Below are 127291 nucleotides of genomic sequence, written 5' to 3' on the forward strand. Positions count from 1 at the left end.
GTTTGTGAAGAATTTTGAGCTCAGGGATCAATCTTTATTTATCCTGCTATGTATATATTTTGCTATTTCATGAAAACATCAGAATATGGTTCCTTAAGATTGGATGGTTCTGAGATTTGATTGAGTCTTTTACTGTATTTTGCTTTGATATTTCATGCATTTAATGTCATACCAAAGCTCACTGCCCTGTATATATTTTGATTAAACATTGTCAGAGCAAAAGAAAGAATATCTGCATGAACTATGCGGTATACTACAATCTGGGCCATTAAAAAAAAGATACAGTGAATCATAGATTTTATTAATTGAGAGTGACTGATTAATTGAGAGGAAGTTAGGGGAGAGTCCAAAGGTCTCTTGAAAACTTGGAGTTGGAGGGTTATTGAATCTACTATTCTGCACTACCTTTGTATCTTCAATCATTCATCTCTGATCTTGTATTCCATTGATACAGACCCAGAGATCATTTCTGTTAATTAGCCTTCCTTTATGTTTCTATGTTTTGATCCTGTTCTATTTCAATGTTCATTCTTGTGAATTTCCGTTGGGTTGAAACTTGAAGGTATCTAACCAATTTTGCTTCCCTTCAGTTTGGAATCAGGGAGCAGAGGCTAACATTTGCTAATATTAGTCCATCAAGTTCTTATTCACATAAGGAGGTGCGCTTAAAATATTTAACCTTGACAATATTTTTAATATTTATATTTACAATCGCAATTTTGCTTTAACTATTTTTTATAGCAGGATATTGTAAGCATTTGCAAGAGGAGGGGTGGGAGGGATGACAGAAATCTATCCCATAATGAGTGGTTGCAAACTGTTCAGTCAGAGCCTGATGTGATCTCAATGTCGTTCATTCCAATTACGTCTGTATTGAATGGAGTGCCAGGGAGTGGATTCTTGAGCCATGCCATAAACCTTTATTTGCGATGTGAGAAAAATTGCTATTTTTATTTGCATACATTCTATCTAAATAACATTTCCCTTTGGTATTTGACTATAAAAATTGTCCATTATGCAGATAAACCACCGATTGTAGAGCTCCACCAATTCTTGGAATTCCAGCTGCCAAGGCAGTGGGCACCTGTATTCAGTGACCTTCCTCTTGGTCCCCAACGAAAGCAACGGAGTTCTGCATCTTTACAGTTTAGCTTCATGGGCCCAAAGCTTTATGTTAACTCCACACAGGTGAAAGTTTGTTCTTGGTCCTGGATATCTAGGTATTCATTGGTTGTGCCTCTATGGGTCATAACTAATCACATTCATGTCTTTGTTTGTCATTTAGTAGGACCAACCAACAAGGAAAAATATGTGGGAGGAAATTTTGTGTGAAGAAGCTTTTAGGATTTATTTTCGTTAGCATGTAGTGGAACCTAGTCTTGCAAAAAAAGAGATGCATTGTTCTTGTTCGTGTGGTAATATGCTGCACAGATACGATACATGTATCCGATAGGATGCATATCCAATATTGTGATACGATTATTCTTAAATATATAGGATATGGCACGTGTAAAATACATATTTTGATATATATATAAAATGATGGAAGCTTGCTTGTGGAGCTTCAATGGAGGCTGGATCTTTGAGCTTCAATGAGGTCCTTCAATGGTGATTTTTCACCATGGAGATGCAGCGGAAGGCAAAGGAGAAGAGGATAGGGGAGGCACCATCCACTAGGGAATAAGCCAAGGAAGAAGGAGCTTCACCACCAAGAATTGCCTTGGATAAGAAGCTTGAAGAGGATGCTTTAATGGAGGAAAAGAAAGAGAGAAGGGGGGAGCACGAAATTGAAGGAATAAAAGAAGGAAAGAAGTGGAACTTTGAAGTGTATCTCATAAGACTTTCATTCATCAAAGTTACCACAAGTGTTACACATGCTTCTATTTATAGACTAGGTAGCTTCCTTGAGAAGCTTTCTTGAGAAAACTTCCTTGAGAAACTTCTTTGAGAAAACTTCCTTGAGAAGCTAGAGCTTAGCTACACACACCCCTCTCATAACTAAGCTCACCTCCTTGAGAAGCTTCTTTAAGAAGATTTCTAAAGAAGCTAGAGCTTAGCTACACATACCTCTCTAATAGCTAAGCTCACCTCCTTGAGATGAGAAGCTAGAGCTTAGCTACACACCCCCTATAATAGCTAAGCTCACCCCCATGACAAAAAAAAACATGAAAATACAAAAAAAAAAGTCCTTACTACAAAGACTACTCAAAATGTCCCGAAATACAAGGCTAAAACCCTATACTATTAGAATGGCCAAAATACAAGGCCCAAACGAAGAAAAAACCTATTTTAATATTTACAAAGATAAGCGGGTCATGCTTAGCCCATGGGCTCGAAATCTACCCTAAGGCTCATGAGAACCTTAGGGCCTTCCCTTGGATCTCTAGCCCAATCTACTTGGAGTCTTCTACCCAATGCCCTTGCGGGATAGGATTGCATCATTCCCTCCACCTTGGAAAGGATTTGACCTCAAATCCCGAGGTTCTTCATACTCTGGGCTCCTTCCCTCAACACCTGTAAAAAGAACAAAAACATATGTATTAGTGGTGTTTGGTATGTTGAAGTAAGGTGAGGTCTGAAAATCCATTTCCTGAGCATCTTCCCATGAAAGAACATGGTTTCTCACCAACTCAATGAGTGGTGCTACAAGTATAGAAAAGTATGGGACAAACCTTTTGTAAAAGTTTGTTAAGTCATGGAAGCCCCAAATTTTTCTTATACTTGGTGGAGTGGGCCAATCAGGAATGACCTTTATTCTCTTAGGGTTCATGGGAACCCCTTGATCACTATTTGAAAAATTAAGAAAAGTAACGCAATAAAACATACCTTTTTCTGTATTTTCATATTGATTATTCCTACCAAAAAGTATGACAAACCTAAGGTGTCCCATATGAGTACCTAAGTTTGTATTGAAACTAAAAATAAGAACAAACCTACCTAATGGGTCCCTATGTACACACACCATGAAGATGTTAGGTGTACGAGTGATTTTACAAAAGAGGGTTGCACCACTCAAAATATTCATCATACCAGCTATTTTAGGAACTTGGTGCGTAACAATACCTATTTTGGGCACCAACAAAGCACAAGGATTTAAGCTCTTGCGAACCAAACCCTCATCCAACAACTTCTTTACTTGAGGAATAAACTCAAGCCTAAGAGGTGTGGCAATGCTAGCAAGTGCCTTTTTACAAAAGAGAAAATGTGAAGGTTGTCTAAAAGGGAAAGTTTCTTTAATGTTTGTCTTTATTGTAAAATGACTTTCCTTCTTAGCTAAACTCTTGGAGGAGACACTTACCTCCTTACACTTACCTCCTTACACTTCTCTTTAACCACTAATGGTTGTCCTTCTTCTTGGGGGTAGATTTCTTCACTAGATTCTTCCCCTTTTGCTTCTTCACTTTCACTAGAGGAAGGTGAAGTAGTAGCCTCATCTTGGCTATTATAAATGTCTTGGCCCCTCATAATCATGGTTTTTGTGGTGGGGCATTGAGAAGTAATGTGTCCTCTTCCAAGACATTTAAAGCACTTTATAGAGCTAGTTTTCTCTTGCATACTAACCTTAGGGGCTTGCTTTTCTATTGTCTTCCCCTTATCATCTTTGGGCTTAGAAGGTGTCACCCCTAAGATGCCTTGACCTTGGTCTTTCTTTCGATAAGAGTGAGAGCCATAAGATTTTGAAGTAGACTTCTTTTTAAGTTGTTGCTCTACCCTTATTTCCCAATCTAAGTTAGCCTCTACATTGTCCTTCCCATTGAAGTATGAGAGTTTAATGTTAGCCTCTTGAGGCTTTCTTTCCTTTTCTCTTCTATGGGAGTGAGGTCTAAGATGTGACCTATGCCTTCCTTCGTAATAGTCACGAAGTTCTTCACTTAGGCTTTTGCAAGAGTTATGACTACTATAGGAGGCATGTTTTTCTCTTTTCATTTCTTTCATTATTTTTCTTCTTTCTTCCTCTCTTATTTTCTTTCTTTCATCTTGACTTATTTCTTCCACTCTTTTTTTTCCTTTTTCTTTTCTCTCTTGTTTTTCTTTCCATAACTTGAGGGAACTCAACTCATCTAAGATTCTAGATAAAGGGTCTTTATGACTAGTACCCTTGCCATTAACACTAGATGAATGATGACTCATGTTGGTTCCTAAGTTGTGGTTCTTTCTTGTTGGAGGTTTGAAAACAAAAGGTAAAAGAAACTATGGTTGAAACTAGCTAATTAAACACTAAAAGAGGTGTGAAAGATAAGGTAAAAAACTAATTGGTAAAAGGAAAGCTATCTAGGATGTTTGACAATGGAAGGTAAAGGAAATAAGCTATGAAAGTAAGCAAGAAATGTAAACTAGGCGAATCCTAAGAGTGTTTGGATGACCACATTCAAGGTTCCCAACAAAACACTCACTATCCTAAGGAAAAATTGCCTAAAATTATTACACACAAATGGAAGTTTGGTAACCTGTTGGAGGCTTCCAACACACTTCCAATGAAAGGCCTTTTTGTTACAAAACTTGAAAGCAATGAAGGTAAGTAAATTGCAAATTACAAAATTACAAAACGGTCCTCAATTTTGGTGGTTGTTCTCTCTTTGGTGATTCACTCAATTTGGAGTGCTTCTTAGTCCAATAGCTCTTAAGGTGGTTGGCCCCTTGCTTCTTGACTCAAATTCTTCAAGGGATGGCACCAATCCTCCTTCCAATTCCCTATATGACAACTCACAAACAAGGAAACAAAGAGACAAGAAATAACCAAAGACCAAAAAAAAAAAATGAAATGAAAGGTAAACCAATGGAGTTTTAACAAGACAATTTTTCAAGGATTATTCAACAATTAAAGCAATGAAAAGGACATAGAAGCAAGCTAGGACTCAAAGAGAAACTTAGAATGGCTCTAGAGTAGAGTAAAAAAAACTGAAAAAAAGACTCAACAAACCTCTAGCTTTGGCACTTGTCTTCTCACTAATTTTCAATTGAAATTTCTAATTATAGAATAAATTTTGAGCCAAAACAACAAGCACACTTCCCTTTCACCTTTTTTTTTTCTGGATACTGATTTTCCTGCCAAATTGTGTGATTTTTCGTATTTTTTTCCTTTTATCCAAATCACTTGTTTCTTTTTTTATAACTTTTTTCCAGATGTCTATAAAATTCAGTAAAATTTTCAGCTCAAAATTCGAAGTAACCAATTCTCAGTAATTTTTACAAGTTTGTATGTCCAAGCTGCCAGCACCAGCGATTTGTTTCTTTAAGCATGGTATATTGATTGCCTTGGGCTTACTTTCAACCTTCCTATGTATGTTGAACTCACTAGGATTGTTTACCATAGTTTTAGGAGTTCAATATTCACTTAGGATCAACATTTCAGCCAGCAATTCAATCACCAAAACTCAAATTCACAATAGACACAATCATAAGGAAACCTAAAAGTTCAAGAAAAGGTTCACAATCAAATACTCTCTAAGAATTTTGCATGAACATGTTAAGGACTAATTAACATGAAAGATTTGACTCAAATCAACTAATAGGCTAAAAGAATTTCATACACTCATGAACAAATGAGTTAGAAAAAGAAACAAGAAAAATAAAATTCAGCACAACATAAGAAATCTTATGTGACAAGTTTCATGACTAGACATGACTTCTATGACAAAACTACAATAGGTGAACAAGTCACTCTAGATTTTTGAGGTTTTCTTCTACTTTAATGTTTTTGTAAGAATTTTATGGTTTAGGTTTCAGCCACAAAAAATAACAAGACAAAACTCAAAGGAACCTAAACTCAATACAATTCATGGTTCAAGAACAAGAACAAGAACAAGAAATTTGAACCATAGAAAATCAAATCTAACTTCTATAGCAAGTTTAATCGGTGGAAACTCTAAAGAATCATGTTAACAACATTTAGAACAAGACATGTGAGGAGATACATGGAGAAAAATGAAGAAACAACAATGGAAGAGAAGGTAAAGAAAAAAAAATTAATGGAGGTTTAAGGTGCACCTACTTGAAGCTCTTGTGCTCTGATACCACTTGATGGAAGCTTGCTTGTGGAGCTTCAATGGAGGCTGGATCTTTGAGCTTCAATGAGGTCCTTCAATGGTGATTTTTCACCATGGAGATGCAGCGGAAGGCAAAGGAGAAGAGGATAGGGGAGGCACCATCCACTAGGGAATAAGCCAAGGAAGAAGGAGCTTCACCACTAAGAATTGCCTTGGATAAGAAGCTTGAAGAGGATGTTTTAATGGAGGAAAAGAAAGAGAGAAGGGGGGAGCACGAAATTGAAGGAATAAAAGAAGGAAAGAAGTGGAACTTTGAAGTGTATCTCATAAGACTTTCATTCATCAAAATTACCACAAGTGTTACACATGCTTCTATTTATAGACTAGGTAGCTTCCTTGAGAAGCTTTCTTGAGAAAACTTCCTTGAGAAGCTTCTTTGAGAAAACTTCCTTGAGAAGCTAGAGCTTAGCTACACACACCCCTCTCATAACTAAGCTCACCTCCTTGAGAAGCTTCTTTAAGAAGATTCTTAAAGAAGCTAGAGCTTAACTACACATACCTCTCTAATAGCTAAGCTCACCTCCTTGAGATGAGAAGCTAGAGCTTAGCTACACACCCCCTATAATAGCTAAGCTCACCCCCATGACAAAAAAAAACATGAAAATACAAAAAAAAAGTCCTTACTACAAAGACTACTCAAAATGCCCCGAAATACAAGGCTAAAACCCTATACTATTAGAATGGCCAAAATACAAGGCCCAAACGAAGAAAAAACCTATTTTAATATTTACAAAGATAAGCGGGTCATGCTTAGCCCATGGGCTCGAAATCTACCCTAAGGCTCATGAGAACCTTAGGGCCTTCCCTTGGATCTCTAGCCCAATCTACTTGGAGTCTTCTATCCAATGCCCTTGTGGGATAGGATTGCATCATAAAAGTTCATAAAACATAATAAATATATAATTGTAATTCTGCAAGTCCAAATTAAGAACATACTTCTAGGACATTACTAAAAAAAAAAAAAACTGAATCATTGTCATCATAATTCACTCTCTATTGTCTACAAATTGAAATAGTATCAATCTCATTCCTTTCTTAAATTCATCAAGGGACAATGCTTATATGTTTCTATATTATAAATGCTTCATTTTGAGAAGCTAATATGAGATAGCTTCTATAGATAAGCTTATGCCTAAGCTAATTATAACTTGTGAAGAAGTTCATTTCATTTCTTCTTATTTTCTTCTTATACTTCACTGTTACGTATCAGTGAAGTATTCAAGAGTATTGGTATTGGATAGGCAGGGATATGGATACATGAAGCAAATGTGCTTCATAGTATGGTATAGACTAAAACGCTATTGTTAACATTCATCAATTCATAATTTTTTAAACTTGGATGTTTTATAATTTGTGGTCCTTGATTCTCTATATCATTTTTTTTTGGGTGGAACTCGGGTGATTTTAATATACTATAGTTTCTTTGTTTTAATAGTCCACAACATGTAAGTTTTTGAAAGCATCCGTAACTCATGATATTGGTAGTGGTGTTTCTAATCTGTGCTCATGGGCACATGTTAAGAACACAAAAATAAAGTTAATTAGAAGCATTAATAGGATACATTTAATTTTTCTTAACATGTGCCATCGAAACACTAGAAAACCCCTATTAGTAATTTATAACCTCTGTGCTGAAGCCAGGAATACTTGTCATGTTATATATCAGGTTGATGTAGGTAAGAGGCCAGTGACTGGTCTCCGTCTTTATCTTGAAGGTAAGAAAAGCAATCGGTTGGCCATCCATTTGCAACACCTTTCATCACTTCCAAAAATCTTCCAGCTTGAAGATGATCCAAATGAAAACTTTTGGCGGAAGTCTTATGATAGGAGATTCTATGAGAAGGTTCAATGGAAGAATTTCTCTCATGTGTGCACTGCTCCGGTGGAATCTGAGGAGGATCTTTCAATAGTGACTGGAGCACAATTGCAAGTTGAGAATTATGGCATAAAAAATATACTCTTCTTAAGACTTCGATTCTCAACTGTGTTGGGAGCTAAAGCAGTGAAGCATCCTGAGTGGGAGGGGTCGCTCAAGTTGGGAGCGAAGTCAGGACTCATATCCACTTTAATCAGCCAACACTTCACGTCAACATTTCAGAAGCCACCTCCGCGACCAGCAGATGTTAATATAAATTCTGCTGTCTATCCGGGCGGCCCTCCTGTTCCTGTGCAAGCTCCTAAGCTTCTCAAATTTGTTGACACAACTGAGATGACCAGAGGACCACAAGAGTCTCCTGGCTATTGGGTTATCTCTGGAGCAAAGCTTGTTGTTGATAAGGGCAAGATTTCTCTCCGGGTTAAGTATTCTTTGTTGACCATGGTATTACCAGATGAAGAAGAGATGTTGGATGATCAGTAGCTGATTCCTTGCCTCCAGCAAACAAGTGCTCATTTTTAAAGTGTGGTAGGTCGGGAAATAAGAAAGAAGGTAGAGGGTACTACTAGTTATCACTTGGCTTTGGTTTTGCTAATCAGGTTGGCCTTCTTGTGAAGAGAGAGAGAGAGAGAGAGAGAGAGGCAAGTGTAAGTTACTCAAGGAGTGCAGTGGCTTTCCCCTTGTAATGTAAACTTTTACAGTCCAATACCATGACTTGTTGAAAATTACTATTAGAAATCAACTCCACTTTGGCCAATTAATTACTTATCGTGTTTGGGTAGGATCACCTTGACAAATTATGGTGTAAACAGTAATATATATCAATTTAATACGTTGAGAAATTATGTTTTCTTTCTTAATCATTCTCATTACTAATTTGAGTTAGCTGGTTCTTAAGCATAACTTTTCTAATGGGGGAGAGGAAGGACGAGCACAGATGGCGTGGTGATAAAGAAATAGTATTAAAGATGAGAGTGGGACTCCAAGTCAATTTCACATTTCATCCGGTGACTAATTCTTTTAGGACCAAGTTCGTATTGTTTGCTGCTTGTTTCTTTACTTTTATGACTGCAAACTAAGTTAGTTACGTCCAAAATAACGTTATAAAATAAATAATATTGTTACACATAACATTAAAAATTTTAATATGCATTTAAATTTTAATAATAAATTTTGTGATAATTAATTTTGATATAAATCATACAAATTATTTAATCCGTATATTTTTTTATAAATAAAAAATATTTATCATTACAAAATTTAATATATATTAAATTTTATAATAGTAAAAAAAATTTAATGAACAAATGAGTAATTTAACATATTAATAATTAAAAAAATAAAACTTTAAGGAATTAAAAAAAAAAACAAAAAACCAATATATATTAGCACCCAAGTTTAACTCCTAAGGAAGCGCTTTATGAAGCCTTCTGAAATTTGATTGATTTATTTATTCTCTTTCTACACACTGAAGAAGATAACTTTAATTTAGAAAATATAATATTGGATGCACCTAACAACACCCTAATTTAGAAAACACAATATTGGGTGCACCTAGCAACACCCAAAATATTTTGGTAGGCATGCCATAGAAACAATATCCTAAAAGCTCTTTTAGTAAGATTTTGGATATAAGTTGTATTTCACAAAATAATTGGTTTAATTGTACTTTTGGTGATATTATTTTATAAAATCAAGATTTCTAAGCTAGCACTACCAACAATAAAAAAATAAAAATATATAATATCAAGAAAACATTTATATAATTCACATCATAAGATGAAAACAAATATCACATATCATTGTTGCTCATCTTGTACATATAAAAATCTCATTTATAATGTAAAATTTTCATTTTATTTAATGAAAGGAGTTTCTTTCATTAAGAGAAACTCATGAAGAACATGTTTTAAAGGATTTGATTTGGTTTATTTGTTTGAATTATCCTTTCATACAATTAAAATTAAGAAATAGGAAAGTATAACTTGATAGAAGTGTTAAGGATAAGATTAAATAGCATCAATCACTTAGGTTCAAGAGTTAAGGATTCTACAAATGATGTAATTATACCCATGACTGACTTGCTTAATGCTTAATGTAAAAAATAAAATTAAAAAAGACAAAAAAATACTTAAAGACTTAATTAAAGTTACACAAACAATTTTGTTTATGAGAAAATTATATTCATAGATAGAGTAGCTAACGTCTCAACGTGATAACTCATTCTTTAGGTTTAATATATTATAATAAATAGATAGATATATAGATGGTCTTGACATTGCTTTAGCAAAGAAGAGATGGGGTATTGTTGTTAGTGTGTAAGTGATTTTTGTTGAAATAAAATGCTAACAATCGTTTGACCTAACACAATTTTTCCTTTTCCTTTTCCTTTTATCGTAACATGTGCAACCATTCCTCTACATGTAACTAAACACAGCCTTTCCTAGTGATGAGTTGGTTGGTAGTTAGAACTTACAAGTTATAGCTGTGGCAGTGTCATCACCTTTACGCTTACCACATTTGACATCACTCTCCTCTCATGAGAGGAACCATGAACGGAAGAGTGTCGCTCATTACACTAATCACTAATCACTAATCAGCCACCTCCATTGTAATTAAGTGAAGCTCACATGTACAACACAAATCTGTGGACGCAACGCAACTTGGACGACACGAGACCCTCAAGGGAGTAATAATGGCCATTAATAAAACTATAATGACTTCAAATTAAAGAGTATGTGTCGATAATGTAAATTATTTAACAGTGTAATCTAATTATAAACCGTTTGTTGATTTTTGTAGTAGTTAGATATTTTTCATTAATTAATAGTGCCGATTTTTTAAAAATATATAGGCAAAAACCCAAACACATTTGCTTTATGGTTCATCCCTAGTGTGGTTTGATAAGTATAATGAGAAGCGAAGTCTTAAATCATACCACCGACTTCCTATTTAACTGAAGAAAACATATAAATAGACACAAGTGGGTAGTATGTGTATGCAGAGAGGAGAGGTTAGAAAATTTGCGGAAATGAATTAATTAAATACAAAGTGATGATCATGAGAAGGCCAATAAACCCCTTCCCTTTGAGAAGGTAGCAGGGGAGCAGGTTGGGCGATGTAGGTAGGATACTGCTGCCCTGGCATTAAGACTGAGAAATTAGATGCTGCTGGAACCTGTCACAATCACAACAAAAAGTAAATAACATCACCCTTCAAATTCAATTTTATTAGTCATGTTAAAACAAACATCAATCGCATAAATAGCTAGGGAAAGTCACCTATTATTCATTCAACCACCATAACTTTCCAAAATACTACTACTATAATGTGCTCACTTTTTGTATTGAACTAATCACCAACTTTTTATAGTCAAACAAACATGTTTTGTTTTCTGGGTGGCCTGCAGGTTATTCTCCTTTATTTTAAATCAAATGCTCAAATTTTGAAGATTTAAATAACATTATTTATCTCAATTCAATCGTAAGCCTTCGTGAAAGTGAATAATTATTTTCTACTTCTTAACCAACACGGGTTAATTATCAAAACATTTTTTTCCCCATGCAGAGAGAGATGTCAGCAGGTTCTTGAAACAGTGAATAAAAGCAAGGTAACAAATTATGAAGAGACTTACTGATTGTGCATTTCCATGTTTTCCGGGGTGGTCCTGAATCTGATAGCGTCGCAGCATAGATTCTGGCGTGGAAAATTGTGAGGTGGGTTTGAACAAATGTTCAAATATGGCCATTATAAGAAACATTGAAATCAAAATGGCCGTGGCAACAAAACCAAAAGAAATAGCACTCATGGATGTCCCTAAGCTTTTCCATGGTGCTTCCTCATCAACTCCTGTTTGTGATGGGCCAGGGTTTGAGGACGGATATATGTTCCATGGCTTTGATCTTTCATCGCTCATGATACCTATATATATATGTCACTAATACTTTTCCTTCTCAACTTTTGTTTTGTCCTTCTAAAGAGAAAAAAAAAATATCACTGGCTGCAAATAACCTTAAGCATCATGGAAGCCAAGTAAGTTGAGGCTGTGTCGCCGTATCTAAAGATAATCTCAAGAGAAATTCTATCCTGAAACAAGGGAAAATAGAAAGCATCAGTAGTCCACTAAATAGAGAAGTTCATTGTAGAAATGGTTTTTCCTTTTTTTAACATGCACAGTAGCATCAAAACATTCTATGCCACGGTTAAAATCATCAAAGGGAAGATACAAACATCACCAAGCACAGTATAACCACAGTGCTTCAGTAAATAAATCATCAAGTGGCTAGGTCTACGGCTAAGACTAAATGCCAAAACAACGTACAACATCAGGAGATCCCAATTATATGTATGAATCTGGCATCCAACCTTTGCAACAGTTAATGCATTATTTAGCATCTACAGATATGAGATGACTCAAAACAAGAGTGGAGAGAAATGAAAACCACATATGTAAAGCTACCAACCGGTCAATTTTAAAGGCATTTATAGCAAGTCATTGACACTGGACTAATAGAAGTAACCATGAGAAGTTTTAAAAGGCATGATAAGATGAATACTTCAAGTAAACAAGTTTAATGAAAAAAAAATGGCTAGCCTGAGGTAATTATATTAAATGCTACAAGCACATGTATGGCCCAGTAATAGTGATATTGAAAAGAAATTTTACCATATGAAAACAAATTGCATAAAGGCCAGGCCAGACAAATTGATTAGTTTCAAAGGACATGATAAATTCAAACAGCAGCTCTTCAAAAACATATAGGAACGATGCAAAGAGTTGAAATTACCCCAAAAATGCAACAGAACAGGTTGTAATATTAAAGCATTTAGAAATGCCATTGAGACAGTAAGAGGAAGATTGGCTCAGTGGGGCTCCAATCCATGTCTATAGACTAAGTGTCATTGTGCAGTAGGTAAACAGAAATAATTCAAATTAACTGAAGGGAACTCACCTTTCAATTTGTCTTTGTCATAAGGGATTACCTTGAAGTGTGTTGTTCCAATTTCTTAACTGCCATCTTTTAAGGCAAGACTAGAGCACACTTGTTTATGCTATTATGCTTCACACAAACATGATGCTCAGCACGGTTAGCTTTATACCAATAGAAAATGTAAAGACAAAGGCGTAAGATAATCCTATTGGTACACTTTTCTATTTATGTTCCCATGTCGATGATCCTGATGCCTAACTTATTGAATACTATACCTTGTCAGAAGAAGCAAACTTAAAGAAATAAAAAAGAATGGGCCTTGCTGTCCGGAGAGCCAGAGCAAGAATTTTCAATTACTACTTTTAAAACTAAAAGTAGTCATATTTAAGGCTGGATTTCATCTAGCTTGTTGTAGTTAATCCAAGACTTTAAGTCACATGAATAGTGACTCTTGGTGGGACAAGTGCAAGCAATAATTTCCAACTACTATTAGAAATGACAACATTCCTTTGATATGTATGAATCTAATAATTATATGCATTTGGAAATCAAACAACAATTTTCATGATAAACAACACATACGGTAATACACCGAATAAAAGGAGATACGTACGCACGAGCTTGGGAAGTGGGGGAAATTAAAGACGAGAAAGAGACCGAAGGCACCTCTTGGAGGATTAAAGCCTAAAGTCTCTCTTTGATGATAGATAGCATTAATGTTTAGAATTTCCCTCTCTTCCAACATAACCATATATTCAAATGTAATCATGAGAAAGATTGCACCATGAATCTTTCATAATCTCATAAAATCTCCACTGATTAAAAGATATAAAAAGAAGAGAAAAAGGCTGCTGCAATATCGTGCAAATACCAACTCACACAATACACAAGAAACCCAAAAAATGAAAAAAATGAATACAATGTAATGATTATTATATAATAAATAATTATCAAAAGGGAGCTGGGTAAAAGAAAGTTTTGAAATCCTACAGCTAAGCAGTAGTAGAACATTCATGATTCAAGTGAAGAAAGAAATTATTTTATAGGGAAAAAGAAATAAAGCGGTGATGTAGACCACTTTTTTTGGCCAAAAATAACCTGGTTAAGGGAAAACCAAGAGCCAAGACTATTACCTTCTGCTAGCTAAGTTTTACGTTAAATTAAATCAAATGCACCCATTTCTGTTAATCATTCATCCCCAAAACTCAAAGTAATTACTGAAAAGAATGAAGTAATAATTAACAAAAAAATGATTAAAAGAAAAAGCATTGAGTAAACATCTTTTGTCAACGAGACAATCACATTGTCTGAGGAATATGAAAGCTTATCTGTAACTATCTTAGCAACCCCCCCTCCCCCAAAGAAAAAGGTAAGAAAGAGATGAATTTGAGGAGAATAGATGCAAACATCACTTTCACTTTACTGTGTTACAATCAATTGGTTTAAGACGACATTGTATGAACTACCATCCATAATTATTGCCCAGTTGACACGGATGAAGGGGTAAATTGTGGGCTCCTTATTCCTCAAGTTCTCTCAGTACTTGCATTTGAAGTAATCCAAAGAATAAGTGTATAAATTCTGAGTTATTTGAAATTACATTCATACACTGTTTCAAAGCATAACAGCTAAAGGAAAAGAAAAGTGTTGGCCATTTGCATGTATATAAGACATGTTTTTGACAAAAGAAGATGGCCCCGTGACAAGAAAGCGCACTCAAGAAAATGTTGAAAAATAGATTGAAGCATAAATGTCTCCATCTTAAGCAACCTTGACTTTTACAACGAAGAAATTCTACATATATAGTCCAAACAAGAGACTATAATTGGTTAAATTGGTGAACGTGGAGGGCAGGCTGTGCTGTACTATATTTATGATCTCTGTCACGTTCATGGGTTGTTTTTCACCTGCTTGTTCAGATCATCATGACACCCCAACTCCACTCTCCCTTCATGCAAGTTTCACATTATTCTAATACTTTTTTCTTTTTTAACTTTCATTAAAAAAATTAACTTTGTAAAATGTTGGATACTTGTTTAGCATAGTATTGGTATAAGTATCATCACAACGAAACAATGATTAATCTTTGTCGAAAATCGTGGATATTTCCTTTTTAACATGTTCTATTCCATACCAAAGATTATATTTAAATTTTTTATAATTTGAATAAGAAACATAAGTTATTATCATTTATGTCAACTATTTTTGTTGGTACATTTGATACCATATAATATGACAGTTGATTAAACCAATCCTAAAAAAAAGAAGGAAAAATGTATAAAACTACATCAAAATAAAATTAAACAAAAATTTCTGATATATAACATGAATTGCGTTAATTATCTGCTTGTTGTGTACTCCTGCGCTACTGAATACTGATAGAAAAAAAAAGAATATCATAAAAAAGGTTAATTAAATTTGCCATTTTCGGTTAGCTTAGACATTCTATTTTATCTTCAACCAAACCAAAATAGGATTAAGATTTAAATAGATTGTTTTACACTTTTGTTTTGTTCATCATGAAACGGAAGTTGCACGGTGTGCGATTGGATTGGGCTCCATGGAGTGGTGTACAAGTTGGATTAACCTATTAATTTGGATCCATTCCTAAAGGGGTGTTGCTAGGTGCACCCAGCATTTAACATGAATGGGCAAAAATGCCCCTGCTTTAAATTTAAAAAGAAATAACGTGCACCCAACATCCCTTACGCGTTCCGTTTCTTCTTCTTCCCTGCCCCGTTTTGTTCTTGCACCCATTTTCTTCCTCGTTGTGCTGCCGTCTCCTCCACGTCTGGCCGTTAGAGCTTCTTCTCCTCCTTTGGGTGTCAGCATTGAGGACTTGCATTAAAGGGGTTGCTCCACCGTCGAGGTAAGTTTCTTCTCCCCGTTAATGGCGTTTTCGTTTCTGGTTTTCATATGCTTACGGATGTAGTTGATCCATATTAGAAATAGGAATTAGTTTATTCATACGGATGTAGTTGATCCGTATTAGAAATAGGAATGAGGTAACATTCATACAAATGAAGTTCACCCGTATGATTCATACGGATAAAGTTCATCCGTAAGTGTAACTTCATCTATATGACTCATACAGATGAACTTCATCCGTATGAAGGTTTTAATTTTTTTTTTTGGAAAAATTTTTATTTGTTTTAAAAAATGTTTTTAAATAGGATTTGTATTTCTTTGTTTTGTATTAAAAATAGGTATCTTTTGTGTTTATAAAAATAATATGATTGCATGGTGGTATGAAATACTTTTAAAGTTTAATAGTAAATGATTGAATGTTTTTGTTTTTTATGTTTAATATATTTGAATTAAAATAGTGATATGTTATTTAATTATGCATTTTGTGTTTTTATTATGTACTCATATATGGTCGTATGTTATTGGTAGTTTTACATTTTGTAGATGTTTAGGGTTTTGGGGTTAGGGGTAATGGCTAGGGTTTATGGCTTTGTGCTCATGGGCTAGGGTTTAGGGATGTGGGGGCTTGGTGTAGGGTTTAGTTGCAAGGGTTTAGGGTTTAGGGTTATGTAGTCATATTCTTATTTATGTTTAATTTATTTGAATGAAAATAGCCATATGTTATTTAATTATATGTGTTGTGTTTTAATTCGGTAGTCATATATGGTCGTATGTTATTGGTAGTTTTACAATTTGTAGATGTTTAGGGTTTAGGGGTAGTGGCTAGGGTTTATGGCTTAGTGCTCATGGGCTAGGGTTTAGGGATGTGGGGGCTTGGTGTAGGGTTTAGCGGCAAGGGTTTAGGGTTTAGGATTATGTAGTTGTATTCTTATTTATGTTTAATTTATTTGAATGAAAATAGTCATATGTTATTTAATTATGTGTTTTGTGTTTTAATTAGGTAGTCATATATGGTCGTATGTTATTGGTAGTTTTACAATTTGTAGATGTTTAGGGTTTAGGGCTTAAGGCATAATTGCTAGGGTTTATGGTGCTTGGATTAGGGTTTAGCTGCTAGGATTGAGGATTTAGGGTTATGTAGGTGTATTGTTATTTGAATATTGAATTTGACAAAAAAATACATGTGTGTCATGATTTGCAGATCATGGTTAGAACCAGGGGGTTAGGTCGTGCCCTAGGTAGGGTTATAGGCAGAGCCCTAGGGAGAGAGGATCATCATGATTCAGATGATGTTCCCCAGCGACGAAGGCCTACAGCATCCGCTCGTAGGCAATGGGAAGCTGCCCCTATTGTTGAGGATGTTCTTGATATGACTGAGGACGTACTTGCACATGGTGCAGAAGCTGTTGATGGTGCTGAGGGATTTGCTGTTGATAATGCTAAGGGATTTCCAGGTGGGTCGCGTGACCCATCAGTGCTAACTGAGTATGGTGACCATGTTGGAGTGAGCATATGGAATGGAGAGGTATTTTAAATTTTTAAGTAAAGTTATTTGTTAAGTATTTCTTATTATTTAAATTTTGTCATAATTTAAATTATTATGTTTATAAATTTTCAAATCATTTATAATTCAATTCAGGAACGTCCTGAATTGAAGTTATCCTCCCATGGAAGGAAGGTTGATAAATTTGGGAGGCCTGCTCCAGAAATTGAAGGGCTAGTCACTGCCACAGGACTAAGTCCTTTGATCGCATGTTCAGTAGACACTGGCGATCAGGGAGTTATATCCGCTTTTATGGAGAGGTGGCACAAGGAAACTAGCAGTTTCCATCTTCCTGTTGGAGAGCTGACCATCACGCTGGATGATGTGGCATCTTTGCTTCATCTTCCAATCATAGGCACCTTCCATAGCTTTGAGCCTCTGCATGTCGACGAAGCGGTGTTGATGTTGGTGGAGTTGCTTGAAGTCTCAGGAGAGGAAGCTAGAGCTGAGAAAAATGTCATGGGACATACGTACACCTATCGTGGCTACGAGATATTTATCAGAGGAGATGTAAGGCCCGACATTGGATTGTTGCAGCTCGTTCCTATCTCCTACACTTGTTAGGTTGCACTCTTTTTGCTAACAAGAGTGCAACACATGTTCATGTTGTATTTTTAGATGCTTTCTGAGGCTTGAGTCAGAGTGGAAGCTATGCGTGGGGAGCTGCCGCCCTAGTGCATATGTATGATCATTTGAATAATGCTTGTAAGAGCGACGGCCGACAGCTTGCTGGTTACATCACTCTATTGCAGGTAATATTTATGTTTTTAATATGTTAAATTGGACTATGTTTTAAATATGTTTTTAATATGTTAATTTGACATTTGTTTTATTTTGATCTAATGTGTGTAGTGTTAGATATATGAGCATTTTTCCTCTATTGCTGACTGCGTCACTGATCTAGACTATGATGAGATGTCACCACATGCCTGCCGGTGGCTTACTACGAAGGCTTATTCGAAGGGATTCCCAGCATTGACGTACTGGACACGTATAGATGGACTGACGATTCCTGATGTATGCTAGATGCCTTATGGTGAGCACCAAGGAGTTCGAGCGTTTGACCTTATTTCATGCTTTTCTAGTGAGCTTCGATGGGGTCCCGTTGTGGTCACACATCGACCAGAGAGGGTGGTGCGACAATTTGGATACGTTCAGACCATTCCTCCGCAGCCTATGGGTGTCAGCTTGTCATTTGAAGATATTGACGACACGTGTTGGACAAGTGGCCTCAATAACTTAGGAAGGGGGGGTTAATTAAGTTTCAAAATTTTCCCACTAACAAACTTAAACCCCCTTTTAAATGATAGGCTTAGAATGCATAAGAAAAAGAAGAAGAAGCAATCAATTTAACAATGTGTTTTTAAATGTGCAAGACAAAGTAAACTGCAGTAAAATAACTGAGATAAGGGAAGAGAGAAATGCAAACTTGATTTATACTGGTTCGGTCACTTCCCGTGCCTACATCCAGTCCTCAAGCAACACACTTGAGATTTTCACTAACTTTGTAAAAAACCTTTTACAACTTCTGAACACCCAAGGAATCTTTTTCCCTTGTGTTCAGGAAACTCACAATTCAAGAGACTACCAGTCTCTTTATTACAACTTACTTTTTGAGATGAACAAAAAGATTTATCTCCTTTAGAGTAGATAATACAATTTGATGTTCCTGGATGAACTCTCAATAGATTTGCAAGTGTTTGTCCAAGAGTTGTTGAGAGAGCATTTGACAATGAAGTTCTCTTAGAATATCTCTCTCTTGCTTTTCGAAATCAGGCACACATATATATATAGGCCCTACGTGCCTTTTCAAAATGGTTTGAAGAGTTGTGTCTTTTCAAAAAGTTTTTTCTGAAATTCTTCACTAGTAATCGATTACAGGTTTCTGGTAATCGATTACACAGTTATATTTTGAAGGGTCATGACTTTTCAAATTGAATTTCAAGAGTTCTGTTGCTGGTAATCAATTACACATCAATGGTAATCAATTACACATTCAACATTCAAATTTCAAACCCTTTTAAGAAGCTGATTTGCAAACTTGTCTTCTGGTAATCGATTACACTGCCTGGTAATTGATTACAGAGTCTTGACATGTTGGAAACAATGTGTTTTGAGGCAAAAACTTATCTTGAATGAATCTTGAAGCAATGTTTGTTTGTTGAAGCAACCTTGTCTTAATCTTGAAGCAATGCTTAACCTTTGAATGTTTGTTGAAGTGATCTTGAAAGCAACCTTGTCTGATTATTCTTTGACATCATCAAAATCATGTATTCATACATTCACAACAGGTGGATGCATTACTCAGACCATCTAGCAGTAGAGGGGAAATTTGTCTTGTGCTTTGACAGTGTGCATCTGATTACATGGACTGATTCTTCAGGATCTCTCATCCGTTCATCACACCCACACAGGCAGCTGATCTGCCCATACATCCACCTGTGCCACAGCATGACTCATATGTGGAGCCAGATATCCCTAAGGTCCTAGTGGCACCAGAAGCAGGAGCTTCACATGCACCTTCTGATGTGGAGCAACCTAGACATGCAGTGGTAAGATTACTTGTTTTAATGTTTTATTAAATGTCATTTATTTCAGTTACTGTAATTGTATATGGGTTGTTTTGAATGTGATAGGATGTTTTCCAAGCAATCGCAGAAAGGTTGGAGCATCTACTCAACCTAAGGATACTCACTGTAGGCACAGAGATACATGAGGTCATGGAAGACTACATAAGGAATGCTAAGTGTGTCACAACAGATGAAAATATTTATGTCAGGTCGCGACGAAGGCGGCGAACGGATCAGCCATAGATGTCATCCTTTTTAGATATTCATATTTGGACGATGCTTATAATTTTGTTGTAGCTGACAACATTGTGGTTTTCCCAAACATTTTGAAAATGTTAAATTATTAGGTTTATAATTTTTATGCCATGTTTATTCGTCTAAATATTAGGGTTAACGTTCACAAAATAAGTTTTATAGTATCTTGTCATGAAAACCATATTGTATCTTAAAATATATGTGAATTGGATGTTTAAGGAAAAAGATCACGAGTTTGATCTCTTCTACTAATAAAAAATTAACAATATTAACCATTAACATTTAACAATAAAAAATACTTAAAATAAGTGTATTTATTTTTACTCTTGTCTTATGCACTAAATAAAACTTATAAATCTTTTAAATACATGTTATACTTAAACTTGAATTCATTTTAAAGAAGAAACCTATTTAACAAAGGCTAGCATAATCTATTTTCCACTATGGCATAGAAGGTCAAAAATTTGAATGTGCTAGAACCAAAACTTGGTGTAAAGTTAATGAGACATCAACTTTGCACTTAAAATGTGAAGTTGTTCCCAATCCTTCCTACAACGTACGTCATATATCTACCACTTCCTAACAACCAACAAAAATAGGAAATTCACATAGAAACAAAATTATAAGAAGCACATCTATATAAAGTCTTATAAATGGGAATGCCTATGAAATTCCTATTATGCCCAAGCTTTACATGCTGACACGTGGCACATTTGTTGGCTTTTTGGGCATTTCCGCGTGAGACTTCTCCCTCTGTTGGTTGCTCCACGTGCCTTCTTCTCCAGCCTTCTCCCGTCATGTCCTCACCAAATTGAAACTTGCTTCCTCCGTTTGCATCATGTCCTCACCAACTTCTACCTGTTTCCTTCGTTTGCTTTATTTCTTCTTCATTTTTGTGCTCCGTCTCTTCCAGCTTCACTTCCAGTTTTTGTTGTTTCCTGTTGATTTTCCAGTTGTTGAGGTTTTCCATTTTGTGTTTGCCACATGAGGTTTTCCTTTTGTTTCTCCATTTTGCTTAAAGTTTTCTTGCTGCTTAAGTTTGCCATTTTGTGTTTCATTACTGTTCTCATGCATTTTACTCAGAGTTTTCCACTTTTTGTTTCTTCTTGTTGATTTCTTCAGACACACACGAGTTTTTGTTTCATGCATGCTTATTGTGTCTCACAAGGAATGTTGTTTCATTTTGGTGACCTGGAATATTGTTTTTTCTTTCATGCATGCTTACTGTGTCTCACAAGGAATGTTGTTTCATTTTGGTGACCTGGAATATTGTTTCACTTTGTGCATGTTTGGTTGCTTATGGATTTTTTTCTTGTTGTTGTTCACAAACATCAACATTTTTTACTTTGTTTGTGGTTTTTCCTCACACGAGTTTTTGTTTCATGCATGCTTACTGTGCCTCACAAGGAATGTTGTTTCATTTTGGTGACCTGGAATATTGCTTCATTTTGTGCATGTTTGGTTGCTTATGGATTTTTTCCTGTTGTTGTTCATTTGTTGTTCACAAACATCAAAGTTTTTTGCTTTGTTTGTGGCAATTTTGTTAGTTTTTTGTTCTGTTTTTGGCCCTGTTGTTGTTCAGTGTTTGACAGAAGAATATACGAGGTAAGCTATAATGACCATGCCTGAAATGTTTTCTGATATTTATGCATGTTTGGTTGTTAACTATTTTTTTACCTCCCTGGCTTGCCTAATGTTATTTGGTGTATGTGTTGGTTGTCATTTAGGTGAGCCAAAAGTCGATGCACGAAGAAGCATCCACGAGGCAAGTTTGTTTCTTTCTATTCTATTTTTTTCATGCTTCTTTTTGGTGACTAATTTTTTCCAGACCCGATTTCTGTGATGTTGTTCAGTGTTTGACAGAAGAATATACGAGGTAAGCTATAATGACCATGCCTCAAATGTTTTATGATATTTATGCATGTTTGGTTGTTAACTATTTTTTTCCCTCCCTATCTTGCCTAATGTTATTTGGTGTATGTGTTGGTTGTCATTTAGATATGGCCAAAGAAATCGCAAAATAGGTAAGGTGTTATTCCTCGACTTAAATTTTGCCTCAAATTTATGCATGTTTGGTTACTGACTGGTTTTTTGCACTCCTGCTTTGTCTGATGTTATTAAGCTGATTTATGTGATGTTGTTCAGTGTTTGACAGAAGAATATACGAGGTAAGCTATAATGATCATGCCTCAAATATTTTCTGATATTTATGCATGTTTGGTTGTTAACTATTTTTTCCCTCCCTGGCTTGCCTGATGTTATTTGGTGTATGTGTTGGTTGTCATTTAGACAGGGCCAAAGAAATCGCAAAATAGGTAAGGTGTTATTCCCAGGCTTAAATTTTGCCTCAGATTTATGCATGTTTGGTTACTGACTGGTTTTTTGCACTCCTGCTTAGTCTAATGTTATTCAGCATACCTGAAATGTTTTGTGCCTCATAAATACCATATATTGTTCTTTCTTTTCAGTGTTGGTGTTGGTTGTCATTTAGCCAGGACCAAAAAAAGGCAGAATCAGCTCAACAAAACTGTTCTTTGTAGCTCAATGATCTCATTTATTGTTTCAATTATCATTGTTGTTTTCCAAAATCAACATTGTGTTTGTTGTTGTTGTCATATTATGTAGTTGTTCTGTGATTTCAATGTTGTGTTGTTGTTCAAGTTTTGTGTAGTCTAATGGCGCGTATTCCTAACAAGATCAAGACCATTGATGGATCAAAAGAAACTCTTAAATTTGCTGTGAGGATCACTGATCTTTGGTTTGTTGAGGTGGCGGACAAGTCAGGACAAGCTGAGATGGTTATGGTTGACTCTAATGTATGCTTTCATTTTATGTTTTTTTCATTTGTCTACCTTTGTACCTGTTAGTTGTATATTTTGCCCGTGCTCAGGGTGATGAAATCCATGCTGTCTGTAAGCAAGACCAGTTAAAGACTTGAAAAATGGACTTGAAGGAGGAAAATTTTACTTATGCCATGCACAATTTTAGGGTCATCAAGAATGATGGCCAATACAAAGTTTGTGATCACGCATATAAATTGGCGTTTACTGGAGCTATCGTTGCTAGGCAGTGTGAATTGGATGGTCTCCCTTTAAAAAAATACAAATTTGCATAATTTAGCAATGTCATTGCTGGCCAGTTCGAACTTGGTCTATTGGTTGGTGAGTCCAGCTAGATTTTCATAATTGATTTTGGAACCAACATTAGGCTTTTTGAAATACCATTTTTTTAATTTTCCTCCTTTTTTTAGACATCATTGGTGTGGTTGATGAGGTTGTCTTTTGCCATGTTTCATCAAGGAGTAGTAGGGTTGTTTTTAAACTTAGGGACTTGAGGTGAATGTCCAATTTGTTCTATACCTTATTCATGTTTGTGCTAGTTTTATTTGCCTGCTTTATGAAGTTATGTGCATGATTGTATTATTGTTAACTGATGCAAATATCATCATTTGTTTCCAACAGTGACCAATTGTTGTCTTGCACTCTATGGGACGATTATTGCCTTCAATTCTTGGAATACTTAGATGAGCATGAGAGTGAAAGCCCCATTATTGTGTTGTTGACCAATGCAAGAATTAAGGAAGGCCAGGGTATACTGTCGTATAAAGTTTGTTGGTTCTTCTGTTTATCACATGCCATCTGATGCTTCTTTTTCTAACTGATGCAGGATCCTATCCACCATCAGTTAGCAATTCTTTGAAGGCTTCGAAGTTAGCTATTAATGAACTGGTAGTCCAGATCCAAGAATTCAATCAGAGGTATTTTCATCATGTTGTACTTAACATATGTTGACTGTTTTTTTCTTGGCTTTGGTATTGATTCAATATGTGTAGGCTTTCAAAATTGGGCATTGAGGTCCAGTCGGTTTTGGCACGTTGTGGCCAAGGAAGCTCTCAACTTTCAGGTTCTACCCAATTATCATCAAAGGAAACATTTATTTCAAAGTCTGAGGCAAAGACCATTTCTGAGATAAACAACATTTGTGAAATTAACTTATTTATGTTTTGGCTATTTATTCAATCCTTGACCACTTACTGCAAAATGTGATGTATATGTTATTTTCCCCAGGAATTTGTTTGTGTTATTGTTGGCACAATCACGAGGATTGTTATGGACAATCATTCATGGTGTTATGCAGCTTGCATTTAGTGCCACAAGAAAAATGATATACACATAGAACCATTCACATGTGCATATGGCAAACATAATGATCGAGCCGTGCTTAGGTCATTGTAACCCTTTTCCAATTTATATTCCTTTGATTTATGCATCATTTTAACATTATTATATATGTTTCTAGGTATAGAGTTGAGGTAATGGTCAATCACAAAGACGAAAGCACAAGATTCCTGCTCTGGGACCGTGAATGCATTGAATTGATTGGACAATCAGCTGATGAAGTCAATTGTCTCAAAATAGCAGTAGGTCCCTGCATTATCAAACATGACTTTTGAATGTTCAAATTATCTTTTATTTGTATGCTATCTGCTATCATGACAATTGTTTGATGCACAAATTTATTATCTTTGTTCAAGGATGGTGATCTGGATTTAAATGCATCACTCGAAGCACTTGATAAGTTGTTGGGTAATGTGCTTGCCTTTAAAATCAAGGTCCAACCAAAGTATAAAAATTCAGTTGTTCTGAAATGCTCAAGTGACTTAATTTTGATCAACATTGTGCTCGACATGTTGCCTTGCTGAGGTGCTGTTTCATAAAGTTTATACCAGTGATTATTGCCATATCTATATGTTATCCATATGCTTATTTGTTTTGCATGGATTGTGTTGGTGTCAATGAATTTCTCATGCAGGCATGTTCAAAGATCAATGTTACAATGCTTAACTCCAATAATTTTGCCCAACATGAATATGTGTTAAAAAATGTTCCTCAGTTTGCAATGTCATCTTTGTTTTATGTATCTCATTGTAAAACTCCACCAACTTCAAGTTTGAAATAAGATTATTGTTGTTGTTTGTTGTATGCAGCAATCCATTTCTATAAAATCATATCATGATCCACTTATTGGACTCCCCTTAACACCAACAAAGCGACAACCATCTCATGAATGTGATGATGAAGCAAGAAGCTCCCAGATTTCACCTGCCTAACTATCGTCTAACTAATTAGGAAAACATGAGCAAGTTGAATATATTTGGTTGCTTAGAAGTAGTTCAGGCTTTTTTTTATTTTGGTTGTTATTTGGAAGTTGTAATTGAAGTCTCATCTTTGGCTTATTTTGTTATGTATCCATGTCAAACATTAGGTTAATATTGCCATATGTTATGGTTGTTTGACATTTTGTTGAAATTTTTTTAACAATGTTGCCATATGTTATGCCTGTATGACATCAATGTAAACTTTTCCAAAGAAATTACAATTAATTTGATATGCAAATATTGTAAAACTGATTTTTTATTATTAAAAAACGGTCTCAGCTCAACTGTTGGAGTATATTTTGAAATTGTTGTTTGTTACATGGTAACTAAAACATATTCATCTAATTTGATGCTTAATTTGCCCGTTCTTTTTGTTACCAAAGTTGACAAAAGCAATTTGTTATTTTGACTCCATTGAACACGATACTGTGTAAATTTTATGTGAGTCAGAAATCAACAGGAAGAAACAGAAACTAGTTGAATGTATTAGCTATCTCATTTCATACGCTTATTCCAAATTCCACTTAATATGACTTAAAAATGAGAGACTAATAGTGTGTTTTGATGGAGCAATTCAGTAAGGGAATTCATTTTTTCAAGGAATTTAAAATGATTCATGATAAAATAGCTTGCTTGGATAAAGTATTTGAAAGGAGATTTAATTTTTGGTATTTTTATGAATCATTTTGATTGACTAAAATAGTGAGATTTCAAATTCTCTCAAAAAATATAGAATTTGAAATTCTTTTTTTGGAGATGCTCACTCTAACTCACGTTCATGCTCACGACACTTTCTTGCTCAACACTCACAACTACGGGTGACCAAAGTTTTTACGGCCGATATCGACATAAGTGGTTTTCCACTAACGTTGGTCGAGATTTTTTCGATCAGAATTTTTTTGTATGATGTCAACCAAAGCTATTTTTTGCCGATATCGGCTAAGATTTTTTTTAGATGATGTTGGTTAAGGTTATTTTCTTAGTAACGTCAGTCATGGGAAATTTTTGCTAACGTTGGCCAAAGATTTTTTTTGCCGTTGTCATCCAGGTTTTTTCAGTTGATGTTGACCAATGATTTTTTTTGCTGACGTTGGCTACATTTTTTCTACTGACATCGATCATGACTAACTTTTGAGTAGACATCTGTTAGGATTTTTCAGTCAACGTCAGCTAGGTTTTTCCAGCCAACATCAGCCAAAGCTATTGTTTAGCCAATATCGGCCATGATTATATTTTAGCCGATGTTAGCTAAGGTGTTTTGGCTGATGTCAACTAGATTTTATAAGCCAACATCAATTAGGATTTTTTTTGCTGACATCGACTAGGGTTTTCTGGCTGACATCAACCAGAGCTATTTCTTAACCACATTAACTAGGTTTTTTGGTTGATGTTGGCTAGGGTTTTTTCTGCTAACACCAGCTAGGTATTTTTGACCGACATCGGACATAACTATTTTTAGTCAACATCGACTAGGTTCTTACAGTCGACATCCACTAGAGTTTTTTCAGTTGACATTGGTCAGAGCTATTTTTTAGCCAACATCAGCCAAGACTATTTTATAGTCGATGTTGGATAGGATTTTTTTTTCCGACATTGGTCAGGGCTATTTTTTAGCTAACTTCGACTAGGGATTTTTTGGCCAACATTGACCAATGATGTTTTCCGGTCGACATTGGGTAGGTTCTATTGGTCGGCATCGACCAAGCTATTTTTTAGCCGATATTGGGTAGATTTTTTTGTCAACGCCTGCTAGGATTTTTTAGGCCGACGTTGGCTAAAAATAGCCTTGGTCAATGTCATTTGAAAAGACCTTAGTCGGTGTCGGCCAAAAAAACCCTAGCCGACGTTGGTAAAAAAATCTAGCCAACATCAGCTGAAAAATAGACTCAACCAACGTTAGCCAAAAAATATCCCCGGCTGACGTCAGCTGACAAATATTCCCGACATACTTTGACAAAAAAAACCCTATTTGATGTCGACCGAAAAATAGCCTTGGTTGATATCGATTTAAAAACATCATTGGTTATGCTCAGACAAAATAACCCTAGTTAAAATTATCAATATTTTGTATTTAAAAATTATTAAAAATTGAAAATATTTTTTTAATTAATATTTCAAAATTAGATTGTGTTTATTTTCTATAAAGTTTAATATTAAAATTTCATCTATTTAAAATATAAAATTGAAATTTTTGCATATGGAAGAAACTAAATTGCCCTATCCAAACAAAGGATTTAAAATAGAAGAAATTTGAATTGATTTATCCAAACAAAGCATTTGAAAAATGAAGGAAATTAAAATCATAGCAATTCAAATTCTAGACATTTCAAATTCCTTGATATTTTGAAATTCCTGATCCAAACACAAGCTAAATGTTTATAAAATTCATGAAGACAATTTATGGCATATGATATATAATTAATTAATTAAAAAAAACAATGTCTATGTTGATTGACAGCCTACTCATGCCATACACAACATATTTCATATCAGTTATCTTATCAATATCACCAACCCATGCATATACATGCATGTGTCATCATTTGAATTTGAATCAAAGTATGGTCCATTCCACCAGCTGTCAATGTTGAAATGTGATTTTAGATCCTTCTGTCTCCGTTTCACTCATGCTAAATGTTTGTTCCTTCCTTTTTTAAATTCAGTTTACCACAACATAGTCCATTTCAAAAAGCTTTTGTTTCCTCCATTTTGCTTAAATTTTTCTTGCTGCTTAAGTTTCCAATTTTGTGTTTCGTTACTGTTCTCATGCATTTTACTCAGAGTTTTCCACTTTTTGTTTCTTCCTATTGATTTCTTCAGGAACACACGAGTTTTTGTTTCATGCATGCTTATTGTGTCTCACAACCTATTGCATCTATATATCAAAGCATGATTGACTCATTCTTTCTATCATCACTGCCCGTTTTCAAAATCTCATTCTTCACCTGCAACTATTTGGATTGCTGATTTTTGGTACATTCTCCACTTTTTAGAGTTTATTTGTTCAATTTTTGTTCCTTGCTTTTTAAATTTGAGTTTACCATATGATTTTCCATTCCAAGAAGAGACCACTGAACAAATTTTAACTGCAGCACCATCAGCAAGAGGCATCAAGAACATGGAAAACCATAGATATATAAGCAAGTCTGATTCAGCAAAAGCCAGAATGATCAGAAAGCGTATTAGACAGCAAAAATTACATGCTCGGGCTCAGCATACTGTCCATGCAACTCTGTATCGGCCTTCACAGCATATTGAAGATCATTGTAAGCGATTAAAGATAGCATTTTAAAATTTAAATCATCAGCTCATATTAGTTCATTAGCTTAATAGGATATCCACATGTTGTTTGTTATCAAAAGGTAAGCAATCTGTAAGTATGATGCACCACTATAGTCATGCATGCCACTTTATTATTGTCTTTGAATTATCATCATGATTTTCAATTTTTCTCAATTTTCCTCAAGTGGATGTTTCTGATTCATCAGAGAATGCAAATTCTGAATCAACACAAGGTATTATTAAGAATCTCCTTTATTGATTTTTTTTACATCGATTGTAATCACTATATCTAACTACAATTTTTTTATAAGCTGAGTCAATTTCTTTAGTTGGATATGAAAATTGTCAATTCTCACCTAATGACTCTACAACTAACACAGAAGGTAAATGTTTGATCCAACTCCTTTAGTTTAAAATTAAAATTGAAATAGTCAATCCAAAATACACCTTTATCTGTCATGGTATAATTTACATGTTCCTATCAAAATATTCATTGGTTACCATCATGTTCTCATATCTAATTTAACCATTTAAGAGTATTTTGATCTTGGTGACCAGCTCATGCAATGTAGTCACTGTAATGTAAATATGTGGTATAATGAAAGAATATCAAAATGTAAAAATAGTTCAAGCCCAAGGTTCAACTTATGTTGTGGAGATGGTAAAGTTGAATTTCCATTGTTACAGAATCCACCTAAACTTCTTCAACAACTTCTGTTTGACCAAAATACAGCTGATGGTAAAAATTACCAACAAAATATAAGGACATATAACATAATGTTTTCCTTTACTTCTGTTGGTATTAAGCTTGACAAATCAATGACTCATTCAAGAGGGCATCCTACAATTAGAATACAAGGCCAACCATGTACAGGATAGGAAGTCTATTACCAATGCCTAGAAAAGAACCTAAATTTGCACAATTATATATCTTTGAAACAGAAAATGAAGTTCAAAATAGAATTAATACTATGAGGTAGTTAACAACACAACATCAATAGAGCATGTCTGATTTACATTGATCTCTATTCTTACTTCTACTTTGATGTCCTCTAAATTAACTATGCATTTGAATATCTATTTTTCCAGCCACCATAATGAAATTGAAGCACACATTGTTTCACGTTTAGGTCAGATGCTGGATGAAAACAATGTCCATGCAAAAAGTTTTAGGATGGCAAGAGATAGATTGGCAGATAGTCAAGTGCATAATGTCAGGCTGAAATTGATCGCTGGTCGGGAAAAAGATGGACGTACATATAATGTACCAATTGTTTCAAAAGTTGTTGCACTTATTGCAGGTGATATTGATGCAAATTCAAAAAGAGATATTATTGTTGAAACTCAGAATGGACAATTACAAAGGATACACGAATTGCATTGTAGATATCTAGGTCTACAGTATCCTCTATTGTTTCCTTATGGAGAAGATGAATATAGGCCTGACATACTGCATCATGATACATTAAGTGGAAAAAAGAGAAAAAGAAATTGTCTTACAATGAAGGAGTGGTTTGCTTACAGACTACAATGCAGGCCAAATGAAGCTCAAAGTTTGTTGCATTCTAGGAAACTATTCCAACAATTTGTTGTTGAGGGATATACTATGGTTGAATCAGAAAGACTTTCTTACATCAGAAACAACCAAAAGAAACTTAGAGTTGACAAGTTTTGTAGCTTGCAAGATTCATTGGATGCTGGAACAACAAAAGGATTAAGTAAAGGTAAAAGAGTCATCTTGCCTTCAACCTTTGTTGGCAACCCACAATATATGGATCAACTTTATTTTCATGGTATAGCTATATGTAGTCACGTAGGCTTCCCAAATCTTTTTATTACTTTAACCTGCAATCCAAATTGTCCTGAAATCTATAGGTTACTGACACCCTTGAATCTAAAAGCAACAGATAGACCAGACTTTATCTCCCAAGTCTTCAAACCTTACAAAGAATCACCTACTGGGAAAAGTACTTGCATGTAAGTTGTTCCTAATTTTTACCTATCCTACTTACAGTTGACTCCATTATTGTAAGCTTTTGTATGATCATCTTAGACAAGGTTTCAATATTTAAATACAATTATTGATAGTGACCAACAACCAAAGCTAATCCCTTTAATGCCTGTCTATTAGTGGTATTGATGCAATCCTACCCCACAAGGGCATTGGATAGAAGACTCCAAGCAGATTGGGCCAGAGATCCAAGGAAAGGCCCTAGGGTTCTCATGATCCTTAGGGTAGATTTCGAGCCCATGGGCTAAGTATGAGCCCGCTTATCTTTGTAAATATTAGAATAGGTTTTTCCTTTGTTTGGGCCTTGTATTTTGGCCATTCTAGTATTATAAGGTTTTTGCCTTGTACTTCGAGGTATTTTGAGTAGTCTTTGTAGTAGGGAATTTTTTGTATTTTCATGTATTTTGTAATGGGGGTGAGCTTAGCTATTATAGGGGGTGTGTAGCTAAGCTCTAGCTTCTCATCTCAAGGAAGTGAGCTTAGCTATTAGAGGTGTGTGTGTAGCTAAGCTCTAGCTTCTTTAGGAATCTTCTTAAGGAAGATTCTCAAGGAGGTGAGCTTAGTTATGAGAGGGGTGTGTGTAGCTAAGCTCTAGCTTCTCAAGGAAGTTTTCTCAAAGAAGCTTCTCAAGGAAGTTTTCTCAAGAAAGCTTCTCAAGGAAGCTACCTAGTCTATAAATAGAAGCATGTGTAACATTTGTTGTAACTTTGATGAATCAGAGTCTTGTGAGACATACTTCAAAGTTTCACTTCTCTCCCTCTTTTATTCCTTCAATTTCGTGCTCCCCCCCTCTCTCTTTCTCTCCCTCTTTCTTTTCCTCCATTGAAGCATCCTTCCAAGCTTCTTATCCAAGGCTCATCTTGGTGGTGAAGCTCCTTCTTCCATGGCTTATTCCCTAGTGGATGGCGCCTCCTCTCACCTCTTCTCCTTTGTCTTCCGCTTCATCTCCATGGTGGAAAATCACCATTAAAGGACCTCATTGAAGCTCAAAGATCCAGCCTCCATAGAAGCTCCACAAGCAAGCTTCCATCAAGTGGTATCAGAGCACAAGAGCTTCAAGTAGGTGCTCCTTAAACCTCCATTAATTTTTTTGCTTTACCTTCTCTTCCATTGTTGTTTCTTCATTTTTTTCTCCATATATCTCCTCACATGTCTTGTGCTAAATGTTGTTAACATGATTCTTTAGAGTTTCAACCAATTAAACTTGTTATAGAAGCAAGATTTGATTTTCTATGGTTCAAATTTCTTGTTCTTGTTCTTGAACCATGAATTGTGTTGAGTTTAGATTCCTTTGAGTTTTGTCTTGTTATTTTTTTGTGGCTGAAACCTAAACCATAAAATTCTTACAAAAATATTAAAGTAGAATAAAACCTCAAAAATCTAGAGTGACTTGTTCACCTATTGTAGTTTTGTCATAGAAGTCATGTCTAGTCATGAAACTTGTCACATAAGATTTCTTATGTTGTGCTGAATTTTATTTTCTTCTTTCTTTGTCTAACTCATTTGTTCATGAGTGTATGAAATTTTTTTAGCCTATTATTTGATTTGAGTCAAATCTTTCATGTTAACTAGTCCTTAACATGTTCATGCAAAATTCTTAGAGAGTCTTTGATTGTGAACCTTTTCTTGAACTTTTAGGTTTCCTTTTGATTGTGTCTATTGTGAATTTGAGTTTTTGTGATTGAATTGCTGGCTGAAATGTTGATCCTAAGTGAATATTGAACTCCTAAAACTGTGGTAAACAATCCTAGTGAGTTCAACATACATAGGAAGGTTGAAAGTAAGCCCAAGGCAATCAATATACCATGCTTAAAAAAAAACAATCGCTGGTGCTGGCAGCTTGGACATACAAACTTTTAAAAATTACTGAGAATTGGTTACTTCGAATTTTGAGCTGACATTTTTACTGAATTTTCTAGACATCTGGAAAAAAGTTAGAAAAAAAGAAACAAGTGATTTGGATAAAAGTAAAAAATAAGAAAAATCAATATCCAGAAAAAAAAAAGTGAAAGGGAAGTGTGCTTGTTGTTTTGGCTCAAAATTTATTCTATAATTGGTGCCTATGTTATGCCAATCTTAGCTCCAAAATTTCAATTGAAAATTACTGTGAAAACAAGTTCCAAAGCTAGAGGTTTGTTGAGTCTTTTTTTTATATAGTTTTTTTACTCTACTCTAGAGCCATTCTAAGTTTCTCTTTGAGTCCTAGCTTGCTTCTATGTCCTTTTTCATTGCTTTAATTGTTGAGTAATCCTTGAAAAATTGTCTTGTTAAAACTCCATTGGTTTAGCTTTCATTTCATTTTTTTTGGTCTTTGGTTATTGCTTGTCTCTTTGTTTCCTTGTTTGTGAGTTGCCATATAGGGAATTGGAAAGGAGGATTGGTGCCATCCCTTGAAGAATTTGAGTCAAGAAGCAAGGGGCCAACCACCTTAAGAGCTATTGGACTAAGAAGCACTCCAAATTGAGTGAATCACCAAAGAGATAACAACCACCAAAATTGAGGACGTTTTGTAATTTTTTAATTTGCAATTTACTTACCTTTATTGCTTTCAAGTTTTGTAACAAAAAGGTCTTTCATTGAAAGTGTGTTGGGAGCCTCCAATAGGTTACCAAACTTCCATTTGTGTGTATTAATTTTAGGCAATATTTCCGTAGGATAGTGAGTGTTTTGTTGGGAACCTTGATGTGGTCATCCAAACACTCTTAGGATTCACTTAGTTTACTTTTCTTGCTAACTTTCATAGCTTATTTCCTTTAACTTCCATTGTCAAACCGCCTAGATAGCTTTCCTTTTACCAATTAGTTTTTTACCTTATCTTTCACACCTCTTTTAGTGTTTATTTTGGCTAGTTTCAACCATAGTTTCTTTTACCTTTTGTTTTCAAACCTCCAACAAGAAAGAACCACGACTTAGGAACCAACATGAGTCATCATTCATCTAGTGTTAATGGCGAGGGTACTAGTCATAAAGACTCTTTATCTAGAATCTTAGATGAGTTGAGTTCCCTCAGGTTATGGAAAGAAAAACAAGAGAGAAAAGAAAAAGGAAAAAAAGAGTGGAAGAAATAAGTCAAGATGAAAGAAAGAAAATAAGAGAGGAAGAACGAAGAAAAATAATGAAAGAAATGAAAAGAGAAAAACATGTCTCCTATAGTAGTCATAACTCTTGCAAGAGCCTAAGTGAAGAAATTCGTGACTATTACGAAGGAAGGCATAGGTCACATCTTAGACCTCACTCCCATAGAAGAGAAAAGGAAAGAAAGCCTCAAGAGGCTAACATTAACCTCCCATACTTCCATGGGAAGGACAATGTAGAGGCTAACTTAGATTGGGAAATAAGGGTAGAGCAACAACTTAAAAAAAAGTCTACTTCAAAATCTTATGGCTCTCACTATTATCCAAAGAAAGACCAAGGTCAAGGCATCTTAGGGGTGACACCTTCTAAGCCCAAAGATGATAAGGGGAAGACAATAGAAAAGCAAGCCCCTAAGGCTAGTATGCAAGAGAAAACTAGGTCTATAAAGTGTTTTAAATGTCTTGGAAGAGGACACATTACTTCTCAATGCCCCACCACAAAAACCATGATTATGAGGGGCCAAGACATTTATAGTAGCCAAGATAAGGCTACTACTTCACCTTCCTCTAGTGAAAGTGAAGAAGCAAAAGGGGAAGAATCTAGTGAAGAAATCTATCCCCTAGAAGAAGGACAACCATTAGTGGTTAAAGAAAAGTGCAAGGAGGTAAGTGTCTCCTCCAAGAGTTTAGCTAAGAAGGAAACTCATTTTACAATAAAGACAAACATTAAAGAAACTTTCCCTCTTAGACAACCTCCACATTTTCTCTTTTGTAAAAAGACACTTGTTAGCACTGCCACACCTCTTGGGCTTGAGGTTATTCCTCAAGTAAAGGAGTTGTTGGATGAAGGTTTGGTTCGTAAGAGCTTAAATCCTTGTGCTTTGTTGGTGCCCAAAATAGGTATTATTAGGCACCAAATCCCTACAATAAGTGATATGATGAATTTGTTTAGTGTTGCAACCCTCTTTTGTAAAATCAGTCATGCACCCAACGTCTTCATGATTCATGTACATAGGGACTCATTAAGTAGGTTTGTTCTTATTTTTGGTTTCAATACAAACTTAGGTGCTCATATGGGACACCTTAGGTTTGTCATATTTTTTTGTAGGAATAATCAACATAAAAATACAGAAAAAGGTACGCTTTATTGCATTACTTTCCTTAATTTTTTAAATAGTGATCAAGGGGTTCCCTAGGATCCTAAGAGAATAAAGATCATTCCTGATTGGCCCACTCCACCAAGTATAAGGGAAATTTGGGGCTGCCATGACTTAACAAACTTTTACAAAAGGTTTGTCCCATATTTTTCTATACTTGTAGCACCACTCATTGAGTTGGTGAGGAACCATGTTCCTTCATGGGAAGATGCCCAGGAAATGGATTTTCAGACCTTACCTTACTTCAACATACCAAACACCACTAATACATATGTTTTTGTTCTTTTTACAGGTGTTGAGGGAAGGAGCCGAGAGTATGAAGAACCTCGGGATTTGAGGTCAAATCCTTTCCAAGGTGGACGGGATGATGCAATCCTACCACGCAAGGGCATTGGATAGAAGACTCCAAGCAGATTGGGCCAGAGATCCAAGGAAAGGCCCTAGGGTTCTCATGATCCTTAGGGTAGATTTCGAGCCCATGGGCTAAGTATGAGCCCGCTTATCTTTGTAAATATTAGAATAGGTTTTTCCTTTGTTTGGGCCTTGTATTTTGGCCATTCTAGTATTATAGGGTTTTTGCCTTGTACTTCGAGGTATTTTGAGTAGTCTTTGTAGTAGGGAATTTTTTGTATTTTCATGTATTTTGTAATGGGGGTGAGCTTAGCTATTATAGGGGGTGTGTAGCTAAGCTCTAGCTTCTCATCTCAAGGAAGTGAGCTTAGCTATTAGAGATGTGTGTGTAGCTAAGCTCTAGCTTCTTTAGGAATCTTCTTAAGGAAGCTTCTCAAGGAGGTGAGCTTAGTTATGAGAGGGGTGTGTGTAGCTAAGCTCTAGCTTCTCAAGGAAGTTTTCTCAAAGAAGCTTCTCAAGGAAGTTTTCTCAAGAAAGCTTCTCAAGGAAGCTACCTAGTCTATAAATAGAAGCATGTGTAACATTTGTTGTAACTTTGATGAATGAGAGTCTTGTGAGACATACTTCAAAGTTCCACTTCTCTCCCTCTTTTATTCCTTCAATTTCGTGCTCCCCCCCTCTCTCTTTCTCTCCCTCTTTCTTTTCCTCCATTGAAGCATCCTTCCAAGCTTCTTATCCAAGGCTCATCTTGGTGGTGAAGCTCCTTCTTCCATGGCTTATTCCCTAGTGGATGGCGCCTCCTCTCACCTCTTCTCCTTTGTCTTCCGCTGCATCTCCATGGTGGAAAATCACCATTAAAGGACCTCATTGAAGCTCAAAGATCCAGCCTCCATAGAAGCTCCACAAGCAAGCTTCCATCAAGTATTTCTTGACAATTGCATATATATATATACAATAGAATTCAAAAAACGAGGACTTCCTTATGTCCATTTATTGCTATTTTTACACCCCGACAACAAATATCCATCTCCAAATGAAATTGATCAGATTATATCAGCAGAGATACCTTCACAGGAAGATGATCCAGAACTGTATACATTAGTACAAAATCATATGGTTCATGGACCATGTGGAATTTTGAGACCTGAATCTCCATGCATGAAAGAAGGCAAGTGCAATTGCTTTTATCCAAAAATGTTTTAGCCCAATACTCTCTTAGATGCAGATGGTTATCTTGTCTATCGTAGAAGAAACACTGGTCACACAATAACCAAGAATGGCATTATAATTGATAACAGATATATTGTACCTTACAATCTAAAATTGCTCAGAAAATACCAAGCCCATATAAATATTGAATGGTGTAACCAAAGCACTTCTATCAAATATTTATTCAAGTACATCAATAAAGGATATGATAGAGTCACTGCTGTCATGGTTCATGATGACAATGAAACAGTTCCTCATGCAAACACTCAAAATGATGAGATCAAAGAACATCTAGATTACAAGTATTATTAATGTTGAAAATCTAATTCATGTTATCGTTTTTTTTAAAACCCATATATTTTGATGACAGGTACATTTCTCCCTGTGAATCTACTTTGAGGATCTTTGGTTTTCCAATACATGGGAGAAAGCCTGTTGTTGAAAGGTTGCATTTCCATCTTCTAGGTCAACATAGTGTTGTCTACCAAGACTAGGATGATATTGACGATGCCCTGTCTAACCCAAGCATTTCTAAATCAAAATTTATTGCATGGATGAACACGAACCAAAGTTTTGTTGAAAGCCAAAGTCTCACTTATAAAATTTTTTTTTCTAAGTTTGTTTATAATAAAAAACAAAGATGTTGGCAGCTTAGTAAAAAGGGCTACACTATTGGCAGGCTTCAATGGGTTCCCCTAACTACGAGAGAATTGTTTTACTTGAGAATGATGTTGACTGTCTGTAGAAGACCAACCTCATTTGAGGATATCAGAACAGTTGCTGGTGTTCAATATCCTACATATAGAGAAGCATGTTTTGCTATGGGTTTTTTACAAGATGATAGAGAATTCATTGACGCAATCAAAGAAGCAAAAGACTAGGGCTCAACACATTATCTAAGGAAGCTTTTTGTATTATTACTTTTGACAGGTACAATGAACAAACCTGAAGAAGTTTGGGCCTAAACTTGGCATTGGTTAACTGATGACATTGTGTATAATCATAAAAAATCAACAAGCACTCCAAGTTAGTTTACATTTATCTTGCCACAAAAAAAACTTGATCATAACCATAATGTAACTTTTTTTTTGAAATGTCTTAGAATTACATCTTGATGATGACAACCTAAAGAATATGGTATTACTTGAAATTGAACAACTATTGCAAGCCAATCACAGATCACTTAGAGACTATCCTTCAATGCCCTATCTTGAGAATGGAAATTTGGCAACTTATCTAGACAATAGCCTCATATTGGCTGAGCTAGATTACAACAATGAAGAGCTCAGATTAGAATTCCTACAATTTTTTTCTCAAATGACAGGTTTATTAACTACATCACAAACATTTAAACCCCCAAAATTTGCTTTGCTTATTTTTCCGTTCTGAATTTAGCTCTGCAATTTCAAACTTCTATTAATGAAAAACAATTTCCATAACTACAGACCAACAAGCAACAATTTATAACCAAATTATTCAAGTTGTGAATCAAAATGAAGGTGACATGTTTTTCCTGTATAGATATAGAGGTACAGGAAAAACATTCATTTGGAAAGCACTTGCAAGTTCATTAAGAGCTGACAATAAATTTATAATTATGGTTGCTTCTAGCGGCATAGCTTCTTTGTTATTGCTTGGAGGAAGAACAACACATTCAAAATTCAAGATTCCTATTCCAATTTTTGAAGACTCAACATGCAATATCCACCAAGGAACACAATTAGCTGAATTATTGAATGAAGCAAGCCTGATCATCTGGGATGAAGCCCCCATGGCTCACAAATTTTGTTTTGAAGCACTTGATCAAAGTCTAAGACATATTATTAAGGCCAATTCCAATTCTGATAAAATCTTTGGAGGTAAGGTGATGGTGTTTGGTGGAGATTTCCGACAGATTCGCCAATTATTCCTAGGGGCAGCCGCTCTGACATTGTTAATGCAACAATAAATTCGTCTTATCTATGGAATTATAGCCATATTTTAACACTATCAAAAAACATGCGTTTAGAATGCAACATACATGCAATAGATATAAGAGAAAATGCAGCTTTTGCACAGTAGAACGTTGATATTAGTGATGGGATTGTTGGGCAGCAAAATGATGGCTATGCTATAGTTGAAATCCCACAAGATCTGTTGATCACAGAATATGATGATCCAATCCATAGTATAGTTAATTCTACATTCCCATATTTATGTCAGCATTACACCAGCTCTGAATACTTCCAATCAAGAGCGATATTAGCTTCAACGAATGAAACCGTGCAACAAGTTAATGAATATATATTATCATTGATTCGAGGTAATCATACCATAGCTCATCTAATCGTTATTATTTATGTCTTATTTTTGTATATCATGCTTAGTCTAAATTGTCCAGCATTAACACCCAGAGAAAGCAAAATTAGCATCTATATGGTAACTTTATAAATTTGAACAATCCTTATTCTTTATTTTATATGCTAATTACAAAAATAATCATGGGTGAACACATGGAATATCTAAGTGTTGATTCATTAGACAAATAAGAAACACTTGAAAGTTGTCATTTCCGATCACTGACTACTGAATTTCTTAATTCATTAACAACATCTGATCTACCCAATCATAGTAACAAAATCAAAATTGGATCACCTATAATGCTCTTAAGGAACTTAGATCAAACTCAAGGACTATGTAACGACACTAGATTAATTGTTACAAGGCTAGCCAAACATGTCATTGCAACTGAGATAATTTCTGGCAAAAATGTCGGTCATAATGTTTATATCCCCAGAATGTCTATGTCTCCTTCACAATCACCATGGTCTTTTAAGATTTTGAGGAGACAGTTCCCATTAATGCTTTCTTATGCAATGACAATTAACAAGTCTCAAGGGCAATCACTATCTTTAGTTAGACTTTACTTACCCAAACCAGTCTTTTCACATGATCAATTATATGTCACATTCTCAAGGGTAAAATAAAAAAAAAAAGATTGAAGTTTTAATACATGATAAAGACAAAAAAAAATCAAATTCTACGACCAATGTGGTTTTCAAAGAGGTCTTCACAAATCTTAAAAGGTAAATTTAGTTTCTAAATATTGTCAATTGTTATTTTGTATACCATAATATTCGACAATTGCTCATCCACCCTCTAATATGCAGTTAGATACAAAATGATAACAGCCAACATCCCACACATAAGCTTCAAACAGCAACTCTTCCATTATCAGGTACATAATCTTATTTGTTGTATTTTAATGTACTATGTTTCTGCATAGACCACCACCATTCAACAACATTCAGCTATTGTAAAAGTTACAAATGCTTAAATGAAATTCAAATCATTTCTTTTATAAAAAAAAAACATGGAACATGTATAATAGGCAGCAAAATCATGTATACGTCCAACCTTGATTAATGACTAAGCTAAAAAATTATTATTTTAATTAACACTAATTCGTTTATTTTAAGCCACACTAATTAGTTTAGTGTTTTGCCACTAAAATGCAATCTTAATTAATGGCTATAATAAAAAAATAGTTTAGGATCAAGGGCAGATAACAATAATTTTTTAACATATTGATATATATATATATATATAGTTAAATGATCGTGTAATTTTGTTTAAAAGTTTTTATTAATTAAATATTTTTTGTTTTCTGGAATTAAATATTTAGAATTCTTTTGTTAGGACCACTAATATTTAAATACTATGAATATGTAATTGTTTTCAATCCAATCACCTATAAGATTATAATATGGAATATTTTTAAATTCCACCATTTTGACAAGTATTTGACTTAATTAGTTTTCCAATTAAATATATTATTAGACTTTTACTTGGAGGAATGTGACAAATGTCAGCACCGCTCCAACAAATGCACTTCCATGCCATCAACTGTTACTATAATTTGTCTCACTCATTTTATTGCATCTGTTGTGCCAAATGTCATATGAATCTAATTATTATCAATTACAACATTTAACATGTTTCTTTTAAATCATCACCATAATTTTTTATGATACATTCTTTTCCCTGCATTTTTTAAAATATAAATATTGGTTGTGACATTCAGCAACAACAAAAAAACACTTCACCTACCTCCACCACCAGAGATACATTCAGAATGATTCAGTTGCCTCCTCACGTCCAATCTTTAGAGCCAGCATTGAATGCTCCACAATTCCCGAACTGCTTAGTATGCTGCCACTTACACGCTTGGAAAAAAAACTCCACTCACTTTTCACTAACTACTACCTCACTTCACCAATTCTTCTGCAAACAATGTTTCTTCTCCAAACATCCACTCCTTCTTTGTTTCAAAAAAACCCATTACTCAGACGGCTGCCACCATGAGTTCAGACTCATCAACTGCTTCAAGCAAGGTAAGTCTAAAACAAATAACTCAGTAACCTTCTGCAATTATTTTAAATATATATTCAAATTCCATTAACTAATTTTTGTGTTGCTTTGTTCAAATTTAAATTGTTAAGATGATTCTGTGATGTAATTTATTATCTAGGTTGCCAAATGTCTGGGTTGCTTTTGTTAATACATGCTTAGATTTTCTTTCTCTCTTGCTTTTCTGTTCTATGCATCGAACCAAACCTTCTCGCTTATTTCATCTTTTCAATACATGCACGAATATATTTTAACTCATTCATATTATCAACTGTTAGTTAAAAATGAAACAAGAAACAAAATATAAAAAAGTGTAGGAAATTTATTTTTGTTAGCCCTACACTGCCAGACAACAAGTAGGAAATGAATTTTTGTTTTTCTTCTACTTATTGATATTCATTTACAATATGGTACTAGATTGATAAATCATTCATCAAACTTGTGAGACATATTTGTATAATTTATAATTAGCATGATTTGTCAAATTTACTGATACGCAAGCCTCCATCTAAACGCAATGCATGAGTAAGGGTTATTGGTTAATGTCACAAAAAGCATTGTGTAAAGGTTTGTATCAATCATTTATAGTCTGCTGTGAGAGGGATTAATTACATATATAACATTACAAAATTGTAATTGTGGTTTCTTTCCTCCCTATAATCATACAAACATGATTCTACCAAATTACAACCAACTAAATAATAAGATAATAGAAAAACAATACAACACATGATGTCCTCATTTACAATATATTTATTTCCCAAATTACTGCTAATCATAATACAATGGGTCATGCAAATGAATTAAAGTTAGAGAAGAACAAAGTTTTTGTACGTAGATAGTAAATGGGCAGAAGCAATTTTTAAACAGCCATTAGGTTACAACCCCAATCCAAGTAAAAATTGGATTAGTTTCTTTTATGTTTGTGATTATTGCTCCCATTCAGATGAAGACAATTAGTATAGTGTTTGTGATTGTAAAGAGGAGAATAATTTGGGAGTAAGTTTTTTAGACATACTCTTTAACTCATTTAGGGCTATATTCATTTGTCATGTTTATAAATAGTTGCACATTGTAATTGTAGAGCAAAGCTTTTTGCCGCCTTCAAAATTTGGAGAGAATATAGAACTTGCAGCACAAGTCATATGTGATGGCAGTATGAGAAAGTCAACTCATACATGTGCGCAACAACTAATGATATATTGATAGGTTTAATTACTCAGGAATACCTATAATATGCAGAATAGGAACACAAGGAATATACCTTGGAATTCACTTAACATTATCAAAAAATGCTCATGTCAAAGTTGTATGTTACAAGTTGTTCTTCAATAAAAGTAATTTTAGGAGAGTAAAAAAGGCCAGTGTGCACAACTGAATACAATAGTTCAGCACTCTATGGATAACAGGGTAGCAGAATTATTTCCTGAACAGAAGTTCCTACTTCATACTACTAGCATAAAAACTATTCTCAAACTGATCACTAAGTAAATCTAGGCAGTATCATACTTAAAGAAAATAATTGATCTACAATTTATTATGGACTTCTAATTAATCTAGATCACTAACTGATCTAGGGAGTATTGGTTCCCTGCAATGGCTTCTGTTAGAAAAGAAAATAATAGGTTCTAATGTATTTTATGATATAAGAAATCTAAGAGATAACCAAACCAGAAAACAAACATAGCACAACAAATTTTTAGATTTCTTACTCTCTCCCGAACCAAAAAAATCCAAAAACTTGCCTATACCTTATTTGTTCTCATTCTTAAGCCTCTATTCTAACATGCAACCATTGCAGCAGGGTGTGTGCATCTAAATGTTTAATCCTAAGATACATTTTATAAAACTTGGTAACTTAAAGATGACTATCATCCTCAACATTTGATGGAAAAGATTCTAAAGGCATTTACCGTAGTAAAAAATAACAACTTCAACAGAAATACTGCTAAATTTTCATCTTTGTTAACTTTACACATATTTCCTTTTAGTCGTGCCATGGTACATTAATTAATATTATACAAGCTTGGATATTTCTCATACACAATTTTCAAGTATTTTGCTATGTCCAGATATTTTTAAATTTTCTCTTTCAGTGCCACACTTGGTTTTAATTTTTCCATGCTATCTCATTGTAGATTAAATATCCAATTATTAGAAAACCATTAATCGTGTAGTTTATAGTAGCATTCCACAACAATAGAGTAATCTTATATACCCACTGATTTTTTTTTGTTCTTTCATTCATGTAGTTTCATTTTCTTTTTCCTACTATGTTTTTTTGCAGGACACCATAGAAGTGCCTTTTTTTTTTTTACCACGAACAATGGGCACCGGAATATCCTGAATTGGTCCAGTTCAGATATGATGGAGCGACGTACCAAATACGAGTAAGACAACATCAGGGAAAAGTCTTCTTTGCTGAAGGACTAAGACAACTCAGAAAAGAATTATGAATCTATCACCATTAATTTTTTTGCATGCGACTGCAAATCCATATTTGACCTTCACTTCACTCCCTCAGTAGAGCAGCAGACCTCCGAAAGACCACGACTGAGCTCATGACAACATATTTGGACTGTTGAAATCACACAGTCAATGCTAGGTGCACCCTAACCACTGGTAACCGTCACAAACTGTTCTTTGTTCATTATACAAATAGCTGCTTAAATATAATTTTGTTTTCTATTTCCTGTAGAAACTTCCAACTTCTGCTATAACCCATCTTAATGCCTGCAGTCAACACATGACGATCCTTAGAAGATTTAGAGCTCCATTGCAGTGGCATGTTGTCGTGATTGGCATTGGAATTGGGGAGACATATGTCGTTCAACCTTGGTATCAATTTCTTGCTGACAGTGATTTCTCCCATGGTGATGAGGTCTCATTCTATTACATACGTACTGACAAAATATGGGAACTTGTCATCAGGCGCCATAAAGACTGGGACGGCAGTGATAGTGACTAAATTGATTTGTTTGTTTTGGTTACTTTGCTGAACAATTTGTCAACTTTGTTTTGGTAGTTTCTTTTGTTTTGGTTATTTTACTTAACAATTTGTCAAAATTGAACATTAAAATTATTATCGATGTTCAATCTATTTTAAATTCCATACTGCCTTTCATTTTATTTCTGGTTTGCAAAACAAATAAGCATGCATGCTAAATAAATTGTGAATGACCTGTGCGTATGCACGAGTTACAAACTAGTTAAATTAATAAAGCATCTAGCTAGATAAATGCTTAAGGAATCAATACATAACATAATTAAGATACATATAATTTCAAGTACTAATCAAAGACAATGCTTCTCCAAAATTCTTGGCTTCTCCAAATGTTGGTCAAAGCAGAAGAAACAAAATAAAGGCCATTACAAAGGCCATTGTTGCATGTTCAGTCTTCATTTATGTCAACATAGTCTGTTTTCAACATCATGAAGCTTATGTACTGCTGCATTCTACTAATATATAGAGTTGGCCACTGCTTTTCCCAAGGATGACAATTCCTAGACCATAACAATGCTAGAGGCGGTAAAGGACAACAACCTTTTAAATAAACCTGTTGTACATGCACAAACAATATTAAGTCAAATGAACACAAATGATTGCATAAATTTAAAGCTAAGACTATCTATCTTCAATGTACATGAACAAAATGATTGTCATAGACGTGATCGATACATATTATGCGATGCATAGAAGAATCTGTTGGTGGTTGACTTCTAAGAGGAAAAAACGTCATGCTTTGTTGTTAGGACAACAATACAAGGATTACATTATACCTTGATGTAATGACATATCTCATCTCTATTATATTCATCCATTTATCCATAGTAACCTGAATCAAACAAATATACACATCAAAGTTATTTAAAATTACTTCTTAAAAACCAAAACATAAATTACATACCTTGGATAACCCATTAACAATTAGGGACCTTCCTCGAACCCATCTGTGTCACCAAAGAGCTTGATATAGTCATCCGACCATTTGGCAAGTTCTTTAAGCAAATGGTTGCAGACCAATGACCAAGAATCTTCACCCATACTTAAAAAAATGGCAATTGACTGATATCCACAGTTACCGTCAACTTTGACATCCACAATGTTGTCAATAAAATCATGTATAAATGGCTGAAATTGATCCAACATCGACATGATCCTTCTTGGATTCGGCTGGTCAGAAGATGATGCACTACGCTTCACTGAAGAGTTGCTATTTTACACAAAATGTAAAGCATCAACATACTCCCAGTAAGACAAATCATACTTTGTTGATCTTTGGTTTCTGTTCATCGGTTTCTTCGGTGCACCTTTAGTGTTGACCTTTGCTGGAGGAGGACACATAGAGTTTTGATCAGGGTATGCAATTTCCCGAAATTTACTCTTTAGAGTTACTTTACCACAAACATCAAGTTCCTCAAATCTTTTAGATATGCTTTCCATCTCTTCCTTTATGGTCACTTGGGGCTCAGATAATCCTTGGTCTGAAAAACTAAGTCTCCTCCAAAACATATAGATTGAATCTAGTAGGATGCTACCAAGAACATATTTAGATAGTTCACATGCACAAGGAAGACTATGCATAGTTCTCATCACACAACCACAAGAAGAAGGATTTTTGTCAGCATAATGTACACGTTCAAACTCAGCAGCAATTTGATTTAAAGCATACCTTGAAACCATTCCAAGAAGCCTTTTGTATAAGGTAACTTTAAAAACATGTCCAACCACATGTGTATTTGTTTCAAAGGATGCTTTAATTTCAGTGTGTTATAGCGTGATCATGTTGTTCATGGCATCCCAAACACTACATAAGTCTCCAAGGCTATTATGTAATACACTTTTAAAAGCCCAATGAGCATATTCAACCCTTCATTTCAAATACACAAAAAACAAAAAACAATAAACATATACAATAATTAAATTTCATCAATTCATTAACCTTAATAGAAAAAGTTGAGCATTTTCATACCTGTTTGTTGTTGGGTTTTCTAAGTGCATCACCTTATTCGTCCAGGCTGTAATAAATTTTTCCTTGTGGGGGATTATCCATGTTTCGTTAATATAGTCAACAAACATTGGCCAAGGTGAACAAGCAATTTCAAACTTCTTAAGGCATTCATGGAACTGTTGTTCGAAAGGACAATCAACCAGACTTCCCCAGGCATCCATGACATACTCCCAAGCATTTTTTTGACCAATTAGGGATTTACATTTGGCCTTGACATTCTTGTCGATGTGAAACCTGCACAACAAGTTTGTACACTCAGGGAACACAGTTTTCACTGCATTTATTAATGTTAGGTCTCTGTCAGTCACAATAACTACAAGGAGGTCATCACGTCTTAAAAATAGACCTCGAAACCGTTCTAAAGCTCATACCACATTATTAACATGTTCACCCTCCAGATATGCAAAAACTAGTAGAGAATGTTATCCCCGTTGGTGTCACCCCAACAAAGTCAAGTAGTGAGAGTTTGTACCTGTTTGTTTTGTAGGTACTGTCTATTAGAAACACCAAATTACATACATTGCATAACTTCACTGCATCAGGGTGACACCAAAATATATCACATACCATGTCTTCATCCTTTAATCTATGCCAATGGATATATTGATCCCGTTCAAGAAGCTTCATTAGATGTTGCATTTCAGTATCACTTCCTCTAATGGAAGAACGGTATGCACTTCTTGCATTGTATATTTGTTTGATTGTTGTACAACTATTGACATTGTGCTTCTTCAACGTTAGCAAAATGTTTTTTGGTTTCACCATTGACTTGGTCATATCAGCAATAATTGTCTTTTCATCCTTAGTTAATCGCCCAGCGTATGCATGTCCAACTAATGACTTGGCCAATTCATGATTATGAGTCTTACACATCAACTTCACCATCCAACCTTGCCCTCCAATCACTGATTTCCCACAAAGCTTGAAGGGACACCCACATTTCCTACTCTCAGTATCTCTTCTAACAAAATCTTTCTTCCTACACCCATACTGACCACTCCTTTCACAACCAATTAACACAAAATGAAGTCCTTCCTCTACTACTAGTCTGTGTCAGACCTCATAATGACTGCAACAAATCCATTTTCATGAGCAACTGATCAAGCCCACTGCAAAACATCATCTCGGGTACCAAAAACCTACAACTCAACCCAAAAAAATTTAGTCTTCTACAACACATTCATTTTATCAAAACACTAACAATAATGAACATTATTACCTGAGAAGTTTTGAACGCATCCGAGCAATCAACATGTTGTTCATTCACACCACATTCTTGTTCATTTTGATCATCCATATCAACTTCTTCATACATTATATTGTCATACATCCATTGATCTTCGTCCATCTTAACAACAAATCAAAAATGTCCACATCATATAAAATTCTACATATTCTTTTAGTGCACACCATTTTATACAAACTACAATTCATAGTCATATATATCAATAAAAAAACCCTATATCGGTCCCTATACTTTATATTTAATTTCATTTTAGTTCTTACCATCAAAATTTGATTAATATTATCAATAAAAATTAACTACATAAATATTACCAAGTAATTTGTAACTAATTTATCATAAGAAAATTTGTAATAAAAAATAATTTATAATTTATAACTAATTTGTAGCTAAATAATTAAATTATATACTAATACTATATATAATTTGTAATAAATAAATAATTCATAATTTGTAATAAAATGTACATTATAGGGACTAAAAAAACACTGTCAAACTATAGGTACCAAATGAGTAATTTAACATATTAATAATTAAAAAAATAAAACTTTAACAAATTAAAAAAAACCAAAAAACTCATACGGATAAACTACATTCGTATGCTTTATACAGATGAATGGATGTAGTTCATTCATATGCTTTATACGGATGAACTTCGTACTTACGGATCAACTTCATCCGTATAAATCATACAAATCAAGTTGATTCATATGTGAAAAATGATCACCACTCAACTAGAAAAGCCAAAAAATTGTGTACCTTTGACGAAATCGAACCAACAACCGCAACAATCACCGACCGGTAACACTTTCACCTCCACTGAACCGCTACCTCTCTCAACAATGGAAAACCAACACGAAAGGGAGAAAGGGAAGCACAAAACCATAAACGCATAAAAAAACAACAGAAAAAGCAACTTAAAAAGGAACAACATGCCAAGGGCATTAATGAAGAATGTTGGGTGCACCTAGCAACACCCTTCCTAAAGGCGTGGGAACTAGGAACATGTTGCTATTTCACTAGAGTATGGTCAGGACAAAATTGCCATAACAATAGCATTCCGAATGGCTTTCTTTACCATCCTAAGCTAAATTTATCAGTCACAAAATAGTTACTTGTTAGGAACTTGAAAATGGTAATAGTTCCTCTCAACATGTTAATTTCAGCTAACTTTATTTGACAAACAATGTCTTGTTCACTCAGTTCTTCAAAACAACTAGAGTCACTGATATATTTCTTTCGTATTAATATTTTATGGGTTAATGTTAATTATTAATTATTAATTTTTTTTATCACCAAAGGATTCAAACCCATAATCTTTTTTTTCTCTCTTCTCTCTTTACCACCAAGTAAATCTTATAACCTCATGTCCTTTTACTTAGTGGAAACCAGTTTTGAGGTCCAATCCCATGTCTCACCTTTCATTGGAATTGGTTACCATGTGATAGTTACATAAAAGTTATCCTAACACTAGTGGAAAAATTATGATTTATTTTGCATTCAAAATATACAACAATAATAAATAAGGAAAAATAGATTTGTGTACCTGAATGTAAGTTCTTGAAGCAACAAGTTTTTTATTCAATAGTGACAGACTCTACGTGTATCCACACCAAGACCTATCAACTCTTTGACGAGTGGAACTCTAAAGAGTATATCCTCTTTCTACTTTTCAAGTCTAAAACTAGACTAACTTTTCTCATTTGTGTCTAGTGTCCTTTATCTTGTGTAAATGCTTCTATTTATCATGTTAAAGAGATATGGATCTTTTTTCAAAGAAGTATAATATTTCCTTCCATCATTTATAGCTTAAGGTTAACTCTAGAATATAGTATTATTGTCAAACTCTAATAAGCTAACACATTTAATCAATGAATAACTTAAGAAACTCTTTTCTTTTTTCATTCGATCGTCTTGGCCAAGGTCTTAATTATATCATAAAACTCAAACTCATTACCTAAGAGTTGATGGATTTCTTCTTGATTAATCATTAATTCTACAAGTATTTAATCATGTCCAATATTCATTCAACTAGTGTCCTAAGAGATTAGGTGTCTAAAATTAAAATATAACAAATAACTTATTAATTACTATGATAATCTCGAGTCAACTCTCTGAAACTATTATATTTTTTCTTGAGCACTCCCTATTAACATGTCAAGATAATATTAACTATTAGAAATTTTTAATTGAGTCAATTTAATAATGACATCCAAATATACATCATCTATATATGTAATTTAATAAATGAAATCTATTAATCTTTATCGATACATATATATTGATCTATCTGGATTATTGATGTCATGTTCACGATAATCCTACAATCAAGAACAATTTAGATTAAAATTATAAAAGACTTATTTCTCATTATCATAATCTTTATCATGATAACAAGTCTTTAATTTTAATCAAAGACTTGTCAAATTAACAATTTAATAAAATAATAAATATGATAATAAAATAAAGAATAATTCTTTACTAAAATTTATAACATGATAGATTAAATCTTGAACATATATATTTATCCCCATCACTATATTCATCTTATCTATCTTGACATGAGCTGCTTGTGACTCTCAACATCTACATTTTGAACCACTTGAACTTGTAGAACAAAAAAACTATTTAAGCCAAACCATCCGAACATCATAGGCACCAAGATAGTTGATTTTTCCTTCAATGAATTCTCGGTTAATTGTCGGAGTTCTTTTGATTTATAGAGATTTAGATTTTTATTTTTTTTCAATATATTTTTTTATAAATAAATAGTATATGTAATATTTTTTACTATATTACTATTTAATCATAAACTGACATATACAATAAGATTGTTGATTTTTATCCTAATTAATCTTAGGATTATATTAATAATAATTTCTGGTTAATATAAAATTAACCTTTCTTTTAGTACATAATTATCTTTTAAACTATTTTTTTTCTTTCAACCAACCATATTTTTTTAATTTTTAGTTTTTTAAATGGAATTTTAATATTTTTTTAAAAATGCCAACATAATTAAAATTACTTATATTATAATTTAAATTATTTATTATAAGTCTAAATATAATTTATATATTAAAATATTCATTTATTGTGATTTTTAATAATATAAATAAAATATTTATCTTGTGTGATACACATTAAAGTATTATTATAAATAAATTTGATATTAAATTAAATATTAATGGATATTTAAATGATTTAATATTTAATAAATATAATAATGAAAATTCATAATTTAAAGATTAAATTGATAAATTTGACCGATTACTAATTATTTGAAGTAGAAATTTAGTAGTAAGGGCACAGAGAAAGGGCAGAGTATATCCTAATGAAACGAAGCGTTTTGAAGTTGAGAAGATAGCAGAAGAAGAAGGGAAGAGATCCATTCCATGGCGTCGTCGTCTTCAAACTGAAGACCGGAGAGAGTCACCGTCGTCACTTTCCGGAGAACAGAACAGAACAAGTGCATAAGAGAATCATCGAATTTTCATTCCTTTGTGTAATTTCAATTTGTTCCCTTCTCTGCAAATATTTAATCTTTAGTTGCTCTTTTAATTGTTTTACTCCATAATTAAAAAAACCACACTTTCTTGTGCTTAGTACTTTGTTTAATTAATTAGTTAATGGCCTTGAAATACAGTGTGGTGATTTATTTATTAAACTTGGGTGGTATTTGGTTAGAAGATAGAAGATGAAGCGCAAGCGTGGGCATAAGAAAGGGAAGGCAAAAGGCAGCACTAACCATGGAAGCAGTGGTGCTGATGCTAACAAGGAAGAAACCTCTGGTTTGGAGGTTGACACACCTTCTTCCACGGGGACCGGGATGGATCAGCAGCAGCATTACAATCTTGCTAACATAAATCCTGATGGTTCTGTTGATAAGGCTATTGGGCGTGTTAAGGTGAAGCTCAAGACACCTAAAATCTTAGACTCCCAACCCACCTCATCTGATGCTCCCAGTCCCACACAAAGCGATACTGAGAGAATGGAAGATAGTGCAAATTCTTTGCCTGATATGAAACTCAGTACTCTGTCTAAGAGAGCTGCTAGCATTAAAATTAAGTCTTCATCAAACCACACATTGTCGGCTTCCACTGAGATCACCCTCCCAAAAGAAAGAAAGAATAAGCAGGAATTGGATGCTTCCTTAGTGGTCTGTTGGACCTTTGGTTTTGTTTGCTATTTTCAAGCATTCCATTATCAATTATAATAATAATAATAATAATAATACATTTGCTTTGTTCTGCACAGGTTTTAAGGAAGGTAATGAAAATGGATGCAGCTGAACCCTTCAATGTTCCTGTCAATCCTGAAGCTCTGGGAATTCCTGTATGTAACTTTTTTCCATCGATTTTTTATAAAACATGGAACCATTTTCTTGAAACGATTACTTGTGTCTAATGTCGTAATGCTGTCTGGAACCAGGACTATTTCGATATCATAAACACACCAATGGATTTTGGAACTATATGTAACAATCTTGAAAAGAATGAAAAGTATATGAATTCCGAGGATGTATTTAAGGATGTTCAATACGTTTGGGACAACTGTTACAAGTATAACAATAAGGGTGACTATATCTTGGATCTTATGAGGCGAGTAAAGAAGAACTTTATGAAGTACTGGACAGCAGCTGGGCTATACAGTGAACAATCAAAAGGGACCAAGGGTGAGACATCTATGTGTGTGTGTGTATAATATATATACACAATCCTTCCCTTTTCCTTTGCAAGTATGAAAGATATAAAGCATTTAGCTATGCCAGAATGAAGAACATTACTTTGCATACATAATCTTCTGAAAACAAATGATTTTCATTTCATGTAAAATACTTTACTGTGGTATTCTGATAGCAATATGGGTGTATGTTTTCATTATGAATCACATACAGAGAGGACTTCAGCAGAAGATATTGCACTTTCTGGTGATGGAAAAGCAGGGAAGGGTGGTCAATTGAAGCAGAAGACAAAAAAGCGTCATGGGTCTGTATTTTCAAACTGCAATTTAACCCCCTATTTATTATATTATAATTCCTTATGTGGTAATTCTTCTTACAATGGAAATGACTTAGTTGCTATCATGTAAACTAAATGAAATCACTTGTTGATAATGTTCATTGTGTATTATGATTAAGTGAACAATATAAGTTTACAAGTAGATTGTAATTGTAGACTAATACTTAATTCTCAGAAATTTGATTCTGTCTGATAGTGTATCTTTCTTAAAGGTGGGTTATAAATCTTAAGTAAGATAGAAAAGAAGAGAAGCTTTTGTTTGCTTTGGGAATTGCATTTCCTTCAGATAAGTTCTGTAAAATGTATCTTTTGGTTCATTTGTAAATGTAAGTGATTCTAAAACAGATATCAATAATGACGCATGACATGGGATTCCTTGCTATTAAGTCTCCCCTCCCCCCCCCCCCCCCCCCCTCCCTCTCTCTTTCAGTTCCCATTGTATTGATGATGAGAATTGTTAATGGATAATGGTTCAATGAAATTTTTTTCATTTTGCAGAAGACACCATAAACATGATTGTTTATGTGCTATTTGTGTTCTAAAGCGACGTAGGAAGGAACGGGAGGAGAATGCTCGAATTGCTAGAAGCAATTTTGGATCTGGTGGTGATAAGCATGCTAACGAGTTTAAGCACGAGGTATTTTAATGGCTTGTTGCCTACACTTTATCTTTTGGATAGATGTCTAATTTTTAGAGGCAGTTTTAGGGTATATACATCATGTCTCACTGGTAAAATTCCTAACTGAAATGATGGGACCACAACGAATTTACTTATTATATATTTTTCTGATTTGATATTTTCATTATGGTTATTATGCTGTAACTCATTAAGAAAATGATTGAAAAGAATATAGCTGGACTGGCTTTATATCTCTGCCTTGGTGCAATTTATTAAGCTAGTTATCATAAATCAATGTTTTTAAAGTAGCATGAAGATGATGTTCTCCTGTTTGATTCCGTTATTGCCTTTGGTAACATCTGAATCCCTGACATAAAATGAGGGTCATAGTACAAGCATTGAAGAAAACTAAGCATCTACTTTATTATTAAGTGGACAATGACTTAAAATAATTTTTTACTACCTTGTTTTAAGGAATCAATACAAGTAGAGAGTCCTGGTGGTGAGGATTCATCATCAAATATAGATGAATCTATGGGCACTGATGGAGATGTTGATGAAGACAAAGGAGAGGTGGCAAAGATGGAGATTAGTGAGAAGCAGTGTAGCCCTTCTGAGAGAAAGCATGTGAGCATTGATGTTGATAATGATGATGACAATGATGACCATGGCCTAGAGGAAGGGGAGGAGGAGGAGAATGGAGAGGAAGAAGATGAGGAAGAGATTGAAATGAACAGCCAGAAGGGAGAGATGAATGAAACTTTAAAACATGGTGGAACCTTGGAAGAGAAATCAAATGTTGGTGATGCAACCGCTCTACATGATGAATATAGAACAAAGCAACAAGAAGGACAATCTGCGGCAGTCCAGCAACAGAAGAAACACAAGGTATTTCCCCAACTGTTTGTTCTAGCAAATGACAGCATTTGCACAACCCATCGGCAAGAAATCACATCCTAGAATGCAGTTACATTAACTTGCCAGTGTGATTATTTGCGGTTAATTAGTGTACTAAATAGTTCAATCTGTTTGTAGGGGTCACAAGATAAACAGCAGAAAGCTAAGCTCCTTGAGAGCTTATATAGTGAAAACCACAAGCTTTCAAGTTTATGTGGAATTCTCTTCCCCCAAAATAGTCAGTCTGTCTGGAGTGGACCACACTCACTAATACAGAAGAGAAATTCTGCTCGTACTAGTTCAATTCACGCTGCTATTAGGACTTTCATGGGGTAGCTTTTATCTTGATCAGTTTATTACACTTCCCAGCAGCCTATGTCATTAATATTTTAGTTGACATCCCTTCGTTACATGATGTGTGTATTATAGTCACAATTTCTTGGTAGCAACAGCAGATTTTGTAATTTTTCTTTCTGTTCTTTTTATTTTCTCGTTATGCTATGGAATGACGTATATGAAAGAATTTGTGCTTCAAACCCGTTTTACTTTATAAATCATGAAAGTAAAAGTAAACTGCCACTTGCAGTCATAGCTCAAGTGGTCAAGTTTCGTTTAGAAACTACTAGATTTTGCATTAAGCTACATTTCAAAATCCTATCATGTTATTTGTCAAACGAGTAATCTAAATTCTACTGCTTAATGTTATCCCGTAATCTTATTGTCAATCTCTTGTTCGAGCGAAATGTTAACCATTGATCATATTTTTTTAAAACAAAAAAGAATGTATTAACTGTTTAACTAGCTTGGAGACTAGATGTATCATTTACTTAAAACACAACAAATTACATTGACTTCCTCGAAAAAATGATAATTGATAATCTCATAATTTGGAAAGATTCTAATAAGATTGATAACTGGCAATCTCCTAATTTGGAAAGTCTAGCCAATGGCTTGATTAGACAAATGCCATCTGGCTAATTTGCTCGAACTCTTGCAGCTCTATAGCCAAATATGAAAGTTGAAATCTTTGTTACTTTTGCATTTTTTTTAAGAACAGGGACAATCATAGTGGGTTTGGTTGCTCATCAGTGAAAATGGATGCTCATCATTTTGGTGCATCTTTATTCAAAAAAGAAAATCACTTTGGCACATCTAATAATAAAATCATTCGTACAAATTGGACGTCGAAATGTGATGGTATGAGCATTTTTTTAACTTTTTTTGCTGAATGTGCATTTGTTAAACTAATCCGGACACACGTCCAAGGCAACAGAAAGACGTACAGTTTTTTTTTTTCTTTTTTCACAAAAAGATATACAGTTCGCAGAAGATAATTTTTATACGTTTATTTTTTATTTTTTAAAGTAAAAGAAAAAGTAAAGATGGGAGTCCGAGTAATGTTAAACGAAAATTAATAGAGATAGAACGGACAAAATTAATCCTCTGCTGGGGGACTTCCAAGGATATAAAAACCCTTAATGGCACATTTACACAAAATATAAAAAAATCTAGTCCATTGGATTGAAATTGAATCCTACAGCAGCTTTTAACTCGAATGCATGAGTGTTTCCGAGAGACCCTGAAATATCTATCTACTTAAGTGGTAGGTAGATCATATTTCACCTCTCCTAGGTAGAGACCACATGCCGGGGCCATTGGACTTGCGGCAGTAACAGTCTTCGCATTCAAAATTCTCTCAACTGAAAAGTGCATCATGTGAGAAAATTTTTAAGCCCAAACAAAATCAAACGTTAGTGAATATATTGTAACACGTAAATAGAGATGAATGGTATGAGTACCATCCGGAATTGTTAAGTTTCCAGTGCCAGCAGCCTTGAGAACACCAACAAGTAGTCTAACCTGAAATAAATTAGCATCTGTATTCAGAACAGATTGGATTGAACATGCAGGACTAAATCACAACGTAAAACAGAAACTTCGTTGTGGCCTCAATTAACAGGAAGATACCCAGCCTGATGGTAAAGAAAAGAATACCCAACCTGGTGGTAAAGAAAAGAACGCGCACGTGCTGTTACCACCAAGCAACGATGTCGCCTTCTTTTGCCAAATCCTGCATCTTGACTTGATGTAATTACTTTATCAATGCTTGGATTAGAAATAGGAGGAATGTCAGTTTCAGTGTTGTTGGAGCAGCTACGAAGATCACCACTGACTTTATTATGTTGTTCTCTATCCATTAGAGATGGAAAATATGGACTTTCAATTACCTCATTGACACTGAGTTCATCCAAAGTTCTAATAGGTGACTTTGCCTGGGATGGGGGAATTCTACATCATCATATGTTATGGATAGTTCAAAGAGACTTTTACATGAGATGTTGTAGAACATCAAAACAGGAATGATGATTTTGAACGGGGGAAAAATGCTAAAAACACTTAGAAAGAATGTACATAGAGCATTAAACTAAAATAAATCCTTTAAATGAAAATTCAATCATAACTACAACTTCATAATTGTGAAGCTTGTCAAATAAATCACTGCATATTGTGCAGTCCCTATCATCCTTCAGAGGAATGTAGAAGAGAGTAGGCTTGCAAACAAGGTTCCAATTTGGATAAAAGTGTAAAACTACTTATTAATTAGAATTTTATGAATCATTGTTTGGAATATTGAAGAAAAAAGACAACCTGACAACCAGCTGCCCTGAAGGAACTAAAATCATGGCATCCAACAAGAACTCTGCATGCTTCCTGCATGGATATCATCAATAACTTGAATAGCTGCAAGATTGAGAATCTAGTAAGTATAAGGAGCTGTTAACTAACTTGCATAGCTGGAAGACTAAGCTCCTCAGGTACATGCCATGCTCGATCTTTCTCGAAGGTTGACAAAGGCTCTGGCCCAGAAAGCAACCGATAGAAGTATCTGAATAGTAGTTCCAAATAACTATCAATTACTGCAAATGGTCATAAACAAAACAAAAGAAGTTCCATGACAATGCATGGAAATGTAGCCAGATTCAGAAAATCTAGGATGAACCTTACTGTGATACTCTCCAGTGTCACTATTATTTATTATAATAGAGTACAATTTCATGGACCAAGCAAGTTCTCAATTAATAATCCAACAAATGCCATCTAAGAATGACAATCTTGCATCGAATAGAACTTTACAGAAGCCAGTGACGTTACATACAACACGACAATTGATAATCAATGTATGTTTAGTCTTTGAGAAGAAAAATCTAGATACTCACGTGCGCTCTTGCGCTTTAAATCTTGCATGAAAATCAGATGGAACACATCGAACATCAATAACCATTAAGTCACTGTCGTGCTTCTAAAATAAATCAAATTGCCAAAAAAAAAACTGTTAGAGCTTTTGAGCGGACAATATAGTCAAGTGACATCAGCTAATAAATGGAATTTGAGAAACAGTTTAGGTTTTCAGAAATGCAACTCCTTGAGTAGAAGAAGATACCTGTAAGAAATGGTTTACAGCTCTTCCAACGACAGCAGGTTCATGAGGTGGTAACTGCACTTATACAATTACAAGACAGGATGAGCATGAGCATGAGCATATATTGATTAATATGAAGTTAAGTAACGGACCACTTCACCAGGCCTCCTTTTGCTGATGCGTTGAATATCAACATGACAAACATTTGACAAAGCATGCACTCCAGCATCCTGCACAGTTATGTTAATTAACATATGACTGTCATATATTGTATTGAAAATTGTAAATTGTAAATTGTTTGTGATACTCACAGTTCGACTTGAACAAGACACAGAGACTGGTTGGCCAACAAATTTGGAAAAAGCTTCCTACAATACAACAAGAGATTAGATTGCAATTATGGATGGAAATGAAATGGTGATCTGATGTTACCTCAAGAGCACCGACGACGGTACGGACATTGAGCTGCTTCTGAGAACCGGAGAAGCGAGTCCCAATATACTCGATTGCAACCAAATAGCGCTGAATCCCATTCCTAGGGTTTTGGCTCATTCCTTCTTCTTCTTCGTCAATGTCACTGTCACTCGGATACTCGATTTTTGATATCTTTGACGGCCTGCTATTATCACTGCATTCCAAATCCACGGTATGCTTCAGATTCTGTGTCATTGAATTCTCACTCAATTTTCTTTCAGCTCCAACCTCAACTCAACTCAACTTCTTCCTCTTCTTGCACTTCTCACCATACCAAAAATAATTAAAAAGTTTCCCTATATCTAAAGCCTTTTTTTTTGTTCCTCCTGCTAAATGCTAATTAGTAATTGAATATTGAATAGATAAATATAAGTCAATCAATTACAAACTAGGATATACAGTTTCTGTCAAAAAAAAAACTAGGATATACTGATATACAGTTGTTACCAAACAAACAAAAAAACTATGATATTCAATCGTTCGTTAATTTTTAATTATGGCTTAAGCAAAGTTATGAAGAATAATCCGGCGGGTCGGTAATTGATTTGGTTTGACTTAGTATATATTAAAAATTTTAAAATTATATATATATATATATATATATAATATAACTAAGATTAATAAAAATTTATTCATACTCTAAAATCTAAAATAATAATTGAAATATTAAAGTTGATAACATAAGTCCACAAATATTAATTCAATAACATAATTACAAAAGTCTCGGATTTTATTTTGGAGCATTTTTTTTTTTTGTATTACGTGAAATGGGTTTTAAAAACCAAGTTGGATAATCGGATTTATCCCAAATCGACTATGTCTGACCGGGTCTGGCTAGGTCATCCCGAGCCAGATGCATGACCAGTCTAATAATCAAATCAGTCCGATTATGCCGTTGGGTTCTAATTGGACTGGTCGGATCAAACCAAGTTTTTAAACTATGAGCATAAGTGTAACAACTTTCATATTTCTATTAAATTCTTAGTATTTCTTTCTTTCTTTCAATTTTTGTTTTTCACGTTAATATAACATTGGTGTGAAATATTTATGAATTCTAAATGATTAATAATATCTTTCAACAAACAAATTACTTTTACGATATCTTTTCTTTTAATTACATCTTTTTCATCGATAAGAATAAGGTTTGAACTTAAATTTCAATTTAGTTTCACTCTGTATATTAGTGTTTAATTCTTACTCAGAAAAATAAATTAATTTTTCTTAACCTTAGAAAAAAAAAGTAAAAGATAAGGATATATAAAAAAATTACAATAATTTTTTTCAAAATTAAGGCAAGTGATAACCCAGTTCCCCAAAAATACTAATTAAGAAACTTAAAGTCGAAAGACTCTTTTTTTTTTCTAGGGAAATAATCTTATATTATATCATAATCAAGAAAGTGTTCAATAAAAGCACGACTAAAATCAAAAACTTGTGGACAAGCGTAGGATCGAGATACTCTAGTCAAGTTATGAGTAACTTGATTGGCTTCTCTACTTACAAACTGAATTCTACAGTTATGAAGATTACAAATTTTTTTAGCACAGATACATAAAATCCGACCAGCTTCAAGTTCATGAAAGCGCTTTGAATGAATAGCATGAGGAATGGCTTTGCAATCTGTTTCAATAATAACATTAGTGAGCTGAAGGTCCGAAATCCATTGGAGAGTAGAAAGGACAGCATAGGATTCAGCTTCTTGAGGCTTTGGAATTCCCTGGAACCAAGATATGGCTGAGATGAACACTCCTTCAGAGTTACGAATGCAAGCAGCGAAGCCAAATTTGTTGTCTTCTTGAAATAGAGCAGCATCTACATTACATTTCATGAAGTTTGAGGAGGTTTTTTCCCACGATGTTGAACCAGGATGTTGGTGTGATTGGCTTGCAAATGTTGAAAATCATGTTGTAGGGAAATGTTGATTGGCTTGCAAATGTTTTCCCACCTTGCTTAAAATGTGTCGTGGTCATCTTATATGGTTTCGTGTGTAACTCGTGAAACCATAACATTAGAGACTAATTTCCAACCTTGCTTCCCTTTTTTCCTAATTTTTTTTATGTTTTTTTATGATTTTTACATTAAATAATTTTTTTCTTTTCCTTTTAATTTCTTAAACCAGGACACTGATTAACATTTGTCTTTAAAATATTATGTTTTTATTTTTAAAAAATTAAAAACAATAAAATCAATAAATTTTATTATTTTTGCAAATTCTTTAGAGAAAAATAAACGTGTAGTATTTACCATTGGTAAACTAAACCTATCTACTAAAAGAATAATGCAATTGCATAATCAAACAAAACACAACTTTGAAACTGGGCGCTCATCCACGTGAAACAATTAATAAACAGTCTTGCCAATAAATTATACAGAAACATTGGAGACATCGAACCATAGTACGCAAACATCAACTCATCAAGTAATATAAAAATAATTGGTCAAACTTAAAATGTGTCGTGGTCATCTTATCACACAAATCATAAAGGAAGCGTGTGCTTCAGAAGCTCTAAACAAACCAAACTGCAAGTCTGCAACTCTTAAATGCCTACGTGTAGAAATAAATATCGGGCTCTCTTGTTCTCCTCTCGCCATCTTGCTATCTAAATCCAGAGGAGTTGAGAGTAAGGTTTTTGGTAAGTTTGACGAGAGTACCTTGCTTGGTACCACTTGATTGCATCTCTATTTTCTTCTCTCTTGCTTCGACAGTGTTCTGCAGAAAATTAAAAGACAAACGATGATCACAAAGGCAAAACTCAATATAAGAACACACAAAAGAAAAATGTTTTTACAGCATGCAAGAGGGAGGGAAGATCTAATGACAAATATAACATCGCAGCACTACAATATTCCAGTTGTGTGTACTTATGGCAAATCTCATATCTTCTACGTTCCAAATAAGTAAGAATCATTGTAGACAATGGAACTTACTTGGTAATTGTCATTGCCATATACTCCCTGTTCTGGCCTTGCATGCTTAGTACTCCTCTGGGAACGAAATAACTTTTCTCGCCTCTAATAGAAGTCAAAATCATCCAATAGAGATTTCTTAGCCGAATAACTTTTAAAAATATTCAGCATCTTCAGTCCAATCTGCAAGCCAGATAATTACAAATTTAATTATAAATCACGTCTAACAAAACATCAAGTCGATAACTATAATAATATTTATAGCAATACAATTCTAATTCTACTTAATCACATATCATATAAATATTATCGTATACAGCCATGCCAATAGAATGTCCTGTTAGTGTAAAGATTTTTTACATTGTCATTCAATCACAAATCACCATATATAGTAAGTTTATTGACTTTCAAATAAATACCTTAAAAGTAACAACAAAAATTATTTTTATTAATAGACAATATAAAAATCTTTACACTAACAGTGTATTACATTGGAACTCATAGGCACAATAAGCACCTTTGAGTAACCTTGCAATAGCCTATCAAGAAAGATAAGAAATAATAGAGGAAACAAAAGAAATAATGAAAAATCAAAGACTTAATTACTGTTTTAGTCCCTCAATTTAAGGATCTAGTTTTTTTAGTCTCTTATTTGATTTTTTTAGTCCCTGAATCTTGAAAATTGCTCTTTTTAGTCCCTCCTCATATGAGGGTGGGCCAAATACAGAATTTGTGACAATTTCAAAATGCAAATTCTAGCAGCTAAAAAACACCACAAATTGTCAATCTATTATTCTCCCTTTAGCACACACTCATGGGATGGACTAAAAAGAGCAATTTTCAAGATTCAAGGACTAAAAAAAGAAAATTTACATTTAAGGGACTAAAACAGTATTGAGCCAAAATCAAAATTCCTTCAAAATCCAAAATAAACAAATAACTTTCTCCGAATAAACGAAAATAATTAGCATCAAGATATGCATGACCTAATCATTGATCAACTGACAATATATTCAATATATTAGAGATTCACTTTTCCCTTTAAAGAAATTTCCCACTTGAAAGACCCAAGAACATTGACTCTAAAATATGAGTTATCATGTCATTCACACAAACTCTGTACATATTACTTAACTTTCTTTGTCAGTAAATAACTTGCACCAACTTATATAATTCAGGGGTAACTCAAATTCATCACAATCTATTCACATGGTTGTGCAACAACTACTTTTTCCATCTCTATAAAAGCAGACACAGGTGCGCTTTAATGCCATCAAGTTAAGAATTACCTCTTGTGTGTCCCTAGTGTAAGTTACAGGCTTGTTCTCATTGCTTGGAAGGATGATATGCACAAACTGATTGTTGGGAACATCTTTTATTATGTGTCACTTAATTGGGAAGAAACCGTTGTACTTATCAAGTTTTCAAAAGTTCATGTCTTTTTTAAAGTCCACCGGCCCAAGTATCTCAGCCACTCCAACAAACTGTCTGCTAGCATTAACCTGATTTGACAACAAAATAAATCTAGGATCTATGAATATTCAGAAATAATGATTTAAGGACAAGAACTCCCAATTCTAAAAATATACTAGCTGATATATCATTGAGAATGACAAATACACTAAAATAAAGATATTCCTATTATAATTAGGAATAGAATAAATGTTTTTGGCATTTCAATCAAACAATTTAAGAAAACATTTTACTTTTGCCAATTATTGGACATCAATATAAAAGGAAACATAAACTGATGATCATGTTTTTATAATGAGCTTTTGAACTTTGAAGATAATTTAACCTCATGAAAGAGAATAAAATAAAATAGAAGAATAGATACCTTTAACAAAATGTCAAAATCTAAAATTTCAATAAAGAAGTTCCAGTTTTCTCGTTACACTTCTGAAGGAAAAGAGAGAGAGAGAGAGATACCACTTGTGAACTAAGATTTGAACTCACTGAGAAAAAGAGAAAAACTGGACACTTGGTTCCTGTCGGTCTCAATTTAGCTTCTGCATCAAGGAATGCTGCGTTCAACTTCTTATTTCCATTTGGAGTACTTGTCCAAACATTATATTTAACACTCTTATGAACTTCGTCTTCATTGAAAGATTTAATCACATTAAATTTTGCAGTTTCATATTCAGTTTGGAAATCTGAAAGGTTATATTCATCTTTACATATTGTGATCACAAGCGCATCCTTAACAAGTGATGGTTTTAGAAGAAAATTGTTGTAACGACCCCGAGGACCCCGAGTCATTTCCATTGACGTTTCAGATTGTCCACTCCTGAATTTGTCATTCAACAAAAATCAATCATTTACACTAGACACTCTCCCAGTTGGTCTGTAGTTAGTAGAGGTATTTGGCCTGTAGTTTGTGGGGGGGGAAACATGGCATCTTGGGTTGGCTAATGATGAAAAACTTCCTGTTTGGTGATATGTATTTGGAGGAGTGGATGCTGTAAAATTAGAACGCAAATGAGGAGCCTGCAAAAAAAAAAAAACATTCACATGATCAAAACATCATAATTCTACAGCAGTTATGGTGAAGATATAAAACACTTGAAACAAAGTTCATAATATGAAAATTTTTATCCATTTCTTAATTGGATAAGTATATTAAATAAAACTAAAACAACAGATCCTAGAGGTGACAAACAAGGCTGGGGAGAAAATTTTCCGTTACAAATTATCTCAAACAAGTTAAGCAGGTATTAATGAAACAAGGACAATAATACCTTTCTAAATATTCATCAATGCAACAATTCTACCATCCCACAAAATGAATAAATAAACAAGTGTTACCTCGTGATATCATAAGCAATCTGAAACATCATAATCTTCCAACTGATTGCCTTGTTTAGAATTTTGATATCTTTTTCAGTATCAGCCACAGTCTCAGATATCGTGCTGGTTAAAATCCCATTTCTAGGTGTAGACTTTAACTTGTTTGGCTTCATTAAACCAGGAGATTTAGGATTATTCTTTGCAATTACAGAACCCTAGACAATTTTGCTTTGCACACCAACAGAAGTTGAGACTGATCAATAACAAGACTTGGCTTCTGATTCATTCACACCTGGTTGTTGAAAATAATAAGTCTACGAAATTGAAAGGTAAGATTGATGATCAACAAAATGCCCATCGAGAGACCCACAATAACCCTGATAACTAAAGGTTATAAGATAATAACAAAAGGTTATGACTTTGATTACACACACGACACAATGCTCAAAAGTTTAAACACTCCAAGTTAGCTCATAAAATATACGTTATCAAATATATTCAAATGAATAAATGTTTGTTTGAATGTGTATATTCTAAATCAGTATTAAACCATTGCTTAGATACAGTATCAGATCAGCTTCTTGTACCCTCTGCTTATGCCAAGCAAAATAATGCCTCCATCTAAATTTTAGGTTTTGTATAAATTCCATAGATTAGTAAATTTAAGTCTGAACCAAATATCCATATACCTTCATTTTAATTCAATCAATGTCCGTGTGCTTTTGGATAGGTTAAAAATCAAATGTTAAAAAGTTCAAGATAATACTTTATTTAACCTCAAGGAAGTGAAACATTATTTTCAGGTGTGATCATAATTGCAGTTAGTATTAAGGAGTCTTTGCGTTATCATCTTTCCTCAGGAGGAATAACAGTTAGGTGTAGGATAAACACAAGTTCTTCAGCTGACTTGTTATGAATGAAACAGAACAGCAACAACAAACAAATAATATTGATAGGGCAATACAACAAGCTGACACAGGGGAGACAATTACAAATCAAAGGCCCAAAAGGAGGATAATCAAGCCTCAGTATTTGAAGGATTTTGCGTAACAAACATGAGCTAGGAATGCTGAGCTGGCAGAGTTTGAGTGGTTGGAAGAGCAGATGCTGCCGGCCATACTATCCTTTTCTGCACCTTTCTGTTATTTGCTAAAGATCCTGTTACCAATTGTTAGAATTTGGTTAACAATTTTTGTTTGCATTATCAAGCCTTAGTGCTATATAACAATGAATCATGTAATACGAAACTATGAAGGAATAAAACTATCTTTTCTCATCTTTAATTCTGGAGGAGCCTAGTCCTCGAATGCTAGGAGACCAGTGTCAGTAATTAGATTCATAACACTTGGTGCTTTCATTGAGAGCGTTGACAGACAAGTTCCTTTCTTACCTCACCCTCATGGCTGAATCCACTCACTCGAAAACGAACCTGGAACGGATGGAGGAAGTAATTGCCAAATTGGCTTCCAATCAGCTTCACATCACTACCAAGCTCAATGAGCTTATCCAGCGCATCACGGTTCTCGAGACCAACCAGCAACAATCAGCCTCGCCTTCGTCTTCCTCCACCAACCCTTCCCACATTGCTCCTTCTTCTCAGCTTCCTCGCATGAAGCTAGAAGTGCCCCGTTTCGATGGAACAGACCCCTCCGGGTGGATATTCAAGATTAACCAGTTCTTCGCGTACCATGTCACACCGGAACACGAACGTCTAACAATCGCCTCCTTCTATATGGAGGGACCAGCTCTCGCATGGTTCCAATGGAAGACGAGAAACGGACAATTGACTTCGTGGTCTGGATTGCTTCAAGCTCTTGAAGCGCGCTTTGCTCCTTCCCAGTACGAGGATCCTACTGGAATCCTTTTCAAATTGACACAATGCGGCTCTGTCATGGACTATTTGTCGCAATTTGAGACATTGGTCAACCGCATCGTCGGACTGCCGGCACCATTTCTCTTGAGTTGCTTTGTCTCGGGTTTGAAGCCAGACATTTGCCGCGAAGTACAGGCACTCCAACCCTTGACTCTGGTTCAAGTTGTTGCGCTGGCGCGACTCCAAGAGGAGAAAATCACTGAACATCACCGTGCTTTCCGTGGCCGTACCACTCTTGGGTTACCACCACCACTGGGGTCTACCTCTCCACCGCCATCGACAATTCCTTTGTTGTTACCACCTGCAAAACCTCCTCCTCTTCCTTTGAAATGACTATCGCTGGAAGAAATGGCGAATCGCCGCGAGAAGGGGCTCTGCTTCAACTGCGACGAGAAGTTCACTCGAGGGCACAGATGCTCCTCAAAGTTCTTCCTCCTCATCGCAAACGAAGAGGCCGCAGAGAATGTCAACAACCCTACCCAAGAGCCACTTCCCCATTCTGAAAATATAAGTGACCAGCCCCAGGCCCAAATTAGTTTTTATGCGCTTCCGGGCCACTTAGCCCCAAAGACTTTGCGCTTGGTGGGCCGAATTGCCAATCACACCGTGATCATCCTGATCGATAACTATGTGCAGGAACATCTCGTTCGAACCTTGGATCTGAGTACCCAGCCCACACACCCCCTTAGAGTAGTGGTGGGCAATGGGAATGAAGTGGTGTGCCACCACCTATGTGCCGTCACCACGGTTCATGTCTAAGGCCAGACCTTCACTATGGACCTCCATGTCTTACCTCTCTACGGGACAGATTTAGTTTTGGGAGTTCAATGGTTAAAATCCATGGGCCCTATCCTTACTGACTATAATGAACTCACCATGAAATTCATACATGACGGCAACATTATAGAACTAAAAGGGAATACTAATAGCGGCCTTCATTCAATCACACCCCCACAACTCCGCCGCATGATCAAAACTGACAATGTCAGTGCTTATTTCCATATCCGTATATTATCCTCTGAGCCCCCTTCAATCAAAACCAACACAATACCTTACCCTAAGATTGACTCCTTAATCCACAAATTCTCTTCCCTATTCCAAACTCCAACGACCTTACCTCCCAGTCGAAACACCAACCATGCAATCCATCTACTTCCTAATTCTGAACCTGTAAACGTGCAGCCTTACCGTTATCCATACTTTCAAAAGCAAGAAATCGAAAACCAAGTCAAGTCAATGCTGAAGAGGGGAATCATTCAGCCTGGTACCAGCCCCTTCTCTTCACCCGTTCTGTTGGTCAAAAAGAGAGACGGAACTTGGCAATTTTGTGTTGATTACAGAGCATTGAACGCCATCACCATCAAGGACCGATTTCCAATTCCCACAATTGATGAGCTTCTGGACAAACTAAGGGGCTCCTGCTACTTCTCGAAGTTGGATCTCCTGCAAGGTTATCACCAAATACTGATGCAAGACGATGATGTGTACAAAACTGCCTTCAGAACTCACCATGGTCATTGCAAGTTCTGTGTAATGCCATTCGGCTTGTGCAACGCACCATCTTCATTTCAGGCTATGATGAATAGCATCTTTGCACCATACTTGCATAAGTTTATCATCGTGTTCTTTGACGACATCTTGATTTGCAACAAGTCTTTTACAGAGCATCTTGTGCAATTGGAAAGTGCCTTTCAAGTGCTGGTCACAGGACAATTCTACCTTAAGCTCTCTAAATGTACTTTCGCCCAGAAACAAATAGAATATTTGGGGCATGTAGTTTCGCAACACGGTGTTGAACCAGTTCCCGCAAAGGTCGAAGCAATTCAAAACTGGCCCACACCTCATTCTACTAAGGCACCCAGAGGATTTTTGGGCTTGTCGGGGTTTTATTGAAGATTTATAAAGGACTATGCTTCCATGGCGGCTCCATTAACTCATCTTTTGGCCAAAGATCAGTTCTAGTGGACACCAGAATCTCAACAAGCCTTCGACACTTTAAAGAATGCGATTTGTCAGGCCCCCGTTCTCGGGCTACCGGATTTTTCCTTGCCCTTCGTTGTCGAGATAGATGCTTCAGGGGTGGGAATGGGCGTTGTTCTGTCCCAACGAAACCACCCCATTGCTTTCTTCAACAAGCCATTATGCTCGAAGCTCCTTCACTCTTCTACCTATGTCAGAGAACTCGTGGCTATCACCTCTACAATGAAGAAATGGCGCCAGTATCTACTGGGTCATCACTTCACGATCTTAACAGATCACTGGAGTCTGAAAGAGTTGATGTTGCAGGTGATTTAGATGCCTGAACAACAACTCTATCTCGCTCGACTGATGGGGTATGACTACTCCATTCAGTATCACTCCGGGAAACACAACGTTGCTGCTGATGCCCTCTCCCGGATTCCAGCAACTCCTATCGGAAAATTGTTGATGATAATTGTTCCTCATCTCGTTTTTTTGCAGGAATTGAAAACAAAGTTGCAACTTCATCCTGATTATGTGGCTTTCCGACAAAGCATAGAAGCTGACCCTCAGAATTATCCAAATTGTGTCATTCTGCAGGATCTTATTATTTAGAAGGGCCACATTTGGCTTCTGAAAGGGTTCTGTTTTATTAAAACTCTCCTTGAGGAATACCATTCAACACTAACAGGAGGCCATATGGGGATAGCTAAGACTCTTGCTCAAGTTGGTGAGAATTTTACGTGGTCTGGGATCAAGGATGATGTTCGACGCTTTATCCTTGCTTGCGTTGACTGTCAACAGACAAAGTATGATCATTAAAAGCAAGCAAGCCTACTCTGTCCTTTACCGGTACCTTCTCGTCCGTAGGAGGACCTTTCTTTGGATTTCATCGGCGGATTGCCAATTTTTCGGGGGCACACTGTGATCCTGGTCGTCATAGACCGTTTTTCAAAGGGAATTCACCTTGGTACCCTCCAAACCCATTACATAGCTTCAATGGTGGCGCAGCTCTTCATGCACATTGTTGGCAAGATCCATGGAATGCCTCACAGCTTGGTCTCTAACCGTGACCCCCTATTCGTTAGTCGATTTTGGCAAGAGTTGTTCAAACTCAGTGGGACGAAGCTGCATATGAGCTCAGCTTATCATCCTCAATCTGATGGATAGACTGAGGTGTTAAATCGCATAATAGAACAGTATTTGCGAGCTTTTGTTCATCCTCGACCTTCAACCTGGGGAAAATTCTTACTATGGGCAGAATGGTCGTATAATACATCCATTCATTCAGGCATGGGGCTGTCACCTTACAAGATCACCTTTGGGAAGAAACCTCCCAATATTCCGCATTATGTGACGGGAACATCCAACCTTGATGCCGAGGATGACTTTCTTGCTGACCGCGAAGCTGTATTCGCTGATTTTAGGAAGAAACTTATCAAAGCTCATCATACTATGAAACATTTTCCTAATAACAATAGACATGATGTTAGCTTCTGAGAAGGTGATTGGGTATTTGTTAAGCTTCGACCATGCCAACAAACGACTGTTACAGGGACAACCCCATGTTGCTTCTATGGCCCATTTCAAATAGTGCAGAAGATTGGCCCAATTGCTTACCAACTGGAACTACCACCTGGGTCACGCATTCACCCAGTGTTTCATTGCTCTCTGCTTAAACCGTTTCAACCATTAACTGATCAGACTAATCCTATTGCTGAGCTACCAACCACATCAGTCGATAATGACCCAATTATTTCTCCTCTGGTGATTTTAGACACTAAATGGGAACAATCTGATAATGGGCCTAAATTGATGGTTCTAGTCTAATGGAAGGGCCTGTTCCCTGAAGACGCATCGTGGGAACCTTGGGAGAGTCTCAAGGTTGACTTCCACCTTGAGGACAAGGTGTTCTTTGATGGGCACGGGAATGTTATGAATGAAACAGAACAGCAACAACAAACAAATAATATTGATAGGGCAATACAACAAGCTGACACAGGGGAGACAATTACAAATCAAAGGCCCAAAAGGAGGATAATCAAGCCTCAGTATTTGAAGGATTTTGCGTAACAAACCTGAGCTAGGAATGCTGAGCTGGCAGAGTTTGAGTGGTTGGAAGAGCATATGCTGTCGGCCATACTATCCTTTTCTGCACCTTTCTGTTATTTGCTAAAGATCCTGTTACAAATTGTTAGAATTTGGTTAACAGTTTTTGTTTGCATTATCAAGCCTTAGTGCTATATAACAATGAATCATGTAATTCGAAACTATGAAGGAATAAAACTATCTTTTCTCATCTTTAATTCTGGAGGAGCCTAGTCCTCGAATGCTAGGAGACCAGTGTCGGTAATTAGATTCATAACATGAAACTCTTGAGCTGCCTCACCTGTGAAACCAGCAGCAACATCTCCAGAGGAGGTCACAAATGATGTCAAATCCGATGAGATACAATCTTTTATAAAAACCTGCATAAACATTATAAATGGTAAGAACAAAAATACAAGAACTACTTATTACTGTAAGTATATGTATTCACCATGATGTAACAGGCTGACAGTCAAGTATATGTCAGAATTTCTCCTTGATTAATGGAGAAACACATTTGAGCACATTCAAAGAACCCTGTAAGGGTAACTATTCCTAGGTCTAAAACAATTTTTTTGCAAAAACCAAAGGTTGGTGATTGTCCCCTAGATGGAATAAAGTTCTAGGAAGATCAAGTTGTTGCTTGATATTTGTGAACCACTCATTACCTTCTATAAATAGAATATTCTGAAGTTTGAGAGTGGAAGCAAAGGAAAAGTGTCTTATTAAAGAGAAAGATACACTTGTAATCCTTGAAGGAGAAAAAGTTACCTCATAGGATACGTATCGTCTGAAAGGAGATAAATAGCAATACCTCAAACGATAAGTATTGTCTGAGAAAAGAAACTTTTTATTGTAATTGGAATTGAAATAACAAATGTATACATTCCAAACAATTCAAATCTTACTTTTTTTGAATTCAAAGAATAGAAAATATAATATGGTCATTACAACATATAATATGACTATTAAGGACATGAGTTAAAATGCAACAAGAGTAAATTATATAATGGTAAAATAATACAAATAATTCAACTTTTGACAACAATAAAAATATATTATTCAAATAATCCAACTTTTGTTTTCCTTGAACGCGATTGAGAAGAAATAGAAACAAATTCCTCAAACTTAGGTCAATGTACACATCTAGCCATATTTAGGTCAATGTACACATCAAGAAGGGTACACTGAACTAGAAGTGCTCACTACACACTTTGGGATTGTGCGTACTGCGTAGTAGTAAATAATTTAACTTCAAGGTACAAGCATTAGGGTCTTGGTGCAAGATAAATGATACCCGAAGATTCTTCCTTACACACAGAAGTTTTTTCACGTTAAAAATCCATTAGTATAATTCCTCTGGCTTCATACACTCTTAACACCTTCATTTAGTGTCCTTTGAATTTAAAGAGGAGGGAGTTTGGCTCATTAATTCCCATGAGTATCTTCATGCTAATTATCAAACTGCAATTTATTTTTTCTTAGGCAGAGTTATCACGTGTAAACAATGTATTTTGCCGTCCCAACAACACTATGACATTTAATTAGCAAAGATTTGCAATAACTACTTATTTACTATTTACTGAAGAGATGAAGATAAACTTTTTGTTTATTTTTGTTTAGGGATTAAAAACCGAATTTCGAAAAAGTTGATTGACCTTAACCATTTAAATTTTTGTTTAAAAACTAAAAATCAAATTTCAAAAAAGTTAAGAGGAAAAAAAAACTTAATTAACCCAAGATAAAATTAAGAAAGAATAAAAGAGAAAGACGCACACATTCATGGAAAGAGTTAGAAAGTGGACATACCCCATCTTCCTTGTTCTGATGCTATGATTTGTAGTTCCTTTAGGGAGAGATTGAGCTATATCAAATGGTTAAGTATAGCATAGATAAAACATAAATATCTGAAAGAGAAAAGCCAAATAAAATAACCCTGATTAACTGAAACCTATATCTACCCACATCATCAGATTGTTACGTTCAAGCAACTATTTCAGTGCTATCAAATATGATCTATCAAAAAAGAGGGGGAGAACAAAATTGATACTAATGAAGGGGAGGTATTCATGTAATCTGAAGAGATAAGTAGTTATTTTTATCTTTTTGTAATTTAGGAGCTTTTCTTATGGATAAAGAAGATATGTTATTTATTTAATTAATATTTTTTATGGTTTGACTAGGGTTTTAATGCGTGACTACAATCTCCCAGTGTCTTTCAATATTGGGAATTTAGAGTTTGTTTGTGGTTGCTCATTAAAAAAAAAAAAAAAAAAACCGTGGCTGTGGCTACATGATTTCCTGACCGTAGCAAATCGGAATTGGAATAAAAGTTAAAGAGAATATTGGAAAATTACAGCAATGCGATGAAGATGAATAAAAATGTTATCGGTTTCTGAAAGTGAATTAAGAAAAAGGATACGTTTCTCAAATTGGTCGTCACGGTTCATGATCAACAATTAGAAGCAAACGCAGCCTAAAATAGAAGGAGAAACAGGTTAGACAGAGCTAATTCTCATGAATACGATAAATTAAGTTGCAGAATACTATGTGTTAGCGGATGGAGAAAAGAGAAGAAGCAACCCTTCAGAGCTAAATTGGAATTGGAAGTTACTGTTAGAAAATTAAAATAAAATAAAAGAAACCGCACTTTTACACAAATTTGAATACTAATAAGTTTTTATAAGTAAGAAAAAGACAAAATCTAGAGAAAGAAAACAAATTGTTTATTATGCTTGTGTGTTTTTTAGAGAGAAGGAAAGATATATATATAGACATAAATCAACTTACAACAAAAATCTAAAAATCTAACGGTTGGAAACTAACTTACAACAAAAATCTAACGGTTGAAAACCAACTTACAAGTGTAAAAAAACATAACAAATTATATTGACTCATTAAAATAAAATCTTGAAAAGATAGAAAATCTAATTTTACTTAAAAAATTCTAAAATAAATATTTTATTTTATAAAATAGAACTAATATAAGTAAATATATTTATAAATTTTAAATTATAAAACAAATATTTATTAACATTCCCTCACATAATTTAAAATTTTAAAATATTTTTTAAAATATGATTTGTATAGAAACATAAAAGAAAGAAAGAGCATGTGATTTGTATTTCAGTAGAAGGAACCTTCCGGGTTTGAGCCTTATACCGAGTGTTTATGAATTTCCATCCGAAAGAAATGTAGTGACTTAATTGTCTTGAACTAGGTGAATCCTCAAAGAGTGGTTTGTGATCCCCACCCCTACAATAATTGTCATCGAATTCATTAAGAGATATTTTTTTACCAAAAATACACATAAATACCTTAATCTTAATATTGCCACAATTTATAATACACCTCGTCATAGGAATGAAAAACGGAACAACTCCGCAAAATTTTATTTTGATGTACTTTTGTCAACAAACAATTTCGTTGTTCGTTGAACTCCATTCATGGAATCACCAATCACACGGAGACGGGTGTCCATTGTTGTAAATGGACTCTAGTCCCATTCCCCTTGACGACTCAAGTATTTGTTGACGCGTCAACCCTTTTGTAAGTAGATCCACAATATTGTTTTCTGACTTGACAAAGTCAAGAGAAATGATACCATGAGAAATCAAATTTCTGATAGACTTATCTCTCACTTTTAAGTGTTTTCTTTTTTCATTAAAATTTTTGCTAGTAACTTTAGATATATCAACTTGACTATCACAATGCATTGAAACATGAGGTATAGGCTTATTCAATAATGACAAATCACATAACAAATTTTTAAGAAACTCAGTCTCACTAGTAGAGTATCTAAAGCAATAATTTTTGCTTCCATGGTAGAACGTGAAATAATAGTTTGTTTAGCAGATTTTCATGATACTACACCACTAGCTAAAGTATAGACATAACCACTTGTCGATTTTGTTTCATCAGAATCAAAAATCCAATTTTTATTAGTTTTAAGAGAACTCATTTCATCATTAATAGTCTTTTTTTTTCAAAAAGGAACATCAATAGACCTCATGACCTCACCATAAGTTTTAGGATCATCTTTAAGTAGAAAAAAACAAAATTCAGAACCAAAATCATTAATCTTTTTAGATCTTTGATTTCTCCTAGGTTCAAAAACAATGTCCTTATTAGCATTATTACAAGATGATAAAATAGAACAAAAAGTATCACAAACAGATTTAGACAATTTATTTTTTAAAGGAAAAACATTTTTAAAGAAAGTGACATCTCTAGATTTCATAATAGTATCATTAGAAATTTTAGACACTTCTGAATTAACAGTCAAGAATCTATAAGTAGTTCTATGCAAAGAATATCCAACAAAAACTCAATCAACGGTTTTTGGTCCAATTTTCCTTTTCTTATTAATAAGAATATTAACCTTTGCTAGACACCCCACACTTTAAGATATTTCAAATTTGATTCTCTTTTTCTCCATAGCTCATAAGGGGTTTTTTCAAAATTTTTATAAGATACTCTATTGAGAATATGACATGCAGAATATAAAGTTTCACCCAAGTTTTTATTTTATTGGTTTGCGTGTTGTATTTTCACATGTTTATTTTTTGTTAGCAATGAGCTATATATAGAAAGGCAATCAGTCACCAACGTGTATTAATAAAATACTTGCAGCAATAATAACATTAAACAATAGAAAATAAAAACCAAACAACAAACTTCCTAATTTTAAAGAATTGTAATGTTCACAAGGGAATTTGACGAAGTAAAAGATAGCTTCCTAACATAGGAATAAAAGTAGTGGGATGCTTTTAGGTTTTCACGGAAACTAATTCTAAAAGCATTTAATCTTTAAAAAACATAATTGATAAAGAAAATTTATTTTAATTTTAAATTTCAAATTATAAGAAAATATTTTTCAACAATCTCCCACTAATTTAAAATTTAAAGAAATGAAATAATATAATAAAAACATTTTTAATAGAGCATAGTACATTGTGTTTTCATCCATTAATTTTTCATGCTTACTAGAAATGGACTCAATCACATCCATGACAGACACTTTTTGATAAAACAAAATGCTACTGTAGAAAAGACTATGCAAGAAGAAGGTGATTTTTCTCTCTAAGACTATTAGAAAATTAAAATAAAATAAAAGAAATAAATAAGAAGAAAATCCAAAGCCTTCAATTAAATAACAAAATAACAGTAGAAAAATAACTTTAATTGGTAAAACATGAATAAAAAATGAACTATATCATACAATAAACACAAAGGAAAAAAAATAAATTAGGGGAAAAAATAATTAACCTGGGTTGAAGCTCGCAACGTTATCCTTAGAGAGAAAATGCCTTCACTGCACTGGTAGGAAAATCTGATTGCGCTCCTCTCCCAAGATACGATAATACGTTGGTTCCAATCATGTGCAATGAAAGGATCCCTAAACCTTTTGAACACCAATGCTCTTACTCTCAAAAATAAGTTTTTATAAGTAAGGAAAAGACAAAATCTAGAGAGAAATAAAACAAATTATTTATTCTGCTTGTGTGTTTTCTAGAGAGGAGAAAAGATATATATATATATATATATATATATATATATATATATATATATATATATATATAGGCATATACCCCCTTATGCAATAACAAAAATCTGACCGTTGGAAACCAACTTACAAGTATAAAAAAAACATAGCAAATTACATTGACTCATTAAAACAAAATATTAAAAAGATAGAAAATCTTATTTTACATAACAAATTCTAAAATAAAAATTTTATTTTATAAAAGAATTAATATAAGTAATATATATTTATAAATTTTTAATTATAAAACAAATATTTACTAACAGTTACTTGGCTGCCACTACACTATTTGTAGTTCCTTGTTAATGGTCATACTCATAAATGTCTTAATCGATCCATAATCCATCACCATTCACCAGTGCCTCTAATTTCAGTTACCAAAATATTGAAAATATAAAAAAATACATTAATTATGTAGAGTTTCAAGCCAAAAAAATAAGGTACACACATGTTAGAAATTGGATTTTTATCATTAAGGTTTAGGTGGCTTAAATGCAAAGTGAAAGATTACATTTTACTAAATGAACTTTAGTTGAATGGATGCATTTAAAGTTGTTTTTGTTTCAACTTTCAAGAGAGTTTATTTATTATAGTTAGTGACAATCTTCACTATAAATAAGAAGAGAATTAGTGGAGAAACATAACACATGAGGAGAGAGTGTGTGAGAAGAGAGATTGTGAAACAAAGTCACTTTGTTGAGAGAAAAGTGCCTTTGTGTGAGAGTGTTATCATTTTCTTGTAACCATTGAATGGGGTACTCGAGTTTGTAGAGTGATACACTATTTGGGGTGGTTACAATCTTGTAATCATTTTTGTGATAGTAAAATACTTTGAATCGGTTCCGTGGACGTATGCAAGAGGTGTCGAACCACGTTAAATTTTTGTGTTTGTTATTATTTTTCTTACGCTGTAATTTTTGTTGTGTTTTCACGATCCTTTGTGGGGTGGATAATTTTATTTGTAAGAGTGTTGATTTCCCAACAAATTACAAATTATAATTACTATTTTAAAAATTAAGGTAATAGACTATTTTTCCTTTGTTCAACGTGTGAATAACCACTTTTATCCAAAAGAATATTTTAATCTTTTTAAAATATTAAATAAGAGGTGGCTATAAGAGAAATCAGGTCATCAAAAAATATCTTGAGTCATAAAAAGAGAAATAGGTGGATGAATGAGATTAAGTGTTTATAACAAAAAACCTAGAAGAGATCTATAAAAATCACACATATCCAAAAGAAAAAACGAAGATGGAGGAGAAAAAAGAAAAGGAGAATGGGCACATAGAGAAAGATTGTTTCTTCACAATTGTTTCAAAAAGCGATTAACCTGCTATAATCAGTAGTCCCACACTTGCAACATAAGTCAATAGCGCCTTATTCCCAATCCTGAATTAAGTCCAAGTTTGCAACTTTCTTTTAGTGTTATTGTTCTTTTTCTTTTTCTTTTTCTTTACTCTTGTTCGTATGATGTTATGTTTGGCTTCTTTATTTAATTTTTATTTTCATGAATTTGTGGCTTGTGCACCCAATATTTTTACTTGTACACCCAACATTTTTTGTTATTTCCAAAATTACCCCTAGCAAATTTACGGATTTGTGATTTGTACCTGTGACTTTCAGGTTATTAACACAATGTTCTAATCAACTGAACTAATAGGCCAATTATGTTATAAAATAATTAATGTCTCTGTATATAACATTAAATTTTTTAATGTATATTTAATGTACATGTAAATTTACATTAAAAATTAATGCAATATACAGAGACATTAAATATACATTAGAAATTTTAATGTTATATAGAGAGACAATTATTTTATAACATAATTAACCTATTAACTTAGTTGGTTAGAACGTCATGATAATAACATGAAAACAACAAGTTTGAATGTTGCCTGGGACATTAATTTGTAAAATATTTTTTAAAAAAAATTGTAGCCTGTACGTAATCCGTAAGTTTGCCAAGAGTAATTTTGAAAAAAATGAAAATATGTTGGGTGCACAAACAATTTACTGGATGCGTAAAGCAATTCCTTAAATTCGTCCATGTATGCGGCCCATATGGTTTTTTTCTGGATAAAATAGGTATATACATTGTGACCATATGTTTATTGAAAGTCAAAAGGCAGCGTTTCTTTTTTATTTCAGGATTAGAATATTAAAAGATGTTATGGTGGAAAAAAAGAAAGTTTAACTTTTTATAAGAAAGAAATAATGATAGCTCTAGAATACAAGAGGCACAAAAGGTTATTTTTTTATTCATTAAGTTTATTTTTACTTTTGTTATTTTAACTTTTAAGTTAGAAATATTAAAGTAATGATAAGGAAAGGTAAGGTTTTGTCCTTTTCGTAATACGTGTCTTCTTTGTATAGGTTAGTTTAGTTTTGATGTTGTTTATGTGAGAATTTGATGACTAAGTCATTTGCAAGCTTAAATTCTTTTACTAACTCTTAATAGGATATAAAAAAAGGAGTTTTTTTTTATATAATAAGATTCAAGAATATGTTTTTTGAAGTAAAGTAAATATTTATAAAATTAATGATATTGTATAATTAATTAGAGATATAATTTTTCACGAGGATATTATAGAGTATTAATACATTCTCTATGTGTAATTAATAGACTCTTGAACTCATTTATGGTTTTAAAGATTTTTTTAAAGAATTTTCTAATGTTTTCTCTCAATTTAAAATGTTAGTGGCGATTCTATTTTAAATAAAATTTTACATCATTCTATCGTGATTCCGGTTGCGACACACCCAAACTATAATAATTCCTCTTAAATATTAGAGGTAAAAATGTAAAGCTAAATATTTGATTTGATCTTCAAATTATATTAGTGTGAGAATAAAACCTCATTTAAAAAAAAACTTTAATTAAGTCTTCATAATTTTTAGGATCTAATTGAAGATTTTAATACAGAATAAAATTTAGCATTAAATCAAAATGTAATTATGAGTTGGTGGCGGAAATGCACATAATAATCCTGCTTCAAAATCAGATATGGATTGGCGAAAAAGATAACCTACTAATAAGGTAAATTCGTCCATTATTATTTAATTAGCATTGCAACATCAAAATGAAAAAAAAAAAACTATTAAATCTAAAACTTAAGTGCGGAAGATTAATACATATAAGCATTTATTTAATTCGATTATATATAAATTCAAAATTAGAGTACGATCCATTGATACATATAAGCCTGTTATGTAATTCATCAATTACTATTTAATTAACATTTATATCATATTTGGGGGGTCAGTAAAAAAAAACATTTACACTATTTGATACAATCGATTCTAACAAGGAGGTGATTAGTAATTCAAATATATATATATATAACATTTATATAGTAATTCAAATGTTTTTGCAATATCCGTTCATCAATTAATATTTTAAGTAGCTTTAAATCATATTTGACATTGTGATCCCTATTTTTTCTAAATATCAATTTTTAAATAAACAATCACTTGATAAAAGATGAAGTTAATTCCTATTTTTTATGGTGATTTGCTTCAATGTATCGTCTTCATATATAATTTTCGTACAAACATTGTAAGAAAAAATATCCACCTTGTATGTGTTCACGCTCCCCACTAGAAGTGAAATATTATCCATGATAATGAATATTTTATACCAAAACTATAATCAACAAAAAAAATTGTATTGTTGTTTAAATATTCCTTGTCAATATATTCAAGCAATTATGATCATTGGTCCCTAAAAGTTGTAGCTCTAACAAATTGATCCTTGAAATATGAAAATTTTAAATTTAGCTCCGAATGTGTTAATAAGGTACGCCAAATTAGTCTTGTAGTTATCTCATCTCATTAACCTTTTAACATTTGTGTCTCTTGGCACTTCTAGTGATATCATGACAACTACCGATTGCCACATGTCATCTATGTGGTGTCATGTGTATAAAAATTAACTTTTCAACTTAGTTTCTGAATTTAACAACTTAATGTTTTGGTCTTTGAAAGTATTTTTGAATTTTTAATTAAGTCTAATGCTATATGTAAATCATTAGCATAGTCATTATCATATCCCCTTATTATTTCGATTCCATATGCCTCATATTTTTTACCTTCTTCTTCCATATTTTGTAATTCATCTTGACTTTCACATCCATCATATGCATGCAAAGTTCATCATTTGTTCAATGGAAACATCAATTCTATAGAAAAGTAACACATAAATATCATAAAAAAAACTTTAATTTTTAACTTAATAAATACTGTTTAGCTTCTTTAAGAAGTTACATTTATTCAATAAAAGATTATCGAATAACTTCTTTAACACTCAAGTAGTGACTATATTTTAAATTCTTTGATGTCTATTTATATCTTGTGGTAGTAGTTCATTAAAACAACAATTTTCGTTGTTTACATTTTCTGATCTTCATCATTTTACTTTGATCATTGATCATGTGTCAAACTATCGCATAGACCTTATGTCGCCCCTCCCACTTACACATTTTTCATCCTCAAAATTCTTCCACTCAATTACTTTAATACTCTACCCTTGAAGAACAATGTGAAAACTACAAACTCTAGAAAAAACAAGGACAAGGTGATGCATTACACTTGTTCCATAAAAAATGTATGTAAGCAACTCAATTTTTTTAGTTGTTTTTTTGTGATTAATGTTATTGTATAACATAAATTAGTTAAATGATTAATCTAACATTCTATACATATTAATAACCTATAAGACATTATCTTGATTTGAATAAAATATTTAGTTTGGAACCTTATAAAATATTGTTAGCAATGTTCCAAATTTAGTCACTAACTATTACTATATAATCACTCATAAATTAGTTTCATATTTGTGGTATAATTTAAATGGCGACGTTAATAAGAGGAAGGTAAAAAAAGTGAGTGATAAATAATGAAAGTGAGGAGGAATACGATAATATATATACTAATATAAATGAAATACTAATAAAGTCATTTGATTCTAAATGCAATCAATTATTATACTTAATATAGTAATAGGAAATTATAAACAAAAAGGTTATTAAAAGGAAAAATAAATAATAGTATGATATATTGTTTAAAGGAGAAAAAATGCACTTGTTTTCACAAATAAAAACTATTAAAAATAAAATAAAATATCAATATCTTGATAACGACAATTATAAAATTATAAAATATTTTATCAAAATTAAGAAAACAAAAAATAAAACTTAAGTATTATTATCTTTAGGCTTAAATATATTTTTGTACTTGTAAATTAGTATGTTTTTTTGTTTTTGTAAGTTTATTTTTCTAATTTTAGTTCTTGTAAGTTTTTTTTTTTATTTTGGTCATTGTAAGATATTTTGCTAATTTTTTGTTCTTATAAGTTTGTATTTTTTTTAATTTTGATTCTTGCAACTATAAATAAAAAATTAGAATCTTGCATGGATCAAAATTAAAAAAGCACACACTTACATAAAATAAAGTTTGAAAAATAAACTTACAAGAAACAAAAATGAAAAAGCTCCAACCAATGAACATAAAAACATAGTTAACTCGTATTTTTAAAAGTAAACTCTATGAAATAAAAAATATTATTATAATACTAAAATATTATCTATACTAAAAAGTATGGGTTTTTTTCCTTGAAATGCACCTTCTCCCTCCTTTTTATTCCCAATATATCCCAGATTGAAACTTAAATCTCAAATGTACCAGTTTTGTATTCACGATGAGAAGTTGGAATTAGGGAACCGACTTCTCAAGGAAGGTTTTTTTTGTTATTTTTTAAAAATTTTAAAGTTTATATTTTATGAAAGAGAATTTTTATTGATTTATTTTTTTTAAAATATTTTTTTAAATAATATTTATTTTTAAAGAAAAAGATGTTATTAAATACAATTTTTTTGCTTATATTATTTAATTTTATAAGTTGATAATATTTTTGGTTTAATAATAATTAATTTATACAAGACTTTTGAACTTTTGATTTTTTTTAAAATATTTTTTATAAAGAACACATTGAATATATAAATAAATTAAAGCACTCAAATAACATAAAATACTATCAATAACAATTAAAAATAATAAAATGAAACTGAAACATAATAAATAAAAAATAATGAAATGTACTAACAATAACAATTCAAACATGAAAATGAAAAAATTAATCATAGTTTGAGATGTGTTGTGCATTCTTCCTATAGTTGGATTGTTGGTTTATTAGAAATAACTAAAATTTCTATTGGACAAAAACAATTCCAGTAGTTGGATTTTGTTAATACCTTTAACAGGTCTTCATTGGTTTTCAACTCTATTATTTGATATTTGATTAATTTTTCTGAATATTTTATATAGTTTAGCTGTCGAAAGAACAATTGTCTGACCAGTTGTGATTCATGAATTCCATGAAGGGGAATCCCTATAAGTGCAACTTGCTTGATGACATCCTTGAGTTTTTTTATGCTACATCTCGAAGGAATTTCAAATCTTATTGGATTTGTTTCAGTGAAGAAGTAACCCAAAAAATCGCCTTGTCGTGGTATCTTCCACTTGTCATTATAATACAACATTAAATCATGAGTATGAGTGATGGTGGATCGAAGTAGATTGAGTATATCATTGAGTGTTCTGTTAATGGTACATAATAATTTTATAGGGCCAACGCATGGGTATTGTTTGTTGCATGTTGACATTGTGCAAACATTATCATCATTTTTCAATTACAGAGAATGAAAAAAATATTTCTAATATGCATCTATGGATGGTTGCCGATAGTAGATTTCATCCACAAATTGGTCATTGGTTAGCTGAAGGATGTTGTGCATTCTACTCGAGTGTCTCAAAAGAACACTCATCAGGCACTTGCATTGGTATTAGAGTATGACATTGAAAATAAACACCAGTCTGATCGTGAATGATTGATCCATTTGGAAAAATGAATGTTAATCTCAAGTTAGAAATGGTATGAGTGTTTGTTTCTCTTAAGAATATCATAGTATTGAGACTGAATATGGTTTGTGAAGGTATGTTGTGTGAAAGTGTGAGGTTGTATTGAGGGTGTTTGGTGTCATTTATAGTTGTTTGAATATTTGCCCCATTGATGTTTATTGAGACATGTCATTGTTGTAATTTTGCATTTATCAATATAGTGCATAGTATTGTGAATTTTGTCTATGATTTTATCCTATTACCTGGTGCACCAAACGTCCATTATTACTTTCAAACTTGAATTTAAATTATGAGTTATCAATTTAATGTTAGTTTTGTTACTGAAACATCTATTGTTTTTCCAGAGACGTGGATAAATTGTAAAGTGTTATCAATTTTGATTGTAATTTTACCCTATTATTTGGTGCACCAGACCGTCCATTATTACTTTCAAACTCAAATGTAAATTGTGAATTGTCAAATCATTGTTAGTTTTGTTGGTGAAGCATGTATTATTTTTTCAGAGACTTGGGTAAATTGTAAAGTGTTATGAATTTCGACTGTGATTTTATCCTGCTACCTTGTGCACCAGACGTCCATTATTATTTTCAGACTTAAATGTAAATTGTGAGTTGGCAATTCAATGTCAGGTTTGCTTGTGAAGCATCTATTTTTTCTAGAGACGTGGGTAAATTGTAAAGTGTTGTTAATTTCGACTGTGATTTTACCCTGTTACCTGGTGCACCAGATGTCCATTATAATTACTTTCATACTTAAATTTAAATTGTGAGTTGACAATTCAGTGTCTGTTTTGCTGGTGAAACATCTATTATTTTTTTAGAGACTTGGATAAATTGTAAAGTATTGTCAATTTCGACTGTGATTTTACTCTGCTACCTGGTACAACAGTAGTTCATTATTACTTTCAGACTTAAATTTAAATTTTGAGTTGTCAATTCAATCTCTTTTTTTTTTGTAAATAATAGAGACTTGATTAATTTGCACAGGCTTATAAAAAACAAGTGTCTGCGTTTTAGTGAGTTGTCATTTTTTGGACCAAATTGTCAACATAAACGAAAACAAATGATTTATTTCATTACCTAAATTAAGTACTACAAACAACACCTACAGAACGAAGTAGACAATGCAAAATCACAATGACTTAATGTTAAAGCACTGAACATTGACATAGCACACCACGGGAAAACCTCAAAGCAGAAAAACTAACACGAATCATCCTCATATTTATAACTTCATTTGAATATTGGTTTGTAGGAAGGAGACATGTTGCATCCTTCCAGCCTGGAAGGGGAGTTACTATCACTATCATGATCTTTGACCCAACAACTCTCGTATTCATATAATAGGTCCTTAACATTGGAAGTTGAGTCATGTTGGTTGTTTGGTGGGTTATTGTTGTCACAAATTGTGGCAAATAACTCTACAAATGATAGTGTTGGGTTGTTGTAAAAAATGTTGAACATTTTTCAAACATCAGGATCCTCTCCCAAAATAAAATATGTGTACATATATGGTTGTCCTAGCTTAAATATGGGGCATCGAAAATGGAGATGTTGGATATGTTGGTGTGGTTCAATGTTTATTTTTTGGTGAACAAGTTCAAGCAATTGTGTAAGGGTTATGACCTTGTTAACCATGAAAGTTTTTATGTTGTTACTAATGAAGGTGTTCACTGTTTAGTCACATGCACTGGTAAATGACATGTGAGTCTATCCAGCACATGGCCTCGAGATGCGATAAAGGTTAATGGAGATAACTTTTATAAATTGCATAAGATGGTCACTTAAACATTATTTTAAGGGTGGAAAACATACTTTTTTTACTCTTAATTTGAGGTCCTTTTTTATGAAACTGTTACACAATATATATTTTTTATTCTTTGACGTGAAAGCTATGAAATAAATTTGTCATGAATATTTTTAATGCATTAGAGATAAATTTTATAAATTGCATAAGATGGTCACTTAAACATAACATATCTTGTCCACTTTAACATAATTTTGAAATCTACATTACAAGGGTAGTTAAACATAGTTGATCCTATTATCACAACATTGTATACTTCAATGACCAGTCTCACGGGGCAATGAACGTCAATTAGGTCGTGGATTTCTTCTTTCCTGTATCATTAGTTCTCCCTCATGATGATGATGTTGATGTTTTTGTTGTTCTGTCTCATTGTTTTCAGTGTGGGTTGCTACAGCTGAAGAACTTTGTCCTTGCTCTCCAAACGAATATGGAGCATCGAACTTTTGTAAAGAAGTTAAATATGATGCCACAGAATTTAGTGTATTCAAATCGACACTAAATAAATTGGTCATCCATTCATGGCTAGTTGCGTTGACTGACTCACAAGTCTGACCAAAAGTTTAATGAACAGGTGAATGAGTACAAAGCTTTGACTAAGGATGTGGAATTGGAAAACGCGTTTCTTCAACATTATGGGTAATTGTTGTGCGTGGACCATTTAGTTGTTATGCAACAGACAAGAATAGAATAGTGTTTTGCCTATACCATTCCATATATTTTGGTGTATATGTTACTAGTCCTTGAACCCATTGTCCAATTAAAACATCATTGCATTTGTTTTTCCATATATTAGTCCACCCCGCATGATATTGCATCCAATCACTGTAATGATTGTCTCGCATGTCAATCTAATGAAGTCGATCAAGATTCATGGGATCAACAGAGATATCTTGATGTAGTCCAAATTGTAGCTTGACCTGGTTTGTTTGATGTCATTCCGCAATGGGAAAACAAATAATTGCAGTACATGCAGACCAAATCTCCTTATCTCTGCATGCATGTCTCGGTAGGTGCTATTCAAATCCTCTATGTGGGACCCAAGAAAACTAAAATATATGCTAACAATACAACACTAGTAAATATTAATATGTTCATATTAAAGGTGCGATTGATGATAGTATTATACCTAATGGCTCTCCATATGATCTATATGAGATCTATACCCGATCAAGTTACTATGAGGTGTGTCCCTATGTTCTAATTTACCATTACTCCATTTGAAATGTAAACAAAACAAAACCACTATTAATTGTAATGTTATCATGCGCGTCATTAGAATTAAAAATTTAGATTTCACTATTTGTAATAACCATTTAGCGAGTGGATAAGTTGTTTTGGGTTTTGGGACTCTTGGTGCAATAAAATGCATGCGGTACCAAGCCTATGACTGCAATAGTATGACACAACCACCCATAACATTACCAACCTCTGATGATGCCCAACAGATTTCTTTGTACAAGTTTGCTAAACATGCATAACCCCAACTATATTTTTTTATGTTGTCGAAGCCACGTAATAGGTTCAAATACATTAGATGAACTCTATTTCCATATTTATCAGGTATTAAAGCACCACCAATCATGTACATTATGTAAGCTCTACACTTGCATTGTAGTTGGTGTATTGTTGGTTCTTCAGGTAATGGTGCGCGCAAAATGCTAAGCAACCATGTCAGCTTTAGTGCGACTTCCTTACGTGCATTATTTGGAAGGACTTCACCTAGTAACTCGTCACATAATTCATCCTAATGTAAGAAGCTAGGTCTAATCATAGCACGACCATCGACCCTAATGTCTAGATGCAGTGCATCATCTTCGACTATGATGGCACATTCACCCTATAGTAGGTGAAAGGTGTGTGCTTTAGGCCTTCATCATTCAACCAATGCAGGATCAATTTTCATTGTTTGATTAGGGCAATATGTTGGAACCCGGTAGACGATAATAATGGTATAATTTATGGTTGTGGTTCAGGTATTGTATGGTAATATGAAGTGATTAAGTCGTTAATTGTGATACGTGAAGATGAACATGTTGATGATGCAATAGAGTATGAGCCATGACAACAAGGTTAAATGGTAAATCAAGTACAAATGATATAAAATTTGAAGTTGGGTAATGAAAATGTGGTATTGACATGCACCTCCCATCTATTTATAATATAAACTGTCTCAAGATTCCAAAGCACATTTACACTTTGTCTCATTATAAGGCCTCGAGACTTGAAAGTACGTTAACACGACTGTGTTACTGTCACGCATCGAGATTCCAATTAACGTGAACCATGGACCCGTGATTGATTGTATATATAAAGGCACCATAGAATTTGCATAGTTACATCAAATCAAATTGTGCGAGAAAACAAAGAGAGCAAGTAAAATGAGTTCAGAGCCAATTTGTGCGTATGTTTATATCAATGGTGAGATCATTCATAGTTCAATTGCAAATGCAGTTTTCAAAAGTGACAAGACAAAATTGTTACTGTTGAATCCAACAATGATGTTGCCAAACATAATAACCGCAATACAGTCATTAATTAGAGATAATGATGTTACGCCTATAATTACTGCACTTTGGTATCGTTATCATGTATACCAATTCAACGGTTGTGTTGAGTATAGGGAAATTCAAATTATTGACGAAGAATGTGTTTGGTGCATGTTCGATACATTTGCAAATATGACAAGTGTAATATGTATGGAACTTAAAGTTGATGTTCATAATTCATTATCACCTTCTCAAGTTAATGACCTAAGCTGAGCCGAGATGGAGCAAAAGCTGCACAATTCACTAAAATTAGAATGAATAATTTAACATATTTTGTTGTTGTATTATGTTTAAGTTTTTTTTGGCCTTTAATATATATTTGTAGTTGTTCCATGCTTTTGAGTTGTTTTTTTCAATTTACTTTAATAATATGATCCTAAATGTTTGACTGCAGAGATGCAGAACAATGTCGTGAACAGTCACGATGCAAAAAAAAGACCGTTGTATGTAATGTACACAACTGGACACTGTTAACTCACATGCACGACAAATGCATTAATGCGGTTATCAATAATTCAAGTGGGCTCGGTGCACGATGCACAACAGTGCGATGAACAGTCATGATGCAATGGATAGACTGTCATATGTAATGTTTGTAGCTGCACACTATTCGGTCACATGCACTGACAATCCGTGGGGGCTCGATGCGCAATGCGGAATAGTGTCATGAACAATCAAGACACAGAAACAAAGATTGTCGTTTGTAATTTGTGCAACTACACACTGTTCACTCACATGCATCGACAATCGCATTAATGTGCATCTCAATAATTTGTGTCGACTTGATGCGTGATGCAGAGCAGTGCCTTGAACAGTCATGATGCCAACAAAAAGACTATCATCAATAATGTGTGCAACTGTGCACTGTTCACTCACGCGTACTGACAATTGTGTTAATGCGGAACAATGCGATCAACAATCATGATGCAACAGACAGACTGTCATTTGTAATGTACGTAGCTGCACACTGTTCACTCATATGCACCGAGAATTGCATTAATGTGGTTCTCAATAATCCGCATGGGCTCGATGTACGATGCATAACAGTGCGGTCAACAGTCATGATGTAACGAACAGACTATCATCTGTAATGTGCACAGCTGCACACTGTTCTCTCACATGCACCGACAACCGCATTAATGTGGTTCTCAATAATTCGCATGGGCTCGGTGCACGATGGGGAATAGTGCGGTCAACTGTCATGATGTAACGGACAAATTGTTGTCTTTAATGTACCAAGTTACACACTGTTCACTCACATGCATTGACTTTCCTACCTATGTCTCCCACCTAACTCTCTTACCTAACTTTGCCACCTAACTCTTGTATCAAACTTTCTCACCCTATATATAATCCCACTATTTCATAACACATCACACATGATAACATTCTCACAAAACTAACCTTCCTAACTCTCATATTCTTCCTACTCATATTCCACAAACACCATCCATGGCTCCACCTAAAGAAATATTGATTGTCATTTACCACCATGGTCAGATTGCAGACGACTCGGTTCAAGGATCGATGTACTCATGTGCAAACCCAATAATTTCTATACGTGAATTGGTCTATTACATTAACACAATTGATTAAGAAAATTAACAACTGTCTCCCTACTCAAGCAACTGAAACAATTGTTCAATTGTTATATCATGTCCTTATTTCATTTCATCATGGTCAAACACGTTTTATTTTGTCATAACTACATGACAACGACAATCTCAGAGGCGTACTGGAAACAATTGTCCAAAATTCAGAATTGTATGTTGTTAATGAGCTTATTCCTCAACCACAACCATAATTATCGTCTCCACAACAGTTGTGTCCATAACTACAACTACCATTTCCACAACAATTACCGTACAACAACCTGGACCTCAATGATCCAGTGTCTTCATACAAAAACCATGAAACACAAGACGCCTTTGACATTTATACTTTATACACACAACTATTATCCCAAAATGATTTTTTTATGCCCAACAAACCTCCTTTGACCAACAAAACTATCATCCATCACAATATTTTACGTCACCCTCATCACAATAACCGCAAATACAAACATCAAACCGAAATGAGCATCTCATCACTAATGAAGATCCCATTATACAATTTCACGAAGAAAACATGGATGATTTTAGTGAGCCTAGGGATCAAGAGTTGTTTCATCACAACAATGACCAAAGCGATGGCGAGGGTGTTGTTGTACCAACGTCACCTCCATCACCTTTGTTGCAATATCACCAACCTAGGTGTCCAGTGGAGTTGAACCTTGAACACCTACCACAATACATTGATCAACATTATTTCGTTCAGCAGCAACAAGATCGTGTACAACCACCAATCGGTGCACTCGATGTTGGCATTATTCGAGCAGTTAAAGAATACAACATCAGAAATCATTTTGACTCTCTATGGTTCGGGGCTTTGGCGGGTCTCTTGATAGATATCAATTGTTTTTTTCCATATGCATTGATATTCCTTTTTTTTTTTCATTCTAGTTATTGACACAGAAAGGGGGTGAAGAAGATTCTAGATCCAATTAAGTATTAAATATATGAAATTAATCTTCTCTTCTTTATTTCGTCTTTTTTTTACAATTGTAATAGAATAAGTTAGGAAAGAGAAAGAATAAGGGTTAATTTGGCCTCATTGAAATTCGGAGTGAAACTCACAATCTCGTCCAGGCTTCAATGGAATTGAATTAGGTGTGTAAATTACATGAAAATAGTTTTACATGGAGCATAGGCGCATACAATTCAAAGAGGCATAAGAAGTGTGGATTACTAAGAGTATCAAAGGTCATCATCACACTTGTCTCACGCCAATGCTCGACAACTTGACAAACACATCACAACACAAATGATCTAATCCATTTTCAAAACAAACCCAACATTATCCATCACAACGTTGATGACAAAGATCAAAGCATTCATGAATGATACTTTATCCTACAAAAGACATGGTTGACAAAGCAAAGAGCGTTGGAGATGATTCATAGAAACGGGGAAGAATCATATGCCAAGCTGCCAAACGTTTTGGGAGCTTTACAATCTTGTGTTTCCGGGACTGTGGTGGTCGTGCTTGAAGAGGGAGGAAGGGTACCTGGCAAAAAAAAAAAGCTTAAACATGTGTTTTGGTCATCTGGTCTACAGGAAGTATACTTGAGAAAACATGTTACTCCGCAAAGTAACATTTCTCTCATTTCAAATAGGCAGCCCTCGATTAGAAGTGCCTACAACAATCCAAGTAACTTATGGGTTCAGGACACATCCTATCTCTTCTGTCTATGCCATATTGCTCAAAATTTTCTTCGCGGTAACTCAAACGGCAAACATTCGAAGAAACCACTCATACAGGCGGGTGAGAATCTATAATATTTTATTTCTTCATTAAAATCTACTTTAAATCAAATTTCATAATGTATTAAATTGATTGAATATTTATCGGGTACGCATACACAGAGAAGATGCCCTAATGACATCTTGGGAATCTTCGTGCGAATAAGTGAAGTGCAACTGAATGGCGTGATCAGTTACCCAAATTCCATGTTCAAAAGTACAAGATATTTGTCGGTGTCATCGTTGGTTCAGGAGATGTACTTCAAGATCGCAAAACTTGTTGCTATTAGAGGCCGACAAACTAAGACAATGATCAATTTTGGCTCACAGTATTCCATCATTGTTAACAAATTCGACAGACACAATCACACATTTATTGTAACAGAGACCCAAGCCCCACTTCAAACACCTAAACCACCTGGAAGGTTTAGGGTATGTTATAATCCCAAAATTGTGATTATGGTGAATATCAGGCTTAACACATTTACCATCACTACTCTAAATCTATCAATGTTGATCCCATGAACTATGTGTTGTCGTTATTCACTTTACATAACATTTTGCACGTGTACGACAACTCCTTTGGTTTGGTTTAGTGTCAGGGTCTCGATCCAAGGAGAAGGAGGAGTGCAAAGGGTAGTTCGGTTTCAACTCGCATTTATGTTGAGATGGACGAAGAAGAAAATGAACGAAAAATTAAAAAAAAATGTGGAATCTGTCGGCAACAAGGCCATGACAGAAATAATTGTCCCAACATACTTTTATCTTCGACTTTCCCTTGTACACATATTATTGTTTATGTATTTTATTTATGATGTAATGTATTCTTCTATAAATAAATTATTAAACAAAAAATATTATCATTTTTTAAAAAAATTAGATGACATAAACAAAAATATAATATTTAATAAAATAATAATATTAAAAGTTTTATTTATTTTATTAATGCAAAAATAATATTAAAAAAACAAGGCAATAATTTTTTTAAAAAAATTTTAACTAAAAAAGTTTAAAATTAAAAAAAAAAAACACATCCTTGAAAAGTAGGGTTTTCCAATCCTTACTTAATACAAACCAGGTGAAGATTTAAGTTTTAAAGTGATGTAGATTCATAATAAAGAGGAGAGAGAATGTAGAGTTTGAGGGGAAAAAAAACATATACATCCCATCATAGTACATGACAATGGAAAAACATGATTAATGTTTTTTTTTTCTTTTTGAAATGACAACATAGTAGTTTCTAAAAATGTAGTAGTGATTCGATTACTTATTACTTATAAAGCTTGAAAAAGACTATGGCTTATTTGATGAAGTTAACTATAACAGTATACTGCACAGATGATCCACTTTTAACAATCTCTGGAGCAATTCAATAGTACACTCTTTTTTTTTGGAATAAATAGCACACATTGTTTGTGCGTATAAATATACCTTTAAAATCAATATTAAAGATAATTTATTTTGATTTTGTCTTGTCCTTAAAAACATAATAAATTATAAATTACGTAGTTTTTTTCTTCTTTTTCTAACCATATAATTTTGTCCTATTTAAGAAGAGGAAGTAATCCTGAGCTGTTGTTGATGGTAATAATTGAGAATGAAGGAGGAGAAAAGGTAGAAACATAAAAAAAAAAAACTGAAATTTGAAGAAAGGTTGATTGGGTGAGGATCTATGCCACGTAACATGACGTAGAAAGTGAAAAAGACTTACATTCTTACCTACGAGGGAGCTACTGTCTAAAACACAGAAGTAGAGAGAGAGGTTGTTCTGTTCAAGTTTAAAGTTTCAACTTTCCAACAACAAACGAATTCCGCACACATAACATAACACAACACATTCTCTTTCTTTGTAGATCCCACTCAAATCAGGACCCATCCGTCAGCATCTGAGAGAGAACCCCACAAACACAAAGAGAATATCTGTCTCAAGTCTCAACTAAACTCAGCTCAGTGAAGAATGCGAAAGAGCAATGAGGAATCTTCGAATCTGAGTCTGAGGAAGCCACCCTTGAAGAGGAGCAAGACAATTCCGAATCCAAAACACACAGCCTCTGCCCCCCATTTCTCTGTCTCTGTCTCTGACTCCGACGAGCAATGGAACTACCCTTCTTTCCTTGGCACCACCACCAAGAAAAAAAAACCATCTTTCAAACCCCACAACCTCAACCTTTCCAAACCCTCACTCGTTCCACCACCACCACCACCTCCTCCTCCTCCTCCTCCCACTTCCTCCTCTCCACTCTCTTCCCAAGTCACCAGACCTCAACACCATCAGCGCACTCCGATCTTGTATCTGGTTACTTACTTACTTGGTTATATATACTCTGTCTGTTTTTATACTTTTGCAATTAGATTCTCTCACCAAGCCAAAACTACTTATGCTATGTTCTACAAAAGGGTATCAACATTTTTGTGAGACATAGTTCCTGTTTGGCTTTTCTGTCTATCATTACTTACTCTTTTGCCATTATCATCGTTAAGTAAGATCCCTTTTGTTTGCTTTGTTCTACGAGATGAGATAATTTCTTTGAATACTTCATTCTGAGTCATCTGAACCTTTCCTTTTTTGTTGCAGCTTTTTATTACTTCTATTGTTTTTGTACCTCATTCCGCGTATCTACAATATAGGCTCACAAAACTGGAGGTAAGCTTGTAATTCAAGAAATTAATTTGGTGATTAACTTCTTGTTTATGTTGGATAGAATCTTTATCAATTTCTTTGGTTGCAGGATGAGAAACTTAACCTGTGCTGCCAAATTGATTTTTGTCCTGGCAATGAAAGGACATCTATAGAAAAAGTTGATGCTTCATTTTCTTATATCCTGAACGCTGACAGTAGAACAGTTGCTTTGTATATTGTGGTGGTCACCCTTATTTTGCCTTTTGTGTTGTACAAATATCTTGATTACCTTCCTCAAATAATAAATTTCTTGAGGAGAACAAACAATAATAAGGAGGATGTACCGTTGAAGAAGAGAGTTGCTTATATAGTGGATGTGTTTTTCTCCGTATATCCTTATGCAAAGCTGCTTGCCCTTCTCTTTGCAACTCTATTTCTTATAGGCTTTGGTGGTTTAGCATTGTATGCGGTGACTGGTGGTAGCTTTGCTGAAGCACTTTGGCATTCTTGGACTTATGTAGCTGACTCAGGAAATCATGCCGAAACAGAAGGAACCGGGCAGAGGATTGTCTCTGTGTCAATTAGTTCAGGTGGTATGCTAATATTTGCTATGATGCTTGGGCTAGTTTCAGACGCTATATCAGAGAAGGTAGATTCTCTCAGAAAAGGGAAGAGTGAAGTGATTGAAAAAAACCACATACTCATTCTTGGGTGGAGTGACAAATTGGTAATCTCCTCGTCAGTTCCCAATGAACTGTTTTGAGTTTTTGATATTTCACATGGAATATGATGTTGACTGTCATGTTGGGGAATTTGTTTTTTCTGGTAGTTAATCTGTATGAGTTCTGTGCATCTGATTGCGTCAATTATTTTTCTTCACAAGAAGAAAAGAGGCTGATAAGTGATATTTAATTGCAGGGTTCACTTTTGAAGCAGCTAGCAATAGCAAATAAGAGTGTTGGTGGTGGTGTTATTGTGGTGCTTGCAGAAAAAGAAAAGGAGGAAATGGAAATGGATATAGCAAAGCTGGAATTTGATTTCATGGGGACATCCGTTATCTGTCGAAGTGGCAGTCCTCTTATACTGGCTGACCTAAAGAAGGTATTGATGGGGGTATCTTTGACAATTTGTTCTACTTTCAGGGGAAAGGATACCTTTTTTTATAATCTCTGCGATGTGAATCATATTATGTAGAGAATAGGTTTTTAGTTGTTTACCTATTTTCTATGTTCTCAAATTTGATTATTATTTATTCACAGGTTTCAGTTTCTAAGGCACGTGCAATCATTGTATTAGCTTCAGATGAAAATGCAGATCAGGTCATTTACCTAATTCATTACTCCTTTGTTAATTGTTATTGTTGTCTAACTCTTCCTGAGAAACTTCTCATGGTCAATGTTTTTCTCAAATCTCTATCTCCAGAGTGATGCACGTGCTTTGAGAGTTGTTCTTAGCCTAACAGGTGTAAGGGAGGGCTTAGGGGGTCATGTTGTTGTGGAGATGAGTGACCTTGACAACGAACCTCTAGTGAAACTTGTTGGTGGAGAACTCATTGAAACAGTTGTTGCACATGATGTAATTGGACGTTTGATGATTCAGTGCGCTCTACAGCCTGGCCTTGCACAGGTTTGTCAGATAACTCAATCCTTCTAGTAAGCATTACTGAAATTGAGAGATGATATCTTCCACCCACCCTCATGAGGTGTTGCTCCCCTTTTCTTCATGTATTTTTAGTGTTTACAATAGCTGGTGTGTGCTTACTAAGTCACATATAGAATGCCACGTAAACCCTGACTCTTACTAGATGAATTTCTTTCTGCGTGAACTGTTTTCAATCATAATATAAAGTCCACTATCTAGATACAGAAACTGACTACCACTTATAGTGTCTCAAACTTTATGGACTTTATCACTCCTCTGTTGTATTTGGTTTCCATGTACCTGCCCTTGGTGTGACTCAGTGTTCCCTCTATTGGCCAGATATGGGAGGATATTTTGGGATTTGAGAATGCCGAGTTTTACATCAAAAGGTGGCCTGAACTGGATGGTCTCTTTTTCAAAGACGTATTAATTTCATTTCCGGATGCAATACCTATTGGAGTTAAGGTTGCTGCAGATGGGGGCAAGATTATCATAAATCCAGATGATAGCTATGTTCTGAGAGATGGGGATGAAGTCCTTGTCATAGCTGAGGATGATGACACTTATGCTCCAGGTCTTCTTCCAGAGGTTATCTTTCTGTTCTCTTGCTGAACTGGGTCTATACTTTATTGGAAAATATGCTGATTTGGTGCTTAGAATCTAGTATATGTTGCACATTGTCTTGGATTTATAAATTAATGATAGTAGGTGACTCATGATAAATTTCAGTAGTCAGAAACGCATGCACACACACGTCTATATATGTGTGGTGCGTGTGTATTACATGTTTTTTAATGTTAAATACTTTGTACAGGTATGTAAGGGACTTTGCCCATGGATACGTGATCCACCTAAATATCCTGAGAAGATATTATTTTGTGGCTGGCGCCGTGATATTGATGATATGATCATGGTAATTCTCTAAATTGCATACGCTATATTATGGTCTTATGTGACCTTACTTTTTTTACAAGTGACACTAGTATTATGCACTATCCTATTGATGTCCCCACATGGCCACACCCTTTGGTTGTGGTATTATTCTCAGCTCTGGTGGCCATGCCTTGGCCACAAGGGGCCTCCTGTGGGTTTCAAATCCCTGCAAGCTGGTGGGTTTTTTTTTTTCAATCATTCAGAAAGATTAAACAGAAACAGGAAACAAGAAGCTAACAAACTAAGTTTGCCCTCTAGGGGTCCCAATGACAAAAGCTTCAACTAAAAGAGTAAACTTAATAGCAGGTGGACAATGGTCCCAAACAGTGAGAGGAGAATCCAGGGTGCCTCCAACTTTAGCTAATCAATCCACACATTAGTTCCCCTCCCTATAAGTATTGATAAAAGAAAGGGATCAAGCTTGACGACGAAGAGCTTTGATCTTCTGAATAAGAGGAGCATAATGGTGCGTTGAGTTGATGCCTTTCATGATTAAATCCAATGCAACCTTGGAATCGGATTCACAAACGATGGTTTTGTAACCCAAATTCCAAGCCAAATTCATACCAAAATAGATTGCAAGGAGCTCAGCATTCAAGCTAGTAGTGTAACCACAGCTTCCAGAATAACCAGTGATCCAGTTGCCATGCTGATCCCCGTTGATACCACCAAATCCAGCATTAACAGGGTTGCCTATGGAGGTTCCGTCAGTGTTCATATCTTCATTATCCATAGCCATCTTTCCCAACTAAATTTTTTATCTTAATTGTGTTAACAGGTTTATGGAGTCAATTTCCAGAATCTAGGGGCCTGTTTGATTCTTTTTTTTTTTAAACAAAAAATTATTTCATAGAACTATTTCAGACTAAAAATATCCAAAAACCTGTTTTATGAATATTGTTTTGAAAATTAAATTCTGAAAACTTACATATGCTCTCTGACTGCAGTGGAGGTCAGGGTGGTGATGGTGGTTCAAAGTGAGAGTAGGGAATCCTCGAATATAGGTTAAAGGAAACAAAACATATGTGTTCCTAATTTTCTACTCCAAAAACAGGTTGTGGAGAATAAGTTTTCAAAACACAGTTAAAAAATAGACAGGCTGGTTTTTTGGTATAATTTAAAACATGGATACAGATATACATCAAGGGTTATTTCATTTGTGACCCCAAAGTAATTACCAAACTTAAAAATGAAGCTTTATTGTATTTCTGACTTCTTGTACAACCAATCATACTCTATCGTAGTGAAGCTTAGATTTTAACGGGGCAACAAAAGAAAAAAGAGAGACTAGGTAACATGAACATTAAAAAGAAATTATCTTTAGTTAAAAATAACCTTATATCATGATATACATTATTTATTGTAAATTTAAAATATAATTTATATGTTCAAAGATTTATTTCTAATTTAATTATAAAATAATTTATATATTAAAAAATATTTATTTATTATAAATTTTAATTGTAAAATATTTAGCTAAAATACTAGTTAGGTTTAGTGTGTTGATTATGAAAACATCAGAACGACACCTTTGTTACAATAACAATGAAGATATGCGCAGAAACTACATCCAATAATCTCTACTTTAATGCATTGGATTTATTGTCTTTCAACTAAGAAGAAACAACATCTATTAATGCCTTCTGGTCTAATTAATTAGGTTTAACGTATTGATTTACAGTTGTTTATTGAAACATCAGAAATTCTCCAAAAAAAAAATGGAAACATCAGAATGACAATAATAGCGAAGATATATGCAGAAACTGCATCCAGTAATCTCTATTGTTCTAATTATTTGAGTTTTAATGTATTGAATTACAATTGTTTATGGAAATGTCAGAATCAGAACGACACTTTTATGACAATAACAATGAAGATATATGCATAAACGACATTGTGTATTAGTTGTGCATATGCCTTGAATTATGCTCTTCACCCCTCTGGATGGGATTCTGTGGTAATTGTAAATAGTCAAATAGCTTTAATCTAATAGATCCATCTCCAACTAATATGCAACTTGACTCTAGCTTCATTATCCTCTAAGATTTCCTTAATCATTGTTGTTTCATAGGTTTTAGAGGCACTCTTGGCTCCTGGTTCAGAACTTTGGATGTTCAATGAGGTTCCAGAAAAGGAAAGAGAGAAGAAGCTTGTTGATGGTGGACTTGATGTCTCTGAGCTAGAGAACATAAAACTTGTCCATAGGGAGGGTAATGCTGTGATTAGGCGGCACCTGGAGGGTCTTCCATTGGAGACTTTTGATTCTGTAAGTTTTGAATCTTTTTCTCTTCATATTTATAGCATTTCAGGTTTGAAATGAATCGGTGTGTCTTGAGGAAGGAATCCTCTAGCACTTATGCACCATGTGAATATTAAGAGGCTGGTGTCATAACATAAATAACCAAAAGGTAAAGCTGAACTTTAATAGATGATCAGATTTATGCAAATTAATTCAATCAGAATTTTGGATAACTGATTGAGTATGCTTCTATCTCATTGTTATAATCTTAGCAATATCCTTCCTCCTTTCAAGAATAGAAAAAATGATTTGATTAGAATGATTTCCACCACATGGTTGGTAGATGGGATAAAATATCCATGCTGTCAAAAAATAATTATGAGCAACACAAAAGCCTTATCTCACTAGGTGAGAAATTGCCAAATATGGCAAGCTTATCTTACATTTTCCACTTTTTGTCCCAAGATCTTTCTAAAACTCTGCAAAAGCTTTAGATCGTGTTTCACTAACATTTCTCCTTGTCTCATTTCTAGCATTCTAATACCTTGCTCAATTTTCAACATTATTGTACCCAAGTAAAATTATGAGCAAAGTGTTGAAATAGGATTAAGTGTAACAAAATATCTCTAGATTAAAGGCTGTCAAGCTAAGTAAATTAAAATTTTCTTCAACTGTATACTAACTCTAAGAGGACAGATCCTTATTCTTGCAGATGAGTCAGTGGAGGACTCTGTTGCTCACTCTGATTCAAGGTCTCTAGCTACCCTTCTACTCATTCGCGATATACAGGTATCCAGTTTTGTTGCATTTCAAATTAAGGTTATTATGTTCACATCACTGACTATTGTGAATTGAACTTCTAACACTCCCCCTCCCATTTTTTTGTAGTCAAGACGTCTACCATACAGAGACACAAAATCAACTTCTCTGAGGTTATCTGGGTTCTCTCACAACTCTTGGATCCGTGAAATGCAGCAAGCTTCAGATAAATCAATTATAATTAGTGAAATTTTAGATTCTAGGACTAGAAATCTAGTGTCTGTGTCCAGAATCAGTGATTATGTGTTATCTAATGAGCTGGTAAGCATGGCACTAGCTATGGTGGCTGAAGACAAGCAAATTAACCGTGTTCTTGAGGAATTATTTGCAGAGGAGGTATCTATCATTTGAACTTATTATTGCTTTCTCTCATGATATTGGTATTGATATAGATTTCTGTTGAATTCAAATTCCATTTGGATCATTTAATTCTCTAATTTCTAAATTTGTAGTGTAGCAAAAAAGATTTTCATTTACGGTTTTGGATTACAAGATCAAAATAACATATATGTTGGAACTTTTGTTCACTTATGGCAGGGGAACGAGATGTGCATTAAACCAGCAGAGTTCTATTTATTTGACCAGGAAGAACTGTGCTTTTACAATATAATGATTAGGGGTCGTACAAGAAAGGAGATTGTTATCGGCTATCGCCTGGCTAACCAAGATCGAGCTATTATCAACCCTTCAGAAAAGTCAGTGCCAAGAAAATGGTCCCTTGGTGATGTTTTTGTTGTTATTGCCAAAGGAGATTGACTAAAAAGGGAACAGTAAGTCCTGATGATGATCATTTCATGGTTTGGTAACTTTGGCTATACTGATGAACCCTGTGATGACCCTCGTCTCAAACTTGCCCAAGGTACTAGCTGGGAATTTGGAGCTGAGATTTTGCCCGTTCCATGATTCTTGAAGTTATTGTTTAATCTCTTTATTAATGTGGAATATTATATTTAAATTTATAACGTTATTGCAACTTGTAAAATAATCTTTCACATACAAACGATAGGTAACTGGGAAGGAGTTCAAGTGGTGTAGGGTAACTCTTAACATATGTAGAAACAAACTATGAACCCATTGCTCAATGATAAACAAAGATTTTGCTCTAATTGGAAGTGATATAATTTACTCTTACACTTTTTATTTCCCCTCTTCTCTCGTCGGACAAAAAGGCTTTTACAAATATTTTTTTTTACAAAAAGCTTTAATTATATTGAAATCTTCAACATATCCATCACGAAATTGTCCATCATCAGCATAGACATAGATTCTTCTGCAAAGCAATTAATCTTGAATGTAGCTTCTCCTCCGAGCTGCTTTAGAGGGCAGGAAGAAATTGGAAGCACAGGGAGATTTTGGCAGTTGCATATTTCTATCATATATCCATCTGGGTCATGAAAGAACAGCTGATCAACTTTAATTCCACCTTCTTCCACAACTGCTGTCACATACTCAATCTTCATTGCATCCAGTTTCTGCATTATAACTTTCATGTCTGAGCATTGAAACGATATATGATTTTCTTTTGGGTTGATCTCTCTTTTTTTCACCGGAACCTTTTCTGACTCCAACAGGTGAATGCCAATGCCATAATTGAATAACCTAATTAAACAACATTCATTCGTCTCGTTACTTTAGTTTAGTTTACAAATGGACCAATTAATAAGCAAGCTTCTTACCTACTAGGGATAAGGGTAATGATATGTACAACTATATATCATAAATATTTAATATTTTTGTTTCATGTGTCCACCAATGTATGCATCTAATACTAATTATTAGTTTAGACAGCTGGATGAGAAGAGTAGGTGTGGAACACGTGATGGAAGAAATGACAGATGAGAAAATTCGAGAGCAGGGCCCCTCAGATTTAATTCGTGAGAGGCGAGACAAATTTTTGCATAATGGATAAGATGAAAATCTTTGTGTGAAAATGTATGAAACACCTATACAGACACCGAACATGACACAGACACGTGAACATCTGTAATGTCCAAAATATAGAATATAGTATGGGTGTCGTGTCGGTGTCGGACATTGACACAGACACGTGTCAGACACCAAATACGACAAGGAACTCAAGTGTCCGTGATGAAAATTAAAAAAAAAAAAATAATCACAATTATTTGCGAATTTGAGGTGTCAGTAAGTGGGGCACTTGACAATAGTTACGTACCCGTATAAGCCATACAACTTATTAATCAGTGTGGCACGGCATGGCCCCAAATCTATTGATAAAATTTGATCGATCGCCATCATTATTAAACCTATGGGCCATAATGCTATATTACATAATTTTAGGGTTAAATTTGTAAATTTAATATTTTATGAAAAGGTTCTTGATTGTGAAAGTGCCGAAGACTTTATATATGACAACAAAATTAAAACCTAAAATTTTGTTCAAAATACTTAAACCCCGAATACTTAATATTAAAATAAATGGACCTGTCTTCATTAATAATTATAATAATAGGCTGCGTGATTTGTAAGAAACTTTTTTAAGAAAAAAAAAATAAACAGTGGCACATGTAGGGCACACGAGTATGTATTATTGACAGTGATTTGTAAGATGTATTTCCCTAGCTCAATTTTTCTTTTAAAATAAACACACTCAATGGTACGTACATCAGGTACATGAGTATGTACTCTTGGCTAAGTAAATAATGTACGAATATAAAAGAAAATTTGCCAGCGTGAGGCATAAATATATATATATAAAGTGTCGGTGCAAAAGTTTTACCTAGTATAACAAAAATTAAATGTCAATCAATTAAAAAAAATTAAGACAGTTATTATAATATATATATATATATAATTTGGTATCTATGCATAAATTATTTATTATTAATTTTAATCAAGACAGGTTTCTTACATTTTTTTTATAAAACCTTTTTAAAAGTGTTTCTTTTCTAAAAAAACTAAACAATTATATAATGTTTTTTTTTTGTAAGTTCTTAACCGGGTATTCTCACAAACATAACATGGTGGAACTAACCCTCAAATTAGAACAATGAATAAGTGAAAGGATAAAATCATCTACAAATACTTGCCAGTAGTGGAACTAGAAACATTAACAATTTAACATATTTGCTTTTCAAAAAAAAAAAAACAATTTAACAGTATACTTGATAAATGGCAGGTAATATAAAGCAACTAAAGCTCAAAATTTTAAACTTAGCATCAATAAAAAATATTTATTATTAATTTTTTTAAAATAAAAAAAATGTTATATACGTAAGCAAAAAGATTCGACATATCATTTTTTATTTAAGGTAAAACAAAAATTTCTTTCGGATTTTACTTATAGCCTCATTTACTGTTGTTGGCCGTGATAAACGGTGAAGTTGAAATTAGATGGGATTACATTTTTTTTAAAGCTAGAAAATCATCTTTTAGTAAAATCTCTTCTTTCGATTATATTTTTTTTTATTCATAAAATTTGAGTTTAAAACCTTAAAAGATGAAGTTTGGTAGCACTCTGAACAACAACCAACAAGTTGCTGGTAGATGTGTCAAATTAAAAGTGTAATATTTCCACTCATTATTCTTGTAGTCCTTGCATTTTCACTTATATGAAAGCATCTTAAGGAAAGTGCCAAGCGACTGGAGAAGTTAAGCAAATGGCAGATAATTTGTTTCATGTAGCTTTTCTTGGTGAATATACATATCATATTCATAGGATCCACCATCTAAAAGAACTTTTGAAAACATGTAAGGTAGTAGTAGCTAGAAAATGAAAGATCTAGCAAGTAGTAGTTGAGAATGAGAACTTACCAGGCCCCTTCAAATTTGAAAGAAGATGGCCTCTTGATGAGCAAAAATCCAAGGACATCCTCATAGAATTTCACTGACTCACTCACACTCTTACATACAAAAGAAACGTGGTTTAGTGAAAGCAAAGGTAGAGGTGTCTCTGCCAGTTCCATTTTTTCCATCGCAAAGCAATGCCTAACTAAGGAAATTCGTGTGTGTAATTGTGTTGTGTTGTGTTGTGTTGTGGTTGGAGCAACCAACCTTATACACTGAGCTTATATAAAGGCAGAATTGAAGCTTAGAGGGTTACTTTACAGATAAACGAAGAAAGAGATCGCTTATCTGTTCACACCTCATCAATTATCATCATCTCAACAACTACCTATATCTTTTGCCATTGTTTCACCATGGCCCTACTTGTTTTACAAAACGTGCCACACGATTTAATATTATTGTCGATGGGAAACAACCTTTTTGAAACAAAACAAACAAATCTGAGTGAGGATCATCTATTTTCTATTTTCATTTTAAATTGAGATTATTTCTAAAATGCTATTTTCTTTTACAAAAAATTGTGATAGAACAATGTTATTTTTCAAGAAAAATCGTACTTGATTTTAAAAATTTAATATGTTAATACATTTCTATTTTAAGAAAAAATTGTCACTAAATCTCGAAAATTAAACAACGTTATATTTGCATTTGCATTGACAAAGAATTTTTTAACAATGTCGATCTTTATTGACTGTTATTATTATTATATTTTAAATATTACTTTTTAACTTAAATTAAAAAAACGCATATATAAAATTTAAACAATTTTTTTATTTTACTAAAATTAGTGTCATGAATAAAAACTAAAAATGTTTAGTAAATTTAATATACTTGTGACTTGTTTGGCTTAATTTCTTTTATTTTAATTTTATTACAATGATGAAGAGCTACCTTTTTAGTATTTTTGTATAAAATGATAAAAAATAGGCGTGTTTGTGTATCATTTTGGTTTGGATCTTTTTTGAGCCAGAAAATCATTTAAGTCTAAGATTAAAAAGACTTTGCAGTTTGGTTTAATTTGGATGACGTTCTTAAAAAAAAAAAAAAAACTCAATCCAATCCCATGATTTGGATTAAATTCGATGATTCAATTTTTACCGTTAAATATTTTAACATATATTTTAATTTCCTTATGTGTGTTTGAATTGCTAGTGAGAGCCCTACAATGAAGATTATTGGAGAAGCATGTTTTTCACTATTTTTCCATTGAGGTGTCTTATACTTCGCACTACCACACTTTCCTAGGCAAAGCAAACACGCTCTTATTGATGCAACCAATAGCCAATTACAACCTAACACTTTAATTAGGTAAAAAGGCTCACGAATAAATTTTAATTTCTTTATATATATATATATATATATATATATATATATATATAGAAACTTATTCATTTAATCTCATTCAATAAAAGAGAATCAATACAATTTGGAATGTAATCATAAAAATGCGAAAGATGAGTTTCACAAATCCTGAAAATATCTCCAAGCTCATTGTTCACGTACTTCCTAGTGTGCATATGAAATCAACAATGTGTTTTGCAATCAATCTCAAGTATGACATTTGCCAAATTCTTGGAAGAAACCCACTTATAGCCGTAAGAAGAGCTATGGCTTCTGCCTTGGGTGGAGTTGGAATTCCATTAAACCAGGATGAAAATGCAGCTACAAAATTACCAAGATAGTCCCCAATACATTCTGACACACAAAAGCTATAATACCATGTCACAAGTTGTTTGGAAGCGCTAAGGAGGGTATTCAGCTTCTAGTATTTGTAGTTAAATTCATCAAGTTCTGGTGATGGATGAAAATTGGGAACTCCAAGTCCCAACAACCAGTCCACCACGTCAATGGGGGGAAACAAGAAAAGGATGATATATATATATATATATATATATATATATTAACTATGAACTATGCTTTTTTTTACTGAGGAATTTAAGTATGTTTAATTGGAAGTACTTGATGCTGTCATTCAAACATTTGAAAAGACTTAGCTCCATTTCCCTTACTAGAACGGATGAAAGTGGCATATATTTTAGTCACCCTTACCTATTGAGTAATTTCTTCCCATACCCTTTCTCATTTATATCTATGGAATTCAACATCACTAATAACTATTCAACTATGAGATAAAATTTTATATTGGATAATATTAAAAAAGTTAAATATTAGTATAAATCTTTCCAAAGTTTAACCTTTTTAGTTTCTCAATAATAACTTTTGTCTCTTCTTATCGAGAATTAATGACTTACAATGAAAAACACATAAAATGAGTGTCTTCTTAGCTATTTACAAACTGCACAACACACTTTTCTTATTATTTTTAGTTCGATTTGATTTGGATTGATATTGAAGACAACAACTGAAAAATAATCTAAATAAATTTTGAAAAAATCAGTTTACTTATATTTTCAATTTTTATTTTTGATCGGATTGAATTTTAACACCCCTTAAAAACAACAAAATATGTTCTTTTTAATTTTTATTTGAATATTTAAAAATAATACAAAATGAAAATGAATAATATTTCTAATTATTGATAAAAGAAAAAAAGAAAATCAATTTTCTCAAACAAACGAATTTACTTTTTGAAGGGTATTTGCATGACTGATAAATTAAAAAGGTACATCAATAACCTTGATTTGCTTTTTAAGATTTTAAATTGGAAAATTATAACATAAAAAAAACATGTCTCCTTTTGGATCCGCGTCATTTTGAAAAGGTCAAAACGTTTCCTTCTGTCGCCTTTAATTTAAAAAAACAAAGAAATATGCCAATTTATTTCAATATATGTATATATATAATAAATGTTTTTTTTTGGTACAAAATAATAAGTGATTTCAATCTAGCAAAATAAGACAAAGTCAGCTTGGTCGGCAATTGTTGCTGCGCCACACTTGACACGTGCGTTTTTTTTATACGAGTGTTGTATAGTTATGATTTGGTGTGATATAAGAGATATTTTTTTTATGCGCCACACTTGACACGTTACACGTAACGTGTATAAGAGATATTTTTTTAGACAAATGCTAAACACCACCATAAGAGTGTTCAAAATTTAAAATAAAAATATGAAGGAAAAAATATATTATTTATGATTTTTTTTTACACTTTCCGATCATTTACACAATTAATATTTTTTCATTTTAATTTTTTAATCAATATCTTAAGAAATACTTTAAATCAGTACAAATATAAAATTCTTACGAGCAGTAAACAATTTTTTAAAATATTTAACTCAGTTTGTATATGTAATACTTAAACTCAAATTTATTATGTTTTGGTACAACATTATCCTATGTTCAAAGAAAAAGGAAAATAAGGATGAGGGGAAAATCTAACGGATGTTTTTTATTCTCATTCGTGCTTACCTTTGGTGCAAAATATTATTTCTTTCAAGAGGTTAGGAGGAAGGTCTATTTGGATATATATCCTGTGTGAGGCGAATAAAGTCGCAGATGAATTAGTCAGATTTAATCATTCTCTAGAGGGACATATTAGAGTTTGAGTTTATTCCAAAAGAAAAATATATTCTAAGGTCCTCTTATAAAATCCTTAAATTACTTAATTTTCCTTTTTTTCTCTCTTTAGACCCATTCTATCGATAGCGTCAACTTCCACATGATGCTAACTAAACACCCCACATGAAAATGCAGTTGCTTCAGCAAAGAACGGTTCCGTTACAAAACAACAAGTATCACCTTTTTTATTTTTATAGAAAAATAGTTGAATGAAATAGAGAATTTCAATGATTCAAGAATTAACGTTGGCCTAGTAAAAATAGGAATAAATGTGGAACTTTTGTGATCTTTGAAAGGCATGCACGGTTAAAAGAAGCAACCGATAGTTTTTTTTTCATATTTTCACCCCAAATCAACATTTTTAGCTCAGTTTATGCAACCAAATCATCAATTACGTTGTAAGTTAAAACAATAAAAATCAATAACCTTGATTTTTTAACTTTGGCCTCTCAAAAAATAAGACCGAAGAGCACCACTTAAAAGATGAAAATAGGGGAAATAGGTAAAAAAAAAAAAAAAGTCATTAGACATTTGTCACAGCACGATGACAAAAAGAAAATGGGATTACAACATTGTCAAATAGAAGCCAGAATAAAGAGATTTAACTTGTTATCAAGAGCTCATAAATGTCTCTAAAATGGAAATTTTGGTACATTCAAAATCCGCCTAAGACGTGGTCACGCCTATCTAGCTAGTGTAGCAGGAAATGCCAACTGAAAACGTACATTGCCGTAAATTCTACAAAAGGCCAACTACAATACAACGTACGCTGGGGGCGGGGAAGGCCTTCAATTCTACTGGCAAACGAATCATCAATTCAAGAATTAGGCACCACGAGCCATTTTCATCCTTGGCATTGCCTTCTTCATTTGACGAGCACGCTCTTTTGCTTCTTTCTTTCGAATAGCCTCTGCACTGAGCTTTGCCTCAGCCTCCTCCACCATCTTTTTCCTCTCTGCCTTTCTTCTCTGCATGGCCTCTTGCTGTGCATTTCGGAGTTCTTTCTGTGCTTCTACAGCAGCCTTTTGTCGCGCAGCCTCTGTCTTAGACCGAGCCTGAATTATGAACAAAAATCAATTAAGGACCATGTATAAAAAGTTCATAAATTACAAGCCAAGCATACTTGGCAACATGACTCCCCCACCTGAGAACTTAATTTGTATCGTCCGATCAAGTCAATGTAATACGGAACAAGAGCCACCAGTCGAGTCATATCAGCCATGTTCTTAGCAGCTGGAAGCACAAACTTGAACAACAATACCTTCTTGTGTATACCAGGGTGCTGGTCGGAGAAATGTAATGAAATTAAACCTTTTCCAAATTTCTCAAAAGCTTTCTCACCAAAAACCTGCAGTATGTTAATAATAGCCAGTTTTGAGTCCAATAAATAAACTTCAACTTTAGGCTTTAGCAGGGTGTGAAATTGTGCAGATGAAATATGACCAATATTTACCATAGCAAAATTTAAACATCACATAGTCCTGAATATGATTGCATGCATTAAATGAAACCAAATGTAACGAAGCTACTTTTCCAGCAAATTAAAACACTTGCGCGTGGTCAGTTCACATATAATCATATATGGCATCAAAAGAATATGTAACTAATATGCACTAGCAATGTAAAGAACAAGGAGAACCAAGGAGGGCACCAACTTATATCAGAAAAACAACTGCATGAAGTGTTGAACACGATAAATACTGCTCCTCTAAAAATCATTGAATATATAACTATTATCAGTCATAGTACTGTTTCAAGTTTAACACACTCCATCTCAAGTTCTCAACAAGTGACAGTTAACCAAAATATATGACAATTTAACAAGAAATAACAAATTCTATAAGTCTATACAGACTTATAGAATATTTTTTAGGATTAGTTTCCCTACTTCCCATTATCTCTTAGGATTGTACAGTATTTCCTTATCCTATAATTAGTTTCCTAATTAGTTAGGATTGTGGTTATTATAAATAAGGGTTAGTGCTAAATAATTTATAAAGCACATCAATACACTGCAATATATTTCATTTCATAACTGAACTATACAAAGCCATTATTCTCTCTATTCTTTCCCTCAATACTTAAAACTTCATAATTTTAACATAGTATCAAAGCGGAACCATCATCTATCACCTGTTCTGTAACTACTCTGCTACAGAGCCAAATTTAGAGTTTTACTTTATTTTAGTCTCTCTTGTTGTGTTTCTTCTCTGGCATTTGGTCACCATTGCCATGTCTTGGTTGCGTTCTTCAGTCTGACCATCTCTCTCACTGGTTTTGTCCACCATTGTAATATCCTTGATGTGCCTTAACACTTGGGTTTCTCTCCAGGATTGTATCTCCTCTGACGTGACTTTACTATCGTGTTTCATACAATTTTACGACCCTTGTTTCTCTCAAGGTTTTCATATCCTCCGCTGTGCCTTTTTTCCAGCATGTTTCAAACAAATTCTAGCTCCAAGTTTTTCTACAAGAAATAATCGCCTGTCATAAATTTCAGACAAATTCTGGTCTCCGAGTTTCTCTCTGGATTTCAGTCTCCACCATGGAGCATTTTTGGCGTGTTTCAGACAGATTCCAGCTCTGAGCTTCTGAGTTCCAACCTCTAAGTTTCTGACATGTTTCAGACTTCTACCACTGATTCCACTACCAGGAATTTTTTTTCCAGCAAGATCACATCAAAACTGCTGTATATGTCAATTTATTAGTCCACAAAATCTCAGGACCATCAAAGTTAAGATGCACTTTCACATGCTATTCTTGGGCATACATGGTTTTGCATGCATCGCCGGCCTCCATCACACGTGGCAATGCATCATGATCAACTTTGGTCTATCTGACTCGTACTTGATGTGCAATCCTCTTCCAAACATAACGACGCATCATGGCAAATTTGGGTCTATCCAAATCGTGCTTGATGAGCCACTGCCTCATCAGTTTCCAGGTTAATGGCTCGTTATTTAGTTTCCTTTCCCCCATATTTGGTTCATTTTCTCTCTCATCTTGTTGACCCATGATGTCATCTACTCAGATCAGATCTTCCCTCTTTGGTTCAAATCATTCACTAATATCAGAGAAAATAACTTGGTCAACGCCTCGAAGCTTCCCTAAAGAAACCAGATTGGGAGAGTTGGAAAGGGGGAGAAGAGGTCATGGGTTCAAATCCCTCCACTGACATTTCTAACAAAACTAACAAATTAACATTTGTCGGAAAAAAAAACCCAGCTTGTCCCGACAACTTTATTGGGGCCCTAGGGGTATCATTTGGCCCCATGTCAGTCCCAGAGAATCTTGGTCCTGCCACTATACATTTTAATCTCCTTTTAAAAAAGATTTATTTGAAGAAAGCTTAGTAATCTTTAGCTTGAGGGATAGTATTAGAATATATTAAGATATAATATCCTAAATTATTCTTTAGGATTAGTTTTCCTATGTCCCATTATCTCTTAGGATTGGTGACCATATTTCTTTATCTCATGATTTGTTTCCCTAATTGATTAGGAAAATGATTAGTATAAATAAGTTTTATATACACATGAATACAAATACATTCTACAACATCTGATTACAAAGCATTTGCAGCCTAATGATTGCTCTAGCTCTTCAAATAAATAATCAACAGTGAGCAAAGAGAAATAAAAGAGTAAGAATAAGATGAATGACTAATGGGGAATGTTGAGGGGAACATAAAAATAAGATGAAGAGAGTGAAAGGAACCTGATCAATGACGGCATCAGTGATGAAATCATTAGCGACCTCTTTGGACTCAGAAATGACAGCGAGGTCATCAGCGACCCACTTACGGGCAGAGGCAGTGGCAGTGGGAGGGGAGAGAAGGGTAGCGAACCTCTGCAAATCCCTGACATCCTTATGCATGGCCTTGGCGGCCTTCTTCTTGGCCATGGCGAAAACGACATGATCCATGGCGTCGTCGTTCATGTAGACCTCGAAGGCGATCTCGTCCCTGCAGGGAACGATCATATTGTAGATCCTGGCGATGAGATCGTGTCTGCTCTTCAACTCCAGAGTGGCCAGCAAACCCTGGCAGTACCTTCTCCCGCTCGCGTAGAACTTGAACGTCGTCTGCCCTTCCTTCAGCAGCAGTGGCGCCTCCTCGCCCCCGTCGCCGATCCCCAAGAGGCTGAAATTCTTCTCGAAGATCGAATCCTTCGCCGCGAACTGCGCCGCCCACGATAGCGCGATGTTCTCGTTCTCGCGCTTCCCAGTGAAGTAGTTGATTGCGAACATAATAAGAAAGCTTCCGCAGACGATCTCTACGGTGAAGGAGCGCGGAGGGGTGAGGGTTGGAGGGGTTTGAGTGGTGGTGGAGTTTTCGGGGGATTTGGGATCGGAGGGAGGCTCGGGGGCGGGGTGTTCGACGGGGACGCCTTCGAATTCTTCGTCGTCCCAGAAATCGAAGGTGGTGGCGGGAGGGGATTTGGGGAGATCTGAAGCAGGAGGTTGGGGGGTGGGATCGGTGGTGAGGGGAGTAGGGTCGGAGAGGGGCGGTGATCGGAGAGAGGCGGGATCGATGGAAGAGTCTTCGAGGTCGTCATCGTCTTCGGCTTCAAAGCCTTCGAAATGGGAATCGGCGTGAGCCAAGGCGAGGATGCAGAGGAGGGCCAACAAGAGAAAGGAGAGAATTGGATTTGCCATAGGTGAGGTCTGGTGTGGTGCTAAGCTCACAAACAAAATGAAAAAGAGAAAATAATAGCTAATTCGATTGGGTTAGCATACCTTACCCAAGAGGCCCATATCATATGCCTCATTCCATCATTGCCTTCATTTTTTGCTGTGTGAATTTATCTAATTTTTTATGCGTTAAACAATATCATTTCCTTTTTCTTAATTACATTTTAAAAATTAGATTTTTTTTAAAATTAGCCTTCATTAAACTTTCGTATCAAAATGAAAAAAAAAAGTTATAACAAATGATATCATATCTTAAAAAAAGATATCATTAAAACAATAAGAATATTTATAATTTTCATTTTCTCTCATCAATTACCTAAAAGGGCATTTGATGTTTGTATATAAGAAATTAGACTTATTGTATGATGTGGATCAAGGATGAAGAATGAAAAAGTTTTGGTCACCATGATATCTAAGTAAGATATGGGAATTGTTTTTGTTTCAGCCTAGGGTTCAGAGTAGTCTAATTAGAATATAAATGTGTTAATCTATCCCAACTTAGGGCTTGACCCATTCTTGTATAGGCATTTTTTAATGATTGGATCATATCATATCTTAAGAAAAAGACGTGATAATTAGGAAAAGATGTGATTATTACAAAAGGTTAAGATAATTAAAGGAAGATAAGGTTATTAAGGAAAGATAAGATAATTAAATGAGATAAGGTTTTTGTGGTCTCATAGTATGTTAGACCAAAAGTCACCCTAGTATCTGTTATGAGTCGTATGCGAACCAATTGAGTAAGATCTGGATCGGTTGGATACCAAGACAACTAGTCGGGTCAATTCAAAAATGATCTGAGAGGACTTAACCCTTCAGGCTCGAGTACATAAGCACAAAAAGACTTTGAATTATTGGGTCAAAACATGGTAAGTCAGCCCAAATATGACATGAGAGGGCAATTTTTATATTCCTTTTAATTTTAGACAAAGATTAAAGATAAAATACTAATTACAAAAGGATAGAAACCAAAGGAGATGAATGAAAAATGGGTTATTATTATATAATTCAGATCGGAGAGGTTAAAGAGAACTTTAAAAGGATGGACAAAGATAAAATTGTTGGTTTGAATGATATTCCTATTAAAGTTTAGAAGTGTATTGGAGAACAAGGTTTTATTTGAGAGATTTTTAACAAGATTTTGAGATCTAAGAAAATGTCAGATGGGTAAAGGAAAAAGAAGAACACTTAGGTTCCTAATATTAAGAACAAGAGAAGTGTTCAAAATTATGATAACTGTTGAATATCTTTTGGGGTTTCTAAATTAGATTTGTATGCATCATTACTAAATATTTTTTTCTTGTTTTAGAAGTCAGCAGACATAGACTAGACTAGGCTGTCACATAGACTAGGCTAGGCTATCTTTTCCCCCTTTCTCTCTCTTATGCTTTGTACTCTATAAATTGTAAGCTGAAACATGAATATCAAGAGTCATGTGAGTGAAATTTCCTCACACTTAAATTCAAGTTGGCATCAAAGCGGGTTCCGGCCATCACCGTCGCCACCGTCTACCGCCTCCGGCCACCATCCGCCGCCGCAAGCTCAACTGGAAAAATTATTTGTCGTGGTCTGCTTCAGTTGAGTTGTGATTTCTTGGTCAAGGGTACCATGACCACCTAGAGAAAAACGTCAATGTTGTTCCAAACGACAAGAAACCTGAATGGGAGAAGGTAGATTATCAACTATGTGTTGTTCTGTGGCAATCGGTCGAGTCAGATGTTTTGGAAATTCTCAGATCTTTTAAAACATGTCATCTTTTTTGGAAGAAGGCCCAAGAGATCTTCGCCAACGATATTCAAAGCCTATTTGATGCGACTGTGAAAGTTACAGCTCTCAAGCAATCTAACCATGACATGATTGCACATATGGGTAAAGCTCGGGCAATAGTAGAAGAGCTGAGAAGGTTTCTTGTGGCTGATTTGTTGGAAGAGGTGAATAGGAAACTGGACAAGTTCTACATGGTCCTTATCTTGAGGAGTCTACACTCAGATTTTGATCATGTACGTTATCAGGTCCTAGCTGGAGATCAAGTCACATTGATGGATTCTCTCATTACTAGGCTTCTCCGTGTACCTCATGCGTTGAAGGATGAAAATCTCACTGATGCTGTGAAAACATCAGCCATGGTGGCACCTCGTGGGAGAGGGGGAGGCCGTAACAGTAGAGGAGGCCACAATGGAAGAAGTGGACGTCCGCAATGCACATATTGTAAGAGGATGGGCCACACTCAAGAAAATTGTTACTCTTTGCATGGCTTCCCTAACAAAGTGGCACAGGTATCCAAGTCAGAAAAATCTGAGTCTAAGTTTTCTGATGAAGAATACCAAGAGTATTTGAAGCTTAAGTCCGAGAAATCCAGCAATCAAGCATCATCTTCATCAGTACCATGTTTCTCAACAACATGTGTTTCTCAATCAATCGGAAGTCCTAGCCCTTGGATACTTGACTCAGGTGCCTCTGATCATATCTCTGGTAACAAGTCCTCTTTTTCATCTATTTTCTTTCCAAAGATTCCTCACCTTGTTACTGTAGCCAATGGGTCCAAAGTTGCGTCTCAAGGAAGTGGTCAAGTATCATTATCTCCTTCATTGAAATTAAATTTATTATTATTTGTTCCTCAGTGTCCATATAATCTAATCTCATTAAGTCAGTTGACTCGCTCATTAAATTGTTTAGTAACCTTTACCGCTAATTCCTTTGTTATTTAGGAACATGGGACGGGTCGACTGATTGGAGAAGGACGTGAATCACGAGGACTGTATTATTTAGAATCCAGCTCTCTGATATCCTGTTTTGCATCCTCAAAACCCAAACTTTTGCATGATCGTCTGGGTCACCCAAGTTTATCCAAGCTAAAAATAATGGTTCCTAGTCTTAAAAATCTTCAAGTCTTAGACTGTGAGTCTTGTCAACTAGGAAAACATGTTAGGTCATCATTTCCTCAAACTGTACAAAGATATGATTCGGCTTTTTCTACCATTCATTCTGATATTTGGGGACCAAGTCGTGTTACATCTTTTAGTTTTCAATATTTTGTAACCTTCATTGATGAATTCTCCAGATGTACTTGGGTTTATTTAATGAAAGATAGATATGAACTTTTGCCCATATATAAGTCGTTTTGCAATGAGATTGAAAATCAATTTGGAAAAACAATCAAGATTTTCAGAAGTGATAATGCAAAAGAATATTTTTGTCATGATCTTTCCTCTTTTTTATCCTCAAAAGGTATCCTACACCAGTCCACATGTCCTCATACACCTCAACAAAATGGCATAGCTAAAAGGAAAAATCGTCACCTTCTTGAAACTGCTCGTTCCCTAATGTTAAATTCTAATGTTCCTACACATCACTGGGAAGACGCAGTGCTTACTGCGTGCTTCTTAATTAATAGGATGCCTTCTTCTTCTCTTGAAAACCAAATTCCTCACTCAATTATCTTTCCTCATGACCCATTGTTTCATGACTCTCCTAGAGTGTTTGGTTGTACTTGTTTTGTCCATGATCTTTTCCCTGGTTTAGACAAACTTTCAGCTAAGTCAGTAAAATGTGTCTTTTTGGGTTATTCTCGTCTTCAAAAGGGTTACAAATGCTACTCTCTAATCACAAGACGATATTATATGTCTGTAGATGTAACCTTCTTTGAAGACACACCTTTCTTCTCATCCTTTGTTGATCATTCTTCTTCTCTCCAGGAAGTACTGCCAATTCCTTGTCCTTTAGGTAACTCCGACCAAAATGTCAATCAAGTCCCATCTTCTCTACCAAATTCAATTGAAGTTGTCTCTCCACCTCTGCTTACATATCATCACAGGGCACGACCAGCTGATTCTACAGTACCCGAAGTCTCCCCTCGTGATTCTCATCCTTCTCCAACTAGTCCTCCAACCATGGATCCTGCTTCCTCACCTGTCTCTCATCACTCTGAGTCAGCCTGGTCCATTGCCATCCGAAAAGGTACTCGATCCACTCGCAACCCTCATCCTATTTATAATTTTTTGAGTTACCATCGCTTGTCTCCTTCATATTCTTCCTTTGTTTTCTCTTTATCCTCACACCATGTTCCTTCTAATGTTCATGAGGCACTTAGTCATCCTGGATGGCGACAGGCTATGATTGATGAAATGCAAGCCCTTGAAAATAATGGTACTTGGAAACTTGTTCCTCTTCCACCTGGCAAGAAGACTGTGGGTTATAGATGGGTCTATGCAGTTAAAGTTGGGCCTAATGGTGAGGTTGATCGGCTTAAGGCTCGATTGGTAGCTAAAGGCTATACTCAGATTTGTGGCCTTGATTATTGTGACACCTTTTCTCCTGTGGCTAAAATCACCACAGTTCGTCTGTTTCTTGCTTTGGCAGCCATGCGTCATTGGCCTCTTCATCAGCTTGACATTAAGAATGTTTTCCTCCATGGTGATCTTGAGGAGGAGATTTATATGGAGCAACCTCCTGGGTTTGTTGCTCAGGGGGAGTATGGTCTTGTTTGTAAGCTGCGTCGATCTCTCTATGGGTTGAAGCAATCCCCTCGGGCTTGGTTTGGTAAATTCAGTCATATTGTTCAACTTTTTGGGTTGAAACGAAGTGAGGCTGATCATTCTGTTTTTTATTGTCATTCATCCCCTAGGAAATGTGTTTATTTGATAGTATACGTTGATGATATAGTGATTACAGGGAATGATGCTACTAAGATTGTTCAGCTAAATGAGCACTTATTCAGTCATTTCCAGACCAAAGACCTGGGATATTTGAAGTACTTCCTTGGTATTGAGGTGGCTCAGTCAGGAGATGGTGTTGTGATCTCTCAGAGGAAGTATGCCCTTGACATTTTGGAGGAAACAGGCATGCAGAATTGTAGACCTGTTGATAGCCCTATGGATCCAAATTTGAAGCTCCTGTCAGATCAGAGTGAAATGTGTCCTAATCCCGAGAGATATAGAAGACTTGTGGGAAAACTCATTTATTTCACCATTACAAGACCTGATATTTCCTTTGTTGTTGGAGTGGTGAGCCAATTTATGCAAAATCCTCGTGTTGATCATTGGAATGTTGTTATGCATATTCTTAGATACATTAAGAGAGCTCCAAGACAAGGATTACTTTATGAAGACAAAGGTAATACACAAGTATCTGGGTATTGTGATGCAGATTGGGCTGGTTGTCCTATGGATAAGAGATCCACATTCGGATATTGTGTTTCCATTGGAGGGAATGCTATCTCTTGGAAGAGCAAGAAGCAAACTGTTGTTGCCCAGTCCAGTGCAGAGGCTGAATATAGATCTATGGCCATGGCTACATGTGAACTTATGTGGATCAAACAACTACTTCAAGAATTGAGATTCTGTGAAGTTGGGCAAATGAAGTTATATTGTGATAATCAAGCCGCTCTCCATATTGCTTCGAATCCAGTCTTTCATGAGAGAACCAAACACATAGAAATTGACTGTCATTTCATTCGGGAGAAGCTATTGTCCAAAGAAATTATCACTGAGTTCATTAGCTCTAATGATCAGCCAGCAGATATTTTGACTAAGTCATTGCGAGGACCTAGGATTCAGTCCATTTGTTCCAAGCTTGGTGCATATGATCTATATGCTCCAGCTTGAGGGGGAGTGTTGAATATCTTTTGGGGTTTCTAAATTAGATTTGTATGCATCATTACTAAATATTTTTTTCTTGTTTTAGAAGTCAGCAGACATAGACTAGACTAGGCTGCAACATAGACTAGGCTAGGCTGTCTTTTCCCCCTTTCTCTCTCTTATGCTTTGTACTCTATAAATTGTAAGCTGAAACAAGAATATCAAGAGTCATGTGAGTGAAATTTCCTCACACTTAAATTCAAGTATAACTATAGAGGTACCTATTAGAATTTTCCCATATATTTTTGTGGGCTACAATTAATTGTAAAATTTTGTTTTGCCAAAAAATGGGCTAATATTATGATTCATTTGATGATACTTAAATCCACTAATAATGTGATTAATTGTTTACGAGCTTTAGGCAGCTAATTCTGATCAATGTGAGAAGATAGTATGGGCCTAACCACCGGGCCCATAATGGGAGGTGCCTAGGGTTAATAAATAACAAGGATAGGTCCCCTTTGTCGTCATGTTATTGTTGGATCAAGTGGCCTCAGAATAATTAAGAAGGGGGATTGAATTAATTATTCTTAAACCTTTACTAATTAAAAAATTACACTTCTAAGGCTTTTACTAAATTATTAAGAGAATAAGGAGTAGAAGAGAAACTTAACAGAAAGTAAAAGCGGAAATTAAATGCACAACGGAAAGTAAAAGAGTAGGGAAGAAGCAAACAAACATACAAGAGTTTTTATACTGGTTCGGCAACAACCCGTGCCTACATCCAGTCCCCAAGTGACCTGCGATGCTTGAGATTTCTTTCAACCTTGTAAAAATCTTTTTACAAGCAAAGATCCAATAGGGATGTACCCTCCCTTGTTCTCTTTGAACCTAGTGGATGTACCCTCCACTAGAACTGATCCACAAGAGATGTACTCTCTCTTGTTCTCAATCAACAACCCAAGTAGATGTACCCTCTACTTGTACCACAAAGGATGTACCCTCCAATGTGTTAAGACAAAGATCTCAGGCGGTTAAACCTTTGATACTTTGTGAATGGGGATACAAAAGAATTCTTAGGCGGTTAGTCCTTTGAACACTTTTGTATAAGGGAAAGAAAAGAATCAAAAGAATTCTCAGACTGTGTCATTTTGAATTCTTTGACAAGGGAGAAGGGAGACACAAAAGAATTCAGGCGGTTAGTCCTTTGTTCTTTTGGAAAAGGGAGAAGAGAGACACAAAAAGAATTCAGGCGGTTAGTCCTTAGCGAATTCATTTTGGCAAAGGGAGAAGAGAAGAAAAGAATGAATAGCACAAGTTTTCAAGGTTTAGAAAACCAGAAAACTTTAGAAAGCTTTTGGTACAAAGAAGAAGAAGAAGTTCAAAGAGATTCAAGGCTTGTAAAGGATTGTATGAATAAGTGTTCAAGATGATTGAAATGCAAAACAAAGCCTTGCTTTTATAGACTCTTCATGCATGGTCAAGGAAGAGTTATAAATTTTAGAAAAACTTAAAACCAATTTGAAAAAGTCAAAAACCTTTTGAAGAGTTACATCTTTTGATTTATTCAGAAACAATCACTGGTAATCGATTACCAAATCAGTGTAATCGATTACACAAGGCTTTTATGTGAAAGGATGTGACTCTTCACATTTGAATTTGAATTTCAACATTCAAAGGCATTGGTAATCGATTACCAAAACATTGTAATCGATTACAACTTTTTGAAATTAATTGGAACGTTGTAAATTCAATTTGAAAACTTTTTCAAAACAATTTTGCTACTGGTAATCGATTACAGCAATCTGGTAATCGATTACCAGAGAGTAAAAACTCTTTGGTAAACATGTTTTGAGAAAAATCATGTGCTACTCAATTTTTGAGAAAAAAATTTCATACTTATCTTGATTAAGCCTTCTCTTGATTCTTGAATCTTGAGTCTTGAATCTTGATCTTGATTCTTGAGATCTTGAACCTTGAATCTTGATTCTTGACTCTAAACTTTCTTCTTGAGTCTTGAATTCTTCTTGATTCTTATCTTGAACACTTAAATTGTTCTTGATTCACTTGAGTTGTTCTTTGATTGATCTTTGATTCACTTGAGTTGTTCTTTGATTGATCTTTGAGCTTTTTGTCATCATCTTTTGTTATCATCATTGTTATCATCAAAACACCTTTGAATCACCTTTGATTCACCATGAAGCTTTGCTTCTACAATCTCCCCTTTTTTGATGATGAAAACTTCTGAAATCAAGAAACACACACACACTTTTTCCTAGTCGATCACTCACATAAATTCTCCCCCTTTGTTTTTAAATTTGTACATATCTTAAAATTAAATTGATTACTCATGTGAGTTCTTGATTTTAATCCCATTTCTCTCCCCTTTTGGCATTTCTCTCCCCCTTTGGCATCAACAAAAAGCCAAAGTGCGTAACAAATTTGAAATAATCAAACATAACTAAACATCCATACAACATTCATTGAGAAACTAACAACCAAACCATGAAGCAACAATCATAAATAGATTATCTATAAAACCCATATAGTCAAACAACATACTCAATATTTGTTCAAACATACCATGCAAATAAGGAAATAGTAAATTGTTCAAATACCATATACCATGCAAATAAGAAAATAGTAAATTGTTCAAATATTATAATAATAGAGATTTATTTTGATAAGTCACTAACATCTATTAGTCCTAGTTCTCTTCTAATGTTGTAGAAGGTATCTTTACTCAGTGGTTTTGTAAAGATGTCTGCAAGTTGATTTTTAGTATCTACAAATTTTAACACAACATCACCTTTTAGAACATGATCTCTAATAAAATGATGCCTTATTTCTATATGCTTGGTTCTAGAGTGAAGAACTGGATTTTTAGATATGTTTATGGCACTTGTGTTGTCACATTTTATGGGAATGTGATCTAATACTATTCCATAGTCAGATAGTTGTTGCTTCATCCACAAAATATATGCACAACAAATACCAGCAGAAATATATTCCGCTTCTGCTGTGGATAATGCTACACTATTTTGTTTCTTGCTATTCCAAGAAACAAGAGCAGACCCTATAAATTGACATGTACCACTAGTACTCTTCCTATCTGTTTTTTATCCAGCAAAATTCGAATCTGAGTATCCTACTAGATTGCATAAATAATTCTTAGGGTACCATAATCCTAAACTAACTGTTCCTAATAGATATCTTATGATTCTTTTTACTGCCATTAAATGTGAAAACTTTGGATCTGATTGAAATCTTGCACACGTGCATACACTAAACATAATATCTGGCCTACTTGCAGATAAGTAAAGTAGAGATCCAATCATACCTCTATATTGCTTTGGATCAACAGGTTGACCGGATTCATCTTTGTCAAGATAACAACTTGTATTCATAGGAGTAGCCAAGTGTTTTGAGTTTTCCATTCCAAACCTCTTAATGAGTTCTTTGCAATACTTTGCTTGATTGACAAAGATCCCACCATTTGTTTGTTTGATTTGTGGTCCAAGAAAGTAATTTAACTCACCCATCATGGACATCTCAAACTCACTTTGCATATCAATAGAAAACTCCTTGCACAAAGATTCATTAGTAGATTCAAAAATTATATCATCAACATAAATTTGTACCAACAATATATCATTATCTTTCCTTTTTATGAATAAGGTGGTATCTACTTTCCCTCTAGTAAAATTCTTTTCTAATAGGAATTTACTTAATCTTTCATACCAAGCCCTAGGTGTTTGTTTTAAGCCATAAAGTGCCTTCTTTAATCTATATACATGGTCTAGTTTTTGTGAGTCTTCAAACCCAGGAGGTTGTTCCACATATACCTCCTCCTGAATTAGACCATTTAAGAAAGCACTCTTGACATTCATTTGATATAGTTTAAAATTCATAATAGATGCATATGCTAATAACATCCTAATGGCTTCTAATCTAGCTACAGGTGCAAAAGTTTCTTCATAGTCTATACCTTCTTCTTGGTTATATCCTTTTGCTACAAGTCCAGCTTTATTCCTAATTACTATACCATTTTCATCCAATTTATTTCTAAATACCCACTTAGTTCCTATGATTGGATAATCTGAAGGTTTTTCTACTAATTCCCATACATCATTTCTTTCAAATTGATTTAATTCTTCTTGCATAGCTACTATCCAATGATCATCTATAATAGCTTCCTTAAAAATTTTAGGTTCTATTAATGAAACAAATGTCATATTATTGCATAAATCTTTAAGACAGTGTCTAGTTGTTATCCCTTTTGAGATATCATTGATGATGTTGTCAAGAGGATGATTTCTTGAAGTTTTCCATTCTTTGGGAAAATTATCATTTTCTTGTGCTGTGTCATTTTGATCATCCTTGTTTTCATCATTTCTCTTTCTTTTCAGATTTCTTTCTTCATTTTGAGTATCTTCCAAAGTATCTGGAATATCATCAACAAACTCCTTTCTCGGGGAGGTAATATTAGTTTCATCAAAAGTAACATGTATTGATTCCTCAATTGTCATGGTTATTTTGTTGTATATTCTAAATGCTTTACTATGTAAAGAATAACCAAGGAAGATACCCTCATCTGCCTTAGCTTCAAACTTTCCTAGGCTTTCTTTACCATTGTTTAAAACAAAACATTTACATCTAAAAACATGTAAATGTGCAATGTTTGGTTTTCTATTGTTAAAAAGTTCATATGGGGTTTTCTTAAGAATGGGTCTGATTAAGGCTCTATTCATAATATAACATGTGGTGTTAACCGCTTATGCCCAAAAGTATTTTGGAAGAGGTGTGTCATTTAAAAGAGTTCTAGCAATTTCTTCTAGGGCTCTATTTTTCCTTTCTACTACTCCATTTTGTTGGGGTGTCCTAGGTGTAGAAAAGTTGTGTTCTATGCCATACTCATCACAAAACATTTCAAAATCATTGTTTTCAAATTCACCTCCATGATCACTTCTGATGGGGATAATTTTGAGATTCTTTTTGTTTTGAATGACTTTGGCAAGTCTTCTAAATGCATGAAATGCATCATTCTTATGAGTAAGAAATAAAGTCCAAGTATACCTAGAATAATCATCAACAATTAATAATGCATAGTAACTTCCACCAAAACTCATGACCCTAGATGGTCCAAACAAATCCATGTGTAATAATTGTAATGGTTGAGTGGTGGAAACAATATTTTTAGATTTAAAAGATACTTTTGTTTGTTTACCTTTTTGGCATGCATCACATAACTTATCTTTTTCAAATTTTAATTTAGGCAAACCAATAACTAGATCTTCTGAAATTAATCTATTTAGATGATCCATGTTAATATGAGCAATTCTCTTATGCCATAACCATGGATCACAATCTTTGCTTAAAAAGCATCTATCATTTTCAGATTTTTGTTTTAGATCAATCATGTAAACATCATTTTCTCTAAAACCTATATGTTCAATATCTTTGTCATGCTCATGCTTAATAACACATTTTTCAGAATCAAAAGATACTTTATATCCTCTATCACATAAATGACTAACACTTAATAAGCTATGCTTCAAACCTTCTACAAGCAACACATTTTCAATAGGAGTAGAAGAACTCGTACCTATTTTACCGACTCCAATAATTTTGCCTTTGTTGTTGTCGCCACATGTAACGTGTTCACTTTTCTTGGGAGAAATGGTTGTGAATTTGGATACATCACCCGTCATATGCTTGGAACATCCACTGTCTATGTACCACTTCTTACTTACAGATTCTTCTTCGTTGTTATCATGAGATTTTGTCATGAGACAAAAGTTGACTTGGTCTTCATCATGATCTTGGAATAACTTGTTCCTGAAAATACTTTTGAAAGACAAAGAATCTAAAGAGGCCATTAATCTTGAAGTGGTTAAACTTTCAACAAGATACCTGCACTGATACCACTTGTTGGATCAAGTGGCCTCAGAATAATTAAGAAGGGGGGTTGAATTAATTGTTCCTAAACCTTTACTAATTAAAAAATTACTCTTCTAAGACTTTTACAAAATTGTTAAGAGAATGAGGAGTAGAAGAGAAACTTAACAGAAAGTAAAAGCGGAAATTAAATGCACAACGGAAAGTAAAAGAGTAGGGAAGAAGGAAACAAACACACAAGAGTTTTTATACTGGTTCGGCAACAACCCGTGCCTACATCCAGTCCCCAAGCGACCTGCGGTCCTTGAGATTTCTTTCAACCTTGTAAAAATCCTTTTACAAGCTAAGATCCACAAGGGATGTACCCTCCCTTGTTCTCTTCGAACCAAGTGGATGTACCCTCCACTAGAACTGATCCATAAGAGATGTACTCTCTCTTGTTCTCAATCAACAACCCAAGTAGATGTACCCTCTACTTGTACCACAAAGGATGTACCCTCCAATGTGTTAAGATAAAGATCTCAGGCGGTTAAACCTTTGATACTTTGTGAATGGGGATACAAAAGAATTCTTAGGCGGTTAGTCCTTTGAACACTTTTGTATAAAGGAAAGGGAAGAATCAAAAGAATTCTCAGACTGTGTCATTTTGAATTCTTTGACAAGGGAGAAGGGAGACACAAAAGAATTCAGGCGGTTAGTCCTTTGTTCTTTTGGAAAAGGGAGAAGAGAGACATAAAAAGAATTCAGGCGGTTAGTCCTTGGCGAATTCATTTTGGCAAAGGGAGAAGAGAAGAAAAGAATGAATAGCACAAGTTTTCGAGGTTTAGAAAACCAGAAAACTTTAGAAAGCTTTTGGTACAAAGAAGAAGAAGAAGTTCAAAGAGATTCAAGGCTTGTAAAGGATTGTATGAATAAGTGTTCAAGATGATTGAAATGCAAAACAAAGCCTTGCTTTTATAGACTCTTCATGCCTGGTCAAGGAAGAGTTATAAATTTTAGAAAAACTTAAAACCAATTTGAAAAAGTCAAAAACCTTTTGAAGAGTTATATCTTTTGATTTATTCAAAAACAAACACTGGTAATCGATTACCAAATCAGTGTAATCGATTACACAAGGCTTTTATGTGAAAGGACATGACTCTTCACATTTGAATTTGAATTTCAACATTCAAAGGCATTGGTAATCGATTACCAAAACATTGTAATCGATTACAGCTTTTTGAAATTAATTGAAACGTTGTAAATTCAATTTGAAAACTTTTTCAAAACAATTTTGCTACTGGTAATCGATTACAGCAATCTGGTAATCGATTACCAGAGAGTAAAAACTCTTTGGTAAACATGTTTTGAGAAAAATCATGTGCTACTCAATTTTTGAGAAAAACTTTTCATACTTATCTTGATTAAGTCTTCTCTTGATTCTTGAATCTTGAGTCTTGAATCTTGAGTCTTGAATCTTGATCTTGATTCTTGAGATCTTGAACCTTGAATCTTGATTCTTGACTCTAAACTTTCTTCTTGAGTCTTGAATTCTTCTTGATTCTTATCTTGAACTCTTGAATTGTTCTTTGATTGATCTTTGATTCACTTGAGTTGTTCTTTGATTGATCTTTGAGCTTTTTGTCATCACCTTTGTCATCATCTTTTGTTATCATCATTGTTATCATCAAAACACCTTTGAATCACCTTTGATTCACCATGAAGCTTTGCTTCTACAATTATTAGTTGTTTTCTAGGGTTTACCCCATTGAAAACTCTAGAATTGAAGAGTGTGATCAGGCAAAGGAAGGCTTAGCTTTTAGGTTTCTGTCGATCGTGGTCATTCTCATTTTCTTGACCATGTCTTCAACAAGTAAGTGTTATGTCAATGTTCTAAACTCATATAAATTCTTTTGTGGTAGATTTGTTTATCTTACATTTGGCATCATAGCCAAATTTTATATGATTTAGAACCTGATCGTTATTTATTACATTCTTTTGATTTTGATTATTATTGCGCACTCATTGTTAATTGCAATTGAGGAATCTAGATTTTTTTAACTAAATTGTTATCCTTGCAATCTTTTGTTTCAATTAATATAATATTATATTATGTAATATAAACAAACAAAAAAAGGATTTGTTATTTTGTGTGTTTTCAAACACTATGGTATTAAGTTATTTTTTCTTTTTTCAATTCAAGCTAGTTGTTGTACATTAATAAATATTGTTTATTCTATTGGTTACTGAATGCACATTGAGTTTTTTTTATGTTGAACTTGTTGTGTGCAATTTGTTTCATGATGCTTGTGGGGTTCTAACATGGTTTATTGGGAATTACTAATAATGAATTTGCGGCTAACAACTTGCGAGTTCGAATCTATGATATACTCACTAAACCAAACATATTCATGTTACTTGAATGCCTTAATTTTTTGTTTTCTTTTCTAAGTATGAACTAGTGTTAATAATTGAAATATATATCTTCTACATCCTATTAATTTCCGCTGCTATGAATATTGTTGATATTTGTCTACTTATATTTTAAATGCTAGAATGCCTTGATTTATGGTTATTACTATTTGAGTTCAAAACATGTGGAGAATGCTCTTTAATTGATTTATGACTAATAAGAATGCTTTTTTGATGCATTTGTTTATTGGCCCGGTCATGGTTTTGGACAAGAAAAAATTGATTAATGTACAAGAATTTTTTTCATGGGCTACTATAAGTTGTTACTGCCAAAGTGGGACCACTTATATTGATTCATGATTTTTTTTTTTTGTAATTTGAGGAATGTTTTCGGTCTTTGCATGCGATTGCTTGCCCAAGGGAAGTTGTTGTATGTTTAGGTTGAGAGTTAAGAATGAATGGAGTTATTGGAGAATGCACTGAGTTGAGGGATTTGTCTGCCCAAAGGGGACAATTTTCTAAATTTTGTGTATGCTCATGGATTAATCCATCTATGGTATTCGCCTAGTTTGTAACCTTGGTTTGTGCATTTTGTCCAAATGGGAATGTACTATTATATTGGTTTCACATTGATAGCTTGTTTCCTTTTCTTAGCTATATCTTGTCATGTAATATGTCCTAATGCATTCTTGTTTTGACTTAATAGTGAACTTTTCTATGAATAACTGTTTTGTTTCCATTGAGATCTAGAACGGATCAAATTACTGCAATTGGAAGCAAGATCTAAAATTCTCTTGGGGAATTTCTAATTTGATTTAGCTTTACGTGAGAGTAAGTTTGTGATCAATTTGGAGAGCATGTCTGAACAAAATAAATGTTTGGCTAAGTAGGAGAGGTCTAATAGGTTGAATTTGATTGCTATCAAGAAGACTGTCTCTGAACATCTTTTGAGTGGTCTTCCAGAGAAAGCAATAGCTAAGGAGTTCCTCAATGCTTTGGGAAAGAGGTACCAAGTATCTAATGACGTTGAGTCCAAATGTCTAATGAAACAATTAACAAACATAAGATATCATAATGTTAGGGGTGTAAGGGAATTCATTATGAAGATGGTTCACATCCAAACCAAGCTTAAATCTCACCAAATTGACCTTAATTAAAAAATTCATAGTTAAACATGTCTTAAATAGCCTACCCACTAATTTCACACAAATTAAAATTGCCCACAATACCATTGGTGAGAAATGGACTATGAATGACCTTATTACCAAGTGTGTTGTTGAGGAAGCAAAACTCAAGAAAGAAAAGAGTGGCATAGCCATGTTATTAGTCCATGGCAAACCCACTTTTTACAAGGGACACTAGAAAAATACAAATAATGAATCTAATGCATCTCATACATATCAAGGTTCAGGTAAAGGTCAGCACCACAATGTAGGAGGTCCTAGGTCAGCTATCTTTAAGAAAGGTATTTGGTGTTTCTGGTGTAAGGAGAAGGGGCATAAAAAATCTGATTGTGGAAATTTCAAGGCATGGCTAGAGAGCAAGCAAAAATTAGGAGGGGTTCATAAATTTTAGGGAGCCTAGTAAGAGGGAAAACAAGGGTAGGAAAGGATCTTGAAGTTTGCATTATGAAAGTGGGAGACATCAACCTAGTTTTAGCTTCTAGATTTGAATTGGTTTTGAAGGATATCTGTTATGTACCATCTTTTAGGAGAAATTTGATTTATGTTTCTCGTTTAGACAAACTTGGTTTTAATTTTACTTTTGGTGATAGGAAAATAAATTTGATGTTAAACTCCCAAATTATTGGTTATAGATTTTTTGTTGATGGTTTATATAAATTGTCTTTGGATTCAGACAATATTTCTTCATCTTTAGTTGTTGAGAATTTTGTTTCTAATAAATCTAAAGTTGAAGAAAAATCATTTATGTGGCACGTGCACTTAGCTTATATTTCAAGGGAAAGGGTTTAGAGATTGACAAAGACATATATTCTACCTTCCTTGGCTTTTGATGACTTGGCTACTTGTGTGGATTGTATAAGGGGAAAGTTTACTAAAAAACAATAAAAGCACTACTAGAAATTCAGATCTTTTAAAGATTATTCATATAGACATTAGTGGACCCTTAAATTCTATAACTGGTGGTAACAAATTTTTTCATCACATTTTTTTATGATTTTCCTAATATGGTTATCTTTACTTGATTAAAGAAAAATTTGAAACACTTGAAAAGTTCAAAATTTTTAAAAACGAAGTTGAAAAGGAGTTGGGGAAAGTCATCAAGATTGTGAGGTTTGACCGTGGTGGAAAGTATTATGGTAAATATGGTGTAACTGGACAACATATGGGGTTATTCGCCTTATACTTGCAGGATTATGGAATAGTTCCACAATACACCATACATGGGACTCCTGAACAAAATGGTGTAGCCAAAAGGCATAACAGAACACTTAAAGATATGATGAGAAGCATGATGAGTAGATGTAACTTGCCAGAATTTTTATGGGGAGAAGTCTTGAAAACAACCCTTTACATATAGTTGAGACCACAATTGTGACTAGAGATATAGTTGGTTCTCAAGCCAATGATATGTTTGATCCTCCTATTGGGGATGAGAATGCACAAACTAATTGAGCAGATTCCACAATTTCCTTTGGGGAGGTCAATTAGAAAGAGGAGACATGCTATTGGTGATGACTTTCAAGTTTATCTTAGCGAGGATGCATATGACATTGGAGACATTGTTGATCCAAAGAGCTATCATGAAGTTGTTTCTTGCCCTTAGTCAGAAATGTGGAAGCATGCAATGAATGAAGAGATGCAATCTATGTCAGTTAATGGCATATGGGAGCTAGTTGAATTACCTGAGAATTTTAAGGCAATCAATTGTGAATGGGTCTTCAAGAAAAGAAGGACTTAAATGGTAACATTGAGATATTCAAGGCTAGACTGGTGGAAAAGGGTTTTATGCAGAAGGAGAGTGTTAACTTTAAAGAGACTTTTTCACTTGTATCAACAAATGATTCCTTTAGAATCATTATGGCCCTCGTAGCTCACTTCGATTTGGAGTTGCACCAAATGGATGTGAAGATAGCTTTTCTGAATGGTGATTTGAGTGAGATAATATACGTGCAACAACCTGAAGGTTTTTGTATTAGTAGTAATAAGGACTTGGTATGTAAACTAAAGAGGTCGATTTTTGGCTTGAAACAAGCTTTTAGACAATGGTACCTAAAATTTGATGAAGTGGTGAACTCCATGGGATTTGAGGAGAATAAGGTTGATTAATGCATATACGTCAAGGTCAATGGTAGCAAATTTATCTTCCTTGTGCTATACGTGGATGATATATTGTTGGCTTCTAATGACCTTGGCATGCTCCATGAGAAAAAGCATATGCTAACAGATATTTTGACATAAAGGATCTTGTTGAGGCTTCTTTTGTGTTGGGGATTGAGATTCATAGAGATAGATCATGCCATACACTCAAGTTATCTCAAAATTCTTACATTGATAGAGTCTTAGAGAGATTCAATATGCAAAATTGTAAACCTATAGATGTTCCAGTTGTCAAAGGTGACAAATTCAACAAGGACCAATGTCCTAAGAATGAGATTGAGTGAGCGGAGATGAACGACAAATCTTTTGGGAGTGCTCTAGGCAGCCTCATGTATGCTCAGGTATGCACTAGACCCAATATTGCTTTCATAGTTGGCGTTCTTGGTAGATACCAGTCAAACCCTATGAATGATCACTAGATAGTTGCTATGAAGGTGATGAAGTACTTGTAAGAGACTAAGGAGTATATGCTCGTGTATAGGAGAGTTGACAACTTAGAGGTTGTGGGGTGCACGGATTCAAATCTTGGTGGGTGCCTTGATGATAGGAGATTGGCTTTTGGATACATCTTTATGTTGGTTAAGGGTGCGATATTGTGGAAGAGTAAGAAACATAATTAATTTTGCTCACGT

General features: G+C 34.3%; 7 protein-coding genes and 1 pseudogene across 18 annotated transcripts in view; 3 read left to right on the plus strand and 5 right to left on the minus strand.

Annotated features, from left to right (window-relative positions):
- Positions 1-8783, plus strand: part of LOC114379952 (MACPF domain-containing protein At4g24290-like) — a 12202-nt gene extending 3419 nt beyond the window's left edge. For 5 of the 6 annotated variants that reach the window (XM_028338801.1, XM_028338798.1, XM_028338802.1 and 2 more), the window contains exons 5-8: positions 591-659; positions 742-931; positions 1022-1188; positions 7714-8783. In XM_028338801.1, the coding sequence (XP_028194602.1) occupies positions 591-659; positions 742-931; positions 1022-1188; positions 7714-8406 (1119 nt within the window). In that variant the 3' untranslated portion in view covers positions 8407-8783. The remainder of the gene's footprint in view (positions 1-590; positions 660-741; positions 932-1021; positions 1189-7713) is intronic. The other variant, XM_028338804.1, reaches the window with a different exon arrangement.
- A 2133-nt stretch (positions 8784-10916) lies between these two features.
- LOC114379412 lies at positions 10917-13576 on the minus strand. Its single transcript, XM_028338063.1, has 3 exons — positions 12876-13576; positions 11558-12009; positions 10917-11100 (listed from the first exon to the last, which is right to left on the minus strand). Exons 2-3 carry the CDS (start codon positions 11837-11839, stop codon positions 10960-10962), a joined length of 423 nt encoding a protein of 140 aa, XP_028193864.1. The 5' UTR covers positions 11840-12009; positions 12876-13576; the 3' UTR covers positions 10917-10959.
- A 36699-nt stretch (positions 13577-50275) lies between these two features.
- On the plus strand, positions 50276-54135 carry LOC114380183 (bromodomain testis-specific protein). Of its 4 annotated transcripts, none has more exons than XM_028339137.1 (8): positions 50276-50481; positions 50623-51135; positions 51234-51311; positions 51408-51651; positions 51874-51964; positions 52496-52634; positions 53091-53504; positions 53652-54135. In XM_028339137.1, exons 2-8 carry the CDS (start codon positions 50674-50676, stop codon positions 53847-53849), a joined length of 1626 nt encoding a protein of 541 aa, XP_028194938.1. In that variant the 5' UTR covers positions 50276-50481; positions 50623-50673; the 3' UTR covers positions 53850-54135. The 4 variants fall into 4 exon arrangements, with proteins under 4 accessions (XP_028194938.1, XP_028194936.1, XP_028194937.1 ...); XM_028339135.1 differs by having other exon boundaries at positions 50664-51135; positions 53652-54128; XM_028339136.1 differs by having other exon boundaries at positions 50667-51135; positions 53652-54128.
- Positions 54136-54908: 773 nt separating this feature from the next.
- LOC114378280 (tRNA pseudouridine synthase A-like) lies at positions 54909-57740 on the minus strand. Its single transcript, XM_028336850.1, has 10 exons — positions 57367-57740; positions 57246-57302; positions 57087-57164; positions 56956-57009; positions 56732-56814; positions 56301-56400; positions 56163-56225; positions 55514-55786; positions 55313-55373; positions 54909-55213 (listed from the first exon to the last, which is right to left on the minus strand). The coding sequence occupies exons 1-10, from the start codon at positions 57601-57603 to the stop codon at positions 55110-55112; spliced, it is 1110 nt and encodes a 369-aa protein (XP_028192651.1). The 5' UTR covers positions 57604-57740; the 3' UTR covers positions 54909-55109.
- Positions 57741-59716: 1976 nt separating this feature from the next.
- On the minus strand, positions 59717-63460 carry LOC114378964 (annotated as a pseudogene). Its single transcript, XR_003659402.1, has 6 exons — positions 63395-63460; positions 63171-63317; positions 62272-62802; positions 61605-61817; positions 60337-60498; positions 59717-60118 (listed from the first exon to the last, which is right to left on the minus strand). The product of XR_003659402.1 is annotated as a YTH domain-containing protein ECT4-like (transcript).
- A 27477-nt stretch (positions 63461-90937) lies between these two features.
- LOC114379557 (probable ion channel SYM8) lies at positions 90938-98542 on the plus strand. Of its 3 annotated transcripts, none has more exons than XM_028338234.1 (12): positions 90940-91480; positions 91760-91828; positions 91914-92531; positions 92723-92905; positions 93064-93123; positions 93227-93430; positions 93785-94033; positions 94260-94358; positions 96450-96644; positions 97314-97406; positions 97506-97772; positions 97974-98542. In XM_028338234.1, the coding sequence occupies exons 1-12, from the start codon at positions 91142-91144 to the stop codon at positions 98190-98192; spliced, it is 2595 nt and encodes an 864-aa protein (XP_028194035.1). In that variant the 5' UTR covers positions 90940-91141; the 3' UTR covers positions 98193-98542. The 3 variants fall into 3 exon arrangements, with proteins under 3 accessions (XP_028194037.1, XP_028194035.1, XP_028194036.1); XM_028338235.1 differs by having other exon boundaries at positions 91139-91473; positions 97974-98529; XM_028338236.1 differs by lacking the exon at positions 97974-98542 and having other exon boundaries at positions 90938-91480; positions 97330-97406; positions 97506-97644.
- LOC114379559 (metallothiol transferase FosB-like) lies at positions 98488-101539 on the minus strand. The gene is made up of 2 exons (XM_028338237.1): positions 101208-101539; positions 98488-99035 (listed from the first exon to the last, which is right to left on the minus strand). Exons 1-2 carry the CDS (start codon positions 101366-101368, stop codon positions 98642-98644), a joined length of 555 nt encoding a protein of 184 aa, XP_028194038.1. The 5' UTR covers positions 101369-101539; the 3' UTR covers positions 98488-98641.
- A 3731-nt stretch (positions 101540-105270) lies between these two features.
- LOC114379701 (uncharacterized protein At5g49945-like) lies at positions 105271-109505 on the minus strand. Its single transcript, XM_028338390.1, has 3 exons — positions 108479-109505; positions 105906-106109; positions 105271-105816 (listed from the first exon to the last, which is right to left on the minus strand). Exons 1-3 carry the CDS (start codon positions 109415-109417, stop codon positions 105586-105588), a joined length of 1374 nt encoding a protein of 457 aa, XP_028194191.1. The 5' UTR covers positions 109418-109505; the 3' UTR covers positions 105271-105585.
- Positions 109506-127291: the final 17786 nt, after the last annotated feature.

This window comes from Glycine soja, chromosome 12 (assembly GCF_004193775.1).
Source record: "Glycine soja cultivar W05 chromosome 12, ASM419377v2, whole genome shotgun sequence".
Lineage (NCBI taxonomy): Eukaryota > Viridiplantae > Streptophyta > Magnoliopsida > Fabales > Fabaceae > Glycine > Glycine soja.

What these genes read in the sequence shown, in the direction of transcription:
- LOC114379412 (XM_028338063.1), bottom strand. Translation starts at nt 11,839, where the DNA reads ATGAGCGATGAAAGATCAAAGCCATGGAACATATATCCGTCCTCAAAC. An exon ending in AACATGGAAATGCACAATCA is followed by an intron (nt 11,101 to 11,557) that starts GTAAGTCTCTTC and finishes TGATTGTGACAG; the next exon opens with GTTCCAGCAGCATCTAATTT.
- LOC114380183 (XM_028339137.1), top strand. Translation starts at nt 50,674, where the DNA reads ATGAAGCGCAAGCGTGGGCATAAGAAAGGGAAGGCAAAAGGCAGCACT. An exon ending in AATTGGATGCTTCCTTAGTG is followed by an intron (nt 51,136 to 51,233) that starts GTCTGTTGGACC and finishes TGTTCTGCACAG; the next exon opens with GTTTTAAGGAAGGTAATGAA. An exon ending in AAGACAAAAAAGCGTCATGG is followed by an intron (nt 51,965 to 52,495) that starts GTCTGTATTTTC and finishes TTCATTTTGCAG; the next exon opens with AAGACACCATAAACATGATT.
- LOC114378280 (XM_028336850.1), bottom strand. Translation starts at nt 57,603, where the DNA reads ATGACACAGAATCTGAAGCATACCGTGGATTTGGAATGCAGTGATAAT. An exon ending in CTGTAAACCATTTCTTACAG is followed by an intron (nt 56,815 to 56,955) that starts GTATCTTCTTCT and finishes GATTTATTTTAG; the next exon opens with AAGCACGACAGTGACTTAAT. An exon ending in TTAGTCTTCCAGCTATGCAA is followed by an intron (nt 56,226 to 56,300) that starts GTTAGTTAACAG and finishes ATATCCATGCAG; the next exon opens with GAAGCATGCAGAGTTCTTGT.
- LOC114379557 (XM_028338234.1), top strand. Translation starts at nt 91,142, where the DNA reads ATGCGAAAGAGCAATGAGGAATCTTCGAATCTGAGTCTGAGGAAGCCA. An exon ending in CTCCAGGTCTTCTTCCAGAG is followed by an intron (nt 94,034 to 94,259) that starts GTTATCTTTCTG and finishes TACTTTGTACAG; the next exon opens with GTATGTAAGGGACTTTGCCC. An exon ending in ATATTGATGATATGATCATG is followed by an intron (nt 94,359 to 96,449) that starts GTAATTCTCTAA and finishes GTTGTTTCATAG; the next exon opens with GTTTTAGAGGCACTCTTGGC.
- LOC114379559 (XM_028338237.1), bottom strand. Translation starts at nt 101,368, where the DNA reads ATGGAAAAAATGGAACTGGCAGAGACACCTCTACCTTTGCTTTCACTA. An exon ending in TTCAAATTTGAAGGGGCCTG is followed by an intron (nt 99,036 to 101,207) that starts GTAAGTTCTCAT and finishes TTGTTTAATTAG; the next exon opens with GTTATTCAATTATGGCATTG.
- LOC114379701 (XM_028338390.1), bottom strand. Translation starts at nt 109,417, where the DNA reads ATGGCAAATCCAATTCTCTCCTTTCTCTTGTTGGCCCTCCTCTGCATC. An exon ending in CTGATGCCGTCATTGATCAG is followed by an intron (nt 106,110 to 108,478) that starts GTTCCTTTCACT and finishes AACATACTGCAG; the next exon opens with GTTTTTGGTGAGAAAGCTTT. An exon ending in GATACAAATTAAGTTCTCAG is followed by an intron (nt 105,817 to 105,905) that starts GTGGGGGAGTCA and finishes TTCATAATTCAG; the next exon opens with GCTCGGTCTAAGACAGAGGC.